General features: G+C 40.7%; 2 protein-coding genes and 1 non-coding gene across 3 annotated transcripts; 1 reads left to right on the forward strand and 2 right to left on the reverse strand.

Moving 5' to 3' along the window:
• The first annotated feature begins 28559 nt into the window (after positions 1–28559).
• Positions 28560–71387, forward strand: GRPR (gastrin releasing peptide receptor). Its single transcript, XM_004021935.6, has 3 exons — positions 28560–29377; positions 62937–63288; positions 64863–71387. Exons 1-3 carry the CDS (start codon positions 28965–28967, stop codon positions 65250–65252), a joined length of 1155 nt encoding a protein of 384 aa, XP_004021984.1. The 5' UTR covers positions 28560–28964; the 3' UTR covers positions 65253–71387.
• Positions 36842–36945, reverse strand: LOC114111791 (U6 spliceosomal RNA). The gene has a single exon (XR_003587540.1). It is a non-coding gene; the product is annotated as a U6 spliceosomal RNA (small nuclear RNA).
• A 14043-nt stretch (positions 71388–85430) lies between the features above and the next one.
• LOC105605373 (TAF5-like RNA polymerase II p300/CBP-associated factor-associated factor 65 kDa subunit 5L) lies at positions 85431–87450 on the reverse strand. Its single transcript, XM_027962808.3, has 2 exons — positions 86810–87450; positions 85431–86731 (listed from the first exon to the last, which is right to left on the reverse strand). Exons 1-2 carry the CDS (start codon positions 87444–87446, stop codon positions 85602–85604), a joined length of 1767 nt encoding a protein of 588 aa, XP_027818609.2. The 5' UTR covers positions 87447–87450; the 3' UTR covers positions 85431–85601.
• Between the last annotated feature and the right edge of the window lie 56729 nt (positions 87451–144179).

The raw sequence follows: 144179 nt of genomic DNA on the forward strand, positions 1-144179 counted from the left end.
AAGATAGTCTTTTTCCCCCCAGTAAGCACAGAGTAGTTAACTAACTTGCCCAAGGACACCACCTTAAAATAATAACTTTGCCTGGTACTGTTCAAAACATCAAAAGTTATAACATTGCTTAAGAATACAAAACTTCTAAATCAATGCAGAAAATTCAGGACTAATTTCTATGTGGCCTAAAGAAAAGCTCAGACAGGCAAGTTCCTAAGTGGAACAGAGGCTCAGGGTCAAGGTTATTGTTTAGTTAGGAGTACCCAGGGGATGGGTATTTTGTACTTATTACAAATAGATTCCTGAAGGTAAGGATTACTTAGAGATAGGGATGGTTGGGTATAGGGATCACCTGTGTCCCTCTGTGGTATATAACATAGATTGTCTCAACACCCCTTTCCAGTAGCTTTCACCCTTGCCTTCTTTTGTTATCAAGGCTATAGAGCTTGAAACCATCTTTTCTAATGAGATATAAGTGGACATCTACTTAGGGTGGTTCTGGGAAAGTTTTGCTTTCTGAACATCAGCTGCCATGGTCCTCTATCCTTTTTTCCTGTCAGGGATGTAGACTTGACATATGAAGCTGCACCAGCCATCTTACAACCATGAAGAGACTAACAACCATGGAGTGGAGAAAGATAAGAGCGGGACTTTGATGATACCATCTGCGTCACATTGCCTGCCTTTGAACTGCTTGTCACGTGAGAAAGATGAACTCCTATTTGTTTCAGCAACTGTAAGTTGAGTTTCTTGTTATTTACTATTGAATGCATTCCAAGTCGACATCCCATCCATGGGAGAAACCTCACCTTCCCCCATGATGTTTTAATATAATAGCCTGATGAACCAAAGGAAAAAATATTGTACCTGTCAGAAAAACAATAGAGAGTGAAGCTTTGTAATGTATAATCAGCTTTGTAAATTGTGAAGCACAAGTCATGCTCGCAAATTGTGAAACATAAATTTCTATGTATCCACAACAGTATAAGGATGATAAACGCACAGAAACAGACAAAAAGAAGAGAGCAGCCTGTAGATTAGACTGTTATTCACGATATATTCATTCTTTCCCACTCCATGTCCCCAAATTCCATGGAAAAAGTGTATTTCTCTTCCACATTGATGTTAAACTTGGCCATGTGATTTGCTTCGGTCAGTGGGTTGTGGGCAGAAGTGACAGCCATAGTGTACGCTTTAAAAGATATCAGGTATTTCTGCTCTACACTCTTGCACTTCTGTCTTCACCATGAGAAGAACATACCTTGAGTAAGCTGCTGATCTAATGAGGATGAGAGATATGTGGAGCTGAAATGAACTGAACCGAGAGCTAGAGTCAAGCCCAGCCAAACTCTTACTGACTTCAGGACACATGAGTAAGAAGTAAAATTTGTTACTATACATCACTGGGTTTTTGAGGGAGGTTGCTATGCAGCATTATTGTAGTAGCTAACTGATACACAACCCTGAGAGCATAATCTCACAAAATAAACTATAGTTATTTTAATTTTTTAAACAAATATTAGTATTGTAATGACCTATAACAACATTCTGCTGCTGCTAAGTCACTTCAGTCGTGTCCAACTCTGTGCGACCCCATAGATGGCAGCCCACCATCCCTGGGATTCTCCAGGCAAGAACACTGGAGTGGGTTGCCATTTCCTTCTCCAATGCATGAAAGTGAAAAGTGAAAGTGAAGTCGCTTAGTTGTGTCTGACTCTTAGTGACCCCATGGACTGCAGCTTATCAGCCTCCTCTGCCCATGGGATTTTCCAGGCAAGAGTAGTGGAGTGGGGTGCCATCACCTTCTCCAATAACAACATTCTATGTGCATGCTAAGTTGCCTCACTCATGTCTAACTCTTTGCAAGCCTATGGACTGTAGCCCAACAGCCTCCTCTGTCTATGGGATTTCCTAGGCAAGAATACTGGAGTGGGTTGCCATGTCCTCCTCCAGGGGATCTTCCCCACCCAGGGATCAAACTCACATCTTCTGCAGCTCCTGCTTTGCAGGAGGATTCTTTACTGCTAAGCCACCAGGGAAGCCCAACAGCATTGTAAGTGGAACCCTATTTATTGATAAATTAAAAGCCAGTGTTTACAAAGACATATTTTTACTCATTAAATTATTTATTTGCTTAGTCCCATTACTTCAAGAACTAGGTATCTCCCTGAATTTAGCCAGGTAAAGTGTATGTTCTGTTTCTTCCTCACCAAAACTTTAGCTTTATTCTTTTGATCTGCTTTTGTCCTTATTCTGTTAGCTATGCTGTGATTAATAGTATCTATTCTTTAAATCTTTGTTTAACTAGATGAAAGAAAGCCTCTCTTATAAAACAAACAAAAGCAAACTATTGGACAGAGAAATGTTTTCTTTGCTTGAAAGTAATATTTGTTCTAAATTCTATTAATTTTTATTCAGTTCAGTTCAGTTCAGTTGCTCAGTCATGTCCGACTCTTTGTGACCCCATGAACCGCAGCATGCCAGGCCTCCCTGTCCATCACCAACTCCTAGAGTCCACCCAAACCCATGTCCATTGAGTCTGTGTAACAAATTATCCTAAAACTTAGAGGATTAAAATAACAATAAACAATAAGCTGTTTCAGTACATTAGGGATTCAGGAGTGGTTTGCAGGATGATTCTGGCTCAGGGTCTCTCATGAGGTTGCAGTCAAGATGTCATCCAGGAATGAACTTCCAGGAATGGCTTCACAGGGGCTGGAGGATCCACTTCCACTTCCACCTTACTCATAATGCTCTTGCCATGTGGACCTCATCATAGGGCTACTGAGTGTCCTCATGTCATGGCAACTAGTTTCCCCCAAACAAGAAATCTCAAAGAGCAATGTGTCTTATGACCTAATTTAAAAAATCATTTTGTCTCAGTTCCACAGTATCCTATTGGTTACCCAGTCAGACCTGTTAAGTATGGGAGAGGACTCTGTAAGGGTAGGAATACCAGAAAGCAGGATCATGGGGAGCCATGTTAGAGGCTGGCTACCACACTTTCTAATACATGTTTTTCAACACAGTCTCTCTCAGACTGCTCCAAACATCTTCTCAAACTGCTCCAATCATCTTCTCAAAATAGATTTACAGTTTAAAGTAGAGGTTATCAGTCCCCCTTCTTGGAGACATTTGGCAATGTCTGGGCACATTTTTTTTGTCTCCTGGCATCTAGTGAGTAGAAGCCAGGGGTGCAGCTAAACATCCTGTAAACGCAAAGGACTTTTCCCCATAACAAAGAATTATTCAACACAAAATATCAGTGGAGGTAAGGCAAAGAAACCCTGCATTTAAGCTATTACAGTCTGTTAAAATTTTAAACACTTTCCCCTTACAAATCCTCCAATATATCATATAAACACTGCTTTTCATTCCAGTCAAGTATAATTAGATTAAGCAAAATTGAGTTATTATAGTGTGTGATCAAATTGCAGGTGCACAACCAGACGGGAATGAACAGGAGAAATGAACTTGGCCAAAACACACACACACACACACACACACCCCTCCCCAGAAAAGCTGGGGTCGAGGGAGGGCTTTCCCTTTTGTGTGATATACTTGTTAAATTTGCCATAAAGAATAAAAACCCACCAAACAATTGCTATTTCATTGAGAACTCCCTGCCAACAGCTGAGTGACACTGAATTCTGAGAGTCAGTAGAGGATTTTAAAGACAAGCAGAAAAAGAATAAGCAAATGAATTTAATAGTCTTATTGACAACTTATGCCTTATAGAACTTTTTCTATAACTCTTGACAAGTCTTCTTTGTATCCAAGGTTTGATTGAGTGCTTAAAAGGGGCTGAGATAATGAGTTCACAACACAGTAACTGGTAATGTCTGAGACTTAGAAGCCAGGGAGGAGTGATTATTAAGCAAACTGTTAGATTTGGAGACAGCCTGAGGACTCTTTGTGCTCACCAACAATTAGGGAGATAAGATCAGCCTGAACTCTATAATCTTCCTTAAACAAACCACGAAGAACTGAACTGGGTTCTGGGCAATGTTCAGAGCCACTGGGACAATGGGAAAAAGGGTCAGATTACACCAGATCCCCTGAGGGTCCCTAGGCTAGGACATGGGTAATGGTTCTTCAGGAAAGGAAAAATATTCATGTATCTTTGCATTGGAAGTTCCACTGCTTGATGAATATATATGTCTATATTCTTATACTCGTTTTTAAAAATATGACTTCATAAATAACTATAATATATATAATATGTATACTCTCTCATATATATATATATATATTTTTTTTCTTTTCCACATTAGAAGCCATGTGAAGCATTGGGAAAAATAATTCTTAGAGATTCCCTTACAATGAGAGGAAGCCATTATTTCATTCCCCAGTTTGGCATCTGCTTCAGCAGCAGGGGTAGGGGTGGAGAAGAAGAGAGCAGTGTTAACTTGTATGGAGACAGATTGCAGATGTGATTGAGCTAAGGATCTTGATAATATCACTAGGCTGAAATCAAGGTGTCAGCATAACAAGACTCTAGGGATGGTCCATTGCTCACCTCTTAGAGCTTCTGGAGACTGCTGGCTTCCTTGGTTTGTGGCTGTATCATTCCTGTCACCACTTTTGTGGTCACATTATTTCCTCTTCTTTCATCTATCAAATCTCCCTCTACCTCCCTCTATATATGATTGCATTTAGTGCCCACCCTGATAATCCTGAATATTCTATTCAGCTCAAGATTCTTAATTTAATCACATCTGCAAAGATCTTAAGGTAATATTTACAAGGATCCAGAGATTAGAACCTGACATAATTTGGGGTGGTGGTATTTTTCAGCCTACCACACCCAATATCTTGTCCCATCCCTGTTCCTTCCAGGGTTCAGCCCTCCACCTATTTATCTACACACACACACACACACACACACACACACACACACACACACACACAAACACCCCCTCCCTCTTTCTCCATCTCTTGCACTTTTCTTTCTTGATAGAGCTGATGACCCAAATCTTTAGCCTTCATTAGCCTGGCAAGCTCAGATCTGTGTATGCATTCTACCTGTAGTGGCAGTGCTGGTGGTGCAGTAGGTTTTTGTATATACTTCTAATGCAGCAAAGAAAAGGAAGAAACCAAAGGATAAAGTTAACTTCCTGTATTGAAAGAAGTTAAATAGTGTTGTTTTGCTATGTGAAGAAATTGCATGGTATAGAAGTTGTTATAAAAAAAAATGAGTACAGAGACATCTTGCCAGGGAAGAAGCTAATAATAATCACTTGTCTCCAAAGGTAAGCCTTGATTCATCCTTTTTGGATGGAATTCCATAAGCCAAAATATAAATGCTTCCCAGGAGTCTAGAAGATGCTATCCCTTCTTACCCTCACACCTGTCTGTCCAGGAGACATATTTATTTTCAGTCAATAAGGAAACAAGGAGCACATTCTGAAACTTTGAAAATCAGAAATTAAGTGTATACTATTTATCTGAGGCTCAATTCTGAACTTTTCATGTGGCTCTTTGGCGACAGTTGAAAGACTTTCTGTTGCTCAGTGAGTGTTATTAAATGTAGAACTGACATATCCAGCCATAGGAGCAGCACTTCTGAAATCTGTATGCTTTAGAAGTATAAAAAAAATAAAGAAAAATATTCAGTTACATAGAAATGAAGGAGGAGTTTATTTTAGGGGAAAAAAAGGTTAAAACCAGAAAAGATCTGAGGTTGTTTAGTAAACCTATTCCATTTAATGACAAGGAAACTGAACTGAGGCCCAGAAAGATAGCAAGATGTATCAGTCAGCGACTGCTGCATAACAAACAACTTCAGACTCTTAGCAGATTAGAACAAGCATATATTTAGGTAATGCTCCTGTGGGCATTTGCTGATTTGGGGTTTCCCTGATCTAGGTTTTTGTGCTTACGGTAGTTCTGTATCACATTTTAGGTCCTTGGGTTTACTCCAAATGACTTTGTCCCAGTGGGCAAACTGGAGTAGGTTTTTCTTGTGGTAATGGTGAACTCAACATTCAGAAAACTAATATCATGGCATCTGGTCCCATCACTTCATGGCAAATAGATGGGAAAACAATCGAAACAGTGACAGACTTTATTTTGGGGGCTCCAAAATCACTGCAGATGGTGACTATAGCCATGAAATTAAAAGATGCTTGCTCCTTGGAAGAAAAGTTATGACCAGCCTAGACAGCATATTAAAATGCAGAGACATTACTTTGCCAACAAAGGTCCATCTAGTCAAAGGTATGATTTTCCACTAGTCATATATGGATGTGCAAGTTGGACCATAAAGAAAGCTGAGCACTGAAGAGTTGATGCTTTTGAACTGTGGTGTTGGAGAAGACTCTTGAGAGTCCCTTGGACTGCAAGGAGATCCAACCAGTCCATCCTAAAGAAAATCAGTCCTGAATATTCATTGGAAGGACTGATGTTGATGCTGAAACTCCAATACTTTGGCCACCTAATGCGAAGAACTGACTCATTGGAAAAGACTCTGACGCTGGGAAAGATTGAAGGCAGGAGGAGAAGGGGATGACAGTGGGTGAGGTGGTTGGATGACATCACTGACACAATGGACATGAGCTTGAGGAAGCTCTAGGAGTTGGTGATGGACAGGGAAGCCGGGTGTGCTGCAGTCTGTGGGGTCCCAAAGAGTGGGACAAGACTGAGCGACTGAACTGAACTGAGGCATTTGAATATCTGGATTTGGAAATGAAACACTTCTTTCTACCCAGTGTCATTGCATAAAGTAAGTTGCATGGCCAAGCTCAAACTCAAGGGGCAGGGAAATACTCTCTGTCCACAATGAGACCCTGCCAAGGGTATGGATTTAGTGTGGGATGAAGAATTAGGGCCAATCATTTAATCACCCATGCAAAATTTGCCTAAAGTCAAAGAACTACATAATGTCTCAGTTAGGAGACTATAATTCTACTACACTGCATAACTAGTTATTTATTTGACCTGGATTTTTCTCTTTTCCAGCCACAGAATTAAAAGCCGTTCATAGATTTCTATACTTATTATCCGCAAAGGCATATGACACATTGATGCATGTTAAACATGGCCCTGTCTTCATTCAATGTCAACCCAAGTTTCTCCAGCCTGTGAGTGCTAAACTGGTCACATTAAAAAGAAAAGTCCAAATGTCACTGGTTTTCCAAAATCTCTTTCTGATGGCTCATGAGAGGCCATCTCATCTTCTTCCCCTTTACACCTCAAGAATATCTGTTTTTGGTACTGCTCACTGCTACACCAGCCCCTCTAGGAGAGTGCTGATGTCCCAGGTGCCCCAGAACTAGGAACCCTCAAGTCGCCCAAGTGACACTGTGTTCCCTGTAGCCTTTATTCACAGTCCTCAGTAGGGCTGTAATACAATGTGGCTTGGATCTGCACGTTCAGAATTTCTCATAAAAATGAGTTCCTAAGTTTCCTTGTTATCCCATCTCTTCAGATTGTTCAGACATGAGTACAAAGGGCCAGGCTAGGGACCTATATTCAAAAGATCATTTCTGACTCTAACTTCCTTTTCCTTCAACTAAGGATGTAATCTGTTTATAAATATAAATTCACCAGACATATCTGAACCACAGTTAAAGCCTAAACTAAAAGATGAACTCTCAGATTAGCATTAAAAATATTGTAGCCCAAAATGGAATTCAGCAAAGGTGTAAGTCAGTCATTTCCATTAGAAAAGGGAAATTAATGATGAACAGCTGATTTTAGTAGCTTGCTTTGTAGCTATTTTATTTTCCCCCCTTAGAAATTACTATTTGACATTTTTAAAATGGTTCCTAAAATGCAGTGTGTAAGGAACTTCTCAGTTTCATGGGGCATAGCTAAATTGAATTGGAACATGGCAAACCCATTTAATTTTACTGAGAATGCATTTAGAAACTGAGTCTTTCTTGTACATATTCCCAAAGGTCACTTTTTTCCTGCTAAGATAAAATCTCAACTTGGCCCTAAAGATGTAGATGAAATGGGAATTTAAACTTCAGCTTTCCTTTTCAGCTGAGAAATCTGCATGTTGCTTCCTTTGTTTAGAAAAACAAAATGGAAAGCCTATGGTAGCAAACGCCTTCCTCCTTAGGTACTACTTTGCCTAAGATGCTTCTGAGGCTCATCTGTCCCAGTGCTGTACTTTTATGCTGAACTGTCTTGAAAAATACTGTCTTCTCTAATATATTCACCAAAGAGATAAAAACAAAAAATATTTTTATTTTCTAAATGTAAAATTATATTAAGTATGGTTTTACAGACTATACATTTCTACCAGATATTCTGATTCACCCTCATAGAAAAGCATGGCCCTCCCACAAATCACTTTATAAATGCTTCCTAGAAGATTCTACTGGCGAAGCAGATATGCCTCACCCATATCTAGCTGGGCCTTACCATTTTAGTGGGCAGATCTGATTTCTAGCTGCAAAAATCTTGTCTCTTTTTCTGAGGATTCTCTCTGGCCACTGAAGCCCTCTCTGTCTATGTACATTGCAGCCCAAAAATGCCAGGAAATCAATGCCCCCTCTCCCAAGAGCTGTCCTTAACCAGTGTCAGATGGGAACAGGTGTGTGAATACCCCAGCTCCCTTGCCCCTGTAGTAGGATAGTTCTGAGCCATGTGTTATACATGGTTCCTGGACTCCTTAGTGTGATTGAGTTCCAGTTGCCCACTGTGGAAAGTTGGCTGGTAGCATACTTTTTATTCATTCCTTCCTTCCCTGACACATTTCCCTACTCACGTGCCAGAATTTTCTGAATTATCTCACAAATGAATTATTTGCATTAAAATTCATGTCTTAGGGTCTGCTTTTGGGAAATTAAATAGGTCACATAAGATCAACAAAGGCATTACATCCTGAGAATAGCTTTGAGTAGGATACTCTGGTCACTAGGAATATACAGATATGTAGGATATGGTTCTTCCTCTTACATTGTTAGTCAAGTAGGGAAACATGGACCAAAGCATGTAAGTACAGTCTTCTGATATGTATTAACAGAGGTGCTGCATAGGATTTAAGGTCAGTTTCATCACTTTCCAGACCTGTGACCTCAGTTTCATCATCTGAAAAATGGGGGTAATAATAGTAATTACCCCATTGTGAGTATTAAATAAAACAATATGTATAAGTTGCCTAGGGCAGTACCACCTGGCAAATGGTAATGGCTGAACACTAAATTCTCAAGTCTTACACTGACGTACCCCCCTTGGGCACTCTAGTAAATTCTCAAGGGTGAGGCAGAATATTTTAATGAGGGATAATTGACAAATAAAATTGTATATGATTAAAGTATACAATGTGATGATTTGATACATATATTCATTGTGGAATGATTGCCAAGATCATGATAACTGACACATCTATCCTCTCCCATAATTAACTTTTTAATGTGTGTTTGTGTTTGTGTGTGTGTGTGGTGAGAATGTTTAATATCTACTCTCCATAACTTTTAAATACACAGTACCATCTTATTAACTCTAGTCACCACAGTGTACATTAGATCCTTAGAATGTATTCATCTCAGAACTGGAAGTTTGTACCGTTTGACCTGTATCTCTCTATTTCCCCCTCTGCTCAGCCCCTCATGACCACCGTTCTGTTCTCTGTACTCTCTGTTTCTATGAAATCAGTTTTTTGGTTTTTATTTTTTTTCTCCAGATTCCACATGTAAGTGATTCTATACAGTATTTATCTTTCTCTGTCTGGCTAATTTCACTTACCATAGAGCCACCCAGGCTCATTCATGTTGTCACAAATAGTAGGATTTCCATGTTTTATGGCTAAATAATATTTCATTATATTTCAATATTTCATTTGTGTTGTGTATATATGCAACATTTTCTTTATCTATTCATCCATCAGAGGACATGAAGATTGTTTCCATGGCTTGACTATTGCGAATAATGCTGCAGTGACCATGGGGGCACATCTGTCTCTTCAAGATACTGATTTCCTTTCCTTTGGATATACCCAGGAGTGGAATCTGCAGGATATTTTAATTTTTTTAGAGAAACATAGGGCAATGTCTTTTGGACACTATGCAAACTAATTTCTTGATGTAGTTCACAGTTTCAACATTAGATCTAGTGACAGTACTTTTGATAGCATGATGTCTTTGTGAAACTGGCTGTTCAGCAGCTGCTGTGGTAGAAAACAAATACTAAGTGAAAATCAGTGTAGAGCAGAGCATGAGGGTAGTGGTGGCCAATCTGACTCCAAGGTTTGAGAAACTATACAGTGCCCAGCAGGCACACCCATCCCATTGGGAAGTAATTGTGATTATTTAAGAATGAAAGTCTATGACATATATATATATATATATATATATATATATATATATATATACACACACACACACACACACACACATATATATTATTTCCATGCATTGTTTTTTTTTCATATGACTACTAAGTTGTTAAGATACAAATATTCAGGAAGTCACTTGAACTTAACTACTTAATGAATGGAGTTGTTAGGTGTTTCTTATGGGCCAGGGAGCACATGAAAAAATTGTATAGACACAGATTGCTGTAAACTGAGAAAGTTTTGAAACCTTGGGTTTAGATATTTTGTCTATTAGATAGCTAATTGAAAGTTGAACTTGATTAAAAATATTTGGCACATGCAACTTTGTATCAGCCTACTACTTAAAAGTCTCAGTGTCTTCTCATGCCTACCAAGAAAACACCAAATTTCTGAGACCATTATTGCAGACCTTTCATGTATTCTTTCATGATTCTTTTCCCCTCCACCACCAACATACTTTTTAGTGTTTAGTATAAAAATCACTGCAGATGGTGATTGCAGCCATGAAATTAAAAGACACTTATTCCTTGGAAGAAAAGTTATGACCAACTTAGATAGCATATTGAAAAGCAGAGACATTACTTTGTCAACAAAGGTCCATCTAGTCAAGGCTATGGTTTTCCCAGTGGTCATGTATGGATGTGAGAGTGGGACTGTGAAGAAAGCTGAGTGCCGAAGAACTGATGCTTTTGAACTGTGGTGTTGGAGAAGACTCTTGAGAGTCCCTTGGACTGCAAGGAGATCCAACCAGTCCATTCTGAAGGAGATCATCCCTGGGATTTCTTTGGAGGGAATGATGCTGAAGCTGAAACTCCAGTACTTTGGCCACCTCATGAGAAGAGTTGACTCATTGGAAAAGGCTCTGATGCTGGGAGGAATTGGGGGCAGGAGGAGAAGGGGATGACAGAGGATGAGATGGCTGGATGGCATCAATGACTTGATGGACGTGAGTCTGAGTGAACTCCGGGAGATGGTGATGGACAGGGAGGCCTGGTGTTCTGTGATTCATGGGGTCTCAAAGAGTCGGACATGACTGAGCGACTGAACTGAACTGAACTGATACTATATTTAGTATACTTTTATCACTATCATCTGACTAAAACAGAATATTCATCATTCCCAGAGTTTTGATTTGCCCTCTCTAGCAACCTCTTTCCCGAAAATGCACTCTCTTCTGTTTATGGTATCCTGCCAATTCTTTAAGAATCTACAAAATCCAAAATATTAATAAATTCTGTCTCTTTCATTGAAGAGGTTTGTCCTTCTCTTCTGTCAGATATGAGTTCTCATGCTTCACAAATCTGTAGACATACAACTCTCAGGAGCCTTTCTCACATATTTTCTCTTTTCTTTTTTCCCCTTTAAATGGAAATTTCTTATATGGCAAGGACCATTTCTTATATGTGTTTATATGTACTGCAGTGTTACTCCCTTGAGTTCAAGGATTAGTGGAATCGATGGGTGAATAGAAGGATGGATGCATGGGTGAATGAATGGCTGGATAATAAATTAATAGATGGATAGAAAGATGGATGCATGGATGGAGGATAGATGAAAAATAAATGGATGAGTAGATGAATTAGTACATGGATGAGTGAATATATGTGTGAATAAATGTTATAGCAGTTAAAAAACCCATTTTTTCCTAATATTTTAGTCCTTCATAGTCATAGATTACCCAGGAGTTACATTCAATCAATAATTCTTTTGCCATTCTATGCCTTATGAGTACTCTATCACCCCTTCTCATCATATCAAAAATTTGAAAAAAATTCTCATACTCACCAATAAGCTTTACTTCTCACAGTCAAATTACACATAATCTTCCTTATCAAATCATTTGATTTGTGTGTTCAAAAGTAACAATAGTGATTATGATATATTTTATCATATATGTAATTTATGTTTCCTGGAGAAGGGAATGGCAACCCACTCCAGTATTCTTGCCTGGAGAATTCCTTGGACAGATGACTCTAGCAGGCTACAGTCCATGGAGTCACAAAGAGTCGGACATGACTGAGCAATTAACATACAACACATACTTTATATTATATAATGACATAAAGGCAGTGTGTTTATAGATAAAAAATCAAGTCTTCCCATAAAATATAGGAATTAGTTAATTGTATACAATATGATTCAAGAGACTATAGTGGAGCTGACTGAATTTCAAGCACAAAATTTGTCAGTAATCTTGAGAAAGGGAACTAGTGTTTATTGAGCATTGCTGTGTGTCATTTAATTCTCACAACTACCTTGTGGGTTAGAAATTATTATTCCTGTTCATAAATGGTAAAATAGAACTACGTGGAGGTTTTCAATCTTGCCCAAGTTCACATATCTCATACATAGCAGTAATTCACTGTAGCTCAGACTCATGCTCTTTCCCCCTCATGACAGTGAAATGCAAACATGGGCACCCAGCAATAAGAACTAAGAAGAAATCACATTGTTCCTATACCAAAGCTTTAAACAGAGAAAAAGTGGCATAGGTTTGTCCTTCACTCTCCCATCTGCAGACCCTTATAACAGTAATTTCTGTTTTCCACTTTACATTTCAAAGAATCAAGGAGTAGAAAGGGGAAGACTGAGGAGAGAGAAAAATAAAGGTAGTAAAAATTAAGAGGGCCCTGGGAAATTTGCAGAATTAACTTTATCAGCAGCAGAAGCAGAGAGTCTTTCCTTCTCACTCTTTCTCCTGCCAGGCCTCTAAAGTATTGCTCAGACTTAATTTCAAGTCATTTACTTCTTAAGAGGAGATGCCTAGGAAAAAACAAGAATAGGACCTGCTATTTCATGGAATAGTCCTCTAAAATCTGGAGCTTCAGTCCTAGCCCCATTCCTTCCCAGATATGTGACTTTAACCTCTCTGTGCCTCTGACTCCTCATCTGTAAAATGGGTACAAAAATATTATCTACCTCATTGTGTAGTTGTAACAATCACTGACTCAATGGACGTGAGTCTGAGTGAACTCCGGGAGTTGGTGATGGACAGGGAGACGTGGCGTGCTGCGATTCATGGGGTCGCAAAGAGTCGGACATGACTGAGCGACTGAACTGAACTGAAGGATCAAATAGAATATTCAGATGTAGTTCTGGCAATGAGTAGTATTCAATAGATGTCAATAGTGATGATGCATGAGAGTGGTGATGATGCTCTGGGACAGTTCTGCCTGGGGGACTCCAGGAAGGTTTTATAGGACTGATATTCTGGAGGAGAGAATGAAGGGGATTCAGGGCATTTTCAAGCAGCATGTTTGAAAAATTATAGGGCAGCAAAAGAGCCTACCTAGAGAAGAACAAGAACTTCTCTGTGGTTAAATTCATTACATTCTTAATTGTTTTAAGAATTTCTTAAGAGGAGAATGTTACGTTAAGAATCACCATGGAAGATACTGTTGAAAGCACAGTGTTGTAACTTAGTATTGAGAGATCTTACATGTAAGCAAGACGAGAGAGAGGAGCAAAGGCAGTATTCAGAACATTGACTCCTAATTTTGATTGTTTTCTTCCACTTACAATGTTGGAAGTATCAAAGAAGTTGACTTGGTTCCTGTTCCTTGTTGGTCCTCCCCAGAAGGTGACAATTAAACAGCATTAGGTGAGGAAAAGATGTGCTGTGGAGGTAATACCTGTGAAAAATACAAGTGGAAGGAAGAGGGAATGACCTGTGAGAGCCTCAGACCATGATGCAGCTCCCACAAAGTCTCCACCAACCCAGTGGGGAGTTCTGGGGCAAAGATTGCCCATTAGAAGAGTCCTTCATTGGGCAGAAATGACAGGTTTTAGTGTCCCCACCATGCTGGGTGTTTGGCTGAGGGCTGCTGAGAAGAGCATGCCCTCAGATCAAAAGTTAAGTTGGATCTTGAAGATACTTATCAACTGGAATTTCTCACTAACTATATTCCTGGTAGTTGAACAGGGAAGATCAGAGAAATGCATCTCTGTGGATGGATGCCATGGTTCCTTTCGTGAAGTATCTCCTAAGAGAGCACCATGAATGGGAGGTAGAAGAAGAGAAGTTAGTAAGCTCCCAGAAGACCTAGTTTCTGACCCCAACTCAACATTAGTTTACTGTCACAGCCTCTTAACTATTGCTGGTTTTAATTTTCTCAGCTAGGAAGGTGAGGAGATTATGGTTGAAATCTAGAATGTATTTGATTCCAGATAGCAAGAATTCTTAATAAGAAATCCTATGGAAGGAGAAATCCCATGGTATTAAGAGCATGGGTTGCCTGAATTTGAAATCCGGCTTTAGTTGTGTTATTGTTGTTGTTCAGTTGCTAAGTTGTGTCCAACTTTTTGCAACCCCACGAACTGTAGCATAACGCCAAGCTTCTCTGTCCCCCACTGTCTCCCAGAGTTTGCTTAAATTCATGTCCATTCAGTCGGTGACACTCTCTAACTAACTCATCCTCTGCCTCCCCTTCTCCTTTTGCCATCAATCTTTACCTGCACCAGGGTCTTTTCCAGTAAGTCAGCTCTTCGCATCAGATGCGTCAGTCCTTCCAATGAATATTCATGGTTGATTTCTTTTGGGATTGGCTGGTGTGATCTCCTTGCAGTCCAAGGGACTCTCAAGAGTCTTCTCCAGCACCATAATTCAGAAGCATCAATTCTTTGGCACTCAGCCTTCTTTATGGTCCCACTCTCACATCCATACATGATTACTGGAAAAACCATAGCTTTGACTCTACACACCTTTGTCAGCAAAGTGATGTCTCTGCTTTTTAACACTCTGTCTAGCTTTGTCATAGCTTTCCTTCCAAGGAGCAAGCATCTTTTAATTTCAAGACTGAAGTCACTGTCTGCAGTGATTTTAGAGCCCAAGAAAATAAAATCTGTCACTGTCTTCACTTTTTCCCCTTCTATTTGCCATGAAGGGATGGGACCAGATGCCACTATCTTAGATTTTTTAATGTTGAGTTTTAAGCCAACTTTTTTCACTCTCCTCTTTTAGTTGTGTAATCTTGGGTGAATTATAAAATCTCTCTGAACCTTGCTTTCCTCATCTTTAAAATGGTAATAATACTAGTAACTACCTAATAGGGTTGAAAATCCAAAAAGAAGAGAGCATTTAGAATAGTGCCTGGCACATTGGTGAATGAATGCTCAGCAAATGCTAGTTGGAACTCCCATTTCATTTATACATGTTCCCACATACAGATACTCTTGAAAGGACCCAGACATTAGTGTGAGAATTTAAGGAGTGAATGGGTCCAAGTTAGGCCCAGCAGCAGCTAAGTCTAAGGGAAACTTTAGCTCTGCTTTTTTTTTTTTTTAAATCTCCTTTCTGAGAAAGTGTAGAAAGTAGTTTTCTTCCAGAGTGCAGTTTGTGATGCTTCTGGATTGCGTAGTAACAAAAGCTTTTCCTCACTCTTTTTCTGATCTGATTGTTTACAACTCAACAATTTTTTTTAATGGAAGGTCTCAAAAAAAATTGTTGAGTTCTGCTCCCTTGACCATTTGAAGTCACTGTATCTCAAACAAAATGCTTCAGAAGCCCATAAACACCATTGTTTGTTCTAAACTGCTCAGAGCTATTAACTGTCTATTCTTTTATTGTTTTGGATGTTTGGCAACCAGACTGTCCTTACTGTAGGCATTATGAGATGTTCCCCTTAAGTCAGCCTTGCAACTAGGGGATTGGTAGTGGTGGGGGAGGTCTGCTCAATCTCTTCTCAAAGGCGGTCTCCCGTACTTTCAGACCTTTGATTGAAGAAAGAGAATGTGCTTGGAGAGTTGATTCCAATAGTAGAAAACCCAAAGAGCAAGACTGTTGTCGGTCATAATCATCAAAAAAAGAATTTACACATGAAGGAAGAGAAGTGGATGTTTTTTAATGAGTCGAGTGAGGTCTTTCTCATCCCAGCAGTACAATTGAAACTGTTCATTTTCAAAGTTGGTGTCCTCACTGTTGGCAAAGGAATTCAGAAGTGGAATTGGTACTATTAGGAGAGTCGGGTATGTGAGAGGGGAATACAAAATGATGTTTCAAGCCTTGCTCTGAGCGCACAAGTAGCCTCTTTGCCAGGAGATCAGAAATGGGGGCATGTTCACTGTTAAGAGTCACCCCAAAGCCTAGCATTGTTTTCAGCAAAATGGTGCATAATTTGCTTCATGAGGACGTTTCATCTTGTTTATTAAGAGAGGAAGCACAGTTGAGGTACTGTCACCGTTGGGAATCAGTGAGTTTCTTTTCTCTATTCTGCATCTTAAATTACTTTGATATTAAAGAAATGTGACTGTAGACATGAGACAGGAACTGAGCATCCTGTTTGTTTCCCTAGAGGTAAAAACCTAGAAAACACGAAAACAAAAACACAAGACACTATTGCCGAGGAAGAAGTAGAAAGCACAGCTGCTGGCCTCTCTGTGGTTTTTTTCCACTAGTTGTTCAGCTCCCTAATTATCCCTAGTTTTTACTTCCTTGCGTTTCAGCACACGTTTCCCCTCTTCCCTATTTGTCTCTTTTACCTCCCATGAGAACTCCAAGGTATGACTGTCTCTCTGCTGCTACCCTTTGTCACCCGAGAGGCGTGTAGTCTAGTGGTTAAGCACCCAGTTACTGGAACACATTTATTAACTGTGTAAATTTAGGCCAGTTGCTTCCCCTCCCTACACCTCATTTCCTCATCTATAAAAGGGATATTAACAGTGCTATATTGTAGGGTGGGTGTAAGAACTCCATGAGGGAACATGTATAAAACATCCAGAGTCAGTGTTGGTTCTTTCTAATATTGTATCCTCTGTCCTTGCCCCTTCGTATAGATCCTGTACTATTCATTATCTGGCAATTTAAAAGAAAAGGATGAGAAAACTCGCTAACAGAAGTAGAAAGGTGAATGCTGATAGTAGCTTTCAAGCAGGGGGAAAGTGTTTAGTTGTCATTAAAGTATAGGAAGGTCCTTTGGAGAATTGTAGCATAAGCATCGAAAACAATCATTTGAGCTGATATAACTCATACAGTAAGATAGGGATATAGTCTTGATAAAAAGAAAAAAAAAACCACCTAGGTTAGGACACCTTGTCTTAAAAAGAAATTTGGACTAAAAATTGATCTCGCATTTTTTACTTCTGTAGGACACAAGCAGAATTTAAAATACACTAATGTGGCCATGGAGTGGACTAAGAAAGGATGTGTGAGAGAGAGAGAGGGAGAGGGTAGTTAAAAAAAAAAGGAAATCGGTCCATTTCCCCACTGTATCTAAGAGCCATTTTCCTAGACTGACAGTCCAAGAGCCACTCTGAAATCATTCCCATCCCAAATCATGTGTACTCCATGCTGCTTCAATTTGGGTCTCCAGATTAAGGTGGAAAGAGACGAAATGCATGAATGGCCAGAATGATGCTGCCATCCTCTGGGAAGCTCCCCTCTATGCCATCCAGCCAAGGTCTCAGAGATACATGTATAGTTAATTGTTTGGCATTATTTATCATGTCAATGCTGCTGCTGCTAAGTCGCTTCAGTCGTGTCTGACTCCGTGCGACCCCATAGACGGCAGCCCACCAGGCTCCCCTGTCCCTGGGATTCTCCAGGCAAGAACACTGGAGTGGGTTGCCATTTCCTTCTCCACTGCATGAAAGTGAAAAGCGAAAGTGAAGTCGCTCAGTCGTGTCCGACTCTTTGCGACCCCATGGACTGCAGCCTACCAGGCTCCTCTGTCCATGGGATTTTCCAGGCAAGAGTACTGGAGTAGGGTGCCATCGCCTTCTCCGTATCATGTCAATAATAAATTACATTTTTTATACTATTTGAAATAGTGGAGAATTTAAAACATATACAAAACAGACTCACAACATGAATCCCCACCTACCCTCACCTTTCTTCAACAATCATCTACTTGGCCAATCTTGTTTCATTTTTGCCCCTACTCACTTCTCCACTTGCCAATGATTTAGAAATCCTGGCTGTCATATCCTTTCACCCATAACAATTTCAAAAGTTTCTCAGAAACAAAGATTGGCAAACTCTGGCCCGTAGATCAACTTCCTGTTTTACAAATACATTTTGTTGTGACATAGCCTCCCCCATTCCTTTACCTGTTTTCTATTGACTGCTTTCCCAGAGACCTGATGGTCCACAAAGCCTAAAATATTTATTGTTTGGCCTTTTTGGAGAAAACTGGCTGCCCCTGCTCTAAAAGATAAGGCTTTTAAAATGTATTTATAATACCATTATCATACCTCAGGAATGAACAATATACACAGTAACTTAAAATTGTTTAGGAATCTATACCTTTTAAATGTCTTCATATTTGTTATCTCATTTGAATCTGACAACAGCTCTCAGAGATAAAGATGGAAAGCCTTAATGCCATGTAAATCCTTTTTATATATGAAAAAAATTGTAAGCACAGAGAATTTAAAAGTGACTTTATCTAAGGTAGGCAGCTAATAAACAATTTGAGTGAGATATTGCCTCTGATATATTGTGGTAAGGCCAAGGGAAGCTTGAATTCTGTGGTATGTGAATGATAAATGCCCTATGTATTTCTCAGTTGTTCCATTTTGAGAGTATTTGACTTGAAGAACCTAGTATGGGATATATATTTCAGACATGACTTGGGGTTAATTTGAGGTGAGTCCATTTCAAACAGTAAAAATAACAGAGTTTTTATGTTGAGTGAAAGTTCCCATGGAACCAGTCTGAGTCTGAAGTGCTATAGTGGCATCTAGAGAAAAATCTATGGGTAATCCTATTTCTTAGCATCTTCCTTAGAGAAGAACATGCTGTATTATTTCACAGCCCAAAGAAAAAGGGTGAAATGTGAGGTGTAGAGATTCACTTTAGTTACATGAGTGCTTAGAGTCTAGGGGTGCATTTCAGCTTTGTTTGTCCCATAAAGCTGTCTGGATACAAAATAAAAGCCAGACTTTCTGATGAGAAGCTTGATGGCATTCTTACTGGTTTTGCCCATGATATTATACTTCATCTTTGAGAAAATTCAAGAGAGAATATCAAAGTGGAAAATGGTCACAGAATGTCCAAGTGAACTTCAGAAGCTATAAGAAAATTAGTTTCCATTTCACATCACCCAAAATTCTCTATACAGTTAAAGGTCATCACCAAAATGGTGTCCAGACTGTTTAAACGAAAAGCTTGTTTATGTTTATAGACTTGCTTTCTTTAAAGAAATTGGAAATGTTGTCCTAATTAGGCAATTATCTCCTTGAGGGTAGGGATCATTGTTAATTTTTGTATTTCCAAGGTCTAGAACTGGGTCTGGTAGTGAATGGCACTTAATGTAAGTAGTTTTGCATGGTTACATAATGTCAACATCTTTACTTTGGGTATGAATACAATTATATTTCTGGTAATTAGGTGGCTCAGAGGTTAAAGTGTCTGCCTGGAATGCAGGAGACCCGGGTTCGATCCCTGGGTTGGGAAGATCCCCTGGAGAAGGAAATGGCACCCCACTCCAGTACTCTTGCCTGGAGAATCCCATGGAGGGAGGAGCCTGGTAGGCTACAGTCCATGGGGTCGCAAAGAGTCGGACACGACTGAGCGACTTTACTTACTATCCCACCTAAAGAATCACTTTACAGAGGAGAATCTTGGCCAACACAGCCTTAACCAAGGGATCAAGATTAACAGGGCCAACTGATAAATCACATGAATATCAGCATTGGCTGAGTTATGGCCCTCAGTGATATCCAGGTCCTGATCCCTGGAACCTGTGACTATGTTATTTGGCAAAAAGGACTTTGCAGATTCAGTTGAGATGGGGAGATTATTCTGGATTATCTAAGTGGGCTCAGTGTAATCACAAGAGTCTGTAAGAGTGAGGCAAAAAAGATTTGCCTATGGAAGAAGGTAAGGTAACGTGATGACGTAAACGTAGATTGGAGTGGTACGGCCACCAGCCAAGGAATGGTGGGAGTCTTTAGAACCTTCAGAAGGAACCAGGCCTGTAAAACTTATTTCAGACTTTCACCCTTCAGAATTATGAAAGAATACATTTCTATTGTTTTAAGCAAATAAATTCACAGTAATTTGTTATAGGAGCAACTAATACATACTTCCTGATATGATGTGATGAGAAGAGCACCTCACTTCTATGCTTTTTCTCCCCCAAATTCATATCCTTAGTCTCAAAATAAAAAGATACCACTCAAACTCAAATGGAGGAATATTCTACAAAATTCCTGACCAGTACTCTTCAAAAGTGTCAAGGTCAGGAAAAACAGGACTGTCTGAGAAACTGTCACAGAAGAGAGGAAATTAAGGAATCGTGGTGTCTAAATACAGTGTGGTGTCTTGGATTGGGTCATGGAACAGAAAATGACTGGCAGGAAAACTGGTGAAATCTGAATAAAGTCTGTAGTTTAGATAATAGTCTTGTGCCCATGCCAATTTCTTAGTTTTATAGATGTTAACAATAGAGGAAGCTTGAAGAAGGGCATCCCAGCAACATGTTGGTTTGTGAGACATCTATTCATAGATATAGGCATAATACAGTGATGTGTTTCAGGGGGCCTGCAGTCTCACTGATTGGATCCTCCCACAAGAGAGAAAGAGCTAGAAAGAGAGATGGCTGAAGGCAGAGGGGAAGGTGCCACTTTATATCGCCTTAGGTGCCACTGGGTAATACTGATGCCTCAAGTTGTTCTGAAGCATAGGCCAGGGTAAAATGCCCTGTATTTTATGGAGGAGGAATCTATGGCACAGAACAGTTCAGTGGCAGATAATGTTCACTGAATTGATTTGGCTTGCCCAAGCTCACTTAGCAGATGGGAAAATGGGATACAAATAATCTAATTTCCAGGTACATGGTGGCTAGTCAAGAAAGTTCAGCTTATTTATAATTTTTTAAAAATACATTTGTTTTATCCAGATAAGAAAATTTGGTGGTACTGAATAACATATAGATTTGTCTCCTTAACTTTTCTAGATTTGACCGTTCTTTGCTTTACACTCTATTCAAGATTCAACCAGTTTATAGTACTTGCCTTTTCTGATATTTTCGTTCTATTTTCTTTTGTCATTTTGGTGGTCCCCACCCCCGCCCTGGCCCCTTCATCCATTCTGTTTGCCAGGTGTTATGTACTACTGTGTAACAAGCTGCTATAACTTACAGTCTCTGTGGATCAAGAATTCAAGAGTGTTGTGACTGGATGGTTCTGGCTTGGAATATCTCTTGAGCTCATAGTCAAGAAGTTGGCTGGGCCTGCAGTCATCTGAAGGCTGGACTGGGGCTGGAGGAACCATTTCCAAAATGACTCACAGAGCTGTGGATGGGAGTCCTCCGTTTTTCAGCCTGTGGTCCATTGAGTCTCCTCACAACATGGTGGCTGACTTCCTTCAGAGGCAGTGCACAGAGGGAGCTGCAGTGTCCTTTGTCTTCTAATCTTGGAAGTTACACACTATCACTGCTGCCTCACTCTGTTTGTTAGAAGCCAGTCACTGAGTTCAGCTCACATTCAAAGGGAGGGAAACTTATCTCCACCTTTTGAAGGAAACAGTACCAGGAAATGGTGGAATATGTTAAAAACACCATATGAGGTGTTCTCTCAGCCTTGGGTCTGCCCGAGAGGCTGGTCTTCCACTTCCAGGCCTTCTCTGGGCATCAGCCTGCAGCTTCATGTGGCTCAAAATGAAACTTGACTCTTTCTTTCAAAAGACTCCCCCCATCTTTCCTAAGTTTCCAAGCACCATGAAAAGTCACAGACTGTTAAGAAAAGAGAAGGGAACTTGAAGTGATCCCAGCATTACAGGATCTGGATATAGTCATCTGTCTCTTTTGTTCCTGCTGCAACACTAAAATTTGACATCTCTCATTCTTCTCAAGCAAGGGTTGCTACAGTCTTTTCAGCAGCTTCTCCATGGTGCTGCCACAAACATTTATTGCAGTCATGTTCAGTACCCACTAACTTTCAGCACATGACTTTTTCCTCAAAGTGTAACTTCACTTGATTCTTGGCGATTTCTCTATGCATTTAAACTGTTGTCATCCGACATCCTGGTTCTCAGACAACCCTCTTAATTATTTACCTCTTTGCTTCCAGACTTCAGCAATTGTTTCCGTTGGCTTTCTTCCTTCCCCTTGTTCGTATAGTGAACTCCGTATGCCTGAAACCAGATTCAGCATTTCCCTCCACAGTGGCTTCCCCCTTGTTCTTGCTGGACTGAGTCACAAGCCTAAAAAACTCATCATCCTGGGCTTCTCCATTGCCTGTATTCCCTATATTTGTAATGGGATTCTGGCCCCCTGTCTTGTGACAAAAACAACTTGCCTGCCCTGCAGTCTGGGACAGTTCCCAGCCTTATCAGAGATATCAACAACCCCAAATCAGGGATTCTTCATTCAGCTTCCAGTTGGTCCACTTGCTGGTTTCATTCTGAACTTGAAATACCAGTTTCCTATCCGTTCCTTTTTCCTGCCCTGGTTTCTTAACCTTTTCTGCCAGAGCTCCCTAACCACTAGACCAACACTTTTCAGACTTTAGCATGCATATGAGTCCTTGGGGAACTTCTTAAAATGCAAAATATGGGGACTTTCCTGGTGGTCCAGTGGCTAAGACTCTGAGCTCCCAATGCAGGAGGCCTAGATTTGATCCTTGCTCAGAGAACTAGATCCCACATGCTATAACTAAGAAGTTTGCATGCTGCAACTAAAGATACCATGTGCCAACTAAGACCAGTGCAGCAAAATATATAAATACATTTTAAAAATGCAGATTATGATTAAGGAAATCTGGGATACTGCCTGAATTTCTGCATTTCTCATAAGCTCTATGGTGATACCCAGGCTGCTGACTCAAGGCCCATACTTTGGGTATCAAGGGCCTGTAATAACAATCTCCTAAATCTGCTTCCTTGCTCAGCCTCTCCCTCCACAGAAGGAAGGCACAAGGACTGTCATGTTGCCACGATTTCTGGGATAGCAGAGAGCTGCAGTCCCTTTGGGACCTCATGAAAAATAGTGATTCTTGGGTTCCATCCCTGGATCTCTGATTCAATAGGTCTGGGGTATGGCCTCAGAATCTACATTTTTAAGAATCACTCCAGGTAATCTTGATGACATTTTTTTTTGAAAATTTTTTATATATATATAAGAGCCAGTGTTTTATAGCCTAAAGTCCAACCTGAAACCTAAAATGTCAAGTCTTCCCCAGCAGATCCAATCTCCTTTATCTCATGTATTACTTCCCTGTACAGCTTTGTTCCAGACAGACTCTCTCTCAAACCCAAAGCATCCCTTTCTCTTTACTTGGGTTCCGCCTACAAGTTCTACCCACTCTATAAACCTTTTCTGTGTACATTCATTGTCAGTCTACCAAGAATACCAGCTATTGGAAGACACAGTGGTGTGCACTTAGCTGGTGGAAAGAGACTTTGTCTCTACTCTCTTTGGTCCCATTGAACCCACCCATCCTACCAAATTCTACCAAGGGACTGTGCCTCTCCCCCATATTTAAAAAAAAAAAAATCTAGTTTTCTGGAAGAATGGAAAATGTGACTCTTTAGCCTGAAATAGAAGTGATACTCCTGCTCCAACACATCAGAAAGGATGCTGAGTCACACTCCTATTCAGAAAGTGGAGTCCCTGAGGATGGGGACTTTGTATTATGTTTATTCTGTCTCATTTTCATAAGTCATAGGCATCTCATGCTCACCATTAAATAAAAAACGAAGCAAATTTTTAAGTATGTTTGGTGATCTGCCAGAAGGTGACACGTAATGATCGGGATGGAGAGTCATTATAGCTAATTAGTTGAAATGACATCAAAATTTTCTAATGAGCTTTTTAAAACAACCTTGCTCCCAGAAAATATTAGGTGTTGAACTTTACTATATCTTCACTTCTAAAATACTACCGGAACAGTCTATTGTGTTGTGAAACACTCAACACCACCAGCAGCCATGAGAAATCACGGCTAACTATAAGCTTTATATAGGGAGAAACACTAAGGGCCCAGTTGGATTTAAAAGGTGAGGTTGGCCCAGCATATGGGATGTCTAAAGAAATAAAAGGAGACAACAACATCCAGGAGTCTTCTTTGTGAACCAAAATTATGCCTTTCAGACCAAGCTTCTTAAAAAGAATCCAAGATCCATCACAATGTCACTCAAACCTGCCTCAGGGTGCTTTTCACACTGCTCTTTCCCCATCTGCTCTTCCAATCTGGATGGCCTTTTTGGACTTGAAGTTGTCCCCTGCTCAGTGCCATGTTCTTTCCTTTACACCTCCATCCTAGGTGCATACTGTTTTCTCTGTTCAAAGGATTCTGCCAGACGCTTAACCTTTAAGATCAAATGTCACTTTCTCTGGAGAAAAGGTAGTTGCTTTATTCTAGGGAGGGGGTGGGGTCTAAATGTTGTGATTATTTTTTTAAGAAGCTGGAGTTTATTTCTATTTAAACAATACTCAGCTTTTAACTTTCAGAAGGTTAAAAGGCCCAAAGATGCCCAAGTTTAATATAAGAATATAGCCAGGTTCTGGCTATTGGTACCTTTGTTTCAAAATCCTCAGGATGAACCCAGGCAGTTCATTGCCTCACCAATTCTTCTAGTCCAAGAGTGGTGAATTTCTCTGAGTTTTGCCATAGTTCCTACAAGGCTGTTCCTACAAGGCTGTCCCTCTAGTAATGAACAAAAACAACGCCAAAAGCAATCATTGTCATTGAGAGGAAGAAAGGTAAAGATCAGAGAAGAAAGCCACCACAGGAAGTTCAAGAAGCAGAATTGTTAATATAGTATAGAATGAACAGAAGCATTTGCAGTATCTACGTGAAAACCCTTCTTGAGTTATTCATTGAAACCAGGTCCTCTAAGTCTAAGTTTGAATAATTGGGGTCATGACGGATCTTATAATAACATGTGCATATGTGCTCAGTCGCTTAGTCATGTCTGACTGTGCAATCCCATGGACCACAGCCTGCCAGGCTCCTCCGTCCATGGGATTCTCCAGGCAAGAATACTGGAGTGAGTAGCCATTCCCTTCTCCAGGGGATCTTCCTGACTCAGGGATCGAACCCGAGTCTACCCATGTCTCCTGCATTGCAGGTGGATTCTTTACCACTGAGCCATCTGGGAAACCCATAATAACATGTATCTTCATCTTTTTTTTCTCAATCCCTTAGCTCTTACACAGTGCCTGGAAACTGACAAATGTTTGATGTCTTTCAAGTAAATGGAGGACTAGCTGATTCATGTATATGATAGGACATTTTGCCTATTGATCTTGATGTTAGTTGCTATTCTGACTTTATTGGGCTTTTCCAAAGTAAAAGAAAGCATCACTACGAACAAAGCTAGTGGAGGTGATGGAGTTCCAGTTGAGCTGTTTCAAATCCTGAAAGATGATGCTGTGAAAGTGCTGCACTCAATATGCCAGCAAGTTTGGAAAACTCAGCAGTGGCCACAGGACTGGAAAAGGTCAGTTTTCATTCCAATTCCAAAGAAAGACAATGCAAAAGAATGCTCAAACTACCGCACAATTGCACTCATCTCACATGCTAGTAAAGTAATGCTCAAAAATCTCCAAGCCGGACTTCAGCAATACGTGAACTGTGAACTCCCTGATGTTCACGCTGGTTTCAGAAAAGGCAGAGGAACCAGAGATCAAATTGCCAACATCCACTGGATCATGGAAAAAGCAAGAGAGTTCCAGAAAACATCTATTTCTGCTTTATTGCCTATGCCAAAGCCTTTGACTATGTGGATCACAAGAAACTGTGGAAAATTCTTCAAGAGATGGGAATACCAGACCACCTAACCTGCCTCTTGAGAAATCTGTATGCAGGTCAGGAAGCAACAGTTAGAACTGGACATGGAACAACAGACTGGTTCCAAATAGGAAAAGGAGTATGTCAAGGCTGTATATTGTCACCCTGCTTATTTAACTTACATGCATAGTGCATCATGAGAAATGCTGGACTGGAAGAAATGCAAGCTAGAATCAAGATTGCCGGGAGAAATATCAATAACCTCAGATATGCAGATGACACCACCCTTATGGCAGAAAGTGAAGAGGAACGAAAAGCCTCTTGATGAAAGTGCAAGAGGAGAGTGAAAAAGTTGGCTTAAAGCTCAACATTCATAAAACTAAGATCATGGCATCTGGTCCCATCACTTCTTGGGAAACAGTGGAAACAGTGTCAGACTTTATTTTGGGGGGCTCCAAAATCACTGCAGATGGTGATTGCAGCCATGACATTAAAAGACACTTACTCCTTGGAAGAAAAGTTATGACCAACCTAGATAGTATATTCAAAAGCAGAGACATTACTTTGCCGACTAAGGTCCAATTAGTCAAGGCTATGGTTTTTCCTGTGGTCACGTATGGATGTGACAGTTGGACTGTGAAGAAAGCTGAGCGCCGAAGAATTGATGCGTTTGAACTGTGGTGTTGGAGAAGACTCTTGAGGGTCCCTTGGACTGCAAGGAGATCCAACCAGTCCATTCTGAAGGAGATCAACCCTGGGATTTCTTTGGAAGGAATGATGCTAAAGCTGAAACTCCAGTACTTTGGCCACCTCATGAGAAGAGTTGACTCATTGGAAAAGACTCTGATGCTGGGAGAGATTGGGGGCAGGAGGAAAAGGGGATGACCGAGGATGAGATGGCTGGATGGCATCACGGACTTGATGGACGTGAGTCTGAGTGAACTCCGGGAGTTGGTGATGGACAGGGAGGCCTGGCATGCTGCGATTCATGGGGTCACAGAGTCGGACACGACTGAGCGACTGAACTGAACTGAACTGAAAGTAAAATCACAAAAATGGTCTCTTTCAATCACAGTGATAATAATAGTTATAGTAATAGCAGCTGATATTACTTGAGCACTTACTATGTGCCAAATTCTATGAAGTCCTAACATGGATAATTTCATTTAACTTCACAAATTATCCCCACTTTACAGATGAGGAACTTAATCTCATGAGGAGATGCTTAAGACACCGAGTGACTAGTCTAACTTGCCAAGGTAATGAGTGAAGGAGCCAGGACTTAAGCACAGAGTCCATGTACAGCATTATTAACCTCTGTTGCCAGCAGCTCAATTGATCTCCACTGAGAAGCTCTCCGCACTCTGGGCACGTAGCATCAGATTCTACTACTGGTTGAGAGGAGCAAAAGCCCTTGGGTTTACAGAAGGAACATGGTAGCCACCTCGGTTTTGTAACCTGCCTGTGGAAATTTCCATGACAACACACTTGGAGGCTTTCTTATGAATCCTAAAAAAAACCTAACTTTTGGTAACGGTGCCCACTAGTAACTGGCTTCCTGCGATGTATCTGGAAGAGTTGGCTGCACATAAGTCTTAAAGAGTCACCCTTGTAATGTATTTATACATTGTTGCTAAAGATCAAAGTTGACATCTAATAGTACTTCCTCAGTAAAGCCTTTCCTGGCACATGTTAACTCTAAGTTATTCTTTTCACTCCCCAAATCCTCAGTATGTTATCTGTAACTCCTTCATAGTTCATTTCCCACTCAGAGCTTATGAGGAATTTGCTAGAAAGTACAGCAAGCATTAATTAAAAATTGCAAAGAACTGCATCAGAATGCCAATTCATGTATTTTTTAGATCCAATGAGAAAATACCCATTCTTCTGGAAAAGACTGCTTATCTGTGACAGTTAAAAAACAGCTGGCTTTTGATTTTTTTTTCTCTCTGGTAAAGGGAACAGGGATGGCCTGGCCGATCTACAGGACAGAGCGTGTGTGTGTCCTGCTTTCTACTTTTCCCAGATGTCAGGTGCTGAAGGTTTAAGGCAGGAGTCCTAAGCGTTTGCTCTCAGAAACGATCCCCGTTCAAATAGGCAGCGGGAAGGCTGTGTGGGACCACTCACATGTGGACGCCCTGCACATCTGTATGCAGTTTGATTCAGGGACAGACCTCATTTTATAGCAACCTTAACATGTTATATTCTAATGTATTGGAAAAGATGAGAGAATGAGCTGTGAATCTGGATATGGAAAATCTTTCTAGTATCAGAAGGATTTCCAGTGCTTTGCAGAGTGCCGGCGACACTTAGGAAATACCTGCCAGAGGTGCTGCGTCTGAAAAGTGAAGCCCAAATTTACCTGCTAAAGTTGTCGACTAGGACCCACAGACTGCTGTGCGAGTCTCATCTGGGCAGAGCAGGCATCCGGGCAGTGATTGAAGTGTCCAGCAGGGGGCTGGCATTGTCTGTCTGTAAGTAGCCCTGGTTCCTCTTCAGAGCCTCTGCTCAGCAGAGCTGCCGTTTGCTGGTGAAGTTGGTGACGTATAAAGCATTCCCGCCTATAGTATTTGAGGCTTTCTCAGTGCAGTTTTTTTCTACCCACTTTAAACCTTCAGGTTCTAAATATCAGGAAAGACAGCAAATGCCGTGTGAAAATAGCAGGCCCAAAGTTCTTAGTAAACTACAGCCAGGGGGACTCGGACTAGACCGGAGGTAAAGGTGTTGGTACAGAGTGGGTCTGATTCTAAGCCTTTTGGGGGCTGAGTTTTTGTGTTTGTTTTGTTGTTAACTTACTCAATTTAGAGGTGTATTATACTGGTCAAGTAAAGAGCAGAGCAGCACCAGCATCAAAATAGTGCCAGACAGTTTTGAATGCCACAGTATCTATATTTTTATTCAAGAAGATAAAGAGCCCAGCATAGATTCCGTTCTCATCTTTACCCAATTGCAAAGTCAAAAGTTAAGAAACAGCAATTCAGGGCACTTTTTTAGGTGGGAAGGAATCCAGAGGATGGCTCTGAATGACTGTTTGCTTCTGAACTTGGAAGTGGACCATTTCGTGCACTGCAACATTTCTAATCATAGTGTGGAGCTCCCCATGAATGACGACTGGTTCCACCCCGGGATCCTCTATGTCATCCCTGCAATTTATGGAGTCATCATTCTGATAGGCCTCGTTGGCAACATCACCCTGATCAAGATCTTCTGTACTGTGAAGTCCATGCGAAACGTGCCGAACCTGTTCATCTCCAGCCTGGCTTTGGGAGACCTGCTCCTCCTGGTAACCTGTGCGCCCGTGGATGCTAGCAGGTACCTGGCTGACAAATGGCTGTTTGGCAGGATTGGCTGCAAACTGATCCCCTTTATCCAGCTTACCTCGGTAGGGGTGTCTGTCTTCACACTCACGGCTCTCTCGGCAGACAGGTAAGTCCTGGAGGACAGTGACATTCTCTCCGAGGGTGGTAGATGCCTCAGTAGGTGACCTACCACATTGGGAGAGATGGGGCTGTTTGTGCACAGGGAGTTCTTCTCAAACTCCAGTTCCCTTCTGGGCATGTTTCTATGCTAGGGATTACTTCTTGAGTTTGATATATTGGTTTAAGAAAGAAAAGTCAGTGCATGGCGGGGGGGAAAGGGGAAAATAATCTCTGAGAATAAGATTGAGGTGCATTTTCTGAAGACAATTGATTTAGCCTTGGCTCTTCCTGACTTCTTGTTCCCTGCAAAATTAATTGACTGGTGAGAAAAAAAAAAATCACACCTAATAGAATTTAAACCCCAGGCAAATGTTTCTTGGAAGCAAAGTCTTCAAAGAACAGAAAAGTCCCACTGCATTTCTTCATTAAATATTCTTTCAGAAATAACCAAGAGGAGAAAATAAGCAGCATTTCCTTGAAATCCATTCTCTTCAGACAGTTTAATGTTTCTCACAGCTGATGTTGTATTTGGTTCTCTGGAACTGAACAATTTGTGTGCTGGTTTTTCTAAATATCTCTTAAGTGAAATCAACCATTATTAGGATTTTTTTTTTATGAGAAAACTCCATTCAAGGTTGATTTCAGATTTTAGTATGTTTATTGATGTACTTTCATATGTAATCCCTTTAGGGCTTTTTTGGGGGGGAGTGGGTAGGGAAGCCAGTACAATGTTTTACTCTTGGAAATATACATACTTGTGAACTGCATTTCTTGTGTGAACATAGTGCTTAAAAATTCACATTTATCCATTCTTAAACATTCATATTTATTCTTTAAGCATTTATCAGATGTCTGTCACATAAAAAACCCTTGCTTGAAATAACCAGTCAGGAAATATCTGCAGGTTCACATAAATTGCTGAACATAACTTATATACTTCTGGGCTCTAGAACTTGGACACAGTAGTGGATAGGCTCCAGACACATAGTTGACCATATGGTCAAATTAAGAAAAACTAGTGCAAGGAACCAGAAATAATCAACTTTTATTTTAAAGTCTACTGTATGTTGTGGTGTTAAAGATACATGGGGATGTAAGAGTGTACCGAGAAAGGCATAGAAGCAGCTCTTGAAAATGTATACCCTGAAGAATGTCCCACATTTTAATACATATGGTGCTGGATTCTCACTTTGTAGAGGAACAAACAGTCCCCAGGTGATGTGGCTTTGGGAAGTAATGGACAAATAAAGATAGTGTTATCAGTATTTGTAGACATGTGTTTATACTTAGCTGCCTGAAGTACACTGCTCAGTACACACAACTTTTTCACAGACTGAAAAATAATAGCCCAGGAATGAGGTTTACACATGGCACCCACTGCACAGGGTTTTTCACTTCCCACCACTCGTCCTCAGCTTGCTGTAACCCTGAACATGTACCCACCAGGGCCTCATGACCACAGGCAGTCTCACTGTTGGGCCAGGGCAGGCAAGCTGTGGAGTGGCAGCAGGTAGGTGGCTTGTTACCAGTGGCCAAGGGTACCTCAGGATGACGATCATTTTCACAATGGGAAGTGAGATGAGATTTTGGTTTCTGGGTTGGTGAATGCAGTGCTACAGATAGTGTTTCCTGTCTTCCTAGGGTGGAATCGGGAATGGGGGGAAAGGAAAGTGAGGGCGTGCAACAAAAGATACAGCTGCAGGGAACTCTTCTCAGGGTTTCAAAGCAGACCACATTCACCATCAGCAGGAAGGCTCTCTCCAAAGCTGGGCTGCACCATTAAGTTTACAGTTACTGCATGTCTTTTCCAAATTCAGAAATTACTTGTAAGCTTACATATAACTAACTTTTTGTGTTTTGCTAAGGCTTAAAAAAACTGACAGATTACCTATATCACAAGTAGTGCTTGTAACCAACTTCAATAAGAATCAGTATTGAGCTAGTTAAAATGTATGACTGTACTTATCTATATATCTCATCTTTAACACATATATATGGAATCTAGAAAAATGGTACAGATGAACCTATCTCCAGGGCAGGAATAGACACAGAGACATAGAGAACAGACATGTAGACACAGGGTGGGAAAGGGGATGGTGGGGTGAGTTGGGAGATTAGGAGTGACATGTATGCACTACCATGTGTATAACAGATAGGTAGTGGGAACCTGCTATAAAGCAGAGGAAGCTCAGCTCAGTACTCAGTGATAACCTGGAAGGGTGGGGAAGGAGGGAGGTCCAAGAAGGAGGGAATATATGTATACATATAGCTGATTCACTTCATTGTACAGCAGAAACTAATACAGCATTGTAAAGCAATTATACTCCAATAAAAAAATAAAAAAGAAAGGCTATTGGAGTTTTATAACAACCTCATAAGGTTGGTAAGGAAATATACATACACACACAATACCTGTATTTTTTCTTGTCAACAAGGTTAATCTATACCGTAAACTGAACAAGTATAGAGCTCAGTATTTTTCACATATTCTATATAACAATATAACCACCACCCAAATAGAGATATAGAACAATTCCAGCACCCTAGGAGTTTGTTTTATGTCCCTTTACAGTTAATCCTCACCCTTGAAGAGAGGCAATCATTATTCTGAGTTCAATTACCATGTACTATTTTTGCCAGTTCTTCAATCTTATGTAAATAGAGTCATACTTCTTAATGCTTATCATTATGTTAGAAATAGTCATCCATGTTGGTGCAGATAGCAATGGTTTATTCTTTTCAATTGTTGTGTAGTGTTCCATTGTATGAATATGAAAGTGAAAGAAAGTGAAAGTGAAGTTGCTCAGTCGTGTCCGACTCTTTGCAAACCCGTGGACTGTAGCCTACCAGGCTCCTCTGTCCATGGGATTATCCAGGCAAGAATACTGGAGTGGGTTGCCATTTCCTTCTCCAGGAGATCTTCCTGATGCAGAGATCGAACCCAGGTCTCCCACATTGCAGGCAGACACTTTAACCTCTGAGCCAGCAGGGAAGACTTGTATGAATATACCTCAGTTAATTTATTCATTTTAATACTGATAGATATTGAATTGTTTCCAGTTCGGGGTTGATAATAACCTGCTCTGGGTATTATTCATGCCTGTTGGGCAACATAAGTGAGTATATGCCTGAGAGAGGAATTGCTGGATCATAGGGGCCAGGTATTTCATAAGTATTATCAAAGAGTTTTCCAAAGTGGTAGTCTGTATCTGATGGATTGGTAAAAGGGTGAACCAGAAGACCCTCCAAACTTGGTAATCATTGCAGTCACTGGGGAGCTTAAAAATATGCAGATTCTTAGTTCCCATCGTAAATCTCCTGACTCAGGATGGATGTTTATCAGCCCACTGTGGGTTGACCAGATATGCAAGTACTCATCCCAGCCACCTCTCTTCAGCTTTCCCTCCCCAGGTGAATTTGTCTTTGTTTATATGAAAAGCAAAGCATTTTTTCTGGAAATGTTTATACTGGGGCACGAAAGGGAGACTTCAAGGCAGTCCCAGGATTCTACGTTTCACACCACTGACCAACTGCAGATTTATATTCAAGCCCCTTCCCTATTGGTCCTGCTCCCCAACCATGCTGTCTTCCCCTCCTCACATATATTGACATCCTCATACACAGTCGTTACACCGACAAGTTCCTGGCTCTGCTTCCTTGCTCATGCTCTGTCACTCCCATTCTCCAGAATGCTTTCTCCTTTCCTAATTAGAAGACCCTTCTCCCCATCTCATGTGATGCATGAAAGTTGAATGAGCATCAAGAGCCCTACATTTTTGTTTCCTGCCATTGCTACCCATATAAAGGAATTGGACCAAGTCCCTTAACTCTCTGACCTTAGTTGAATCATCTCTAGTATAATATGCTTGAGCTAGATTATTTCTAAGGTCCCTCCAAATTTTAACCATGATTTTCATCTGTCATCTTGCCCATCACTTGGATTCTGGTTCAAGCTTCCATCTTAAAGCCCTAAGTTGGACCATTCTAGCCCAGATTTTTGACCCTCTTCTAAACATGAGGCTTATTATCTGAGACATGAATTATCTCGTGATGCCTTTCATCTTACTGTTTTGAAGCATTAGTCATTTGTCATTTTTTAGTCTCTCATATATTCATTACTTTGACTTTGTAAACAACATACTATTAAGAGTGTTAAGTATGATTAATCATCTGAAAGCATACTCTTAAAAACCTGTCACTCCATCATCTATTTCTTCTCTATTCCTCTCCATTAAGCTCTCATTATTTGGGCAAATGAGAGAAAATCTATTCTTTGTGCGTCAGGAAATCACAAAGGGATACAGTGGGTAGATGGGTAGTTGGATGGATGGATGGAAAGACAGGTGGATGGATGGATGAGTGGATAGGCAGATGGACAGATGATTGGAGAGATAGGTGAATTGTTGGGATGGATGGATATATTTTTTACATACTGCTCTTTCCTACAAGATGTCCATCTGTACTAGGTGCCTCAGTATTATGTAAATGGATTTTTAAACCTAACAGGAAATGGGTAAGGAGAGTTTATGTTTTCTTTTCTAGCTAAGTGCAAAGAATAAAGCTGAATTTAAGGTTAATAGCATTTATATTACATGCCCAAGTTATATTGTTTCTGCTTCAGTATTGTTACTCAGTTTTATTTCCACTAGAATGGGGCTGACAGATTAAATCCCAAGGACTGATGTGCAGCACCGTAATGTGATTCTTCTTTGATTCCATGGAAAAGACCTTTCCTAAGTTTTTCCCACCCTTGTGATTTGGAATGTGTAAGTGCAAGCTTTTTGAAGTGCAGATTCGTTTAAATCATTACAAGGAATTTATGAGATAATGTAGATAATGTAGTTTTCCTTACATCTAGAGCTGTATAGCCAACATGGGAGCCACTAACCACATGTGGTTATTTAAATTTAGATTTAATTTTTTATTATTATTACTTTAGCTGTGCCACATGGCTTGTGGGATCTCAGTTCCCCAACCAGGGATTGAACCTGGGCCACAGCAGTGAAAGCCCTGAATCCTAACCACTAGGCCATCAGGGAACTCTCAAGATTTGATTTAAATAAAACTAAAAATTAAGTCCCTGGTCAAACCAGCCACATGTCAAGTGCTCAGTGCCACGTGTGATTCTACTGGACAGCACAGATACAAAACATTTTAATCATTGGAGAAAGTTTTGTTGGACAAAAATACAGAAGAGCATTAGCTGTGTGCATTGGAGTCCAAATCTCTTTCCAGGATTCATGTTAGCTGCTCTCGTTCGTTGAGGGTATCAGGAATTCTTCAGGCAAATATCAAATGCTCCAAGCTGCATGGGCTCTTCCTGTCTATAAAGTATCTTCTGTTGGAAGATACTCAAAGATGAAGAGGAAAGAATACAGGCAACCCAATACAATCACTAGTCACAGGCTTGGGGAATTCAGGCATCCCACTTATGAGGTTTTGAGACTTTCTGAAGAATACCTATGGGATTCACTTCCCGGGTATGTGCTGTGAACTTCTGTCTGATCCTTCCATTCTGTTTTTCCAGGCCCTCTTCCATCTACCAGCCTATCTTTTTACCTTATCTCAAAACTCACCAGAGCAAACACTGCTCTATTTACACTCTTATCGCCTCCTGCACCTGCCACCTGACTTCTCTGCTCTTGACTTCACTCCCCCCTCCCTGATGACTAGGCTCTTCCCTCCATCTAGCCAAATGCTACCAATCTTTCAAGGCACAATTAAAGCCCTTCTCTTTTATGAAGCATTCCCCTTTTGCTTTCATTGATTTTTTCTTCCTCCTTCCTAAGAGGCTTTCGCCTGTACTGTTAATTAAATATCGAATTTATCCTACCTTGTATTACTGGGTCCTTTAAAAAAAAATTTTTTTTTATTTTTTATTGAAGGATACTTGCTTTACAGAATTTTGCTGTTTTCTGTCAAACCTCAACATGAACCAGCCATAGGTATACATATATCCCCTCCGTTTTGAAACTCCCTCCCATCTCCCTCCCCATCCCACCCCTCTAGGTGGATACAGAGCCCCTGTTTGAGTTTCTTGAGCCATACAGCAAATTCCTGTAGTCCATCTATTTTACATATGGTAATGTAAGTTTCCATGTTACTCTTGATGTGTTTTTTACTTCCTTCATCCTATGGGAAGTTCCATGGGGTCTATAGCTGCTACAACACCAAGGCCCACCTTCCATCTAATGAGGACAGTACCTACAGCTCGGTTGATGTTTGAGCAGTGACACGACAATAAAGTGCAGCAGCTACAAGTTCATACCCCTATATGGTGTTCTGAGGCTCAATTTCCAACACTGGGGGAATTTCCACACATCAAACAAGCAATTCTCAGAACACCAGCTAGGTGCCTGAGAATTCAACTCAATTCTGACACTATCAAACCAGAGACAGCATTGGATTCCACACATTGATGGTTCAGTCCTATAAGACTGTACCACCCACTACTCCCATTTTAGATGCCAGTCACAAACCTGTACTTCTGACCAACTGGCTAAAAATCAGAGGTCCCCATGACCCCCTGTCCTCAGGTTCCATTAATTGGCTAGAATGACTCACAAAACTCAGAAAAACACGTTATTTATTAAATCACCAGTTTATTGTAAGAGGATATAATGCTTTTATCCTCAGGAACAGCCAGGTGGAAGAGATACAGAAGGCAAGGTATGAAGAAAGGGACCTTCCATGCCCTCTCCAGGCACCACAAACCCTGCATCTTCACGTGTTCTCTAACCCAAGAACTCTCTGAATCCTGTCCTTTTTAAAAAAGGTATTTATTTTTAATTGGAGGATAATTGCTTTACAACATTGTGTTGGTTACAACACCGTGAATCAGCCATAAGTATACATATGTCCTCTCCCTCTTGAACCTCCCCTCATGCCCCACCTCTAGGTTGTCAGAGTATCAGATTGAGCTCCCTGCATCATACAGCAAATTCCCATTAGCTGTCTGTTTTGCATATGGTAATGTATATATTTCAGTGCTACTCTCTCAATTTGTCCCACCCTCTCCTTCTCTTGCTCTGTCCACAAATGTGTTCTCTATGTCTGCATCTCTATTCCTGCCTTGCAAACAGGTTCATCAGTACCATCTTTCTAGGTTTCATATATATGCGTTAATACACAATATTTGTTTTTCTGACTTACTTCACACTGTATATCAGGCTTTTTAGTTTCATACACCTCACTAGAACTGACTCAAATTCCTTTTTATGACTGAATAATATTCTGTTGTATATATAAACCAAACTTATTTATCCATTCATCTATCGACAGACATCTAGGTTGCTTCCATGTCCTAGCTATTGTAAATAGTGCTGCAATGAACATGGGGATACATGTATCATTTTGAATTCTGGTTTTCTTAGGCTATATGCACAGTAGTGGGATCGTTAGGTCAAATGGTATTTTTATTTCTAGTTTTTTTTAAGGAATCTCCATACTGTTCTCCATAGTGGTTACATCAAAAAACATGGAACACTTCATGAATTCACATATCATCCTTGGGCAGGAGCCAAGCTAATCTCTGTATTGTTCCAGTTTTAGTATATATGCTGCTGAAGCAAGCACTGTCCTTTTGGATTTTTATGCAGGCTTCATTACACAGGCATGATTGATTAAACCATTGACCATTGACAGCTGATTGAACTTACAGCTTCTCCCCAGAGGTCTGGAGCTAGGACTGAAAGTTCCAGCCTTCTAATCAGGCCTAGAATCACTTGGAAACCAGCCCCCATCCTTAGCTGCTTTCCAAAAGTCACCTTATTAACATAACAAAAGATGCCTTTATCACTCTCAACACACTTAGGAAATTCCAAGGATTTTAGGAGTGTGAGCCAGGGACTAGAGGAAAACCGAATGCATATGAGAAATATATTTCTGAATGACCAAATATGTATTTCTTATAAATCACAATATCTTACCTTGTTTGACACAGAGACCAAAAGAGGTGCTGGAATTTGGCCTTGTCACAACAAATTCAAAATAGAAGCACACTAGAACCCTGCTTTCCATATTCAGGTCCCAATGCCTTCAGGGAAACTGGAAAAACCATCCAAAGTCTGATTCCATTTCCCTTCTCTGGACAGTGGGAGTTAAAACCCTACTGTTCTGAGGGAAGATGTCCTGAGTGATTCCAAGTTGGTCCCCTTCTGAGGGGATCACCCCAGTGATTACAGAGCTCCTCTACTGTTCTAGAGGCTCAGCTTCACTGGTTCCCAGGGGATTGGCCTTTTCTCAAAAGGGAGGACAATTTAATCTCTTGTAAGCATCTTTCCTAGAAAGTCCCTGTTGGAGGAGTTTACATGAGTCACCAGTCCAAAACTTCTATAGAGTATGATTTTTCTGAAGCATATGCTGCCTCTCCTGAAGGAAACTCAGCTCATGTCTCCCCACAGTGAGGGATCTGTCATAGCTGCTGGCTGTGGGAGTGCTCAGAGGGCAGCTGCAAGGGAAAGGGTTGGGGGTGGGGGAGGGGGGGTGGTTCCCAGCAAGACTCTTTGAGTTGGAGTGCTGTGGAGATAAGGGCAGCAAAGAACTCTGACCTTGTCTCTCACACACTATCTTTTAAAGTCGTAGACCTTTATATGATTAATTATCATTTCTGGCAACTTAAAATGCATGGAGGCAAAAAAAAAAAAAAAAAAGACGCATACTTAATCATGAAACATAGAGTATAGACTGAAAGGGCTCCCTGGTGAGGTTTTTTGAACTGTGCTTGTCAATACCGCCTTTTGAAAGTAGACTGAATTTGCATTTTTGCACTTGTAAATCCTCCTAGTGTGTGGGGTTTGCATAAATTCTCTCTTAATTAAACACATGGTTTGCAGAATAAAAGAAAAATTTTTTCTCCATTCCTTTTTCTACTTCCCTGTAGATCAAGATCAAGAGATCTTGTTTGTTACAGTCATCTTTGAAATTCTGATTATTGAGTATTGGACTAATACCTGGTATTTGCTGCTACATGAAGTGATTTGCCTAGGAACGAGTAGAAATTGCAGATTCATTTTACGTATTAAATGTCACCTTCTGTAGGAGGTCTTCATTGATCACTCAATCTAAAGGAATGACTAACACTTTATTCCATCATCCAGTTTTTTCTTTCAGGTTGACTGAGGTGTAACTCATATACAGTAAATTTTTAAGTGTGCATTCTATGAATTTTGACAAACTTACACAGTCATATAACCATCACCAGCACAATCACCTGCTTCCCAGGTGGCGCTAGTGGTAAAGAACTTGCCTGCTAATGCAGAAGATGTAAGAGATGCAAGTTTGATCCCTGGATTGGGAAGATCCCCTGGAGGAGGGCATGGCAACTGACTCCGGTATTCTTGCCTGGAGAATCCCGTGGACAGAGGAGCCTGGTGGGCTACAGTCCATAGGGTCGCAGAGTCAAACATGACTGAAGCAACTTAGCACGCACGCAGAGCACAGCATAGCACAATCAAGATATAGAACATTTCCATCAGCCCCCAATTCTTTTATGTCCCTTTGTAGTCTATTCTCTTCCTCCACCCAGGAGGGGATTTTTTTCCAGATCCAAACTTTCTTTAGTTTATAACCTCCCTTACACACTAAGTTGTTCTTACAGAAAATAAAGCTCCTAGAAAAAGGAAAGAAAGAAAACAAAGCTCCTGGCAGCCACTGATCTTTTCCAAAATATCATATGAATGACATCATACAGTGTGTAAGCTATTTGAGTCTGGCTTCTTTCAATTCATGTTGTTGCATATATCAGTAATCTCTTCCTTTCTATTGCTGAGTAGTAGTCCAGTGTGTGGCTAGACTGCAGTTTGTTTATTCATTCTTCAGTTAATGGGTATTAGATTTGTTTTCAGTTTTGGTGATTATAAATCAAGCTGTCTCATACAGTTTTTGTATGGATGTATATCTTCATTTTTCTTGGGTAAATATCATCCACTATTTTTTTTTTGAGAATTATTTTGTTCATTTCTTGGTTTACTTGCTTACTCTTTGTCTCCTATCATTAGAATATAAGCTCAAAATAAAACAAAAGGGGGGGCGGGGGAGGCTATGGCATTCATTAGTATATTATCTGACACTAGGACAGTCTCTAGCCTGTAGTAGATGCTTGATAAGTGTTTGCTGACTACATGAATAAATGGATCCATGAAGCAAGGAATGAATGAATTCCAGTAGGTTCTACTATCCATGCAAATGGCAAATTTTCACTTTTTTATAGCTGAGTAATATTCCATTATATATACATATACCATATCTTATTTTTTAAAAAAACTTAAACTTCTTATTTTGTATTGGAATATAACTGATTAACAGTGTGGTGGTAGTTTCAGGTGAACAGCGAAAGGACTCTGCCATATATCTGCATGTATCTATTCTCCCTCAAGCACTCTCCCAACCAGCCTGGTACATAACATTGAGCAGAGTTCCCTGTGCTGTACCATAGGTCTTTGTTGGTTATCCATTTTAAATATAGCAGTGGTATGTGACCTTCCCAAAGTCCCTAACTGTCCCTTCCTCCTGGCATCTGTAAGTTCATTTTCTAAGTCTGTCAGTCTCTTTCTGTTTTGTAACTAACTTCATTTATATCATTTCTTTTTAGATTCCACATATAAAGGATGTCATACGATATTTCTCCTTCTCTGTCTGACTTACTTCATTCAGTGTGACACTCTCTAGGTCCATCCATGTTGCTGCAGATGGCATTATTTCATTCCTTTTAATGGCTGAGTAATATTCTATTGTGTATATATACCACATCTTCTTTATCCATTCCTCTATCAATGGACATTTAGGTTGCTTCTGTGTCTTGGCTGTTGTAAACACTGCTGCTGTAAACACTGGCATACATGTATTCTTTCAGATCATGTTTTTCTCTGAATCATGTTTAGATCATTCCTTAACTCCATACACAAAAGTAAGCTCAAAACTGATTAAAGACCTAAATGTGAGACCAGACACTATAAAACTGCTAGAGGAAAACATAGGCAGAACGCTCTATGACATAAATCACAGCAACATATTTTTCGATCCATCTCCCAGAATAATGGAAATAAAAACAAACATAAACAAACGAGACCTACTTAATCTCAAAAGCTTTTGCACAGCAAAGGAAATAATAAAATGAAAAGACAACCCACAGATTGGGACAAAATATTTGCAAATATGTGACAGATAAGGGATTAGTCTTCAAAATTTCAGTTCACTTCAGTCACTCAGTCATGTCTGACTCTCTGCAACCCCATGGACTGCAGCACGCCAGGCTTCCTGTCCATTGCCAACTCCTGGACTTTACTCAAACTCATGTCCTAAGAGTCAGTGATGCCATCCAGTCATCTCATCCTCTGTTGTCCCCTTCTTCTCCTGCCCTCAACCTTTCCCAGCATCATGGTCTTTCCAATGAATCAGTTCCTCCCATTCAGTTCAGTTCAGTCTTTCAGTTGTGTCCGACTCTTTGTGACCCTATGAACCACAACACGCCAGGCTTCCCTGTCCATCACCAACTCCCAGAGCCTACCCAAACTCATGTCCATTGAGTTGGTGATGCCATCCAACCATCTCATCCTCTGTTGTCCCTTTCTCCTCCTGCCCTCAATCTTTCCCAGCATCAGGGTATTTTCTAATGAGTCAGCTCTTTGCATCAGGTGGCCAAAGTATGAGAGTTTCAGCTTCAGCATCAGTCCTTCCAATGAACACTCAGGACTGATCTCCTCTAGGATGGACTGGTTGGATCTCCATGCAGTCCAAGGGACTCTCAAGAGTCTTCTCCAACACCACAGTTCAAAAGCATCAGTTCTTTGGCACTCAGCTTTCTTTATAGTCCAACTCTCACATCCATACATGACTACTAGAAAAACCACAGCTTTGAGTAGACGGACTTTTGTTGGCAAAGAAATGTCTCTGCTTTTTCATATGCTATCTAGGTTGGTCATAACTTTCCTTCCAAGGAGTAAGTGTCTTTTAATTTCATGGCTGCAGTCACCATCTGCAGTGATTTTGGAGCCCAGAAAAATAGTCAGCCACTGTTTCCACTGTTTCCCCATCTATTTCCCATGAAGTGATGGGACCGGATGCCATGATCTTAATTTTCTGGATGTTGAGCTTTAAGCAAACTTTTTCATTCTCCTCTTTCCCTTTCATCAAGAGGCTCTTTAGTTCTTCTTCACTTTCTGCCATAAGGGTGGTGTCATCTGCATATCTGAGGTTATTGATATTTCTCCCAGCAATCTTGATTCCAGCTTGTGCTTCCTCCAGCCCAGTGTTTCTCATGATGTGCTCTGCATATAAGTTAAATAAGCAGGGTGACAATATACAGCCTTGACATATTCCTTTTCCTATTTGGAACCAGTCTGTTTTTCCATGTCCAGTTCTAACTATTGCTTCCTGACTTCCATACAGATTTCTCAAGAGGCAGGTCAGTTGGTCTGGTATTCCCATCTCTTGAAGAATTTTCCACAGTTTGTTTGGTCCACATAGTCAAAGTCTTTGGCATAGTCAATAAAGCAGAAATGGATGTTTTTCTGGAACTCTCATGCTTTTTTGATGATCCAACCGGTGTTTGCAATTTGATCTCTGGTTCCTCTGCCTTTTCTAAATCCAGGTTGAACATCTGGAAGTTCATGGTTCACATACTGCTGAAGCTTGGCTTGGAGAATTTTGAGCATTCCTTTACTAGCATGTGAGATGAGTGCAATTGTGAGGTAGTTTGTGTATTCTTTGACACTGCCTTTCTTTGGGATTGGAATGAAAACTGACCATTTCCAGTCCTGTGGCCACTGCCGAGTTTTCCAAATTTGCTGGCAAATTGAGTGCAGCACTTTCACAGCATCATCTTTTAGGATTTGAAATAGCTCAACTGGAATTCCATCACCTCCACTAGCTTGGTTCGTAGTGATACTTCCTAAGGTCCACCTGACTTCAGATTCTAGGATGTCTGGCTCTAGGTGAGTGATCACACCATTGTGATTATCTGGGTCATGAAGATCTTTTTTGTATAGCTCTTCTGTGTACTGTTGCCACCTCTTCTTAATATCTTCTGCTTCTGTTAGGTTCTTACCATTTCTGTCCTTTATTGTGCCCATCTTTGCATGAAATTTTCCCTTGGTATCTCTAATTTTCTTGAAGAGATCTCTAGTCTTTCCCATTCTATTGTTTTTCTCAATTTCTTTGCACTGATCACTGAGGAAGGCTCTCTTATCTATCCTTGCAGGACTTCCCTGGCAGTCCAGTGGTTAAGAATATGCACTTCCATTGCTGGGAGCACAGGGTCAATCCCTGGTCAGGGAACTAAGATCCCACATGCCTTGTGGAGCAGCCAAAATATAAATAAAAATTAAAATAAAATTATCTCTCCTTGCTATTCTTTGGACCTCTGCATTCAAATGGGTATATCTTTCCTTTTCTCCTTTGTCTTTCATGTCTCTTCTATTCACAGCTATTTGTAAGGCCTCCTGAGACAACCATTTTGCCTTTTTGCGTTTCTTTTCCTTGGGGATGGTCTTGATCCCTGCCTCCTGTACAGTGTCCCAAACCTCATTCCATAGTTCTTCAGTCACTCTGTCTATCAGATCTAATCCCTTGAATCTATTTGTCACTTCCACTGTATAATCGTAAGGGATTTGATTAGGTCATACCTGAATGGTCTAGTGGTTTTCCCTACTTTCTTCAATTTAAGTCTGAGTTTGGCAATAAGGAGTTCATGATCTGTGCCACAGTAAGTTCCAGGTCTTGTTTTTGCTGACTGTATAGAGCTTCTCCATCTTTGGCTGCAAAGAATATAATCAATCTGATTTCAGTATTGACCTACTGGTGATGTCCATGTGTAGAGTCTTCTCTTGTGTTGTTGGAAGAGGGTGTTTGCTATGACCACTGCGTTCTCTTGGCAAAACTCTGTTAGCCTTTGCCCTGCTTTATTCCGTACTCCAAGGCCAAATTTGCCTGTTATTCCAGGTATTTCTTGACATCCTATTTTTGCATTCCAGTCCCCTGTAATGAAAAGGACATCTTTTGGGGTGTTAGTTTTAGAAGGTCTTGTAGGTCTTCATAGAACCATCAACTTCAGCTTCTTCAGCATTAATGGTTGGAGCATAAACTTGGATTACTGTGATATTGAATGGTTTACCTTGGAAACAAACAGCTTATTACACTTAAAAACATCAACACAAACAACTCACTCAAAAAATGGGCAGAAGACCTCTTCTTCAAAGAGGACTACAGATGACCAATAGGCACATGAAAAGTTGTTCAACATCGCTAGTTATTAGAGAAATGCAAGTCAAAACTACAATGCAGTATCACCTCACACCAGTCAGAATGGCTGTGATCCAAAAATCCACAAACAACAAGTTCTGGAGAGTTGTGGAGAGAAGGGAACCCTGTTGGTGGGAATGTAAATTGGTTTAGCCACTATGGAGAACAGTATGAAGATTCTTTAAAAAACTAAAAATAAAGCTACCATATGACCCTGCAATCCCACTCCTGGGCATATATTCAGAGAAAAACATATCTTCTTTATTCATCCATCTGGTGATGGATACTTGGGATACTACCATATCTTGGCAATTTTAAATAAAGCTACTATGAACATTGGGATGCGTGTGTCTTTTAAAATTAGGTTTTTTGTTTGTTTGTATATATACCCAGGAGTTTGTTTGTATATATACCCAGGAGTGCTGGGTCCTATGATAGTTCTGTTTTTAGCTTTTCGAGAAACCTTCATACTGTTCTCACAGTGGCTGCATCAATTTACATTCCCACCAACAGTGTACAAGGGTTCCCTTTCCTCTACATCCTCACCAACATTTGTTATTTGTGTTCTTTTTGATGATAGTCACTCTGACAGGCATTGCAGTTTTGATTTGCATTTACCTGATGCTTAGCAATGTTGAGTGTCTTTTCAGGTACCTGTTGGGTGATATGTTTTTCTATAGAGAAATTAGAAAGATACTTCAGTCTTCTAGCATGGTTGATTCAAATTGACTTATTAATGAGAGGCTAGAAAAGTTTCAGCTCCATAACTCATTACTGGTAATGTCATATAAGTGTTTAGGATTATTACCAAATGTTTAAGATTATCAGAGAAAGCCACTGTCAAGTTTCTTTCCTATAAGGGCTGTAAAATTTCAAAGCTTTTCAAGTTTTTTTGTGCATTGTGTAATCTTAAATACTCTTTATTTTATGATGCCCATTAACCTATTTGCCATGGATGTCTTTGCATTATGGATGTTAAGTTACTTTCATCAATGTTGGTATTTGTGGGTATGCATAAAATGAGTGACTAAACAGAAATGTCTTTGCTATTTGTAACTTGGCTATAGATTTCTGCCCTATAAAGTCAGACGCTCTGATAACATTGATTTGCTGATATGTTTGGGTTTAGATTTACCATTTTATTATTTGGTTTTTGTTGGTTTCACCTGTTTCATAATCCTTTTCCCTCCCTTCTTTCCTTCTTTTAAATTAATTAAACATATAAATTATTCTATCCTTCCCCCCACCCCTGGCATGAATTTGTAAAGTATACAAACTCAGTGTTCTTTTAAGGGTTACCCTTGTGTTTACAACAGGTATCCTTGAATTATTTAAATTTACTATAAATTAGACCTTTCCTGCTTCCCAGACAAGGGTAATAGGAACTTTAACTTCACTCTAATTCACTCCTGTCTTTTTCTTTGGAGGGGGGGAGTCTTGTTATTCTATATTTCAATTCTCTCCATACTTTAAAACCCACAAGACATTATGCTAATTATTTTTATATTTGCTCACATGTTTACCTTTAGACTTATTCCTGTATTCACCATTCCTTACTGCATCTCTGTGACATCATCTTAGATTATTTTACTTCTGCCCAAAGAATATCCGTCAGTATTTCATTTCAGTTCAGTTCAGTAGCTTGATAGTGTCTGACTCTTTGTGACCCGTGAACCTCAGTACACCAGGCCTCCCTGTCCAAAACCAACTCCCGGAGTCCACCCAAACCCATGTCCATTGTGTTGGTGATGCCATCCAACTATCTTATCCTCTGTTGTCCCCTTCTCCTCCTGCCCTCAATCTTTCCCAGCATCAGAGTCTTTTCTAATGAGTCACCTCTTCGCATCAGGTGGCCAAAATGTTAGAGTTTCAGCTTCAGCATCAGTCCTTCCAATGAACACCCAGGACTGATCTCCTTTAGGATGGACTGGTTGGATCTCCTTGCAATCCAAGGGACTCTCAAGAGTCTTCTCCAACACCACAGTTCAAAAGCATCAATTCTTTGGCACTCAGCTTTCTTTATAGTCCAACTCTCACATCCCTACATGACTACTGGAAAAACCATAGCCTTGACTAGATGGACCTTTGTTGGCAAAGTAATGTCTCTGCTTTTCAATATGCTATCTAGGTTGGTCATAACCTTCCTTCCAAGGAGTAAGCATCTTTTAATTTCATGGCTGCAATCACCATCTGCAGTGATTTTGGAGCCCAAAAAAATAAAGTCTGTCACTGTTTCCACTGTTTGCCCATCTATTTGCCGAGAAGTGATGGGACCGGATGCCATGATCTTAGTTTTCTGAATGTTGAGCTTTAAGCCAACTTTTTCACGCTCCTCTTTCACTTTCACCAAGAGGCTTTTTAGTTTCTCTTCACCCTCACTTTCTGCCACAAGGGTGGTGTCATCTGCATATCTGAGGTTATTGATATTTCTCCCGGCAAACTTGATTCCAGCTTATGCATCTTCCAGCCCAGTGTTTCTCATGATGTACTCTGCATATAAGTTAAATAAGCAGGGTGACAATATACAGCCTTGATGTACTCCTTTCCCGATTTGGAACCAGGCTGTTGTTCCATGTCCAGTTCTAACTGTTGCTTCCTGACCTGCATATAGATTTCTCAGGAGGCAGGTCAGGTGGTCTGGTATTCCCATCTCTTTCAGAATTTTCCACAGTTTATTGTGATCCACACAGTCAAAGGCTTTGGCATAGTCAATAAAGCAGAAATGGATGTTTTTCTGGAACTCTCTTGCTGGTTTCATTTGTCCAAAAAATGTCTTTATTTAATGTAATTGGAAGAGGATATTGTCACTGGGCATAAAATTCTAGGCTGGCCATTCTTATCTTTCCCACTTAGAAGTTGCCATTCACTGTCCTGACTTCCACTGTGAATTCAGATGTCAGTTTCATTCATTTTAGAAATAATTTAAAATTATTGATTTTTTTCTCTCTGACTCATTTTAAGATGTTTCTCTTTATCTCTGGTTTTCAACAGCATTACTATGATGCACTTAGGTATGGTTTTCTTTGTATTCTTCCTTCTTGAGATTCATAGCTTTTTTCTTAAATCTGTGACTTAGTGATTTCAGTAACATTTGGAAAGTTCTCAGCATGACAACTTCAAAGATTGTTTCTGCCATGTTCTCTCTTTTCTCTCCTTCTGTGTGCTATCTACATATAAATAGAATAACTGCAGGTTTACTTAAAGCTTCTTCATGATTTTTTTCTCCTTTTGGTTGTTTTGGTTTTACTGAAGCAAACAGTTTCATACTTGGCTCAGGCCTCTGTGATTGGGAACTATTTTAAACACAATTTCATTTCACCTATATATTTCTATTACCTTTTCTGTATTTTCCATCCTTTTTTCTCACTGTACTTCAGTCTGGCCATTTTTAGTTCACAAACTCTCTCTTCAACTGTGTCTAATCTGCTTCTGAAGCTTTCATTTAATTCTTAATTTCAGTTACTGTTTATTACAGTTGTGGAATTTCCATTTTGTTCCATATCATCACATAATTTTTTGAATTCATCCCAATATATTATAAGATCCCTCTTTGGTAACTCTAACTTGTGGAACTCTATAAGTCTGTCTCTATTATATATCCTCTTGTTTTTTGACCATTTTGTTTTCTCTTCTGGTATACAAGGCAATTTTTGTTTCACCACCTGATTTTGTATATGAAGAAGTGTAGATAATTTGGGGCTCTGGATGGTATTATCTTCCAGAAAAGATGAGCTTTTGCTTCTTGTGGGCAGGTAGAGGTGGCGGTGTGTCTGACCCAATCAAAGATTGAACAGATTGAAGGCTGGGCTTCGATCTTTGTGAGAACTGGTCCATTTTTGATTCACCCCTACTCCTAGGATGTACCTCTTTGGACATCTCAACTATAAACCTGGGGTATTTACCTCAGCTTCTCTTCCTTAGTGGGCCCTGAACTCCATTTATTACTCCCCTTCATCCTGAAACTGCTAGAAGCTCTTCTTAGCTTTCAGTTTCTCTGCTGCTGTTTGAAATTTGGTCAATTGAAAAATGATGCTGAATAACAGCTTCATCTCTTTACACTTCCCTTCTCTCCAGGACTCTGGTCCCTCAGATCCTTACTGTCTTGGTATTTCTCAGATGTTTTCAAAGGGATTTTCTAGTTTTTCATTTCTGGAGAGTTGGTCAGCAACAAGCTAGGTTGCTAATATCAGAAACAGAAAATCCTATACTCCCTCTCTTAAAGACCTGATGTGCTCCCCACCAAGCTGTCCACATTCCAGCTTCTCTAAAGAGGAGTCCAGAACTACCAAGTCAGACCTATGGGATCAACCTTCAGAGCCTCATATTAAATCAGCAACTTAGATTCAGAGAAATGAGCTCTGGCTAACCTCAAAGTGAGTAAGTCAGGAATCTCAACTGAGGCCCTCAGCAGTGGACACTGCCAAGTATTATAGGAACATCAAAGCCTCTGGGATCTTTCAACTAGGCCAGGTCTCTTAGCCCCAATAAGCAGGAGCTAGAGCTGACATGTAGTTATGCAGTGGTTAATAACAGCTGAAATTTCATGGGAAAGACAGCACCAAAGTGTTGCTAAGATACACTTCTTTAAAGTTCTCTTCTTTATTACTTTTTTTTGTATTGTACTCAGACCGATTGGCCAGTGGTGATAGCTAAAGGTTATATAGTAAAGAAATAGGGGCGAAATGTATAATCACTATAATCAAGCATGTTCTCTTATGTCTGTACCATGGTGACAACACTTTGTATACTGACCTAACATCATCTGTTCTGAGTGTTCCATGAAGGGGAGTATACCTGTGAGTACCATTCTCTTGTTCTACAAGAGCCTCCCCTGGATATATCTCACTCCCTCAAGCAAATTTTAAATCCTTAGTGGCCAGGGACTTTTATATCCATAGTGCCAAGGAGAGCCTGAGATACTAAATTAGTATTTAAATGTGCTGATAAATTGACTAAGCATCTTGAGCCTCTGCCACTGGACCAGTGGCAGAGGTTAGTGGTCTGTCATTTTAATTATCACAAATTAATAAAGCCTAACAGGCAGTGCTGCATGTAATGGAAGATGGGCTTTCCTCCATCTAAAGAAGGAACCAACAGCTCTGATGTGGACAGGCAGAGAGCAACAGAAACGTGAGCCTGGATCACACATGCAACGCACACAGGCCAGGGACCAGGAAACTTTCTGTAAAGGGCTGTGTAGTAGATATTTTCGGCTTTGTGGACCATGAGGTCCAGGGCCCTGTTGCAACCACTCACCTCTGCTTTTATGATGTAGCAGCCATCGACATGATGTCAGCGAATGGTCATGGTTGAATTTCAGTACAACCTTATTTATGGACACTGAAATGGGAATTTCATGTAATTTTCACATCATGGAGTATTCTTTTTCTTTTGATTTTTTTTTTCTCTAACCATTTAAAATGTCAAAATCACTCTTAGCTCGTCAGCCATATGAAATAGGCAGAAAGCCAGGTTTGGCCAGCTGACTTTAGTTTTCTGTTCCTGATACAGAGACATATACATGCTTGCCAAAGTGGTCATTTAATAGAGAGTTTTCAATTTAAATGGAATAGGACCTTGGGGAATCCATGACCCTTGTCCAGTTAGCCAGGATAGATTTCCTAGGGGATATCATACAGACAGATCATACAGCTGTGTGATGCATTACTTTATGAGGTACCATCATGTCAGACACAGTAGCTTTTGGATCATCAAAAACTTGAGCATCAAGCCAACATCTTTAAGCCATGTGTCTTTTCCAGCAAGTCCTGAGTCCTCTGTGATGCTAAAAGTTATTTAAATGGCGAAAATGAGAGTTTTAAATCCAGGCTTAGTCAGTTCCAGCTCACATGGGAGGTGGGCATGGGGGCAGAGCCTTCCTTTGGGGAAAGTAAAGATAGAAACATACACTGTGCCTCTCACTACTTCCTCCTAATATTCTACCATCATGCTTGGCACTGCCTCTTCCAAGATCTTCTCATGACAGCCTCATGTAAGCAAGTCACCTTAAAATTGTTACAAAGGGAAATTGTACTCAGGGAGAATCATTGCCTCAGTACCCCCAGGGATTCTTCTGGGCTTGAAATGGTTAGAGAAATAGGAAGTGTTTGGGTCATAAGAGATATCTTGGCAAAAGCCTAATAAGATGGCTTCCAGAGTGGTTTGGGGATAAGTGAACTTTAGAGGAAGATTTGGCTGGGAGCATGGCAGTGGAGGAGTGGGTTATTTTGAGCATCGTGAACCCATTTCCTTATCTGAAAGTAAGACAGTACAGGCCAGACAAATTGGGTGCACAGTTCAAGATTTTAAGTTTTAATTATATATTTGCTCGATAAATAAAATAGGCATAAAATGGAGCCTATTATACAGAGTGAAGTAAGCCAGAAAGAAAAACACCAGTACAGTATACTAACACATATATATGGAATTTAGAAAGATGGTAATGATAACCCTGTATGCGAGACAGCAAAAGAGACACAGATGTTTGGAATGGACTTTTGGGTTCTGTGGGAGAGGGAGAGTGTGGGATGATTTGGGAGAATGGTATTGAAACATGTATACTATCATGTAAGGAATGAATCGCCAGTCTATGTTCAATACAGGATACAGGATGCTTGGGGCTGGTGCACGGGGATGATCCAGAGAGATGATATGGGGTGGGAGGTGGGAGGTGGGAGGGGGGTTCAGGATTGGAGATTCATGTACACCCGTGGCTGATTTGTGTCAATGTATGGCAAAACCAATACAGTATTGTAAAGCAAAATAAAGTAAAAATAACATTTTAAAAAATAAATAAATAAAATAGGCATAAAATGAACAAGATAGACCCAACCCTTAGAAAGCTCATAGTCCTGTGATCCAGGGTGTATGAGCCTTTTTAATTTCCAAGATGGAGTGAGAGAAAATGTCACTGAGTGTCCAGGGCTTGTGCTTCTCTTCACCTCATCTATACCTAGTACAGGACCGTGCAAAAGTAGATGCTTAAGATACGCTTTTGACTATTAAAAGTGCTGGTGCTTGAGGAGTCAGGATGCTTTGCTTCATTTAGATGGGATGTGTTCCACTTCAGCTAGCCCTAGGAGGGATCTGTGAAGACTGGAGCACTGTCCTCTAGTGACCCCCAGGGCTCCTCAGAGCTGAACAGACATGGTGCCCAGAGAGGCCAGCTGGCATCTGCAAAGTGCTGCCTGCTGGCTAGAGGGGTCATGGGCATCTCAAGGCTATTAGACCCTAGTGAAAGATACAAAAGTGTATGCTCTGTACAAAAGACAAAGGAAAATTGGAAAGAAATATACCAAAACATCACATGTAAGATTTATGGATGATTTTCTTCCTTTTTTTTAAAGAATTCTCTGACTAAATGTCTACAATGAGCTGTTAATGCTTTTGTATTAAATTTTTATTTTATTTTAATTTTTTTAATTTTTATTTTTACTTTATTTTACTTTACAATACTGTATTGGTTTTGCCATACATTGGCATGAATCCACCACGGGTGTACATGTGCTTTGATTCAACAAAGATAATGTCAAGGAAGGTGGTCAAGAGGCAGTTAGCTCATTTGAACAACATTTTTCATGCATGTTACAAACATGTATTAAATGAAAAATGTTGTTCAAATGAGCTAACTGCCTCTTGACCACCTTCCTTGACATTTTCTTTGTTGAATCAAAGCAAATTTCCAATCGGTTTTTATGATACCCCCCAAATTTCATGGTGACAAACTTACAAACTCTTTTGTCCTCCCTCTCTCCTTTTCATTTATTATGTTTTGAAGGTTCACGTTTAATAGAGCACTATTTAGTAAAGTGAAAGTGAAAATTGCTCAATCATGTCCAACTCTTTGTGACCCCATGACTATACAGTCCATGGAATTATCTAGGCCAGAATACTGGAGTGGGTAGCCTTTCCCTTCTCCAGGGGATCATCCCAACCCAAGGATCAAACCCAGGTCTCCCGCATTGCAGGCGGATTCTTTACCAGCTGAGCCACAAGGGAAGCCCAAGAATGCTGGAGTGGGTAGCCTATCCCTTCTCCAGCAGATCTTCCCAACCCAGGAATTGAACTGGGGTCTCCTGCATTGCAGGCAGATTCTTTACCAACTTAGCTCTCAGGGAAGCCCAATTTATAGTAAGGATAAATTCAAAAGCACTGAATTTGGTTGAAGACATGTCTGAATTTGAGCCCTGATTTTTCTAACGATCAGCTGTGTGACTTTGGGCAAATTACAGGCCTCAGTTTTCTGATCTGTTAAAAGGAGATAGGGTATTTACTTTTCATATTTCATAAGACTTCTAATTTTTGTAAGAGTGAAATGAAATAATGTGTTGACTTCTTTATGAAATGTTAGAATTCCCAGTCAAAAAAGTGAGTGTACCATTAGCATGATTGTCATTCATGTTCATAAGGGAGCTGAGAGGATGTGGTTGAAATTGCAACTGATTGACGTTCTAGTGGACAGTCGCTTGAAAAGTGTTGGGATCTGTACCAGGCACACAGGGCTAATAAGTTTGGGTTGAATAAAAATTAAAAGATTAATCTACAAAGTTGGCCCACCATTTCCCCCTGTATAAAACCTCTCACAAAAGGTTATTTAAATATAGTACTCATATTTTTGTAATTATACACAATGACTCATATGCCACGATGGTATTTTTGAGCTTTAAGGATTCTTATTTGAAGAAGAAAAAAAATGATAATGTGTTTATTGAGATAATTTAGAAACGTAGAAATTCTATTTTTATTCTCAATAATTTGAAATATACTTAAAAACTGAAACTGTTTCATTTTTTGTATATATATTTGATTTGACTGGATCAGGGGAAGAATTAACATAGTAAATGCTGTTAGTGGTCCCTGGAGGTCACTTACAGATCTGGGCTTCCTGTGTTTCTCTGGCAGAGGGTGATCCTGTCCAAGGTAAGATTTAGGGCAAGCCAGAGTGTCCCCAAATTAATATTGCAGGACAGTTCTCTACCAAAGATGGATAGGAGTCGAGGGGTAAACACCCCAACCTCCTCACACCTTGGTGGCAAGTTCTGGAATGTGCTCACCATAGTCTCTCAGGGGGTCCCCAGCTGGCCTGTGATTCAGTTGCCTTCAGTGCCTTCATTGGCTTTCATCCCCTCCCTGTGCCACTTCCCCACCCCGTCCCCATGCTACCAGGGACCCCCTCCCAAATAAACTACATGAACCCAAATCCTTGTCCCAGGGTCTGTTTGGGGATGAATGACAATTTATACAGATAATTTATGACCCAGAGCCTATTATACCCTCTACCATAGAGCATGGGTGATTTTTTTTTTCTGAATTCTCTGTGTATCTTCTATGCCACACAGTAGAGTAAATGCAGGCCATGTCTAAGAATAATTTACAGATGGGACTTATAAACGTTCTTCAAACTTTTTGGCTCATAAATTGCTGAAAAAAGTCTTACAAGTTATAAATATATGTTCCTCTCTCCATAACATTTTTGAGGAATGGCCTTCGAACAACTTGTGCCAGGATGTTTGCAAACTTACTGAAATTTAACTGGGTTACTGCTTTCCTTTGTCATTTTAAACATACCCACTGGCAACTGTAATGTTTCATCCTGTTTATACCCCTTCCGATGGGCTCCCTTACAGGATTAGCACCTAGCTTTGGAATTAGATCATCCCGCTGAAACTTGTTTTTGGGCCCAGAGGTCTATAGTTGCTCAACTCTTTCTGCCAAAACACCATCAGATATCCAACAGTCACTTGCGTCTCTCTTCCAATTTTATACCTCAGCTTCTACATCCCTCAGAACCCTGCACTTCTGAAACCTTCCCCATGTCCGTGGCTCTTTCTGTAGCCTCCTTCCAGCCTTTGGTTTTTAGTCTTTCCCTGATGCCTTTTCACCTCTGCTCCAGTATCTCACTAGGATGGCCTCTTTAGGCCCTGAGGACTCTCAATATATGAAGAGTCCAGGCCTCACTCTGGCCTCAGGCCGTGGAGAACGTCAGGGTATACATATAAGGGTGAAAATGCAGGCAATTAGGTATAGCCAACTTGAAGAGGAAGAATAAGAAATTTGTGTCTGTCTAGAAAGACACTATTTTCCCCATGGCTACAGCAGGCAGGGAACAGACACCCTGATCCTTTCTTCCTTATTTCCAGTACCAGTGAAGGGGAGCAAAATTTGCCCCCAAATGTGCCTCATTGGCATAAAAATAATTTTAGACTTTTTTTTTTTTTTTTTTTTTTTTTAGAAATAGCACATATAGGAGAAGCTCTAAAAAACTGAGTAGAAGTTACCCTGTTATAGAAGATATTTACATTTATGAGGGAAATCTCCATTCTAAGGGGATCTTTCTCTTGGTACCAGGAAAAAGGGGATGACTCTGAATCTGTAGAAACTTATCAATGTAGAAGGTATGGATTTAAATCTGTATAATGAGCTTATTTTTATTTACTGTGCTCTGCCTGATAACCTCCTATAACTGGCTCCCCTATCCACATCTTTTTGTCTTTAGGTGGAGATGGTATTTAAGGCGATTGCTTGGGCCTTTTCAGGGACTTACTCAGTTTTCTTGGGTCTCTGCCATGTTGTCAAGGAGATATGCATGCTTAGTTGCTCAGTCATGCCCGAATCTTTGCAACCTCATAGACAGTAGCCCACCAGGCTCCTTTGTCCATGGCATTTCCTAGGCAAGAATACTGGAGTGGGTTGCCATTTCCTCCTCCAGGGGATCTTCCCGACCCAGGGATCGAACCCGTGTCTCTTGCATCTGCTACACTGGCAGTCAGATTCTTTACCACTGCGGCACCTGGGAAGCCCCCAAAGAGGTATACATGTTGTTAAACTTGTTTGTTTTTGTCTTGTTAAGCTGTCTTTTATTACGAGGTTCTTAGTCAAAAACCTAGAAGGGTAGAGGGAAGATGATTTTTCCTTCCCCACACTTGAAAGCCCACGTTGTGTGGTTAATCACAGGACCATCATTATAGGAAGCAGTAGGGCCTGGTGGTAGAGGCTTAGGGGACAGGCATGGGCTCCAATCTTGTATCCAATGCTTAGCACTGGTAGCCTTGGAAAACTTACTTCATGTCAGTTCTCTCATCTGTAAGAGCAATAATGTTAGTACCTGCCGCATAGAACTGCTGTGAAGATAAAAAGCAACATTTTAAACAAAACTCGTAGCATAGTTACCTGATCCATAGGAAATCTCTAATAAATTTTAGCTATTATTATTGTTTTTAACATAATTGATCTAACTGAAAACCAGGTACAAAATGGTCTTGTTCCTCTGCAGTCTGCTACTAGAAAGAAATCCCCACGTGGTAGTTGCAGAGTAAGCCTTTGAAGGAAGTGAATATGTAGAAGTCTAACTACCTGCAGCCCTTGCACCCCAGATATCTCTTCCATCTGCTGGAGGAATAAACAAAAATACCTTTATTGGGAAACAGAGCTTTCCTTCCATAATCAGAGGTAGAACTCTACATGCAGGGAGGTGATCTCACTGACTTCAGCCCATACTAAAGAGCAAATGACTGATGTACACTCCCTTCCTCAAAGCAGGGCTTAATGTCAGGCAGACAGTGGCCTTCTACAGTGGGTGAACACAGTAGAGGGGAAATTTTGATTAACAGAGAAGTAACTTTAGGATTTTACTCAGAGGTGGTCCTGCGTGGATCCTCGATCTGTGTCTTGGTCTCTGGGATGAAAATGAGAAAAAGAAAAATTGTGATTACACTTTGTTGCATAGATCTTGATCCTCTGTCTTGGTCTGAGTTTAAAGCTCACTTCCTCCAGAGACAAGATAGTCTTCACTGCAGACTTAGAAAATCTTAGCTTATTAAGACCTTAGAAAATCTCCTGAAACCTTAGCTAAAGCTTCTGGAAAGTGTGTTTGGGGACATTGGACCCCACAGTGGAGTTCACTTCTACTCTTATTTTTATTTAAAAATAAGGATGAATTAAAAGTTAATAGCTCACGCTGTCACTGAATTCACATCAGAGGATCCCTTGTCATGTGCAGCTGAGGCAGCAGGAATGGGTGCCACTGTGTACAAGTCTCTACAGCAACTTGACTCTTCCCGGCACTTTGCAGATAATGGTGAGGAACTGCAGACTGACATCTGCTTGTGCATGACCTAGTTTTAATTAACCTCCCTAAATGATCATGTAGCTTAAAAATAATACTGCCAAAACAAAGCAGAGCAAAATAAAATCCAATAGATTGTAGATGATACTAAAACCGCAAGTCCAAGAGAACAATATGAACATAACAGAGTAGATGCTTCCTTCATTCCTGGTGGAGACTCTAATTAGACATGACACATCAATTACATTAAAATTATAATAAAGTCTTTCCAATGACAAAAGGACTATTAATAAAATATATAACACATTATTTTAAGATTGCTACTTTACTCTTAGCTCATCTTTTAAAAACTCTACATTTTAATGTAAGTTTTCTCCCCAAGCTGTTTATGAATTCCTGTATAATACCCACCCACATTCCACAATGAACATTTCCTAGATTTCATTCTTGCTCTTTGTAGCATATATATATATATATATGTAAAGTATATAATAATAATATATATCTACTATATATATATTTTTTTGTTTGTTTGTTTTGTTTTACTTTGCTGAACTCTAGAAAGTAAGGTACAAACATTCTGACCTTTCACTGCTAAGTATGTTTGTATATTTCCTAAGAACAAGGACACTCTTCTATATAACCTCAGTGCTGTTATCATACCCAGTGAAATTAACAATAATTCCTTCAGTTCAGTTCAGTCGCTCAGTCATGTCCAACTCTTTGCAACCTCATGGACAGCAGCACACCAAGCTTCCCTGTCCATCACCAACTCCTGAAGAAGTTTATACATATGTATTCTATATGTTGTGGAAAAACATTACTTGTTATATCTCTTTCACCTCCTTTTAAGGTAGAATAGTAGCTCCCCTACATTCTTCTAAAACAATAACGTTGACTGTTTTGGTGAATCCAAGCTAGTTATCTAGTAGAATGTGCCAGAATTGGATTTGTCTGATTGTTTCTTCATGGTAGATTCAGGTTAAAAATTGGAGGCAAGAACAAGTGTAGGCAATGCCATGTCCTTCCCGTTGCATTGTATCAGGAGGCACAGGATCGCAGATTGACCCACTGTTGGTGACAGTAAGTTTGATCAGGGCCACATTATGAATTTCCTGGGCCCTTTGCATTTTTACCTTCATGGGATCCTTTCTCCATAAAAAGTATAAAAATTTTTATTTTATAGTTGTATTGGCACAAAGATAACCATAATCCAAGGTAGATTATATTAAATTTTTTCTTCTGATTTTAAAAGAAATTAAGATATTCTCTTGAGCCTCTAAAAATATCATGGGCCCCAGACTTATGCCTGTTCCACCTAATGGAGAAGTTCACCCTATAATGACTATAATCCAGAGCAACAGAGTCTTACCTTATCTAGTCTTATCAAGTGGAGTCTAGTCTTATCAAGTGGTCAAGTGGTTTGACCACTTGATTAGAGGAGTAACCCCCAGACCTCCCCTACATAAAGGTACATTTTCCCTTTGTAATTAAGTAGTAATGTGTGGGGAGCTCTTTGAGACTATGTGAGTATCTTGTCCTCCTAAAACCTCTCCCTCAGTGGTTTTATCATTTTTGCCTGAATCAGTTATTACATTGAAGGTTGTAGGAGTTACATCCTATTCAGGGATGAGAATAGTGAAAGTGGAAGTATATTCGCTCAGTCATGTCCACCTCTTTGTGACCCCATGGACTATAGCCCCCCAGGCTCCTCTGTCCATGGAATTGGCTAGGTAAGAATACTGGAATGGATTGCCGTTTCCTTCTCCAAGGGATCTTCCCGACCCAGGGATGAGAATACTGAGGTTCCAAGAGTCTGTGATTTGTCTGAGATCATAAAACTAGTGGCTAGAATCACCATTAGGAACTAGGTCTCTGCTCCCCAATTCACAGTAGAGCCCTGAGGAAACTGAAATATATTAAGAACGAGTGAAAAGAAGCACTGGAGTTTTTTGGTCCAGAGAGAAGAGAAAAGGATCACTGTAATCTGTTACATACTTAAAGATAACGGTTGGATGGGCACCAAGGAGCAGCAAGCTCTGCATTTGCAGAGTAATAGCTCAACGGAGGTACAACTCTGTTGCTCTGGATTATAGTCATTTTACCAACCAGCTAATAATTGCCTCACATTAAGAAAATAAAGCCAAGGTTTAATAGTCTTGTCAAATCTTATTAGGTATTAGGATTCTAATTTAAATGCCGACACTATGTCAGTTACCCTAGAGACCTTTTAGTTCATTTTGTTTTCTCTTCACCTCTGCCCTCTCCAGATAGCGTGCATTAGGATTGTAATGGAGGTTTTAAAATATTGTCATTCAACAATTCCTACAGACCTTGGTAGGTAATTATGAATACGTAAGGGCTGAATAGCTGGATCCTTAAACATAAACAAACTGCCCGTGTTTGAATAAAAGACATACATTTCTGTGGGCAAAAGTTTCCAACCATGGGTGTGGGAGCCCGCTACTTCCACTTGCCAAGAACCCCTTTGACACAATAATCTGGCACAGAGGACATTTTTTACCTTCCCAGTGTTTGCATAAGAAAAACAAAGTGCAGATATTTTCAGAAGTGGGAAGCACTTTCAGCCCCCTCTTATCAGAGGAGTGAATCGGTCAGTCTGTGGAAGAATGATTCTTACTAGGTGTGCGAAAATGAATCTGTTGTCACTTATGTGAAGTTGAAAATAAAAGACATATCTGCGAGTCACCTGTCATTAATCTTAATTGATTAGCAAGTCTTTGCTGAGCCTCTACTTTGAAATAAGTGGTATGCAGAGGAGGGGACCTGGGGCATTTTCAATGATACAGAAGACAAGAAGAGGAGAAGATATAAACTTTTGACCTCAGGAACTTATGAGAAAATCATGTAGAAAGACATGCCATTAGAAAGCCAGAAGCAACTGAAGGTAATGCAGAGGAAGCATAAAATGAAAAGAGTAAAATCAGACAGGTTAGGAGAAGGAAAGGGAATCATCGATGTCTCGATTGGTCAGCAAAAGCTGTAAGATGGTACTTATAAGCTGAAATTTGAAAAGATCGCCTTAAGATGAATGGAGCCTCTGGGATGGAGCATGAAGAAAGGAGGAGGCAAGAAAGTAATGGTGGATTTAGGAACTGGTCTGTGTCTTGAGAACAATCGAAAGTTGACAGCTCATTCTTTCAGAGGACAGCAAGCAGGAGATAATTTATGCAAAATGATCCTGGAAATAAAATCTGATGATAGCTTTAAATGACCAGCATGTCTAATTGTTCTAGATAAGGCTCTTTTGTTGATAGTGAATGGTGGCCACTTCAACCAACTCAAGTGAAAAGGGAACAGGAGAATTGTAAGATTATAACAGGATATCTCTTGCACATTCAAAAGTAGTTCATGGGCCAGAAACCAAGGACCCTCTGTAGGACTCAGGGCCACATCATCTCAGCTTCTTTTATGTTTCCTTCATTCTCTTTCTCTCATTCTACCTACTTTAGTTATTCATCTTGCCCTGATTGCTTCTTTGACATCATAACCTTTTCTGTGTAGCATCAATGACTGATTACATCCTCTCATTTTTTCAGTTTAAATGCTTAAGACAAAGAGAGACTCTCTGGTGGCTGGCCAGGCAGTTTATTTTCTGGTTTACAATATTGAGTATCCACCCTAGTCCAACCGACCATCACTCTTAAACAAGAACCACCCCTTGGGGATCTCTCTTCACTGGGAGCTCCAGCCAGAGCAGTCTAAACCAGAAGATATAGACTGATATGTTCCATGCTCTACAGAACCATTAGACTTCCAGGGAATATTTGGTATGTTCCATACACATTTGTGAAATGGCTGATCTGTTTATCTCTAGGAAGAATTTACCCAGAGCATTCTTCTGAAAAAGCTGTAGTATCCTGAACAGACTTGGTTTAAATTGAATATTGACCTCACCACTTCTGAAACCATCTGCATTTCATTCAGTTTGTCACTGTAGAGTGGAGATAATAGCACCTACCTGTTAAAACGTAAGTGAGATCATGTAGATGCTATTCTCTGCCTGGCATAAGGCAAGAGCTTAGTGAATGGGATTTCCTCAATTTCTCTGAAATTTTATTAATATTCCATGACAAAATTTTTTGCAATGCATTTTTACTTATTTTTAAATTATACAAATGATATATGAATATATCTGAATATTTTAAAGCAAGCCCTAGATAGATATACTATTTCATTGGTAAATATTTTAGGGTGTGTTTTTAATAAAGTATTTTTTAAAACACAGAATCACAATACCACTATTAAACCCATTACATTAAAAATAATTCCTTGGTATCACCAGTACTAAATCTGTATTTGATTTTCTTCAGTAGTCTCAAAAATATCTTTTTATGGTTGTTTGATTTGGATCAGAATTCAAAAGAAGGGATTTCCCTGGTTGTCCAGTAGTTAGGACTTCTCGTTCTCACTGCCAGGGGCCTGGGTTTGATGCCTGGTCAGGGAACTAAGATCCTGCATGCTGCACAGCATGGCCGAAAAATAAACTAAATTTTAAATAATGCAAAAGGGTCTACACATTGCACTACTGATATCAGTCAGTCTGTAACCATTCTCTCTGCTTTGTTATGCCATATATTTGTTGAAAAAAAAATGGGGTCATTATTCCTGTAGAATTTTCTGTTTTAGGATTTGACTGACTGCATTATCTAGCTGGTTCTTCTATCTCCACATTTCTTGAAAACTGGTACATAGATCCAGAGGCTAATTTAGATTTAGATTCAAATTATTTTCCCAACAAAGTAATCAAAGAAGTGTTTTATACTATCTTATATGTTTTAAAAGTTGTGAATTTGAAATAGTGGCTCAATGTCTCATGGCATTTTGCACTTAGGAATACAAGATTCCCAAGAGGGAAGGAGGGAAGCCATTCCCTTTGGCTTCTGCTTCATGCACGAGGGGATTACCTTCCCTTGGAGAGTTAATGGTACTTGTGACTGCCCATTTATCCCTAACTGATTTATCTAAGATATCTTTAATTATATACATCTTTGGCTGAGGATGTTCACATATCTGTCGTTAAAAATATCAATTCCTTTCCTTCATTCTAAACTAGAAATTAAAATGTTTGAAATTATTAGTGACTAGAGAAAGCACCACAGGACAGTAGAACCTCCTTTTGAAATGTTTATTTTTTTTAATTGTTTTAAGTGCAGTAATGCAAGTTATGGATGGAAAATCACTCACAGGTATACTGAAGCAGGACAATAGTGTTGTTCTGGAGTGTTGGGGATATCTGATAAATAGTCTCCTCTGCTTCCCTACCTGAAGTGGGAACAGAGAACTAGATATAAAAATGAGACAGATGATGATAAAAAATAATAGCTTCTCCATCTGATACAGCTGTTTGGAGACTGTGACCTAGGTCCACAGCAATAATGGACTTGCAGACACTGACTGCCTGTATTAGAGGTGCCATTCACCTAGTCAAGGACACAAATAAGCACAGGCCTCTCTGAGCCCAGTGGCAGGTTCCTTTTCTCAAACTTACACCCCCTTCCCTGGAGGGAGGCAGAAAGTGAGTGAGCGGTCAGGATGCAGCCAAGAATGGCAACTCAGTGGAGGTTTAGTCAACTTGGAAACAAGTGGAGATAACTGTACCTCTCTCACTGAAGGCCATGATACAAAAGAATATCAGAGGCAGAACCTGGTGTTAACACAGCATTTTTAGCGTTGAACACTCACATTTAGATGGTTCCAACTCATGTCATTGGAGAAGGCAATGGCACCCTACTCCAGTACTCTTGCCTGGAAAATCCCATGGATGGAGGAGCCTGGTGGGCTGCAGTCCATGGGGTCGCTAACAGTCGGACATGACTGAGCGACTTCACTTTCACTTTTCACTTTCATGCATTGGAGAAGGAAATGGCAACCCACTCCAGTGTTCTTGCCTGGAGAATCCCAGGGACGGGGGAGCCTGGTGGGCTGCTGTCTATGGGGTCGCACAGAGTCAGACACGACTGAAGCGACTTAACAGTAGCAGCAGCAGCTCATGTCAATGTCTACACTATAGCAGCTTATGTGCAGTAGAACAAATGTTTGTACAGTGTGTGCAGATCTTGATGGATACCAAGATAGATAAAGACCCAGTCTTTGCCCACCAGAGGCTCATCTTTTAGTGGGTTCTCAAACAAGTGGACCCAAAATAGGTGTGGGGCTCACTGTGGTAGGTGTTGTATGGGTAGCTGGCAACCTCCAGATGTCAGCTCCTTCTGGGTCCACTTCAGCTTTCAAACTATGGTCATGCTCCTCTTGGGCAGTTCCTGCCCAGTGATAGAACCAGGTAGCAATTGAGATTACCCTCTTTTTGGGTGGTCCCAGCCAGTAGCCAATCAAGGTAGTGCTACAAGGGCTTGGCCATTTCCACTGAGATAGGACTCCCCCACTGGGCAATCCTTGCTCCTGAGCTTCCCATTGGGCTGGTGCAGGGTGACCAGCTGTCACAGTTACTGGGACTGAGAAATTTCCCAGGATGTAGGACTTCCAGTGCTAAAACTGGGAAATGTCCAGGGAAACTTGGATGGTTGGTCACTTTGGCTGGTGTACACATTGTCAGGTCTGCCTCAGGGTCTGACAGCTCCCTTTGCCCAGTCCTGCCTCCTCCCCTTTCCCCACACGTGTTCATCAACAATAAACTCCTTGTCCTCCTGACTTCATCTCAGTGTCTGCTTCCCAGAGCTCAACCTGAATACTGCAAGAGAAGATGAGGCTGAAAGAGAGTAGGAGGGCAGGGGAAAGATTAGTTTGATAATTACAGTGATGCGTCTGTGTATAACTTTTTCAGCGAACTATTTGTTCTTCAACCTTTGAGAAAGAAAAGAGGTGTCTGTAAATACTCAGTGACTAAAGTTTCCTAAACTGCATTTAAATACTCAAAATGAAGGCTTTGCCAAAAAAAAAGAACAACCAACCTTCTTGTTCCAGTGTCCTTTGTTAAACATGCTTTGTTATTCATTTCTGTGATTTAAGAAAATAAAAGAAGCCTCAGCTTTTCTGAGAAGTATTCTTAATATCAAGAGAGAATGGGGAGAGGGGGACATCCTTCAGAGCCAGGCTAGGATGAGGTGAGCAACGAGCTTGGGGGGCAGCATTTAAGGAGGCACTCACTATGAGTTCAAAGTCAGCCTTTGGATGACCTTTCTTAAAGTATTGCACCTTAGGGGCCTCCCTGGCCTTGCCCTAGTCCAGACCCTGGCTTCCGGTTGGTAATAATATTAAGCAACGTCCCTCTTCCCTGCCCCAGGTACAAAGCCATCGTGCGGCCAATGGATATCCAGGCCTCCCATGCCCTGCTGAAAATCTGCCTCAAAGCTGCACTGATCTGGATTGTCTCCATGCTGCTGGCCATCCCAGAGGCTGTGTTTTCTGACCTACATCCCTTCCATGAGGAAAGCACCAACCAGACCTTCATTAGCTGTGCCCCATACCCACACTCTAATGAGCTGCACCCCAAAATCCACTCCATGGCTTCCTTCCTGGTCTTCTACATCATCCCACTGTCGATCATCTCTGTTTACTACTATTTCATCGCCAGAAATCTGATCCAGAGTGCCTACAATCTCCCCGTGGAAGGGAATATACATGTCAAGAAGCAGGTGGGTGCTTAGGAGTAATTCATTTCCTCCTTGTGGATTCAATCCCTTGCATATATGTAGGACTCCACTGACAAGTTCCATATTTAGGTGGTCCTGCTGCCTGATTCTGCAGTAGAAGAGGTGAGTGATCTGTGGCCAGATGGTAAACAGAGACTCCTAGCTGCCGAAGACTCAGCATTCAGATGTCCCTTAGAATCTTGTTCTTTTACTTAAGGCTAGGTTTAGTGAGGTGCTGAGAACCTGAAAGCTTTGGAATATGGGTTTGTTTCTGAGAAAAATCTGAAAAACATGTTAGTGTTTTTTAAAAGATAAAATGTAGTGTCTCAGAGGGATGTGCCTGCTTTAAACTCCAGTTGCATTCTTTGGGTAGGAAGAGGGTCACCATATGTGATAAGGCAGAAAGGGCTGGAAAATGAGGCTGGTTGAAGAAAAAGAAGTAGTTTGATTAAGATGGGTTCACATTGATTTGAGTTCAAATCCAGGTTTCCTGACCTACTCATTTACCCTCTCTGAGTTTCTTACCCATGATGAGGGTAATAACCCTTATATTAGAAGGCTGTTGGAGGATGACAAGAGGAGCATATATACCCCCAGGTGGTCCAGAATGCAGGATGCCCTCCATCTGTGTTAGCCTCTCTTCCCCATTCCCCCCATCACCCCCATAATCTCATCCTGAGGTATAAATGGTAGAAACCAGGGACTCTGGCTTTCTCCTCTGTGGCAATTTTGGCCTTCTAGTCCAAATGTAGATCGAGTGGTATTTATGATGAAAAGACAGAAAGACTCTCCCCTCATTTAAAATGTGTAGCTGACTTAGTTGGAGGCTTCACCTCTAAAATTCTCTTTTTTTCCACTCAATTATGGGGGGAAAGCAGCAGTCCTCAGTGAAACTCTCTCCTTGCTTGAAAGAGCTCTCAGTGGAGAACATTCATTGTATCCCAAATTCTTGAAGGAGAATGATGTTTCCTCTTGCCGTAGCAAAGTGAGTTGGGAACAAAAGGAGAAGCTCAGCCCGCTTTTATTTGAGACTCTTCCTATATTATATAGGCTAGAAATAACTTGAGATAAAAAAAAAATAGTAACAGGGAGTTATCTTAGTTTTGCCAATGGGGAAGAACAAAGCTGGGTCCTTTTTTAAGCATCAGAGGGAAGAAGAAATTATTAACTGTGGAGCCAAGGAAGACATGAAGTCATAAGGCTGATAACTGCACCAATGCCCTCCTGAGGAAAAAGAGGGCACTTACTAGAATTTCATTGTGCAGTCCACTCAAGCATGTAATCAGCTTTGTTTAAAGTGCTGCTCTCACTGTACTCTGCTCATCCATTTCTGCTTCCTGGCATTTTCCTTTCTGTTTCTGACTGCTTTCTTTTTCTGTCTGTTTCTATTGCTTTTCTCTCCTCTGTTTCTCTCCTCTTCTCTCTCCTATGGAACTCATTTTCTGGGCCTTGTGAGCTCGTGCATTTCCCTAATGCATTTTCCCCTTCTTTTTCTCTGCCCACGTGGATCTTTGTCTCTGCATCCCCCACCCTGCCCCTCCGTCCCTATGTTTCTCTGCTTGTGACTCTGTCCTCAGATCGAGTCCAGGAAGCGCCTGGCCAAGACAGTGCTGGTGTTCGTGGGGCTCTTCGCCTTCTGCTGGCTCCCCAACCACATCATCTACCTGTACCGCTCCTACCACTACTCCGAGGTGGACACCTCCATGCTCCACTTCATCACCAGCATCTGCGCCCGCCTTCTGGCCTTCACCAACTCCTGCGTGAACCCTTTTGCCCTCTACCTGCTGAGCAAGAGTTTCAGGAAGCAGTTCAACACCCAGCTCCTCTGTTGCCGGCCTGGCCTGATGAGCCGGTCTCACAGTGCCGGCAGAAGTACCAGCTGCATGACCTCCTTCAAGAGCACCAACCCCTCCGCCGCCACCTTCAGCCTCATCAATGGAAACATCTGTCACGAGGGGTACGTCTAGACTCACCCTTGACCCTGCCCCCCTGGTTTTGCTTTATGGCTGGTGAGGAACCCTTGTGTCACTGGTTGTCTCTGTACCCTCCGAAGACGCTTTGGCAGGCTTGTGAGTGATCTGGGTGGGTAGGGGAGAGGCCCAAATAGGTCACTTGGAAGGCCTATCACGGCTTGCATTTTCCATTTCAACTTGTGGACGCTGCTTCGGAGGTAGAACAAACTTTCCCTTTTTAAGAAAAGGGAACAAATAGGAAATCTTTAAGCATTAAACCCTGATATACAGATGTGCTCAACTAAGTCAGAGAAACTGTCTGAACAACCAGATTTATATAGCAGAGAAGTTGCACATTGACTGCTTTCTGAAAAACTGCCCCTTGCCATTTCTTTAAGCAGAAGCTAGTGCTTTATGAATGTGATTTGAGTCATTTTTCAGGAATATTTATAATCACAAACCAAGGAACTTATTTTTACACATGTAATGTGAAAAGCCAACCCTCAGAGAGTCCCATGTATAAAGGACAGTCCCCAAATTGATAACACTGAAAGCCAATTTCAAACAAATCCCTGAGTTTCTATTGTTTTTAAAAGACATAGCTGAGGATATAGGAAAAACACTCACCACATCATTTTAAGGCAAAAACACAACCAAACACGCTGACACATATATCAAGATCCACATGTGCCTGTAGAGTGACAGTTCTAACTCAATTCAGGTCCTTTTTGCTATTACTCAGTTATAATCATCCATGGTGCCATTCTACCATATTAGAGAAATCCTTTGGCTGGAGGGTGGGTGGGATTGATTATGTTATTTATTCATCAAAAATTTATAAAGATGCATAATAAGTATTTATTTTAGGCATATAGGTTTTCAGCCAACTGTATTGACGTCTGTTTGGCTGTCCTTGTCTGCTATGCTGAAGAATGTGAGACGAAAGGGATCATATTGGAGTGGAAATAGAAACATGTTTACATTTAATGTCTGTTTTAGGTAAAGTCTGTGGCAGGAAATGAATTCAATGTCAGTAATATATGTTTTAGTCTCAGTATGTGTGAGAAAGTTGTAGGGGTCTCAGGTTTAAGAACTGACTGAAAGACAGATATATATACATTGTTTCTACTTATGAAGAGTATTTATAAAACAGCCCATGTACAGGAAAATACTGGATTTAAATCTCTTTTGTTTTCCAACTGAGTAAAAGGATTTGACTCTCTTACTTTAGAAACCCTGAATCAAGTTTTTCTTTACTCAAGGATAGGCCAATTCTGCTAGGTTGCAAATGTGTTAACCCACTTTCAGATGAATCCAAATTCTGCAAATGTGACCTCATGTGTAGCCCTCACACACTAAGACAGTTTTAGTTCCGTTTTTCTCTATCAAGGTGAGATAGAAGAGCCAGCTCTCTTTTCCACATGGCATATTTCATAAGATTTTTCTTTCAGCTTTAGGAGTTGGGACCAAGACTGTTGTCAAGATCTGTACCTATAATTGTGTTAGCTGGAATGAACCTCTGCACTTCTGTTTGCCACATGCACTTATATACTGTACACACCTGCTTTCCTAGCACTCCATATTACATGGGGCCGTTTGAAAAGAAGACAGGTAGTGTAGCTGAAAGAACCAAGGTTTTTAGCTTGATGTCCCAGCTGTGTCTCTAGTCATATGTGTGTGTGTATATATATAGATATGAGTATCATTTTTTAAAATCTCTAGAATGAGAAGATAGTTCCACCTATTGCTAAGATCCTCTGCACCCCATCATCTCTAGGTCTGTCTGTAAAGCAGTTATGTAAGCACCTGCCCGCGTTTGTTCCACCTCTGCCACCTCTGCAACAACTCCTCTTGAGAAATCCAACCCTGCGCCATTCTACATGCATGTTCACATTAGTGGAGTGGAAGGAGATAGCCAGTTCCGTCACTTGGAATAATCTGTATGAATGACGTCCCATTAGCTTGTTGTGTTTCGTAATTAGAGCTGAAAGAGACAGTAGAAAACACATTACTCGATTTCCTCATTGTGCAAAGAGTACTCTTCCTGTTCATAGTTCTTCACCCTCCATGCACCTGCTATCTTGAACTGCTGCTCACAGTTTTACCCTTAGCTTTCTTCAAAACTGTTGAGTGTAAGTGACTCAATACTTAGTTAGTTGCTAAAGTGTCTGGCTTCCTAGCATGACTTGTTCAAGCATCTCTGATCTACCTGCTTCCAAAGATAAGTAGGACTTATCTTAATGCCTCCAGTTAACATCATAAGCATAGACTTTGGCCTCCTTTCTAGCTTATGAATAAACAGAAGATTGATATCTAGCTCTAGCTATGTGTTCTTAGGCAAATCTTATCACCTCTTTGAGACTCTCAAATGAAAAGGTTGGAGGAGGTCTTTGCCAGCCAGTGACCTATAGGACTGGTCACATTATTTTGTGAATCAACTGATTGACCTTAACCTTCTCAGTGGAATGAACTTAGCCAAGCCCTTCTCTAGAGAAGTCAAATTTTTATTTTACCTCCAGAACCTAAAATCACAGTGTAAGAAACCCAAGCCCCCATGTGATATCACGTCTGTGTTAGGGTTAAGCATGGCAGGGGCTGGAGCTAAGACATTTCACGCCTGGCTTCCAAAGATAATCACGTTTAGCCCTATGTCTTTGGTGAGGAGGAAAAAAAATCAATTTTGGCTGTGGAAAACCATCTGTGTTTATTCAATTGACAGACACTACCTTTCAATCTATCTTAAATTGAGCCTTCCTGAGGCAGGCAGCTCAACAGTGATAGATTAAGCAATAAACAAAGCAATCTTCCCACCAAAGGTTGCTGCAGGCAGGGATTTTCCAGAGCAAGATGGTCCTCCCTGCCCTGCGCAGACAAGGCCCCGCCTTGTCGTTGATACGATGATTCCCCATAAATGTGGATGGCCAAATCCTCTTCTTCTAGCTGCCCTCACACTCCCCCACTGAACATGATCTTCTGCCTCATTAACAAGCCCTGGATTTCCCTGCTTTGCTCCACAGTTTGGTTTCCTCTAGAAGGATGGAGAAACCTTGGATAAATAAAGTTTAGAGACTCCTTCGCACAAACCAAGTTCAGCTTGTTATGAAAATATACGTTGAATAGAAATAAATGAACTTATCCACAGGGCCCACTTAAATTAAAAGTCTTCATTTGTGCCCAAAGTGGCAGCCAGTTATTGCTTTCGGAGTCTATTCATGTGCCAAGTAGCTTTTGATAATAGTGATTAGCTTTGTTTGGGGACTACAAGGATGACATCCTCAATCTATGGACTGCTAAATCAAGGTAGCTAAATCATTTTTCCCAGGAGCCAGATAGAAACAATGATCCTGGTGACCTAACTGTATAAGAGTGGTATAATTGTACAAACTGTGTTGTGATTAGATGGGGAGGTGCAAACTTTCTTGCCATTTGTGACCTTCACACCCACACCAGGCAGGAGCTGTCATCACAGAGTAGTTTAGAATTAACCCTGGGTTGTTGGGCAGAATGAAACACATTTGGCACATTTGTCTAATATTTGACTGAATTTTCATAAAATGGATTAACAGATGAAAACAAAGGAATTAGTCACTCCAGTGGGACCAAACTTTGTGTGAGCTAGTCAATGAAACCAAGCCCTAACAAACTCTACTTCATTCTGAATCTAGATGGTCATTTCTCTCAGCCCCCACCTCAGCAACCACCCCCTGCCCCACAGGCCCAACACAAACACAGTCGTCATATCAAGCAATCTCTTACCATGATCTTGGCCTTCAAAAACACCCATTTTTAAGTGAAGGCTAAGCATTAACTCCAACAGTCAACAGATTGCACACTGAGAACAAACTTTTCTCATGTGAAAGTTGACATCAGAAATGCATTTGGTGGAATTTATCTAAATTTCTAAAAAGTTTCAGAAATCCTCAATTGAAGTGTTACATATCCACAGTTAATTCAAAAAAGGCTTTGCAGTGACCTAGTGTTCATGGTCTGTAAAGCATTTTTATACTCATTGACTCATCTTATCCAAGCCTTTGCTGCTGGCCAGAGAGCTGCTGTACATCCTTTCCTGTGGGAATTTGTAAAGGACATTGACTAGTGACCGTCCACTATTAGATTAAAAGGCCTAGGGAACTATGAGGCTGAAGCATGAACCTGGCTATTGGACCACACTGATGTTCAAAAAGGTGATTTCGTGTGGTTCGATGTAATGTGATCTCATTCATTCTCACGGCCCTTTCTGAGCCTATTGAAGAACAGAGCTGATCATTGCCACCTAGTTTATAGGACAGTCTCTTGCCCAAGTGAGTCTATTTAAGTTGGCACAAGGGAGTGAGTGGTTTCATCACTGGTTGCCTCAAGAGAGGCATACTATTTGGAACAACATTCTCCATCTGAATGGAGTTCTGCCATTCTAGACATGCTGGAAGGAAGGGGCTCAACTTCCCCGGGCCCCAAGGATCTGTCACATGCAGTGCTGAGCACATTGATGTTCATCCTCACCAGCACCTTGAAGAACATTCAGAAGATGAAGCCAAGGAGTGGGGAGATTGATTCACAGTTCCAGGGCCACATGGCACAACTGAATGACAGAGCATTAACCTGGGCCTGCCTCTCTCTTATGTCCTCATCCATTCAACTGCTCAGTGTTGCTCCCCAAATCCAGCCCACATGAGAAGTTCATTCATGGAACCTCATAGACCTACTCTGCATTTTGTCTAAAGGCCTGAAATAGTGATAATGTCAAGTAATATACAATAAGGGCATCAAAGATGTTTGTAAGCACGTAAGTTAAGGATAGAAGCTGAAGTGGAGCACAAAGTAAGTGGGCAAGGAAGTCCGTTAGCTCAGTTGCCCCCAGAGACACAATTCAGTTGCAGTTGGTGGCCCTGGTTCTGTGACTTACTGAGGAGGAGAAAACCTTGGCAAAGGGCCATGTTCACAGAGAGGACCCCAGTGAGAGTAGTCAGTCCAGGCATCCTTCTTCAAATCAGGGTTAGTTGAGGAAAAGGTGTTAGGAAGAGGAAGAACCACTTACTTCCCCCAAGAAAGAGTAAAACATGACAGTGGATGGTTTCCTGAAGTCTGGAGACACTGGCCACATGAATAGCCTTGAATACAAAACTATCTCCTGGACTAAGAGACCATGTCATGGGCTCAGATGTGGACCTGGGTGTCTGGGTGCCTGACCTTAAGGGCCCTGTTATAATCTCAGATGCCTCTGTGTCTCTGCTCTCTCTCAGCTCATGTTCTAGAAGATAAGATTATTTTCCTTTCCCCCTCAAATTTAAATTTCATTCCCAGAGCCATATAGTGCCATGGAAGGACTCACATAATTTTATGGTCTTTTAAAAGGACCATTTTAATGGACAGTAAAACCTCACACATTCAACACCTGATTAATTCCCAGACAAGCTTGAAAATTTTGGTATAATCCAGGATTTCAGTGTTCAGACTGCATTATATAATTGGGCCTGTAGTGAATCCAAATTTTTCATCACTTTACTTCAATTTTAGCTATTGATATTGACAACATTAAGAAAGTTAAACTGATTTTCTTAAAGAAAAAGTTTTTCCTGTAATTTGGCTTAACTGATTAAAATATGACTTTTTTGCATCTGAGTCAACAGGGTTTTGATAATAAAATTTGTTTAAATGGTCAATTCAGTGAGTTGTAAAACTATCTGGCACAAACTTATTTAATGTCATTTTCTGTTTTGTTTTAAATATTAGATTCATATTTTGTAAATTATAATTGTACTTGTTACTCTTATCTGTAAATATTTATTGCATTAAAAACGTGCACTGTATTAAATAACTTGGAACAAGTATAAATAATGTCATGGATTGGCTTTGCCTAGACTCCTAAGAGTAATGAATTATTTATAAGAAATTCACAATAATAATATAAATGATTCAGATCCTTTTAAATGTGCAAACTTAACTGTGTGACCTTGTAAAATTCTATCTATGAAGCGTGCTCATTAATTGTACTCTTATTTTTCAAGAAATGTTCCCAGTGCTTCTATTATATTGTACCTGGCCTGTATAACATTAAGTCATATCCAATGTAATAAGCTGAATATTCAAGTCACAGAAGATAAGAAATGTGTTTTATTTCTTAATATAATAAAGCATAATTTATGAAATGGACAGATGCATGTATGCAGTGTTCAATAAAAACATAGCTGTTGCATGAGTGTAGTCTGTGGCTATACGCCCCAGAGTTCCTTGGTTCCAGAACTATCTACATCAGAAGCACTGAAATCAACTCATATTGACTTTGGAACATCTGAGGATGTGGCCTAAAAATCAGCATTTTAAAACACCCTAGGGGATTCCTTAGAACCTAAGAGTTTTGTTTCATTAAATGTCTAAAATATATATATTTAACTTTTGAAGAAGTAAGCTGGTCTCATGATTCAAAATTGAAAGCACAGAAAGGTATTCAGTGAGAAGACACTAGGCTACCGCAGTCCGCTGTCCTCATGGTCAGCATCCATCATCACCTTCCTCCAAAGGGTGGCCACTGGTATTAGTTTCTTACATGTGTATACTCCAGGACATTATGTATGCATATGAAAATAAATACAAATGTGTGTTTTCCAGCATCCCACCACTATTTTACATTTTAGAGAAATCTTCCCTGGTGGCTCAGATGGTAAAGCATCTGCCTGCGGTGCGGGAGACCCGGGTTCGATCCCTGGGTTGGGAAGATCTCCTGGAGAAGGAAATGGCAACCCACTCCAGTACTCTTGCCTGGAGAATCCCACGGACAGAGCAGCCTGGTAGTCTACAGTCCATGGGGTCGCAAAGAGTCAGACACGACTGAGCGACTTCACTTTCTTTCTTTCTTTCATAGCATATTATATTTGGGCTTCCCTGGTGGCTCAGCTGGTAAAGAATTGCCTGCAGTGTGGGAGACCTGGGTTTGATCCCAGGGTTGGGAAGATTCCCTGGAGAAGGGAATAGCTACCACTCCAGTATTTTGGCCTGGAGAATTCCATGGACTGTATAGTCCATGGGGTCACAAAGAGTTGGACATGACTGAGCGACTTTCACTTTCACTTTATTTTCATATTATAGGCATTGTTTGGTCCCTTGCTTACTTCACCTCACACCGTATCTTGGCAATCTTTCCATATCGTTATATAAAGTTCTTCCTCCTTCTTTCTTACACCTATAGAGTATCTTCTAATTTATTTGTCCAGTCTATCATTGATGAACATTGAAGTTGTTTCCATTATTTTGCTGTTATCAACATTGCTACAGTGAATAACATATATAATTTCATGTATGGACAACTGTTACTTCAAAAAAAAAAAAATCCTAAATGTAGAATCGTGGAATCAGAGACCAATGTACCTTAATAATTTTGACAGTTATTCCAAATTTTTCTCTTTAGGGCTTGAATACCAAAGTTTGAGAGCCTCTGTTTTCTGGGATAATCCTAACCATCAGAGACCAGGAAAGCAGCAAAGAAACGGCAAAACAGCTGGCAGCAAGTGGGGCCTGTCCATGCTCCCTGCACCCTAGGTGAGAAGGGGTAACCAGGCATGCCCACCAGGTATAGTCAGCCAGTTCCTGGAGGGGTGCATTGACACCCAGGTCCAGGGGGCTGTGGACTGCAGGGGATGTGTAACCATGGGACCATCCTGGAGGAAGGCACACCATTTCCCCTGCCATGCACCCGACCACCACGAAGTATAGCACTTGCAACTCCCTGTAAAATTGTAAGTGCTCTCTGAAAGAGTCAGTGCTTTAAATTGCTAAAAGTCATGATTCGCTTTTGTGCCTGAAGTAGACTCTGTGTCTCTAGTTTCCTTGGATTACATGGCACATTTCAGATCTGTCCATGTTAATTGCTCAGGGCTCCACCCAAAGCCCAGGTGATTCTTCCTATTAGAAACTCTGAAATGTGTCTTTGTAAGCATGCTGCCTACCATGTTAGAAAAGAAAGCTCTGTTGCATGCACAGATTGTAGTATGAAGAATTTAATATTCTCTTAGAGTCGTGGATTATTGGAGTTGGAAGATACCCCAGAGAATGCCCAGACACAACCCCACATCCCACGAATGAGGAAGTTAAAGCAAAGTGTCATGACTTGTGTTCCCACACAGTCATCAGGCTTTGAGAAAATGAAAACTAATTATCTCAGAGATGACGTGAATGAGGAGAGGTTCATCATGCCCTTCTACTGGAGGGCAGGTGACTCACACAGGCATATCCTGTAACACATGATGCAGAGAAGCTTACTGTTCACTGGGTTCAATATTGAGAAACAATGCTTTCTAATACAAGAGAAATGGGATTATGTGTTGTCAAGAAGACTCACAAAAGCAGGAGTCATGTCTCTTGAATATGGACTGAACTCTGTTCAGTATTATAGAGATGAATTTATAAAAGCACAGCCCCCTTCCTAGAGCTGAGGTCACTTGTCAACCTTGACACCTACCCACTGTGTCTCTCAGGGTGTCCTTCCCACCTCAGAGCCTGTCAGAGGGATTAGACTAGCTCTGACTCACCAGTGTGCTGTTTGCTAGAACAGTCTGTTGCTGTGTCCACTCTTGGGGGGTGGTTTCCAGGATATTGCTACTTAAAGTATGCTCAGTGGGCCAGCCCTGTCACCCTCAACTGGTAGCTAGTTGAAAATGCAGACTCTTATGCTGGGCCTCACATCTGCTGTGCCAGAATTTTACCAGATACCCCTAGTGAATCCTATGCATATTCAACTTGTGGTCATTGGTGTGCACTCATGGCTAAGTTGCTCCAGTTGTATCTCACTCTTTGTGCCCCCAATGGACTGTAGCCCACCCATCCTCTGTCAGTGGGATTCTCCAGGCAAGAATACTGGAATGGGTTGCCATGCCCTCCTCCAGGGGATCTTCCCCACCCAGGGATCGAACCTGCATCTCTTATGTCCCCTACATTGGCAGGCAGGTTCTTTACCACTAATGCCACCTGGGAAGCCCATGGTGACTGGCAGAGGATATTGTTTACTGTGAAGAAACCCATATTGGGCTTTATATTTTTTCTGTGCCATCTGATGATGTCTACACATTTCTCCAAAGCATCTGGGTTGAGAGCCTTGGAATCCCTTTCCTTCTGTGGCCTGTGTTCACCACCTCAGTCATTTGGACCTAAACTCTGTTCGTACAGACTGGCACGGTCCCCCAGTGAACCACCCCTGCTCTCTAACAGCTGGAAGTATGAGTTGAGGATATCACCCTTGCAGGACTGCTCACCCTTATTGAGAACCCAGATCAGTAGAGACAGAATACATATCTGCGGGGTCCTAACCAGACCTGGCCCTGCTGTCAGCCCTCTTAGTATCTTTTGGCCTTTAGGTTCTCCGAGGATTGAGAACTCTTAATCATAACACTAGCAGGGGAAAACGAGAGCTTGAGAAAATCAGGAGTGCCTTTCTTTTCTCGGTTAATATTATTAAACAGAGTCATAAATTTCAAGACATCAATGCATTGATTGAGATTAGCCACAGGGACTTTGATATCACTCCTTTTTAAACTCTGAAATCTATATTTCATATAGAAAAGCATATAAAATATGTATGTAGAATTTAAAGAATAATTACATGAACACCAGTGTGCCCACTTGTAGCTTAAGAAATAAAACATTGCCAATATTTCGGCAACCCCCAGTGGTCCTTTCCTGATGGCATAGCCCTTCCTACCTGCTATGGACTGAATAACTGTGCCCTCAAAATTCATATGTTGAAGACCGAAAGTCATGGTATTTGGAGGTGAGGCCTTAGGGAAAGTAATTAGGTCTTGAGGGTAGAGCCCTCATGATGGTTATTATGTGATGTGTGCTAAGTTGCTTCAGTTGTGTCCAACTCTCTGCGACCCCATGGACTGAAGCTCACCAGGCTCCTCTGTCCATGGAATTCTCCAGGCAAGAATACTGAAGTGGGTTGCTAGTTCCTTCTCCAGGGAATCTTCCCAACCCAGGGATCGAACCTGAGTCTCTTGCATTGGCAGGCAGGTTCTTTACCACTGTGCCACCTGGGAAGTCTCTTAATGGGATTGGTAGCCTTAAAAGAAGAGGAGGAGAACTGGCCCTCTCTCCACTTTGTGATGAGAAAACAGCCCTCACCAAGAACCACCTCTTCTTGCACCTTGATCTCAGACCTCGCAGCCTCCAGAACAGTGAGTGATAGAGGTTTTGTTTTTTAAGCTAAGACACCACCCCAGAGGTAACTGCTATTTTGAATCTTGTGTTACTTGTTTTCTTTTTCCCAACTTTGAATGTGTTCCTGAAGAATTTAATCCTTTGCCCACTTTTGCCTGCTTTTGAAGTCCGAGTGGAACTATTGGGTTGGCCAGAAAGTTTGCTTGGGTTTTTCCATGTTACAGAAAAAGTCAAACGAACTTCCTGACTAAAGCTGGCCAAATATTGTAGGTAATCATCTGTGACTCTCTTTCTTTGCTCTCTACTATGTGTGTGATATTCACCTGTGTTGAAGCATGCAGTTCGAGTTTGTTCATCTTCATTGCTGTAGAGCATTTTGTTTTGTGCCAGTCTCAGCCTATCAATAACCAGTGCTGTGGGTGGACTGGCCCTTGGGGGTTTTATGATGCCATCAAGAGGCCCTTCAGCAATAACCATCAGAAAACGCTGAAAAAATTAAGTTTTATTACTTACAGGACCTGGAAATTACACAGAATACCTGCTTTTATTGGGGTCGAGGTTGGGGGCCTGGGGTTTTGAGGGCTCACTCGTTAGTGGTGAATTTAAAACATAAAAGGGGGAATTTAAAGCACAGGAAGACAAGAGTACAAATGGTCAGTTATTGAAATCAACCAAGATCTCTAAAACAAAGGAACCCGGAGGGGGTGGAAACAGGGTTTGGCTGGTGATGTATTTATTCAAGATAGTCCTCTTTGGGGTTCAGTTCAGTTCAGTCCCTCAGTCGTGTCCAGCTCTTTGAGACCCCATGGACTGCAGCACGCCAGGCCTCCCTGTCCATCATCAACTCATGGAGTTTACTCAAGCTCACATCCATTGAATCAGTGATGCCATCGAACCATCTCATCCTTTGTCATCCCCTTCTCTTCCCACCTTCAATCTTTCCCAGCACCAGGGTCTTTTCCAGTGAGTCAGTTCTTTGCATCAGGTGGCCAAATTCAGACTTAAATTGAAGAAAGTAGGGAAAACCACTAGACTATTCAGGTATGGCATAAATCAAATCCCTTACGATTATACAGTGGAAGTGACAAAGAGATCCAGAGGATTAGATCTGATAGAGTGCCTGAAGAACTATGGACGGAGGTTTGTAACATTGTTCAGGAGGCCGTGGTCAAGACCATCCCCAAGAAAAAGAAATGCAAAAGGCAAAATGGTTGTCTCAGGAGGCCTTACAAATAGCTGTGAATAGAAGAGAAGCAAAAGGCAAAGGGGAAAAGGAAAGATATGCCCATTTGAATGCAGAGTTCCAAAGAATAGCAAGGAGAGATAAGAAAGACTTCCTCAGTGATCAGTGCGAAGAAATTGAGGAAAATAATAGAATGGGAAAGACTAGAGATCTCTTCAAAAAAAATTAGAGATACCAAGGGAACATTTCATGCAAAGATGGGCTCGATAAAGGACAGAAATGGTATGGACCTAACAGAAGGAGAAGCTATTAAGAAGAGGTGGCAAGAATACACAGAAGAACTATACAAAAAAGATCTTCAAGACCCAGATAATCACAACGGTGTGATCACTCACCTAGAGCCAGACATCCTAGAATATGAAGTCAAGTGGGCCTTAGGAAGCATCACTATGAACAAAGCTAGTGGAGGTGATGGAATTCCAGTTGAGCTGTTTCAAATTCTGAAAGATGATGCTGTGAAAGTGCTGCACTCAATATGCCAGCAAATTTGGAAAACTCAGCAGTGGCCACAGGACTGGAAAAGGTCAGTTTTCCTTCCAATCCCAAAGAAAGGCAATGCCAAAGAATGCTCAAACTACCACACAATTGCACTCATCTCACACGCTAGTAAAGGAATGCTCAAAATTCTCCAAGCCAGGCTTCAGCAATACGTGAACCGTGAACTTCCAGATGTTCAAGCTGGTTTTAGAAAAGGCAGAGGTACCAGAGATCAAATTGCCAACATCCGCTGGATCATGGAAAAAGCAAGAGAGTTCCAGAAAAACATCTATTTCTGCTTTATTGACTATGCCAAAGCCTTTGTGTGGATCACAATCAACTGTGGAAAATTCTTCAAGAGATGGGAATACAGACCACCTGACCTGCCTCTTGAGAAATCTGTATGCAGGTCAGGAAGCAACAGTTAGAACTGGACATGGAACAACAGACTGGTTCCAAATAGGAAAAGGAGTACGTCAAGGCTGTATATTGTCTCCCTGCTTATTTGACTTATATGCAGAGCACATCATGAGAATCCCCATGGACAGGGGAGCCTGGAGGGCTACAGTCCATGGGGTTGCAAAGAGTTGAACACAACTGAACGATTAAGCACATACATGAGACTCTCATGCCCTTCAAATTTTTTAAAAAGATTTTTTGAAATGAATCATTTTTAAAGTCTTTATTGAATTTGTTACAGTATTGCTTCTGTTTTATGTTTTTTGTTTTTTGGCCGTGAGGCATGAGGGATTGTAGCTTCCTGACCAGGGATTGAACCTGCACCCTCTGCTTTGGAAGGGGAAGTTATAACCACTGGACCACCAGGGAAGTTCCCCATTCCAATCTATTTTTTAATTGATAAAAAAATATGTGAGATATATGTGTATGTACATATAGTCTAGTAATCCTATTAATGGACTTCCCAGGTGCCACTAGTGGTAAAGAACCTGCATGCCAATGCAGGAGATTTAAGAGACGCGGGTTTGATCCCTGGGTCAGAAGATTCCCTGGAAGAGGGCATGGCAGCCCACTCCAGTATTCTTACCTGGAGAATCCCATGGACAAAGGAGCCAGGCAGGATCACAGAGAGTCGGACACAACTGAAGTAACTTAGCATGCAGTGTTATTAAACTCTTTTATTGGTTTTGGTTTATACGTGCATAGTTTAGGCTTTTTTTAGAAACGTAAATCACATCCCCTGTAAATAATGATACTTGATCTCTTTTTTTCTAATTTGCCTTATGTTTCTCTTTCATGCCCTATTGCCTTGACCAAGACATCAGCACAGTATTAAATGAAAGTGATGAGTGAGCCCCTCACCTTGTATCTGAACATCAGAGACAGGGCTTTTAGGATGTCCTCATTGACTATGATGTTTGTTATAACATTTCATATTAGATTGAAAAATATAAAAATTGGTGGCATTTGACCATTTCTGACTTACAAAAACAGCAGTTTCATATATTTTAACATAATAGTTGCTCTTATCAGGTTAAGGTAGTTTCCTCCTATTCTGATGTTTCTTAAAGATTTGGAATACTTTTTTTTATATTATGAATGGTGTGGGGTTTTTTTCAAATGCTTTTTTGCAATTATTGAGTTGACATATTTCCATGTTTCTTGTTATTGTTTGATTTCTAAATAATAGAGCAGTCTTATGTTTCTGGATTAAACTCAATGTTTCTTATTTGATATTTTGTATTTATAGTCTGTAATGAACATGTCCTGTGAATTCATGTTGACTGAATTATGTCCTGTGACTTTATTTTATTGTACTGTGTGTTCAGATATTACCTGTGCCTGTTTGCTTTCTCTTTGCTATCTATAATTCTGATTAGTTTCTCATACTATTCTATGTATCTTATAACCTCTCTTTCACATTTTCCTTACTTTTGTCTCTCTCATGCATTCTGATTAATTTCTTCTGATAAATATTCCAAAGTCCCCTTTTGAGTTATTTATTTTTAACTCCTAAAAGTTCCGTTTCAAATTTGTATGGCTATTTTTCAAAATTTCTTGTTCTCTGCATGCATGTTTAAAGTTATTCATTATTTATTTTACTTTTATAAGCTGTTTTTAGTCTATAACTAATATGTGAAATCTTTATAGGTCTGTTTCTCCTTGCTCTTATTTTTTTCTACAAATTCTCACTCATGGTACTATACTTTCCTACCTTCTTTTTCATGATTTCTTTTGCCTCTTGCTTGTATTCCTTAAAAAATTTTATGTGCTGGAATTCTTGGAGATTTGGAGTAGAGTTCCTAGTGTAGAGAACTGACTTTTGCTCTCATCTGTCAGCTGTGGATACTTATCCAGCCTGTCTAAAACTACTAGATTATTGGTTTCAGGTTTTGTTGAACACCCATATGTGTTATAAGAAATGTGAATTGGGGCTGTCTAGGCTCCAAAGCAGCGGGGAAGGCAATGGCAACCCACTCCAGTACTCTTGCCTGGAAAATCCCATGGACGGAGGAGCCTGGTAGGCTACAGTCAGACCCGACTGAGCGACTTCACTTTCACTTTTCACTTTCATGCATTGGAGAAGGAAATGGCAACCCACTCCAGTGTTCTTGCCTGGAGAATCCCAGGGACAGGGGAGCCTGGTGGGCTGCTGTCTATGGGGTCACACGGGGTCAGACACGACTGAAGCGACTTAGCAGCAGCAGCAGCAGGCTCCAAAAGGGCAGCTTATTATTACATCTTCCTGAGGGAATCTCCTCTCTCTCTTCTCAGTACAAAGATTTAGAGAGTAATTTTCATTGCAGTTCCTTGAGACTATAACCCTTTGGGTTCCCAGTGTTATGATGAGGACTTTTGTGTAGACTCTGCCTTTTAGGCAGGCCCTTGGTTTCTTCTCCTGTATTCATGCCCCAGAGAAGTGTGACACTGAAGTTCAAGTTCACATCAGTTTGGCCACTACTCTCAATGTCAAAGACTGCTTTGGTGCACTACTTACCTCTCTGGGTTTCTATCTTATTGCCTATGTTTTCCTGTCTTTCTTGCCTGCTATCAGCTCTTTTAATAACTTTTTTAATCCAGTATTTAAAATTTTTCTCAGCAGGAGGGTCAATCTGAAATATTTTGTCTACCGTATTACTGGAAACTAAAGTCCAGAGGTAATATTTTTTGCTTTCTTACTGTATAACTGGTTTAATTTTTTAAATTAATTGGAGGATAATTACTTTACAATATTGTGATGGTTTCTGCCGTACATCAACATGAATGGGCCATAGGTATACATGTGTCCCCTGCATCCTGAACCCCCTTCCCACCTCCCTCCTCACCCTATCCCTCTAAGTTGTCCCAGAGCACCAGCTTTGGGTGTTCTGCTTCATGCATCGATCTCGCACTGGTCATGTTTTACATATGGTAATGTATATGTTCCAATGCTATTCTCTCAAATCATCCCACCCTCTCCTTTTCCAGAGTCCAAAAGTCTGTTCTTTACCTCTGTGTCTCCTTTGCTGCCCTGCATGTAGAATCGTCAGTACCGTCATTGTTAATATACAGTATTTGTCTTTCTCTTTCTGATTTACTTCACTCTGTTCATACACCTCATTAGAACTGACTCAAATGTGTTCCTTTTTATAGCTGAGATATTCCATTGTGTATATGTCCCACAACTTCCTTATCCATTCATCTGCCGATGGACATCTAGGTTGCTTCCATGTCCTGGCTATTGTAAACAGTGCTGCAGTGAACACTGGGGTACATGTGTCTCTTTCAGTTCTGGTTTCCTCAGGGTGTATGTCCAGCAGTGGGATTGCTGGGTTGTACGGCAATTCTATTCCCAGCTTTTAAAGGAGTCTCCACATTGTTCTCCATAGTGGCTGTACCAGTTTGCATCCCCACCAACAACATAAGAGAGGGTTCCCCTTTCTCTACACCCTCTCCAGCATTTATTGTTTATAGACTTTTTGATGATGGCCATTCTGACTGGTGTGAGGTGATACCTCGTCATTTTGATTTGCATTTCTCTAATAATGAGTGATGTTGAGCATCTTTCAATGTGTTTATTAGCCATCTATATGTCTTCTTTGGAGAAATGTCTGTTTAGGTCTTTTGCCCACTTTTTGATTGGACTGTTCATTTTTCTGGTATTGATAGCTGCATGAGCTGCTTGTATATTTTGGAGATTAATTATTTGTCAGTTGTTTCATTTGCTATTATTTTCTCTCATTCTGAGGGCTCTCTTTTCACTTTGCTTATAGTTTCCTTCATTGTGCAAAAGGTTTTAAGTTTAATTAGGTCTGATTTGTTTATTTTTGTTTATATTTCCATTATTCTGGGAGGTGAGTCATAGAGGATCTTGCTGTGATTTATGTCAGAGAGTGTTCTGCCTATATTTTCCTCTAAGAGTCTTATAGTTTCTGGTCTTACATTTAGGTCTTTAATCCATTTCAAGTTTATTTTTGTGTATGGTGTTAGAAAGTGTCCTAGTTTCATTCAGTTGACCAACTGACTACTTTTCTATTGTGATACCTATCATTAAGTCAGTGAATATAATTAGCAACCCTTAGACTCAAACTTGGGGTTTCCCTGGTGGCTCAGATGGTAAAGAATCCTCCTGCAATGCAGGTAGACCTGGGTACCATCCATGGGTTGGGAATATCCCCTGGAGGAGGGCATGGCAACCCACTCCAGGATTCTTGCCTGGAGAATCTCATGGACAGAGGAGCCTGGCAGGCTACAGTCCATGGGGTCATAAAGAGTCGGACACAACTGAACGACTAAGCACAGCACAGCACAGGCTCAAATTTACTTATTTCCCCAGGGAAGCTGAGACAGAGCCACAGAGGGAATCATATATTAATATATTCTGCTACTTAAGCAAGATGGTATCCTACTCCATTCTGGCCCATCATTTGGCAGTGATGAAGATCATACCCTTGACTTTGCAGAGGGGTCCCTAGAGAATCTCTTATTCTCTTCCCCAAACAGTGTTAAGCATTATACTCAGCCCTCTGGATCCCTGGGTCCTGCATTTGCAGAATCAACTAACTGCAGATCAAAAATACTCAGAAAAAAAAAAAAAAAGTAGAACCAATTCCAGAAAAGTAAAACTGGAATTTGCCACACACCAGCAACTATTTACATGGTATTTACATAGTATTAGGTATTATGAGTAATCTAGACATGATTTAAAGTATATGGCTGGCCAATTCATGTTGATGTATGGCAGAAACCATCACAGTGTTGTAAAGTAATTATCCTCTAATTAAAAATTAAAATTAAAAATAGTATACGAGAGGATTGTGTAAGTGAAATGAAGTCGCTCAGTTGTGTCCGACTCTGCGACCCCATGTACTGTAGCCTGCCAGGCTCCTCCGTCCATGGGATTTTCTAAGCACGAGTACTGGAATGGGCTGCCATTTCCTTCTCCAGGGGATCTTCCCAACCCAGGTATCAAACCCAGGTCTCCTGCATTGCAGACAGGCGCTTTACCATCTGAGCCACCAGGGAAGCCCAAATTCTACAAATACTACACTGTTCATGTAAGGGATTGAGCATCCATGGATTTTGGTATCGTCAAGGGTCCTAGAACCCATCCCCCTTGAATACAGAGGGATAAATGTATTCATATGGTGCCTGCCATGACTTATAGCTTCCACTTGTAAGATTTCTTCTCTCCCTAACCCATGTCCAGGTGTGTCTGAATCAAAATGCTCAGTGGTAATCAGACAGGGTGATTCTCCTCCTCCCCGCTCCCTGCTAGGGCACATGGAACAAAGTATGAAGATAGTTTTGGTTGTCAGAACTTAGGGTGACTCAAGGTGGAGCTGCTACTGGGATCTAGTGGGCAGATGCCTGGGATATTACTAAACAGTCCACCCAACAAAGAATTATCTGGCTCCAAATCTGTATCGTGCTGAGCTTGAGACATGCTGGGAATTGATGAACCCAGGTTTTTCCCATAAGAGGATGAATTCCTCAAATTGTAGGTGACAGAAAATACATCATCAGCCAAAAGCAAAAATATGACATAGCAAGCTAGCATCACCTCTGGGCTGAGAGAAATCGTTCACAGAAATATTTAAGCAGTACATGTTTCAGTCATTGCAGTGCATAAAACTGTCTTTAGGAACATGGACACAGTGTGACTTACTTAAGTAAAAAAGAAAAAAGTCCCAATTTCCAGTCCTGTTTCCCATAAGAGTGGAAAAATCACTAATTGTGTGTTAAATGGTTAAGTCAGGGCATGTGAGCTAAGTCACTTCAGCAGTGTCTTGACTCTTTGTGACACTATGGACCGCAGCCCACCAGGCTCCTCTGTCCAGTCCAGAACAATTAAAACTTCCACATTGACCAAAGGTCTCCCAGGACACCCATGTAGTGATTTGACTGAAATCTGATTATTAGAATTGCTGAGTCAGTATACATCATGAACAATTTCAGTGGCTTCCATTCAGGAGACCATTTTCCCTCAGAAAAATATAATTCACTAGCACTTGAAAAACAAAGAGATATTCTTGAAGTTGATTCAGTCACATTTTAAAATTGATGTGTAACTTAGGACATAAAATATATAAAATTTCAATGATTCTGTACCAAATAAGATTGTACCAGCAGACTTGCTGAAGTCATTAATGAGAACAGATGAAATAATTTCTAGGAGAATAATCAGAGTTCAATAGAGAAATAAAAACACCATGTATAACGTAAAGGGTTTATTATGGGGCTTATTGTGGGGATGGTAGAGCAGGTCACGTAAGGCTATTTTCGCTGCATCTAGTGTTGAGCTGGCAGTTTAGCCAGACCAGCAGTTGGAGGTGAGCTGGGCATAGATGATACCAAAGACAAATGAGAAGCTGGATCTGTCTCTTTCAACCTCCAGCCTCAGTGCTGTGGGTAGCCTTCAGGAGAAGCTGGCTTTGCCATGGCACTGCATGTGTGCTTATCCCAGAGAAGCTAAGGAGGGAAGCTGTGAGGAGATGCAGTGCCATGGCAAAAGCAGCTTCTGAAGGCTACCCAAAGCACTGAGTACTGCCCCTGGCCAACAAGGTGAACCAGCAGATCAGTGGCAGCTCTCCTGGTACTCTACAGCGGGATTGTAAATATAGCAGCTAAAATAGCTGCTGCTTATCTTCTTTTTTAAAAAGATTAGTTTATTTAAATTGGAGGATAATTGCTTTATAATATTGTGATGGTTTTTGCCATACATCGACATGAATGGGCCACAGGTATATATGTGTCCCCCCATCCTGAACCCCCCTCCCACTTCCCTCCCTACCCCATCCCTCTGGGTTGTCCCAGAGCACTGGCTTTGAGTGCCCTGCTTCATGCATTGAACTTGCACTGGTCATTTATTTTACATATGGTACTATACATGTTTCAATGCTATTCTCTCAAATCATCCCATCCTTGCCTTCTCCCAGAGTCCAAGTCTGTTCTTTTTTAGAAACTAAATATATTTTAATAAAAAACAAAATACAAAATATTTTCAGAAAACAGAAATATTTAATCCTTTTCCCACAAATTAGAAGTCACTTCAGCCCCAGAACGTAGTTTTCGATGCATGTATTTGTATGCATGTGTTTCACAGACTGTTCATTAAACTGCTATTGCAAAGCAGAAGGTGGGCGGGACCATCTCAGGAGAAAAGATGTTGGAAAAGCCACACCTCGGAATCATTTGGAAATTTGACATTTTCTAAGTTTATCTTTTGACTTCTCATTTCTAAGTATTTTCATTTCTTTACTACAATCTGTCCTTTCAAGAGAGAGAATTGTTAATAGAAGTGCAGACACGAAAAGAATCTTTCCCACCCCTGCTGCAAGAGCCCGACTTTCTCAATCAAACCCACCCACCCCCTTCCTGAAACATGTCATCCGGAGTAATCTGTCACCCAGAAATTTTCCCTTTCTCCCAATACACTATGCGACCAAGTTCTGTGACTTCCCTGCACCTCTAAATTCCAAGTATCACAGCCAGTGCCAGGAGTAAAAACGGAAAGATGAGAGCAGCAAAGGCCCCCTCTGCCAGTGCTAGCTTTCTTCTCAAGAATAATTATAACGGTAATCATAAAAAAAAAAAAAGCCCTGGTTCTCTGTAATTAGGGAAAAGGAAAGGGAAAAGGAAAGGCATTTGCCAGGATAATGCTGCCCCACTACATCCCACCCCTGCATGCCTATCAGGATGGAGTCCCTTCACCCAGTAATCCTGCAGCACTGCTCCTGGCCAGGGCATCTGGCAAACATCCTCCAGCCAAGTGCAGCCCTGGCAAGGCGAGGACACCTTGGCACCAAAGACAGGAAGGGGCCGCTGGAGGACACAGCAGCATCTCTGGGATTTCTGATCTCCTGTTTGTTCCCCGTTACCACCCTGCCTCCCCATGTCCTTCCACACCTGGGGGCTGAATGGAGGGTGGTGGCCTCGGGACATCTTCGGGGCAAGAGGGGACAAGGGGAGTCTTACAGTCAGTGATTCCATCTGTTTGTCCCAAGACTTGCTGTCTGGAACCCTTCGCACTGCCCAGTCCGTTACCTCAAAAGTATAAATCAGTGTTCCTGATTTTCTTCTCCGATTCCGGTCACCAGCAGGCGGTTGCCGGCCATGAACTGCACATTCAGCACATTGCTCATCTGGCTGGTGTAGACGCCCAAGAGCTCACTGGATGAGCCATTGGCGGGCGTGCTGTTGTGCTTGCTCTTGATGTCCCAGATACGCACGGAGTTATCCATGGATGCTGATGCAATCAGGCTGCTGTCCAGGCTGAAGGTGACGCTGGTGATGTCATCCGTGTGGCCCTGTAGCTCTTTGTAGAGGGTCCCAGATGCCAAGTCCCACAGCTTCAGCAGCTGGTCCTCGCCCGCCGACACCAGGTACTGACCGTTGGGGGAAAAGGCCAGACAGCGCACGGGGCCACAGTGGCCTGTGAAGAGTCTCAGCGAGTTCCCCTGCTGGGCACTCCACAGCCGCACCGTCTTGTCTGTTGAGCCCGTGGCTAAATAGTTTGAATTGGGGTGGAACTTGACACAGTCCACATCCGCCAGGTGCCCGGCGTAGATTCGCAGTGGGTAAGTCCGATCAAACGACCACAGCCGCGCCGTGCGGTCGTAGGACGCGCTGGCAAAGAACAGGCTGTGCGGGCTGATGTCCAGGTCCCACACGGGGTAGGCATGGCCCTGGTACAGCACAGTGTTAGTGAAGCTCTCCAGGTCCCAGTACCTGATGGACGTGTCTTCAGAGCAGGAGAGCAGCGCCGAGCTGTCCGGGAGGAACCTGGTGCTGTACACCGGCCCGCAGTGTCCCTGCAGAACCTTCATCTCCTTGGCTGTCCTGTCCTCCTCGTCGACCTCGAGTGTATCATAAGTCAAGTGGATGCGGGACACGTCTACTTGATGGGGCTTGGATTTAAACTTGGAAGTCAGACTCCACAGTTTTATACGGGAGTTGTTAAAGCCCGCAGCGAGCAGGTTGTTGTCGGGGGAGGCCTCCGCCGTGTTCAGCAGCTGCTCAGTGTTGTAGAAGGTGTAGGTGTAGATGGTGGTGAGGGAGGGGGGGCCATCCTGGATGCGCTTGATGGTCTCCTGAAGGATGTCCAGATCCTCCTCTTTCTGCAGGATGTACATGGGCAGGTCGGTGGGCTCCAGGCCACTGCCCTGGCCTCTGGAGGAGCTGCCCTGGCCTCTGGAGGAGCTGCCCTTGCCACTGGAGGAGCCGCCCTCGCCACTGGAGCAGCCGCCCTCGCCGGTGGAGGAGCCACCGCTGGCATAGAGCTGGTAGTCCATCCTCTCGGCGGGCTGCACGTCCAGGTGGATGTGCCAGGTGAGGACTCTGCACAGCGCGGTGTTGTTGTCACTCTGGAGGTAGCAGAGAAGGTAGTTGTAGCTGTCTTCCGGCAGACGAACCACGTACTTGTTGTCCAGGAAGGCCCGCAGCCGGAAGTTAGACAGGATGTCTTGGATGGTCTGGGTGGTCTGGAGCTGCTCAATGACGTCCTTCTGGCTGGCATTCTGGAGAAACATTCCATGGAAGCGGCTGTAAAAGCTTTCCACTGTGCTCTTTGAACTGTTCTGGACCAGGTCGAGATGGAGGTAGACAAAGAGAGGGTAGAGGAGAGGCATCAGTTCGTCGCTATGCTGGGAGGCAGAGTCCATGAGAAAATCCCGCAGCCGTCCGAACTGTACTTCATATTGCTGGGGGTCTGCCTGGCAAGGGGCTGCAGACACTGTGTTGGCACAACCCGATTCTGACTGGACTGCGAGGCTGGTAGCCATATCCTGGACGCTCTGTGACAGTCGCAGGCCTTGCTTCGATGGGCCGTCCCCACCCCGGTACTGCCGGCGTTTGAGGTAGCAGGACACGGCCGTCTGCATCTCCTCGGTGCGAAACTGCTCCATGACTGAAGATCCCAGGCGGCTTCCGCTTCCTGTGCCGGCTGCTGCCGCCGGGGTTACCCCACAACCACTTCCGTCTTTCCCGGCAGGCTCAGCCACCCCCTCCCCGCCACCATCCCATGCCGCCCCTCCCTCTCCCCCACCCCCGGCCGTCCCTCCGTACCCATCCCTCTCCTCCCCCACCGCCTTTCCCCACACCCCCATCCCCAGGTTGTGGCTCTGGGCAGCCACCTCCTGACTGACTAATGTGCAGAGCCATCTCTGGCTGGGCCAGGCCATTGGGGCCCAAAAGTCTGTTGTTGTTTTTATATATAATTGATGTATTTATTTCAATTGGAGGATAATTACTTTACAATATTGTGATTTTTTTTTTTTTTTTGCCATACATCGACATGACTCAGTGACAGGTACACATGTGTCCCAAAATCCTGAACCACGCCCCCCCCTTCCCACCCTATTCCTCCTGGTTGTCCCAGAGCATCAGTTTTGAGTGCCCCGCTTCATGCAAGGAACTTGCACTGGTCATCTGTTTCACATATGGTGATATAGATGTTTCAGTGCTATTCTCTCAAATCATCCCACCCTCACCTTCTCCAACAGAGTCCAAAAGTTTGTTCTTTAAGTCTCTCTTTTGCTGCCCTGCATATAGGCTCATCATTACCATCTTTCTAAATTCCATATATATACGTTAATATGCAGTATTTGTGTTTCTCCTTCTGACTTACTTAACTCTGTACAATAAGCTCCAGTTTGACCCACCTCATTAGAATTGATTCAAATGTGTTCATTTTTTAAAATATGTGTTCATTTTTATAGCTGAGTAATATTCCACTGTGTACATGTACCATGGCTTCTTTATCCATTCCTCTGCTGAAGGATATCTAGGGTGCTTCCTAGCTATTATAAATGTTCACTGCAAAAGCCGGTTCTTTATGTCTGTGTCTCCTTTGCTGCCCTGTGCTGCTTAACTTCTTAACTTCTAAATCTCATGGGGCTTTCTCTTGTGGCCAACCCCAGTCTACTAAGATCACGGCGTCTGGACCCATCACTTCATGGGAAATAGATGGGGAAACAGTGGAAACAATGTCAGGCTTTATTTTGGGGGGCTCTAAAATCACTGCAGATGGTGATTGCAGCCATGAAATTAAAAGACGCTTGCTCCTTGGAAGGAAAGTTATGACCAACCTAGACAGCATATTCAAAAGCAGAGACGTTACTTTGCCAACAAAGGTCCATCTAGTCAAGGTTATGGTTTTTCCAATAGTCATGTATGGATGTGAGAGTTGGACTGTGAAGAAAGCTGAGCGCTGAAGAATTGATGCTTTTGAACTGTGGTATTGGAGAAGATTCTTGAGAGTGCCTTGGACTGCAAGGAGATCCAACTAGTCCATTCTGAAGGAGATCAGTCCTGGGTGTTCTTTGGAAGGAATGGTGCTAAAGCTGAAACTCCAGTACTTTGGCCAGCTCATGTGAAGAGCTGACTCATTGGAAAAGACTTTGATGCTGGGAGGGATTGGGAGCAGGAGGAGAAGGGGGCGATAGAGGATGAGATGGCTGGATGACATCACCGACTCGATGGACGTGAGTCTGAGTGAACTCCGGGAGTTGGTGATGGACAGGGAGGCCTGGCGTGCTGCAATTCATGGGGTCGCAAAGAGTTGGACATGACTGAGTGACTGAACTGAACTGAACTGAACTGAAAAATCTGTTTGAAAGACTAAATAAACTGGACACTGGCAGGTTAACAAATCAAAAGAAAATGACATATTTTTTTAATAGAGAAGGCATTTGATAAATGAAACATATATTCACAATTTTAAATGAACTATTAATAAAATAGGAATTGATTAATTTACTTTCTTACCATGATGGAATTTAATGAAAAAGTCACTATTACGATTTATGGGAAAATGGTAGAAGCTTTTCCCATTAAAATCAGGACAAAGGATAGTTTTTATTACCATTGTTGTTATTATTTTAAAATTTTTAGCCAAAACAATTAGACTAGAGAAATCAAAATGCATAAAAATTGGGAAAGATGAGGTAAAGTTATTATTATGAATAAAATTATATGTATAATTTTATATATTTTTGTATATATAATAATATAAATTATTGCTAGAAAACCTAACAGCATGAACTAAAAAACTGTTACAAATGATCTGGAATTTTAGTACATTTTTGGTGGTAAAATCAAATATAGGCAGCAGTAGTTTTCATATAAATAAACAACAACCAATTAGAAGACCAACTGAAGACCCTACCTGGGCAGTTGTAATGTGAATTATATATTCTGCAAAGGTGAAAATATCTCTTATCTTACCATTTATAGAAAAGGTGCTGACTCCTATTCTAGATCACAAGAAAGAACTAGAAAGCAGAATACCTGATACAATACTAAACAATCTTTGCCCTCATGGAGCATATATACCAATGGATTCTAGAAAATGAGAGTTACCTATTAGACAAAAAAAAAAAAAAAATCTAAAATCCTAGGGGACTTCCCTGGTGGTCCAGTGGTTAAGATTCCAGGCTTTCACTGCAGGAAGTGTGGGTTCAATCCTTGGTGGGGGAACTAAGATACCACATGCTGTACATAGCTACCAGGAAAATACATATATATATATACATATACATATATATATATATATATGTATATGTATATATTTTAAAAATCTAAAATCCTAAACACCTTTACCAAGTCTATGAAACCTAAAACAAAATTACTTTATTAAAGGTATTCTAAGTACTTACCGCTTTGCAGAGAAAGAGTAGCTGATCAATTTTCCAGTTCCTTTCAGTCCTTAAGGAAATGCTACCTCTCCATGATTAATCTCTGTGTGAAATAACTAAATTACTTCCTATCAAATGGTGATTTCCATTAATGCTATTTATCTTATGCTAATCTCTTATGTTGATTTCAGTAATACACCCTGAATTTCAAGTTTGTCACCTATTAACTTTAAAAAATGTAATTCTAGCTTATATCTCTGGTGTCCTTTCCTCCATGAAACAAAATCAAGGCACTTAAAATGTGCATGATGAAAAAAAGTATGATTTTCATAGTAATATAATTTAAATAATTCCTCCATTTTGATCTCAACAAATTGGATTTAATCTGTGGGCAAGGTTTCTCAGTCTTAGTACCATTGGCATGCCAGACCAAATCTTTTTCTCTTGTGGGGCCTGTCCTGTGCATTATAGGATATTTAGCAGCATCCCTAGCCTCGACCCACTAGATACTGGTAGTGCTATCCAGTGAAGACATACAGAAATCTCTGCAGAAATTGCCAGACATCCTCTGGACAACAAAATCCCAATAAAATTCAGCCTCTCATGTTTTCTTATTACTTTGTTCTCTTCATGGTTTTTTCAAAGACTCAATCATAGCCTTTGGTAGTAAGTACTACCAGGAAAATAATTTGACTTCTTAAGTATAGTTTGAAAGATTGCCCAGAAAAAAACCTTTTTCACTAGTATTTTCAAACTACATCATTTTGTAGAAGTAACCAAAGACAAGATTATAGCTTCGACTGACAAATACAAACTAAGTAAGTTGTTTTATTAATACTGATGTTGTCAACCTAAAGAAAATTCTTTGTTTGAGAGCATCATCCTAAAGCTATTTTCTCTTAAAGTAACTGTAGTGGAAAATTATTTCCAGAGTTGGTAGCATAAGGACCTCTGAAAAATCACTCTTGCATAAAAGACTTGAACAACACTGTAAACCAACTAGATCTATCATACATCTATAGAACACTCTACCCAACGAGAGCAAAATACACATTCATGTCAAGTGCACATGGAACATTTAAGATAGGCCATACACTGGACTGCAAAAACACATTTCCACACATGTAAAAGAATTGGAAGTCATACAAACTGTATTAATCAACCACAATGAAAAAAAAATTAGAAATCAATAACAGAAGAAGATTTAGGAGATTCCCAAATATGTGGAAATTAAACAGTGTACTCCTAAATAACCAATAGTCAAAGAAAAAAATCATAATGGAAATTAGAAAATAAGTGAAAATACAACATAGCAAAATTATGAGATGTAGCTAAAGTAGTACTCAAGAGGAAAGGAAAGAAGATCTCAATGACCTAATATTCAATCTTAGGAAATTAGCAAAAGAATAGCAAACTAAAGCAAGCAGAAGGAAGGAAATAATGAAGATTAGAGCAGGAATAAATGAAACAAAATAGAAAAACAGTAAAGAAAATTGAAACCACATGTAGATTATTGGCAAAGATCAATAAAATTGACAAACTTTTAGCTATACTGACTGAGAAAAGAACACTCAACTAAAATCAGGAATGAAAGAGAAGACTTTATTACCAACTTTGCAGGAGTAAAAAGGATCATAAGGGAATTCTATGAGATATTATAGGGCTTCCTGGTGACTCAGATAGTAATGAATCTGCCTGCTGGTTCAATCCCTGGGTGGGGAAGATACCCTGGAGAAGAGAATGGCTATCCACTCCAGTATTCTTGAGGATTCCCTGGTGGCTCAGATGGTAAAGAATCTGCCTGCAATACAGGGAGACCCAGCTTTGGTCCCCTGGAGAAGGAAATGGCTACCCACTCCAGTATTCCTGCCTGGAGGGCTACAGTTCATGGGGTCGCAAAGAGTTAGACACAACTAAGTGACTAACACTTTCACATGAGATATTATATGCCAACATATTAGATGGTCTAGATAAAATAGGCAAATTCTAGAAAGATAGAAATTACCAAAACTGACTCCAGAAGCAAGGGAAAATTTTAGTAGACTTCTAACAACTGAAGAGATTGAAGTAGTCATAAACTTTTTAGAAAGAAAATCTCAAGCTCAAATGTTTTCACTGGTGAATACTACCAAGCATTTAAAGGAAAATTCAAGCCAATCCTTCACCAATTTTTTAACAAAATAAAAGAGGGAATACTTCACAACTCATTCTATGAGGCTTTGATACCATTATTGGACAAATAGAGTAAAAGAAAACTACAGGCCAATATCCCAAATGTAATAGATGTAAAAATCTCCACAAAATAGTAGTAAACTAAATCCAGCAACATATTAAAAGGATTATATACCATGACCAAGTGTAATCGATAGCAGGGGTAAAAGCTTGGTTTAACATGTGAAAATCAGTTTAAATAGATTATATCGATAGAATGAAGGACAGTAACTACATGATCATCTCAATAGATGCTGATGAAGCGTTTGAGAAAATCCAACACTTTCATAATAGACATGCTCAGAAAACAAGCAGAAGATAGTTTCCTCAAGCTATTGAAGGGCATTTACAAAAACATGAAAGTTATATCATAGTTAATAGTGAAAGACTGAACAATTTCTCCTTAAGATCAAGAACAATGCAAGGATTTGCTGTCCCCACTTCCAGTCAACCTTGTGCTGGAGGTCTCAGCCAGGGCAGTTAGGCAAGGAAAATGAATAAAAGGCATCAAGATTAGAAAGAAGTAAAACTATCTCTATTAGTAGATGACATGATTTTGTATATTGAAAATCCTAAGGAATCCACAAAAAACTTAGAACTAAAAAATAAGTTCAGCATGGTTGCTGAATAGAAGATCAATATACAAATATCAGTTGTATTTTTATATAACTAGCAATGAACAATCCAAAAATGAAATTAAAAAAGCAATTTCATTTCCAATACTGTCAAAAAAAATACTTAAGAATAAATTTGACAAAAGAAATACAAGACCTGCTGCACACTAAAAACTACAAAGCATCATTGAATAATTTAAAGAAGACCTAAGTAAAAGGAAATAATCATGTTCATGAATTAGGAGATTTAATATTGTTAAGATGACAACACTCCCCAAATTGATCTACAGATTCACCACATTCCCTATCAAAATTCTGACTGCCTCTTTTGAAGAAATTAATCAGGTGATTCTAAAATTCATATGGAAGTAGAAGGGACCCAGATCACAAGAACCCTGTGATCACCTCTACCTAGAGATTCCAAGGTGAAGATATAGATAGCATTATTTTCAAAATTCCTGCAAGGGGACCCCTTCTTTATCCCTTGTTTTGTTGCTGAAATCATTTAGGTGGATTAAAGAGATGCTAGACATCTTAAAGCTATGATTTTTTTGCATCTAAAATATCAAGGTTGCTATGGTTGTTTTTTCCTCTCCAAAAATCAGTGCCCGGGGACTTCCCTGGCAGTCTAGTGGTTAAGACTTCACCTGCAACGCAGGGAGTGCGGGTTCTATCCCTGGTCTGGGAGCTAAGATCCTATGTGCCTCACAGCCAAAAAACCAAAACATAAAACAGATAGAATATTGTAGCAAATTCAATAAAGACTTTTAAAATGGTCCACATCCAAATAAAAAAAAATCAGTGCCCAGGTAAGCATTTGTAAGTATGTGTTTGTTCTACTCCTGTCCCTGAGGCAAGGACATAGATAAGAATTGGCTGTCCCATGACAGCTCCCTTTCAGGGTGTCTCATAGAGGGCCAGGAGTTGGGCTCATTGGCAGCAGCCCTGGAATTAAACACTTGGAGCCAACACCACCCTCCTCGGTCAGATCACTCCTTGGCCTATGTGAGGTAACTGGAGCTCAGGGGAGAAGAGGTCCTGATTAAAACAACAACAACAACAACAACAAAACTGTAGTAGGTTAATTGCATATTCCGGACATCTTTGTAATTGGCAACTCTATAAAATACAATATCCCCTCTTTCCTGCCAGAGTAATAGTTTACATGGCAAAAATTAAAAGCCAACTTTTTCTCAGCTCTGTTTCCTGGTTCCTAACCCTCACTCTGTATTTATGGAATGATTTAAGTATTATTCTAAAAGTTCATCACCAAGCAAACAGAATAATATATCTGCCTCAGAAACCCAAAGGGCTAGATAGAATAGGTCATTTCATGCCTGCAAAGACTTGTTCTGAGAAATGCTAATACCGAAAGGGCACAGACATTAGCTTTGGTGGGTCAACAGCTACTAATTCAGACTTTGAGAAAGAAAGCCTTTTCAGTGATTGGGTACTCAGTTTTACGAGACCTAGAACAGCAACTTCTCCAAGATTCTTACAACCTGTAGGAAAGAAATGGGGTGGTTAATACAATAGGATTGATAAGCACGAGGGTTTTGATTAGGCAGACCTGGGTTTGAATCCTTGAACCACCACTTAGTAGCTGGGTGACCTCGGATGGGTATAAGGTTAAGATAGGTTAAGTATAACCTCTCTGTGTCAGGTTTTCTCTATGATGTCATGATGATAATCCCTACCTTACAAGGCTGTAAGATATGAAAGTGACATGAAGAGATGCACAACTTCACTAGTAATCAAGAAATGGGACAGACTTTATTTTCTTGGGCTCCAAAATCACTGCAGATGGTGACCACAGCCATGAAATTAAAAGACCCTTTCTCCTTGGAAGAAAAGCTATGACCAACCTAGATAGCATGTTAAAAAGAAGAGATGTTACTTTGCCAGCAAAGGTCCGTCTAGTCAAAGCTATGGCTTTTATAGTAGTCATGTATGGATGTGAGAGTGGGACTATAAAGAAAGCTGGGTGCTGAAGAATTGATGCTTTTGAACTTTGATGTTGGAGAAGACTCTTGAGAGTCCCTTTGACTACAAGGAGATCCAACCAGTCAATCCTAGGAGATCACTCCTGGGTGTTCATTGGAAGGACTGATACTGAGGCTGACGCTCCAATACTTTGGACATCTGATGCAAAGAGCCGACTCATTAGAAAAAGACCCTGATGCTGGGAAAGATTGAAGGCAGGAGGAGAAGGGGATGACAGAGGATGAGATGGTTGGATGGCATCACCAACTCGATGGACATGAGTTTGAGCAAGCTCCAGGAGTTGGTGATGGACAAGGAAGCCTGGTGTGCTGCAGTCCATGGATCACAAAGAGTCGGACACAACTGAGCGACTGAACTGAACTGAAGAAATGGGAAGACGGCAAGGAGATTCCATTTTATACCCATAAGACTGTGAAAAGTAGGAAGCCTGACAATACCAAGTGTTGAGAAGAAGGTGAAACAATGAATCTCTTGTATAACACATCTCTCATACATTATATCTTGGCCAAATACTTTGGAGAATGGTAAAACATTATACCATAAACTTAAACATTCTTAAATTCTATGAACTAGACTTTCTATTCCTAGATGTATACCCCAGGGAAATTCTTGCATGTGGTTTTCCACAAATATGTACAAAAATGTTTATAGCAGCACTGTTCAAAACAGCAAAAATGTGAAACAACCAAAATGCCATTGACAAAAGAATGAGTAAACTAATTTTTATACAACAGAGCATTAAACAGAAGTGAAAATAATTGAACCACAGCTGCTTGCAACAATATGCTGGGTGAAGACTAAAGTACAAGATCCTGTCACAACGTTCATTGCAAATAAAAATAATTGTATATTGTAAAGCATATAAAGTACCTGAAACAAAACAAAAGAAAAAGACAAGGGAACAATAAACACAAAATTAATACAGTGACTCCATCAGAGAGAGGCAGGATGGGAGAGGAGCAGAACACAGGGTAGAATTAAGTTGTTGGTGATGTCCAAATCCCTGGATTGGGTAGGATGTTCATGGACGGTCACAAACAATAACAGGTATTAATGGTATTAGAAATGAAGGTTGGGTGGATCCAGGTATTGTGAGGGCACTCTTAAGAAAAATAATATGAACTTACAAATATACAATGTTCTTGGCCACTCTAGTGTTCCCTAACATAAGGGGGAGGTGTGATGGAGAAGTCAGAATGGAAAGAGACAGTGGTCTTAGATAACTACATTTCAGACTTCTTGCTTTTGCAAAGTTTACCTGTGACCCTGTTAAAGCATTTCCCCAGCACTGCTAGTCATGTGGAAACAGGTTCTGCAAGTTAGGGGCCCTGAAGCTTAAGCTTCACTGGCTTCATGATATATGCACTTCTGCCGGATCAAGGAGGATAAATACAAAGAGCATTGCATGGGTCTAGTCTTAGCTCTACAACTCCAGCTGTGTATTGTCAGGCAGGTTACTTACCCTCTCTGGACCTCAGCTTCCTTCTCTGTGAAATGAATGAATAAACTAGATCAAACAATATCTTCAGACTCAAATATCCTGCAATTCTATTAGTGAGGATCCAGAGACTCATTTAATAGACAAGCAATATGAACTGTGTGTTGTCATTATAATGTGCTTATAATAGGTTATAAGTTAAAACTCTGTCATCCCCTATGTAGCCTGTAATCATAGACTACGTTGAGCACAAAAGACAGTTCTTTGGCACAGAATTTTTATTCTCTCAGGATGTAAATATTTTAAAATATAACATTATAAAAGTGCAAGACACTTTAATAAGACAGGAAAAGTAAGTTATACATGAAAAGAGTGGGCAAAATTAAAGTTAACCTCAATTAACATGAATGTTTGCTTAAAAAGTCAAGACAAAACAATGTATAATTAAAAGTACTAACAAAAGAATTCAATAATAATGAAGGGTGATAACTAAACCAGACAAAACACAATCCCTTTTCTTTTCATTCCAGACACAGAAATCTAAGTTCTTTCGTTCTCCAAACCAGAGAATGCTATCACCTTGGGATGGTACATGGTCACTTTCTTGTTTTATTTTATTTTATTTTTATTTTCTTCATTACCAGTCACTAATCCCATGGGCTCCATCTCCACTCAGTCTTGTGACAGATGATATCGGGGACATCCCAAATCCAGTCAGAATTAGCCTGTGGACTTCTTGGCTCCATTCTGGTGTGAAGCCTGGCTGCACCCTCTCACCCCTCACAGACCCACTTGAATATGTTTGTTATCTCTCTTGTGACGTATTTGCATCTTTGCAAACTAAAAACCATGTATCTTTAAATTTATACAATGATATTGTCTTATAAGGGCTTCCCTGGTGGCTCAGACGGTAAAGAATATGCCTGCAATGCGGGAGACCTGGGTTTAATCCCTGGATTGGGAAGATCCCCTGGAGGAGGGCATGGCTACCCACACCAGTATTCTTGCCTGGAGAATCCCCATGGACAGAGGAGCCTGGCAGGCTACAGTCCATGGGGTCGCAAAGAGTCAGACACGACTGAATGATTAAGCACAGCACAGCATTGTCTTACAGATCTCATCTATTTCTTTTTCTCACTTGAGAATGTGTTTTTAAAATCTTTCCACAATGCAATTGCTTTTAATTCCAGACTAGCATGCATTTTGTTTATCCATTTCACCACTGATGAACAGCTAGGTTGCTTCCAACTTCTTGTTTTCCCAAATGAAGCTCCAGTGAGCAAGCCTATTCAGTTACCATCATGAATTCATGTGAGAGTTATATCTACATTATATACAAAGGAGTGGGAATTCCATTTCTTTGGGAATATGTGTAATTTCACTTAAAACACCACTATTTTTGTCCACAATAGCTGCTCCAGTCTTAACTCTTGCTGGAAGTCCATGACTTTTTCTGTTTCTTCACCTCTTCACAAACACTTCATATTTTATGATAATAAAATGATTTACTTTGCATTTTTCTGATTACCAGAGAGGTTGTACATCTCTTCTTGTTCTTGTTTACTCAGTAACAATTCTGTTTCTGTGACTTGTCTTTTCTTATAATTCATCCATTTTCTTATCTTTCCTGACTTTTTTTTGTTAATTACATTATTTCCCTGTATGTTATAGATACTAATCTTTTGACTCTAGTTTTTGATGTTGCAAAAATCTCCCAACTAAGCCACTTGTATTAATTTTACATGTAATGTCTTTCATTCCAGAAAAATCTTGATTTAAACAAATAATAAAGTCTTTCAACTAGGTGATAATTAGTTTTTTAAATAATTGGAAAAATCCATTTGCCAGGAGAAAACCATATGGAAAGTGTATGATGTTGAGATTGCAAAGTAAAAAATGTTTCCTTGAACTAGTTTTGAACTACCTGGTTTTTGTGAAAATCAAACACCTTGTCTGCATGCAAACACTGTTCTAAAGCTCTATGAATAAAATACCCATATTTCCAGGTCATATTGACTTTGACAAAGAGCAGAAGTCTATTTAACAATCATGTTAAGCTCTAAGAATTTATTCTTTGATTTGTACATATATTTTGTATATGAATTTTATATACAATGTTTATGAGTTGTATTATACAATAATAAAAATTAATAGATATGATTTTTGTAGGTTTTTAATAGATATTTATCAAATTTGTTGTTGTTGTTCAGTTGCTAAGTCATATCCAACTCTTTGCGACCCCATGGACTGCAGCACGTCAAGTCTGTCTGTCCTTCAGTATCTCCCAGAGTTTGCCCAAGTTCATGTCCATTGAATCGATGATGCAGTCCCACCATCTCATCCTCTGTCACCCTCTTCTCCTGCCCTCAATCTTTCCCAGCATCAGGGTCTTCTCCGATAAGTCAACCATTCGCAACAGGTGGCCAAAGTATTGGTGTGTGAGCTTCAGCATCAGTCGTTCCAATGAATATTAAGGGTTGATCTCCTCTAGGATTGACTGGTTTGATCTCTCAAGAATCTTCTCCAACACCACAATTCAAAAGCATCAATTCTTTGGCTCTCTGCCTTCTTTATGGTCAAACTCTCACATCTGTGCAGGACTACTGGAAAGATCATAGTTTTGACTATATGGACCTCTGTCAGCAAAGTGATATCTTTGCTTTTCAACACACTGTCCAGGTTTGTCATAGCTTTCCTTCCAAGGAGCAGGCGTCTTCTAATTTCATGGCTGCAGTCACCATCTGCAGTCATTTTAGAGCCCAAGAAGAGGAAATCTGTCACTGCTTCCACTTCTTCCCCCTCTATTTGCCATGAAGTGATGAGACCAGATGCCATGATCTTAGTTTAATATTGAGTTTTAAGCCAGCTTTTTCATGCTCCTCTTTCACCTTCATCAAGAGGCCCTTTAGTTTCTCTTAGGTTTCTGCCATTAGAGTGGTATTATCTGTATCTGAGGTTATTAATATTTCTGCCAGCAATCTTGATTCCAGCTTGTAACTCATCCAGCCCAGCATTTTGCATGGTGTACTCTGCATAGAAGTTAAATAAGCAGGGTGACAATATACAGCCTTATTGTACTCCTTTATTATAATAATAGTAGAAATCCAACACAGAAAATAAAAGAGGAAGAAAAGAGAACCCCAGTGACTGCAGCCATGAAATTAGAAGATGCTTGCTTCTTGGAAGAAAAGCTATGACAAGCCTAGACAGCATATTGAAAAGCAAAGACATCACTTTGCTGACAAAGGTCCATATAGCCTAAGATATGATATTTCCAGTGGTTATGTACAGGTGTGAGACTTCGACTATAAAGAAAGCAGAGCGCCAAAGAATTGATGCTTTTGAACTGTGGTGTTGGAGAAGACTCTTGAGAGTTCCTTGGACAGCAAGACAACCTAACCAGTCCATCCTAAAGGAAATCAACCCTGAATACTCGTTGGAAAGACTCAGGCTGAAGCTGAAGCCCCAATGTTTTGGCCACCTGATGCGAACAACTGACTCATTGGAGAAGACCCTGATGCTGGGAAAGATTGAGCACAGGAGGAGAAGAGGGTGTCAGAGGATGAGGTGTTGGGTGGCATCACTGATTCAGTGGACACGAACTTGGGCAAACTCCAGGAGATATTGAGGGACAGAGAGGCCTAGCATTCTGCAGTCCATGGGGTCGCAAAGAGTCAGACACGACTTAGCAGCTGAACAGCAACAACGTATTTCTCTTTATTTCTAAAAACACTCTTAAATTCTGCTTCATAAATTGCTACCACTATCCAAATTTTAATTTGATTACTATTAATCTGATGAATTTCTCTTAGATCTTTATTTTAAACCTTATGTGTAGTTTGACTTTAAGGGTTTCTTTTATAAATTAAGGATAGCAGATTTGGTTTTTTTTTTTTAATCCAATGTGATAGTCTATATCTTTTATTGGGCGGGTTTAACTCATTGAAATTTATTTTTATTATTTTATATTTGGACATATCTTTCTTTTATTTTTTGGAGGTCACTGATCAACTTTTAAAAACATATTTAAGTATAAATTTTTCTAAGCAAAAATTCTCAATTTTGCTTATTCTCCTTCCTAAGGTGAAGATAACATTCTGTAACTAAGTCTTGAACAGCCCCCACCATTTTATTGTTATTTTGAGATTTAGTTTCACTCATGTTTATAAAAAATGATTATTTTTTAAGTCATTAATTAAATTTCCTGACATGTTTTATCAACTTACTTGTTCACTGTCATTTCACACATCTTAAGCATTCCCTCTGTGATTACTTTTCTTCTTTCAAAGTATATACTTTAATATTTCTTTCAGAAAGGGTCTGTGAATCATAAATTCAGCCTTTGTAAATCTGAAAATATTTTTATTTTTCCCTCACTCTTGAATATGAACTTACATGCACATAAATTTCTAGCTTGACTTGCAAGTATTGTTGTTAATGAGAAGCCTACTCTCTAATTGTTCTATTATACCTGTCATTTCTATTTGGTAGCTATCATGATTGGAGAAGGAAATGGCAATCCACTCCAGCACTCTTGCCTGGAAAATCCCATGGATGGAGGAGCCTGATAGGCTATAGTCCATGGGGTCACAGAGAGTCAGACACGACTGAGCGACTTCACTTTCACTTTCTTTCTATGTAACTTCGGAGAAGGCGATGGCACCCCACTCCAGTACTCTTGCCTGGAAAATCCCATGGATGGAGAAGCCTGGTAGGCTGCAGTCCATAGGGTCGCGAAGAGTCAGACACAACTGAACGACTTCACTTTTACTTTTCACTTTCCTGCATTGGAGAAGGAAATGGCAACCCACTCCAGTGTTCTTGCCTGGAGAATCCCAGGGACAGGGGAGCCTGGTGGGCTGCCGTCTAGGGGGTCGCACAGAGTCGGCCACGACTCAAGCGACTTAGCAGCAGCTTTTATGATATTTTCTCTTTATCCTTGCTGTTCATTTCCACTACAATGTGCCTAAAGATAGGTATAATTTTATTTGTCCTGCTCAATTTCAAAGTGAACTTTGTTTTAAAGGTTCAAGTCTTTCTTCAGTTATGGGAAGTTTTTATCAGTATTTCCTTAAATATTCTTCAATTTCTACCTCTTTTTTTTCTCAATCTTTCTACATTATAATTGATCTTTTATATTTGGTATCAGAATCTATGTGCTAGATTCTGGATGAATTATTTAAGACTGACTGTTTTCTAGTTACAAAGTTTCTATTCAAATGTGTCTAGCTTTCAGTTTATCTTATCTTTTGAGGAACTATCCTATCCTATTTTTAATCCCAGTAACCATATTTTTCATTCCAAGTTTTCCCTTTGGTTTCTTTTGTATGTCCTGACTCTTACTCTTTTCTTTTTTAAATAAATTTATTTATTTAATCTGCTTTGTTTTATAGTTTCCTATTTAATTTATGAAAATTTATTTTTTAACCTGTCTCAGGAATGTGCTGTACTTTGCTGTGCTGTGCTCAGTTGCTCAGTTGCTCAGTCATGTCTGACTCTTTGCAACCCCATGGACCATAGCCCGCCAGGCTCCTCTGTCCATGGGGATTCTCCAGGCAAGAATACTGGAGTGGGTTGCCATGCCCTCCTCCAGGGGATCTTCCCAACTCAGGGATCAAACCCAGGTCTCCCACATTGCAGGCAGATTCTTTACGGTCTGAGCCACCAGGGAAGCCCATGAATACTGAAGTGGGTAGCCTATCCCTTCTCCAAGGGAACTTCCCAACCCAGGAATCAAACTGGGGTCTCCTGCATTGCAGGCTAATTCTTTACCAGCTGAGCTACCCTGGAAGCCCCATCTTAGGCATACTTATGTGCAAATCTTTTTAAGCTATTTTCTTATTTCAGCTTTTTGTTCTGAGTGCATTTGTGTTTTGATCAATGGTTTTTTCAGCTGTCTGTCTTAGCATATGATTTATTCACTTTCTTTGGAATTTTAGTTTCCAAGATAGTTTTGAGACTTAGAGAGGAAATTCTCTCCTCACGCTGCTTTCCAGCAAGATTTTAGTACTTCTGCCTTTGAATCGATGGATGATACTGAACCAGGAGTTATTTGGAGGTTCCAGGGGGCTCTCAGTCTTGTGACAGACAATATCAGGGACATCTCAGAATCCAGCCAGAATTAGCCTGTGGACATCTTGGCTCCATTCTGGTGTAAAGGCTGCCTCCACCCTCGCTCCCCTCGCAGGCGCACCTATGAACTGCAGGCAGTAAACCATAGCCCTAGGTGGTGGTGACCAGCATGTCTTTATGGCTTCCTTCGCCCTTTTACTACCTTTCCCCTCTGCCTCTCTAGGCAAACAGGAGGAGATGACACTTGGCACCTGTTTTGAAAATGTGGCTGAACTTTGTGCTGCCCCACTGCCTGAGTAATGTTTAGCATGTACAGCAGGGCTTCAATAAAGGCAAAGAAGCAGACAGCTAGTCTATCCAGATGGGGAACTGTAGGAGTCATATTTTTAAAGCCCAAGAGGGAAGTTTACTTAAAAATGAATCTAACTGGTTTTATGTTGGGTTATTTGACTACTCATGACATAGAAAGATTTTAGGCATAACTGCTTTTCCTTGGCGGATATATCAAGGACTCAGTAAATTAATCTACTTTAAAGAATGTCAGAACATGAAAATATATTCCAAGAACCAAATGAAGGACCAGAGCAGAGGAAGGGGTCATAGAGAGGGAAAGAATATAGGAGATGGAAAGAAGAAAGCGGAAAGAAAAGCAGAGTAGACAGACAGGGGCAGGAGGAGAGGAAGGAAAGAGACAGAGAGAGAGAGATGGTCGGGTTGCAGGGAGAAAGAGCCAGAAGAAAGAGGATGAGAGGAATACAGAGAATGTGAGAGAGCCGAAGCCAGACAGAAAAGGAAAAAGCTTGCAAAAAATATCCTGAGTACGTTGAAGGAATTCCATTTTCTTGCTTTTAGGAAAGAAAACATGGCCACAACCATAGAAGTAGATATGCCCTATTTACTGAGCCTGTTAAAGGGATAATCCAGAAGAGTGGAAGTAGTGAAAATGACTAATCTTCCTATCAGTGAGTGGTATGACCCCGTCCAAGCTGGAGACAGAAGGCTGCTCTCCACTAGCTGTTGCCTGGCACACGCAAGGAACACTCCCACTGCCTCTGATCACTTCTTACAGCCAGGCTGATCTGATAGTCTCTCCAATAACACATTCAGCCACAGCCTTATATTAGTTTTTGTCCTGAGTAACACTAATTGCACTTCGGCTGAGAGCATGTGCGAGGCGTTGATTGATGACATTGCACTATTTTCTGCTTTAGCAGCAGCTGCATAGGTCTTGGCTAACACAAACACCCCTCCTCCCCACATGGCAGGTGGGCTGATTCCAGGACCAGTGACTGCAGGGAAAGTGAGCCCTCATCAGCAAACTAGTAGTTGGGTTAATAGAATGAACCACAAGTGCTTAACCCCATCCGAATGACTGATCCTCTTCCTTCGAAACCGCACGTTCAGTTATCAGCGTGAAGCCAAATATTTGCCTTTCTCCAAGAGTGCTTCCATTTATCCAAGCCTGTTTTTGCTTGGGCTTCCCCAAAAGCAGAATCTGAGCAACGCATAGAGAGCAAATAGTTTATTTGGAAGGTGCAGATAGCACTGGTAGGAGAGTGGGGAAATGTGAAAAGAGAGAGAAGGCAGCTGACAAAGCATGAAGCCATTATCAAGCTAGCTTCCATTGTGAACAATGAGAGCTTAATCCTACAGGAAAGCTTGGAGAAATGGTGTAAAACCCATACCCCAGGTTATTTAACTGAAGGGCCCTGGGAGCTGGGGCATTTATACACTAAGAGTTGTCAGTGGTTAGCTGTTCCTGGATGGCATTCTTTCCTGGAAATTCCAGCCTGTCCTGTGTATAAGCCAAGTGGCCTTCCACCTAAGGCAGTGTTGACACTGGCAGCTGGAAGTTAGCTGGAGTGGACTAAGTGGTAAGGCAAGGCCCGAGGGATGCGCGAGTTTCCTTCAGCACTTGCCTGGAGCCTTAGCAGAGGCTTAGACTTAGACTTAGACTCAGACTCCTCAGCTCCTGGGAGAAAACTGCCCCTGTCTCAAGTTTCATAACATGAGCTTATTTACAAGTAGTATAGATTTACAAGTAGTAAAAGCATCACTACGAACAAAGCTAGTGGAGGTGATGGAATTCCAATTGAATTGTTTCAAATCCTGAAAGATGATGCTATGAAAGTGCTGCACTCAATATGCCAGCAAATTTGGAAAACTCAGCAGTGGCCACAGGACTGGAAAAGGTCAGTTTTCATTCCAGTCCCAAAGAAAGGCAATGCCAAAGAATGTTCAAACTACCGCACAATTGCACTCATCTCACGTGCTAGTAAAGTAATGCTCAAAACTCTCCAAGCCAGGCTTCAGCAATACGTGAACCGTGAACTCCCTGACGTTCAAGCTGGTTTTAGAAAAGGCAGAGGAACCAGAGATCAAATTGCCAACATCCGCTGGATCATGGAAAACGCAAGAGAGTTCCAGAAAAACATCTATTTTTGCTTTATTGACTATGCCAAAGCCTTTGACTGTGTGGATCACAATAAACTGTGGAAAATTCTTCAAGAGATGGGAATACAGACCACCTGACCTGCCTCTTGAGAACTCTGTATGCAGGTCAGGAAGCAACAGTTAGAACTGGACATGGAACAACAGCCTGGTTCCAAATAGGAAAAGGAGTACATCAAGGCTGTATATTGTCACCCTCTTTATTTAACTTCTGTGCAGAGTACATGCTGAGAAACGCTGGGCTGGAAGAAGCACAAGCTGGAATCAAGATTGCCGGGAGAAAAATCAATAACCTCAGATATGCAGATGACACCACCCTTATGGCAGAAAGTGAAGAGGAACTAAAAGCCTCTTGATGAAAGTGAAAGAGGAGAGCGAAAAAGTTGGCCTGAAGCTCAACATTCAGAAAACAAGGATCATGGCATCCGGTCCCATCACTTCATGGGAAATAGATGGGAAACAGTGGAAACAGTGTCAGACTTTATTTTTCTGGGCTCCAGAATCACTGCAGATGGTGATTGCAGCCATGAAATTTAAAGACGCTTACTCCTTGGAAGAAAAGTTATGACCAACCTAGATAGCATATTCAAAAGCAGAGACTACTTTGCCGACTAAGATCCGTCTAGTCAAGGCTATGGTTTTTCCTGCGGTCATGTATGGATATGAGAGTTGGACTGTGAAGAAGGCTGAGTGCCGAAGAATTGATGCTTCTGAACTGTGGTGTTAGAGAAGACTCTTGAGAGTCCCTTGGACTGCAAGGAGATCCAACCAGTCCATTCTGAAGGAGATCAACCCTGGGATTTCTTTGGAAGGAATGATGCTAAAGCTGAAACTCCAGGACTTTGGCCAGCTCATGAGAAGAGTTGACTCACTGGAAAAAACTCTGATGCTGGGAGGGATTGGGGGCAGGAGGAGAAGGGGACGACAGAGGATGAGATGGCTGGATGGCATCACGGACTCGATGGACGTGAGTCTGAGTGAACTCCGGGAGATGGTGATGGAAAGGGAGGCCTGGCGTGCTGCGATTCATGGGGTCACAAAGAGTCGGACATGACTGAGTGACTGAACTGAACTGAATATGATTCTCATGATTATATGTTTTTGTCAAATTCACACATGCAAGCTATTTCAACCACAGCTTGTCGACATCACTATCTTTTTCCACTCTGGAATCTTCCCTCACACTTCCCTTGCATTAAGTGACTTCTCTGATCCTCCCCTTTAAGAAAGCACAGTAAACTGACGAATAGTCATTCTAAACTATTTTTAATGAAAAACATTATCACCATTTGGACTTTGGAGTTATGGTCTACTGGGACTGCTTTAAAACAGGTCCTCGTTGGAGAGGTGGTAATTAGCAATAGTTGAATAATTTTTCACTGCGGCTCTTTTCTGTCCCTGTGGACCAGAGTACTTTTGGGGAGAGCTGGTATTGATGGTCATGATAACTCTGGTTCAGAAACTAGTGGAAAGTATAAAATGACAAGAGGGGGGTGTCAAATTCTTTAAGGAAGAAAACTTCCTAAGCTCAGGGAAACAATTTGGGAAAATTCCAATACAATTTATCATCACTAAGATTTGGAAATTTACGAAGCCGCTTTTAGCATTTGACCGGTTTATATTCATCCCTGAGCTAACATGGCCCCTGTATTTGATAGTATTTGCCCATTCCAGTACAAATATCCATGAAAAACCCCATGTATGGTACAGATACATATGTATTTGAGTGTACACATACACATGTAACTATGTGAGTATGTGTGACATCTCTGTAAAACCCTCCAAAAATAAAAATTCAAGTATTAGTGATAGTCAACATCATTGTGTTTCCGAATACGGACTAATAGCATAAACAATGACTACCATTCATCGGAAGCTTACCATGTGGCAGGCACTGTGCAAGCCCCTTAAATCCACAAAACCCCACAAACTAGCTTCAGTTATTATTGTGTCTGTTATTCAGACACAATTTTGTGTGTCTGAATAACAAAAATGTTAAGGACAAAATGTTAAGGAACTTTCCCAGGATCAATTTGTAAGTGATTTAAAATCGAGTATTTCTGACTCCAGAACCTGATTTTTAACTACCACATAGTAGCTTTAAATATAAATATCCTGTCAAAAGGACAAGGTCTTAGTAAAACTGCCTTGGGCGTGTAGCTGTTCACCAAGAGTGAGCAGGAAATTGACAATTGTATGACAATTTGCTGGGGCAACTGTTCTGTCACAGATAACAGTTCTTTGGAGTAAACACCAGGGGGCATTCCAGGATTCAGTGTCACTCTGCCTTTCTCCTACGCTTTTTCTGCTAAGGCGATCACCCCAGGCTTGGGCTTCCTGTACTTTTCCAGCTTCTGTGAGCCTCAGCTTCTGGCAAGAATTTCTGTGCACTCAGATCCATTAAAGATTGGTAGGTACCTCATACTTCTCCCCTGGACATCTTTATCAAGAACAGTCACAAATCTATGCAAGGTTTCTATATGAAGTGCGTGCTGCATGCTAAGTCGCTTCAGTCCCATCTGACTCTTTGCAACACTATGGGCTGTAGCCTGCCAGGCTCCTCTGTCCACGGGGATTCTCCAGACAAGAATACTGGAGTGGGTTGCCAGGCCCGCCTCCAGGGGATCTTCCTGACCCAGGGATCGAACTCGCATCTTGTTATGTATCCTGCATTGCAGGCGGGTTCTTTATCACTAGCACCACCTGAGAAGCCATATATGAGGTAAAGAGGTTTTATTCTGCTTCTAGTAGCAAAGAGCTCAGGTTAAAAATGATTGAGGTGCAAGACGTCTCATTAAGGGGTACATAATTGACTTTTGATACTGACCTATATGAGGGTTATACACAAGGTGCAGTTTTTCTTGGTCATGTTGTCTTAGCAAGTCCACTCGATTTCTTTATAGTTCTCTTAATGTCCTCTAGCTAAAGACCATGAGAAACACACCTAGAGTCAAAGTTGATTTATTGATTTATTATAATGAGGATGAAGGTACATGTTGGGGAATCATAGAGCATCTCAGTGAGGGGGTTAAAAAGGATTTATTATAGTATTTGGACTTGTAATAGTGACTTGAGACAGTTCAGTTCCATTCAGTCGCTCAGTCATGTCCGACTCTTTGCAACCCCATGAACCGCAGCACACCAGGCCTCCCTGTCCACCACCAACTCCTGGAGTTCACCCAAACCCATGTCCATTGAGTCGGTGATGCCATCCAACCATCTCATCCTCTGTCATCCCCTTTTCCTCCTGCCCTCAATCTTTCCCAGCATCAGGGTCTTTTCAAATGAGTCAGCTCTTCACATCAGGTGGCCAAAGTATCGGAGTTTCAGCTTCAACATCAGTCCCTCCAATGAACACCCAGGACCGATCTCCCTTAGGATGGACTGACTGGATCTCCTTGCAGTCCAAGGGACTCTCAAGAGTCTTCTCCAACACCACAGCTCAAAAACATCAATTCTTTGGCACTCACCTTTCTTCATAGTCCAACTCTCACATCCATACATGACCACTGGAAAAACCATAGCCTTGACTAGACGGACCTTTGTTGGCAAAGTAATATCTCTGCTTTTTAATATGCTGTCTAGGTTGGTCATAGCTTTCCTTCCAAGGAGTAAGCGTCTTTTAATTTCATGGCTGCAGTCACCATCTGCAGTGATTTTGGAGCCCAGAAAAATAAAGTCTGACACTGTTTCCACTGTTTCCACTGGGGATCTATTTGCCATGAAGTGATGGGACCAGATGCCATGATCTTCGTTTTCTGAATGTTGAGCTTTAAGCCAACTTTTTCACTCTCCTCTTTCACTTTCATCAAGAGGCTTTTTAGTTCTTCTTCACTTTCTGGCATAAGGCTGGTGTCATCTGCATATCTGAGGTTATTGACAAACATCAGGAAATAGGGCTTTATTCTAGTTTAGGTGCTGTCAGAAAATGGGAGTAATTCTATGATTGGGTACTTTAATTTTGTTATTGTTTAGTCATTTAGTTATTGTTTAGTTATTTAGTTTAACAATTTAGTTATTGTTGCGACCCCATGGACTGTAGCCCTCCAGGTTCCTCTGTCCATGGGGTTTTTCAGGCAAGAATACTGGCGTGCGTAGCCATCGCCTCCTCCAGGGGATCGTCACAACCCAAGGATCAAACCCCTGTCTCCTGCAATAGCATACGGGTTCTTTACTGCTGAGCCACCAGGGAACCCCTGGGGTACTTTAATAAATCTTATCTAAAAGAGGGGAAGGGGCTTCCAGGGTGGCACAGTGGTAAAGAATCCATCTGCCAATGCAAGAGACACAGGAGACACAGGTTGATCCCTGGGTCTTTGCCAACAAAGGTCCATCTAGTCAAAGCTATGGTTTTTCCAGTAATTATGTGTGGATGTAAGAGTTGGGCCATAAAGAAGGCTGAGTCCCAAATAACTGATGCTTTCAAACTGTGGTGCTGGAGAAGACTCTTGAGGGTCCCTTGGACTGCAAGGAGATCAAAGCAGTCAATACTAAAGGAAATCAACCCTGAATATTCATTGGAAGGACTGATGCTGAAACTCCAATACTTTGCCCACCTGATGTGAAGAACTGACTCATTGGAAAACACCCTGATGCTGGGAAAGGTTGAGGGCAGGAGAAGAGGGTGACAGAGGATAAGATGGTGGGATGGCATCACCAACTCAATGGATATAAATTTGAGCAAACTCTGGGAGATGGTGAAGAACAGGGGAGGCTGGCGTGCTGCAGTCCATGAGGTCACAAAGAGTTGGGATACGTCTTAGTGACTGAACAACAACAAAGGCGGGGAGACCAGGGTGAAGTCATTTTTGTCATTTGAACACTATTCATGCTTTTGTCTCTGTTCAGACATGATTATAAGGTGGTCTTGTTTTTACCTTGATCTGTTGTAGTTTCAGAATGGGCTTATGTGATGTTGGTGTTTCTGAGATGGCTTATGTTCACCAGGAGAGCACTGTGGCCCAGCTCCGAGCAACACTCAGGCTTAGCTGACAGTTCTAGGTCAACTTCTGCCATTAGGGGTACTTTACTCTTTCTCCATTTTCTTATCCTTAAGCTGGTATTTCTGAGTCTCATATTTTGGATGCATCTCCATGCATACCTCTCCTGCACATAGACCTCTCAGGGAAAGACAAAGTATTTCAAAGATGTTAATAATGGGCCTTGCTGCTGCTGCTGCTGCTAAGTCACTTCAGTCGTGGCTGACTCTGAGCGGCCCCATAGACGGCAGCCCACCAGGCTCCTCCTTCCATGGGATTTTCCAGGCAAGAGTACTGGAGTGGGGTGCCATTGCCTTCTCTGAATAATGGGGCTTAGGTCTTCCAAAAGAGATCTTTCCACATTGCAACAGAAAACACTGGTACTTTGTTTTCCTTTCCTTAGTTTTTCATTTCCTCATAACATGGAAATAATTCCAAGGCCTGGGGTCTAAGTAAAATAGATTAAGGAATTAGAAGTAATGATCAACGTAAGGTAAAAGCTGAAATGCAACAGTTTAAAGGTCACATGATGGCACACACTTACAATAATCAGTAAGTAAAAAAATAAATTAATTAAAAATTAAAAAAAAACAATAATCAGTAAGTGTCATAGCACTGATTGTAGCTAAGTGGTCAGGGAGAACACAGAAGCCTGCTTAGGACAGTTCTCAGAGTTTGCATTCTGGCTTTAGAAGCCCTTTATAACTTGCCTCTTCTTTGACTAGTAGAGGGGACCCTCCTCCTTCTCTTAACTTGAGCTTTGTCTCCTCTTCAGCCTTTTTATCCTCTTGACTGTCACCTCTTGCCCATAGCTTTATCCCCACTGTAGCCACACAGACAGGTTTCCTTCAAGCCATAAGCTTCCAGATGCCCTCTGTGCTGGGGAATAAAGTGTCTGACCTGGACACTTGATTTATGTTCCCTAGTACTCCTGCCTGGAAAATACAATGGACGGAGGAGCCTGGTGGGCTGCAGTCCATGGGGTCGCTGAGAGTCGGACATGACTGGGCGACTTCACTTTCACTTTCATGCATTGGAGAAGGAAATGGCAACCCACTCCAGTGTTCTTGCCTGAAGAATCCCAGGGACGGGGGAACCTGGTGGGTTGCCGTCCTTGGGGTAGCACAGAGTCGGACACGACTGAAGTGACTTAGCATCAGCAGGAGCAGCAGGGCTGCTGATAATAATAATCACCGTCCTGATACTCTGAAATAGACACTGAAGTTGTTTGCCAGTAGAATTTGGGTTTGTGTTTCCGACAATACAGTGTTTCTCCTGGCACTGTTCATATCCTCTGTAGAGTTTTCCCTACAAGAAAAATATTTGCTAGAACTTAAACTTGTCAGCTTGTTCTGAGTTGTTACCCCCATATTAATCTGCAAGTTCTGCAACTTTATAAAAGTAAAATGATGCAATACAATATGCGTTCTTTGTGTCTTCTTTCACTTATAATGTTTGCAAGACTCATCCAGGTTATTGCTTGTAGTAATTTTTTTCTCAGTAGTATTCTCTTGTATGAATATGCCACAATTTGCTTATCTTGTTTGTTGATGAGTATTTGAGTTATTTCTAATTGAAGTCTATTACAGATAAGGTTATTATAAACATTTTGTACAACACTTTTTTATGAACATGTTTTCATTTCTCTTAAGTATTCCATTTCTTTCTTCCTAGAAGCAGAAATTTTGGGTCATAGGTTGGGTGAATGTTTATTTAACTTCATAAGAAATTGACAAATAAGATTTCCAAAATTACTGTACTACTTTACACTCCAACCAACAGTGAGACTTCTAGTTGCTTCACATCCACCAACATTGTATGTTGTTAGTCATTGAACTTTTCGCTGTTCTAGTGGGTTTTATAACACTTTAAAGTTTTCTGATTGTCCACATCAATAAAAATGTTGGATTCAATTCTTATCTTTATTTGCTTCTATTTTTATAGTTTTCAATCCTTATGTTTTATGACTGAAACTGGAGAAGGTACAACTTTTTTCTTTAAAATAGTACAGAAAATGCCAACCATAAAAGAAAAGATTGATAAACTGAACTTCAATAAAATTAAGAACAATTTATCAAAAGACACCTTTAAGATAATAAAAAGGTAAGTTAGGAAGAAAGTTTATGTATACAAAAGATGACTCATATCCAGAATATATAAAGAACTCCTGCAAATCAATACAAAAAAGATAAGTGACTAAATTTATAACTGGGCAAAAGATTTACAGAGGCATTTTACAAAGAAAATATTCAAATGGTCCGTTAGCACATGGAAACATGCACAGTTTTTTTCAGGCAAACTTAAGTCACAGTGAGATATTGCTAAACACAAAGTAGAATGCCTCAAATTAGTAAGATTGATAATATCAAGTGGTGGCAAGGATGTGGAGCAACTGAACTTTCATATACATTATCAATGGGAGTGTAAGTTGGCAAAGTCCTTTTGAAGCACTGACAGTATTTACTTAAGCTAAACATGCATATATTGTATGAGCCAGCAATTCAACTCCTAGATATAGAACCAAGAGAAATAAATGCATGTGTCTTCCAAAGACATGTGCACATTCATTCATAATATCCTTATTCATAAAAGTCCAAACAAGTTGAATGACTATCAGTAGGAGAAAGATATGTAAATTGTGTTATATTCATACAGTGGAATACTATACAACAGTCAAAAGAGAATGAACTACAATAGCACACAATGATATGGATGGCTCTCACAGACTTGATGAGTGAAAGGAAGCCAGACCCCAAATTGTACATACTGTTTAGCATTCTTTCATATGAATATCATGCATAGGCAAAGATCATTAAAACTGATAGCTGTCAGAATACTGGTTAGCTCTGGGGAGGGGTGTTGACTGAGAACATGTGTAAGACAACCTTCCAGGGTTTCTGGAAACGTTCTATGTCTTGACTGGTGTCATAAAAATTAATTCAGCTGTACACTTATGATTAATGCACTTTATTGAATGTATGTTATACTTTAATATATTTTAAAAACAGCCAAGATTACAGTAGACATATTTGAAAACTAAAAAACAAGTAGTGAGTAGTTAGTCCCTTAAAAAAAATAACCCTCAGAATGCTTGTGTTATCATTGCCCCTCAAAATAATTATTTATTTGTTCCCTAAATTGAGGGGGGAATTATCCTGAGTGAACGCTTTCTAGTTTGAAAACCATTGCTTAGAGATCCAGTTCGTAGGATCTTTTCAAGATGGTCTGTTAGTTCTGTTATATCATGACCTCATTTGGAAGGATAAGAAGCTCTTACATGCCATTAATATTCCAATATTGGATTATAGCCCTTCAATTGCAGAGGACGTGAGTTCAATCCCTGTTTGGGGAACTAAGGTCTCACATACCACAACATGCAGCCAAAAATTTTAAAAAGTATATTTTACTTGTTTCTTCAATATCATTGGATACACTTTCCCTTACGTTACATTAATAATAAATGCAAAAGAAACATATTGCCTTGGGGGGTGGGGCAGTCAGAGGAAGAGTCTGGAACAAAATCTTATTGGAGTAGCAAGAAGCCCTTTAGAGGGACTAAACTGCCGACAAGGGATTAAGACTTATAAATTGCAATAATACTCATATGTAGACACTCAACTGTAGTATCAACATGAGCCTTTGAATAAGTTTCAGTTTTCCATAGAGGAAAGGTTAAAGGCAAGATAAATTCTTCATGCATAATGAAATTTCAAAATAGCTTTTTTTAAATGTAAATTTTCTTGTCACTAAGGCAGCTAATTCTGCTCTTATTAGAGTGTTTGCTCAAGTTTACCATGTAAATCCTTCTTTTGGAGTAAATGTGATACTAAGCAAAGCAGTTTCAATACATAATCAATAAGCTCAGGTATTTGTACAAATAATAAAAGGTCTAATGATGAAATATTCATTAGCTAGGGACAAATTTGAGAAATACATTCTGCTTTGACTTCTGACAGCTGACTTGTGGCACTTTTTTCCTTAAGATGTCTGACTGGAGAACACATGATTGGCTGGAGGGCAGAAATTCAAGAGTGAGTTGTCTTCTATGGGAATCACATCTACATCCTAGGCTTTACGTTGTAAGCAAGAACTTATATTTTTAGAAAAAGTAGGGAAATGTAGAAACATTGCTTCCTAATTGGAGAGGAGATTTGTATGTGTGTGAGGCACTCTCCATTCTCATTCCAGAGTAAACATATTATCCTTAAGCTGAATTGTCTGCTGTGACTTCCACTCCAAACTAGGAAGTCGACAGGGAGTTAGCAAAAGTTTCAATTTCGCTAAAGTCAATTGGAAAGTTTGAAGTCAAACGTAAGTCTTCATTACTGAAATAAATTAAAACCTTCTTATGGAGTGTAATTTAGATAATTCTCTCCTCAGTATACGTTTCAGGGGAGTGAGGGCAGGTCAGAATGCCATAGTTCAGATCCTTACCTCCTGGTATTCATGCCCTTGTGTGATTGCCTTCTTGAGTGTCAGCTAGATTTACTGACTTGCTCCTAATGAGTAGAATATGGTAAAAGAGATGCACTGTCACCCTCAGTGATTAGGTTGTAAGGGATTATGGCTTCCGTCTTGCTTTTACTCTCTGCCTGGCTCTTCTTGCTCCCTGACTTTGATGAAGCCAGTGGCCATGTTGTGAACTGCCCTGTGGAGAGGCCTCCATGACAAGGAAATGAGGGCTGCCTCTGATCAACAGCCATGCAGGAACTGAGGCCCTTAGTCCAACAGTCCACCGAGAACTGAATTTTACCCACAACTGTGAGTGAATTTAGAAGCCATCAATAGCATTGAAACATGTATATTATCATATGTGAAACAGATCGCCAGTCCAGGTTCGATGCATGAGACAGGGTGCTCAGAGCTGGTGCACTGGGATGACCCTGAGGGGTGGGATGGGGAAGGAGGTGGGAGGGGGTTCAGGATGGGGAACACGTGTACACCCATGGCTGATTCATGTGAATGTGTGGCAAAAACCGCCACAATATTGTAAAGTAATTAGCTTCCAAGTAAAATAAATAAATTTTAAAAATAAAAATAAAAAAAAATAGAAACCATCAAAGCTTTAGAGGACGTCAGTCTCAGCCAGACTTTGTTTTTGACCCTGTGAGAACCTCTGAGACAGAAGACCCAGCTAAGCCATGCCCATAAGCCATGACTCACAGAGATTATGGGGTAGCAAATATTTGTTTTATGAAGCTGCTTGGTTTCGGGGTATCTTGTTAGGCAGCACTAGATAGTTAATACACTCCCAGTGCCCAGATCAGTGCATTTTGCTGATGCCTGCAGAGTCAACAGTAACCATACGTGCCTCTATCCCAATGAAAGCTGTGCCTATGATTAATCTTTGATCCAAGCACCAAGTGATTTAACTGCTGACCTTGGCAAGAAAACAATTTTAAAATGATAGTGCAGCAGGTGTGAAATTAAAGCAAATAGAAACAAAATAGAGTTGCTGTTTCTAAAGTGACTGCCGATTTCTGTGATCTGAAGGCACAGACTCAGATGATCTATAGCTGTTCCTTAAACATTTCATCAGTAAACGCACAACAACAATCATGTTCCTGGTGATATTCACAGTGAAAACAAACACTCTTGATTGATTTTTCCCTCCAATAGAATGAATTATCCATGTGATTTGTCATTGTGGGGACACGTGCGTGTGTGTGTGCATGGGGAATATTCACATCTTTCTATTGCAGTAGAGAGAATTATGGAAAACTAAGATTCGAATTCCACTTGCAGAAACTTTGATGGCTAATAACACCACAGTATAAACTAAGTGAATGAAAATTGCTCAGAGAGAATAACTGTATCATTCTTTATTCATCCACTTATTCATTCAGTTACTTCCGTGATTATTCAACAAAAGCTTATTATGCATCTACTGTGTATCAAGCAAGGCTTCCCTGGTGGTAAAGGATGCAAGATATGCAAATTTGGTCTCTGGGTCGAGAAGATCCCCTGGAGAAGGAAATGACAACCCACTCCAGTATCCTTGCTTGGAGAATCCCATGGGCAGAGCAGCCTAGCAGGCTACAGTCCACGGGGTCACAAAAGACTCTGTCAAGGCTTAGCCAACTAAACAACAATTTATCAGGCAATGTTCAAAGGTCCAAGAGATCAAACAATGAATAAAATAAATTCCCTGGTCTCTTTTCAATGGATGGTAGTAGCAACCCTCTCCTCACTCTCACAATTGAGGTAACCAAAAACGTCTTCACACATTTTTCACACCTTGCCAAGTGTCCCTGAAGGTCAACGCCCCCCCCCCAATTAAGAATCACTGAACTAGAAATCTGGGGGCCAACGAAAAAGCAACTTATATCCAAAGTATTTAAACATTTCACGTAATAAAACTTACCAAGAAAAAAGTAGCTCTTTTATACATCAGAAACACTTGTATACACCAGAAAAACACACACTTTTGTACACAACATTGTAAATCACCTATGCTTCGATAAAATAGATTTTATTAAAAATGAAAAAAATAAAGTAACTCAGCTCTTGAGAGCACTTGTTTCAAATATCAATATTACTCTTTTGTGGTATTGTTACTATAGGAAGGTCCAGATTTTATAGAATAAATACATCTTTAAACAGTTTTAGAGTTGACTGTGACCTTAGGTATGTAAAAATTCTAAAATGTTATCCCAAACCTGAGCGCCTTTCAGTCTACTCAAAATGTCTCATGTCATCCTCAGCTTGCTCAGTTTACTGCCCTAGAAACTCTTAGTAATGGTAAATGCATGTGCTTTGTAAATGCTCATGTGTTACCTGTCTCCTTTTGCTTTATGAAAAATTATCTTTTTTTGGTAGCAAACTTTCAAATATTCTGATGAGTTAATGTGCTATTTACTGATCTAATATGGAGATTTGTCTTCAGAGATATGCTCATGAGTCTTTATACTAATTTTCTTTCTGTTTTGGTTTAACCTGTGTCACTGATAACTTTTCTTTTCCTTGAATACTTCTATTCTGAAGGTTCTCAGTCTTGACTTTGTACAAGCTCAGTTACATCCAGCTAGAAGGGTGTATGTGACCAGAGGAAGGCAAAAATTACCAAATAAAGATAATTAAATTCCCCTTTGTTTATATTACAAGGAGGAAAAATAATTTTGCCTCTCCTCTTCTAGCTTCTTGGCTAAGACCTCCTTTAATAAAAGACATATTAACAGGAAAAAAAAAAAACTGAAGTTTTATAACATGTAGACCTCCTGTATACATGGGAGAGACCCAGGAAAACTGAGTAACTCCTGAAATGGCTCAAACCACCACCACCACCTTCAAAACCTTTCTTTTGTTAGCTAAAGGCAGAAGAAAGATGGAGGGGTGTGGGGGAGGAAGTGGGGGTGTGGAGTGGGGAGGTGCAGCATGTTTATGGGAGATTACCAGGAAAAGCATAGTAAACAAGGTTATGGTTGTTATGCAGATTTAAGTCAGTGGCTTATCCGTTGGTAAGGGTTTCTAGCGATTTCCTTATCTTCCTCTTCCTGGGGGAATGTAAATGTCTCTTACAAAAGAGTAACTTTTGCTGGGTTTTCAGAGCCTCTGTTAGAACTGGACATGGAACAACAGACTGGTTCCAAATAGGAAAAGGAGTACATCAAGGCTGTATATTGTCACCCTGCATATTTAACTTCTATGCAGAGTACATCATGAGAAATGCTGGACTGGAAGAAACACAAGCTGGAATCAAGATTGCCGGGAGAAATATCAAGAACCTCAGATATGCAGATGACACCACCCTTATGGCAGAAAGTGAAGAGGAGCTAAAAAGCCTCTTGATGAAAGTGAAAGAGGAGAGCGAAAAGTTGGCCTAAAGCTCAACATTCAGAAAACGAGGATCATGGCATCCGGTCCCATCACTTCATGGGAAATAGATGGGGAAACAGTGGAAACAGTGTCAGACTTTATATTTTGGGGCTCCAGAATCACTGCAGATGGTGATTGCAGCCATGAAATTAAAAGACGATTACTCCTTGGAAGAAAAGTTATGACCAACCTAGATAGCATATTCAAAAGCAGAGACTACTTTGCCGACTAAGATCCGTCTAGTCAAGGCTATGGTTTTTCCTGTGGTCATGTATGAATGTGAGAGTTGGACTGTGAAGAAGGCTGAGCACCGAAGAATTGATACTTTTGAACTGTGGTGTTAGAGAAGACTCTTGAGAGTCCCTTGGACTGCAAGGAGATCCAACCAGTCCATTCTGAAGGAGATCAACCCTGGGATTTCTTTGGAAGGAATGATGCTAAACTCCAGTACTTTGGCCAGCTCATGAGAAGAGTTGACTCATTGGAAAAAACTCTGATGCTGGGAGGGATTGGGGGCAGGAGGAGAAGGGGACGACAGAGGATGAGATGGCTGGATGGCATCACGGACTCGATGGACGTGAGTCTGAGTGAACTCCGGGAGATGGTGATGAACAGGGAGGCCTGGCGTGCTGTGATTCATGGGGTCGCAAAGAGTCGGACACGACTGAGTGACTGAACTGAACTGAACTGAACTCCTGTGTCCGCAGTTTCTTAAAAACAACTGGCTCAAGATAATCCTTAAACAAAAGTGGCATATTTAGCGGTGTTATTCTGCTCCCCTTCAGTATGAACATAATTTGTTTAAAGCTGAAGATCTAAAATTCTCATGTCAAATGCTGGCAGTGTTTTCTTCTGCAGAAAATTTGGGAGTTACTAATTACACATAAAAAGTATAATTTAAAAACTTAAGGAAAATTTGGCCTTAAAAAAAAATCTGTGAACACTTATTTAGTGTGGACTCCGTGGAAGACCCTAAAATAGGTAGTGGGGATACAAAGATGAGAAGACAAACCACTGAGTTAGGTTTAAATCATGGCAAAAGAGAAAACAAATGGTCTAGAAGAGCATCCCAGTGAACCTGGCACACCTTTCCTTTCACACTTGAGCCTTTTGGTATTAAGCCTGTGGGCTTCAAGCCAAGACCAAGCCTGGGGCTAGTCTTTCATGATTGTCTTGAGGAATCTCCAGAAACTTCAAAGCTGGAAATATCTTTGTATCATATACTCAATAGCAAAGTTCTTTTTTCTTTTTTTTTTTTTTTTGAGCTTTTAAAAAAATAATTTTTTAAATGTATTTTTGGCTGTACTGGGTCTTCACTGCTGCACAAGCTTTTCTCTAGCTGTAGTGAGCAGGGCCTACTTTCTAGTTGCGGTGCACAGGCTTCTCATTGCAGTGGCTTCTCCTGCAGGCTTCTCATTGCATGGGCTCTAGGGTGCACAGGTTTCAGTAATTGTGGTACATGGGCTCAGTAGTTATAGCGCATGGGCTTAGTTTCTCTATAGCATATGGGATCTTCCCAGATCAGGGATCAAACCCTTGTCTTCTGCATGGGGCAGGCAAATTCTTTACCACCGTGCCACTAGGGAAGTCCAGTTATTTCTTCTTTAAACCCAGGACTCTTAAGTATCAACATATCTATTCCTTCATTAGTTCCCTGAAAAGACCTGCTGCCAAATGAAAAGCTATTAAAATTAAAAATCTGTAATTATTTTCATTTTATTGAGAATTATAAAGCCTTCCATCCCAATCAAGATACTCAAACACAATTTCACAGGTGAAAATATATATCAATTCCATAATGGAAACAACTTTATAAAGCTAACAAAAACAATTTGAAAATTAAACTATGCAATTTGTATGTTATCAAATGAAAGTATATTCATACCTGTTCTTACTATAAGCACTATAATGCCAAATAAGATTAGTGGGCACATTTTTGTCTGAAATTGTAATGCTGAAAATTTACTTCTAATGGACTTTTTGGGGCCTACCTGGTAGCTCAGCTGGTAAAGAATCCATCTGCAATGCAGGAGACCCCAGTTTAATGCCTGGGTCAGGAAGATCCCCTGGAGAAGGAATAGGCTAACCACTGCAGTATTCTTGGGCTTCCCTAGTGGCTCAGATGGTAAAGAATCAGCCCGCAATGCGGGAGACCTGGGTACTATCCCTAAGTTGGGAAGATCCCCTGGAGGAGGGCATGACGACCCATTCCAGTATTCTTGCCTGGAGAATCCCCATGGACAGTGGAGCTTGGGGGCTACAGTCCATGGGGTTGAAAAGAATTGGACACAACTGAAGCAACTAGATCTGATAGAGTGCCTGATGAATTATGGACGGAGGTTTGTGACAATGTACAGGAGACAGGGATCAAGACCATCCCCATGGAAAAGAAATGCAAAGAAGCAAAATGGCTGTCTGAGGAGGCCTTAAAAATAGCTGTGAAAAGAAGAGAAGCAAAAGCAAAGGAGAAAAGGAAAGAAATAAGCATCTGAATCCAGAGTTTCAAAGAACAGCAAGAAGAGATAAGAAAGCCTTCCTCAGGGATCAATGCAAAGAAATAGAGGCAAACAACAGAATGGGAAAGACTAGAGATCTCTTCAAGAAAAGTAGAGATACCAAGGGAACATTTCATGCAAAGATGGGCTCGATAAAGGACAGAAATGGTATGGACCTAACAGAAGCAGAAGATATTAAGAAGAGGTGGCAAGAATACACAGAAGAACTGTACAAAAAAGATCTTCACGACCCAGATAATCACGATGGTGTGATCACTCACCTAGAGCCAGACATCCTGGAATGTGAAGTCAAGTGGGCCTTAGAAAGCATCACTACAAACAAAGCTAGTGGAGGTGATGGCATTCCAGTTGAGCTATTTCAAATCCTGAAAGATGATGCTATGAAAGTGCTGCACTCAATATGCCAGCAAATTTGGAAAACTCAGCAGTGGCCACAGGACTGGAAAAGATCAGTTTTCCTTCCAATCCCAAAGAAAGGCAATGCCAAAGAATGCTCAAACTACCACACAATTGCACTCATCTCACATGCTAGTAAAGGAATGCTCAAAATTCTCCAAGCCAGGCTTCAGCAATACATGAACCGTGAACTTCCTGATGTTCAAGCTGGTTTTAGAAAAGGCAGAAGAACCAGAGATCAAATTGCCAACATCCGCTGGATCATGGAAAAAGCAAGAGAGTTCCAGAAAAACATCTACTTCTGCTTTATTGACTATGCCAAAGCCTTTGACTGTGTGGATCACAATCAACTGTGGAAAATTCTGAAAGAGATGGGAATACAGACCACCTGACCTGCCTCTTGAGAAATCTATATGCAGGTCAGGAAGCAACAGTTAGAACTGGACATGGAACAACAGCCTGGTTCCAAATAGGAAAAGGAGTACATCAAGGCTGTATATTGTCACCCTCTTTATTTAACTTTTATGCAGAGTACATGATGAGAAACGCTGGGCTGGAGGAAGCACAAGCTGGAATCAAGATTGCCAGCAGAAATATCAATAACCTCAGATATGCAGATGACACCACCCTTATGGCAGAAAGTGAAGAGGAGCTAAAAAGCCTCTTGATGAAAGTGAAAGAGGAGAGTGAAAAAGTTGGCCTAAAGCTCAACATTCAGAAAACGAAGATCATGGCATCTGGTCACATCACTCCATGGGAAATAGATGGGGAAACAGTGGAAACAGTGTCAGACTTTATTTTTTTGGGCTCCAAACTCACTGCAGATGGTGATTGCAGCCATGAAATTTAAAGACGCTTACTCCTTGGAAGAAAAGTTATGACCAACCTAGATAGCATGTTGAAAAGCAGAGACATTACTTTGCCGACTAAGGTCCGTCTAGTCAAGGCTATGGTTTTTCCAGTGGTCATGTATGAATGTGAGAGTTGGACTGTGAAGAAGGCTGAGCACTGAAGTCTTGATGCTTTTGAACTGTGGTGTTGGAGAAGACTCTTGAGAGTCCCTTGGACTGCAAGGAGATCCAACCTGTCCATTCTGAAGGAGATCAGCCCTGGGATTTCTTTTGGAAGGAATGATGCTGAAGCTGAAGCTCCAGCACTTTGGCCACCTCATGTGAAGAGTTGACTCATTGGAAAAGACTCTGATGCTGGGAGGGATTGGGGGCAGGAGGAGAAGGGGACGACCAAGGATAGGATGGCTGGATGGCATCACTGACTCAATGGGCGTGACTCTGAGTGAATTCCGGGAGTTGGTGATGGAAAGGGAGGCCTGGAGTGCTGCGATTCATTGGGTCACAAAGAGTTGGACACGACTGAGCGACTGAACTGAACTGAACTGAACTGAAGCAACTAAACAGCAGCAGCAGCACTGGACTTGCACGTATTGTTGTTTTGCTTTTTTAAAAGTCATAATTCTGAAAAAGAAAAGAAAGAAATTGTCTTAATGGTGGTGTAACTGAATAAGGCCATTATGGTGAAAAGTCTTAACTGACCAGTCATTTACACGCTAGAAGCCTGCACATTATCTTCCCCATTTATGATCACATAGGTGCTACAATCAGTACCTGTAGGATGTAGTGTTCAGTTCAGTTCAGTCTGAGTGAACTCTGGGAGTTGGTGATGGACAGGGAGGCCTGGCATGTATCAGTACCTGTAGGATGTAGTGTAAGAGGACCCAAATCTTCAGCGCTTGGCAGCCATCTGTTGGGCCGGAAGGCACATGTGGATCGCAGTGCCTGAGAAGGGCAAATTTGACTTTGCCCTCCACACTTTATCTGATTACCTGCTGCTTAACAACCAAAGCAATTGGAAGGTTAACCTCATAACTGTATTTGGCCTCCTGTAGAGTCTTCACAGGTATGATTAAAAAATCATCATAGGTAATTATCCCATCCAGCAAATCAAGATAATTCAGGTTCATACCTCTGATAATTTTTCAGCGGAAGTTCAGACACCGGGTAAAAAGTGATTAGTTTTAAGTTGCAAATGTCAAAGTAACTTGAAAATAGACTCAAGGGACAGCTTCCTTCCCTGATAGATAGCGCTATTACCTAAAAATCATGCCAGACACATTTTGTAACTGTTATTGTTCCTCCTCTTCTTTGTTCATCAACGCTCTTCTATTCACTGGGTGCATTCTATAAATGGACAAAATGCACAGTATTTGACAGTTGGAGGACCTGGAGTTTTCCAGGCTTTGCCACTGAATCCAAGATGTAATCAATTGTAAGTTATTTATTTAACACTAAGAAAGAAAAAAATGGCTCAAATTAAATTATGACATAAAACTTCGTAATTACTTTGAAACTTTTAGACTTAGATTTTAAACATAGATTTTAAGAATGCTTTGCTCTTATGCATACATCAAAAGGGACATACAAACAAAATACACTTTTAATTCATAGAGATTTTTCAAATTGTCAAACTTTTTAAAAATTGTGTATAGATTTACAATGTTGTATTAGTTTCAGGTGTACAACAAAGTGATTTAGTTATATTTATGTGTGTGTAAATGTATCAATGTATGTATATACTGTTTCATAGTTTTTCTATTATTTATAAGATATTGAATATAGTTCCCTGTGCTACACAGTAGGTCCTTGTTGTCTATCTGTTTTATATGTAGTAGTGTCTATCTGTTAATCCCAGCCTCCTGAATTATTCCTCCTTCCCCCATCTTCCTCTTTGGTAACCATATGTTTGTTTTTAGTGTCTTTGAGTCTATTTCTGTTTTGTAAATAAATTCATTTGTATCATTTTTTTTAGACTCCACATACATATAAGTGATATCATATGATATTTTCCTTTCTCTGTCTGACTTACTTCCCTTAATATGATAATCTCTAGATCCATCCATGTTGCTGCAAGTGGCATTACTTCATTCCTTTTTATGACTGAGGAATATTCTACAGTATATACATACCACCTCTTTTTTATCCATTTATCTGTCTATGGACATTCAGGTTGCTTCCATGTCTTGGCTGTTGTAAATAGTGCTGCTGTGAACATTGGGGTGCATGTATCTTTTGTTGAACTCTTAAGTTAATTTTCAACACCGAATTTCTGTGTCCATGTTTTGCTTTTGTATCTACATTATACCATAGAAAATGTATGATCTTGTCTTAGTTCTGTTGAGAGCTTTAGTAATACAGCATTTCTTAAAATGACACCTCACTATTATTCTCAAGATTTTCTTTCAAGCTGCCACTTTGGAAAATAAATTCTCCAAATGCTGATGCTGGTAAAGTCTTTCTTGAGATATGTAGGTAAAGTTTTCTGCAAATATGTGAATAACAAAATGTAACAGTGTTTCATCTACCTATGATTATCTTTCTTTCCTAGATCCCATAAAGCACTTGGTCATCGCATTGAAAGAAAAAAAAAAAAGGAATTGTCATTACTCTTTTGATGACAGCTATTTTTTTCTAATATCAGACTTACACCCTAATGCTGTTTTTCTGCCAAACTGTATTTGCAATGTCTTCATTTCTCAGTACCAAATCATAGAATAATCTGTGGAAGATATTTTAAATGCCAGCTAAGTTTAACATGTGTGGTAATAACAGAGCATAAATCAGTTGAAATGACAACAGTGTAAACACAATGATGAAGCTGGTGTGCCATAAATAACTACATGATAATGACCACCTATCTGGCTGCCAATATTTGTAAGATACAACCAACCACTCATCTCACATGTTGGTAAAGGAATGCTCAAAATTCTCCAAGCCACGCTTCAGCAATAAGTGAATTGTGAACTTCCAGATGTTCAAGCTGGTTTTAGAAAAGGCAGAGGAGCCAGAGATCAAATTGCCAACATCCACTGGATCATGGAAAAAGCAAGAGAGTTCCAGAAAAATATCTATTTCTGCTTTATTGACTATGCCAAAGCCTCAACTTTGGAAATATTAAAATGGGGTGATGGGGTGCATCAGTATTGATAAAACACGTAGATTGTAACTAAAATCAAGAATGTGTTTAGATTATTTCACATAAGCCTCAGCTCCAGTGTGTCCACTTCCCCCTATGTGGGATCTTTCAGTTCAGTTGCTCAGTCGTGTCCGACTCTTGGCAACCCCATGAATCGCAGCACGCCAGGCCTCCCTGTTCATCGTCAACTCCCGGGGTTTACTTAAACTCATGTCCATCAAGTCAGCGATGCCATCCAGCCATCTCATCCTCTGTCATCCCCTTCTCCTCCTGCCCCCAATCCCTCCCAGCATCAGGGTCTTTTCCAAAAAGTTAACTCTTCGCATGAAGTGGCCAAAGTATTGGAGTTTTAGCTTTAGCATCAGTCTTTCCAAAGAACACCAGGACTCATCTCCTTTAGGATGGACTGATTGGATCTTGCAGTCCAAGGGACTCTCAAGAGTCTCCTTCAACACCACAGTTCAAAAGCATCAATTCTTCAGTGCTCAGCTTTCTTCACAGTCCAACTCTTACATCCATACGTGACCACTGGAAAAACCATAGCCTTGACTAGACGGACCTTAGTCGGCAAAGTAATGTCTCTGCTTTTGAATACGCTATCTAGTTTGGTCATAACTTTCCTTCCAAGGAGTAAGCGTCTTTAAATTTCATGGCTGCAATCACCATCTGCAGTGATTTTGGAGCCTCTAAAAATAAAGTCTGACACTGTTTCCACTGTTTCCCTATCTATTTCCCATGAAGTGATAGGACCAGATGCCATGATCTTAGTTTTCTGAATGTTCAGCTTTAAGCCAACTTTTTCACTCTCCTCTTTCACTTTCTTCAAGAGGCTCTTTAGTTCCTCTTCACTTTCTGCCATAAGAGTGGTGTCATCTGCATATCTGAGGTTATTGATTTTTCTCCCGGCAATCTCAGTTCCAGCTTGTGCTTCCTCCAGCCCAGTGTTTCTCATCATGTACTCTGCATAGAAGTTATATAAGGAGGGTGACAATATACAGCCTTGACGTACTCCTTTTCCTATTTGGAACCAGGCTGTTGTTCCATGTCCAGTTCTAACTGTTGCTTCCTGACCTGCATATAGATATCTCAAGAGGCAGGTCAGGTGGTCTGGTATTCCCATCTCTTGAAGAATTTTCCACAGTTGATTGTGATCCACACAGTCAAAGGCTTTGGCATAGTCAATAAAGCAGAAGTAGATGTTTTTCTGGAACTCTCTTGCTTTTTCCATGATCCAGCAGATGTTGGCAATTTGATCTCTGGTTCTTCTGCCTTTTCTAAAACCAGCTTGAACATCAGGAAGTTCACGGTTCATGTATTGCTGAAGCCTGGCTTGGAGAATTTTGAGCATTCCTTTACTAGCATGTGAGATGAGTGCAATTGTGTGGTAGTTTGAGCATTCTTTGGCATTGCCTTTCTTTGGGATTGGAAGGAAAACTGACCTTTTCCAGTCCTGTGGCCACTGCTGAGTTTTCCAAATTTGCTGGCATATTGAGTGCAGCACTTTCATAGCATCATCTTTCAGGATTTGAAATAGCTCAACTGGAATGCCATCACCTCCACTAGCTTTGTTTGTAGTGATGCTTCCTTCCTAAGGCCCACTTGACTTCACATTCCAGGATTTCTGGCTTTAGGTGAGTGATCACACTATCATGATCATCTTGGTCATGAAGATCTTTTTGTACAGTTCTTCTGTGTATTTTTGCCACCTCTTCTTAATGTCTTCTGCTTCTGTTAGGTCCATACCGTTTCTGTCCTTTATCGAGCCCATCTTTGCATGAAATGTTCCCTTGGTATCTCCAATTTTCTTGAAGAGATCTCTAGTCTTTCCCATTCTGTTGTTTGCCTCTATTTCTTTGCATTGATCGCTGAGGAAGGCTTTCTTATCTCTTCTTGCTATTCTTTGGAACTCTGGATTCAGATGCTTATTTCTTTCCTTTTCTCCTTTGCTTTTCACCTCTGTTCTTTTCTCAGCTATTAGTAAGGCCTCCCCAGACAGCCATTTTGCTTCTTTGCATTTCTTTTCCAAGGGGATGGTCTTGATCCTTGTCTCCTGTACAATGTCCTGAACCTCCGTCCATAGTTCATCAGGCCCTCTGTCTATCAGATCTAGTCCCTTAAATCTGTTTCTCACTTCCACGGTATAATCATAAGGGATTTGATTTAGGTCATACCTGAATGATCTAATGGTTTTCCCTACTTTCTTCAATTTAGTCTGAGTTTGGCAATAAGGAGTTCATAATCTGAGCAACAGTCAGCTCCTGTTTTTTTTTTTTTTTTTCCTGACTGTATAGAGCTTCTCCATCTTTGGCTGCAAAGGATATAATCAATCTGATTTCAGTGTTGACCATCTGGTGATGTCCATGTGTAGAATCTTCTCTTGTGTTATTGGAAGAGGGTGTTTGCTATGACCAGTGCATTCTCTTGGCAAAACTCTATTAGCCTTTGCCCTGCTTCATTCTGTACTCCAAGGCCAAATTTGCCTCTTACTCCAAGTGTTTCTTGACTTCCTACTTTTGCATTCCAGTCCCCTATAATGAAAAGGACATGTTTTTTGGGGTGTTAGTTCTAAAAGGTCTTGTAGATCTTATAGAACCATTCAACTTCAGCTTCTTCAGCGTTACTGGTTGGGGCATAGGTGGGATCATTAATGATTGCAAAATGAGATTGAAGAGAGAAATCTAGGGTTCTGCCTACTTTTTGCATAATTTTGACGAAACTGTTCAGTGTGCTTGTGTTTGCTAAGAATTGCTGCCTCTGTAAGGCAGCAAGGATTTAAATCCAACTCAGGCCTAAGTGTTGTTTATGGAACTTGATTTGAGGAGAAACATCTTATTTCAGAAATCTTTTCTCCTGGTTTCCTTCCTTTATTTCAAAAGAACATCAAGGGAGCCTTTCTTGCAGAGAAAACTCTTGAAATATTACTTAATAACATCTGAAATGACTCAAGATGATTCTTTAGGATTATGTTCATTTTAATAGGGAATTCCAAAAGTGAGAATGAAGGCTTCAGTACCCAGAAGAATTTCTCACAAAGGATATTATGGGGTGATATTCTTGTTGGGAGAGATTTTCTAGCACATTCATCCTTCTGCCTGCTCATGAGGATGGCCCAGCTGCCTAACAAGCATGAGGGTATGAGCTACAGATGCCCTCAATGAGTAGTCTCACAGGGTGATCCTTGGTCTAGAGACTTACTGAAGTACTTCTTACTTTGAGATTGCAAGGAGGAATTAGGCCCTTCTGGGATGTCTCTCGGAAGCCAAGAATATCACTGTCAGATCAGATGTCCAGATCTCCCTGGCACTGGTTCCTTGTCTTTCAAACAGTATGGTTGGATAGAGTGATCCCTCACATGCCTTCCTGCTCTTCCATTTTCTGGTTCTGTGTCATGGTACAGTGGAAAGAGAGCTGGGAAAGAAGAAAGGTTTTTGAGTCTTGGTCCCAAACTGGCCATCACTTAGTAACCTAGTGTAGGTCACTTCACTTTCTCTAAACCTCAGCTTCAAAAGGAGAAAGCTGGAGAGAATTTGTCCAAAATTCTCTCTAGATGTACATCTTGTTTGTAGGCTTCATTTGTAAGTGATTATATCATTTCTATTCTTTGAAAAACTTTGTTCAGAGCTACATCTCAAAAAAGTTATTCCAGCTCAGAAAAAAGATGCTAGGAAAAGAGTAAACAAATATAAATGAAAACCAATTTTAGATTCTGTAGATGAGTGTTAAGAGTAGATAAAGGGGAAGCTAAAAGTCTAAAAGATAGAGTGGTTATGGACCTAAAATAATACAAAGAGAATGTATGACTTTATTGTGAAAGCATTTTAGTGAACATCTTTGAAAGGAAAGTAGACGACTATACATACCATTAGTCGAAGGAAGGGTTAACATTGTTTTTAAAAAATGGGTGAAACCCACTATGAAAAACCAGCTCAAAACCCAGAGTAGTGATGACTTGGAAGAAGAAATAGCAGCAGCAGTACAAAGTCCACAGTGAGATCAGATACAGAACAGGTGACTTTGAGGCTGAGATTTCAAGACAGAGAAATGATAATAAACTCTTCTATCACAGCTCCAGTCACAAGTTAGGGGGCAACTCTACTACTAAGGGCATCATGAGAAGCCCAGCTAAACTCTTCAGTCCTCTGATAGTGATGGCCAGCAACTGGTGAAACCAATGATCATGTTTAAAATACCATGCCCACATTTCTACCACGTATCCTTGAAAAGGATTCATATCTTTAAATAATTTCAGTTGACCAAAGAATGTCTTAATGCCAATGGTTCTTAGTGGTGTAATGAAAGTGATATCAACATAATAATGCAATAAAGGACAGAATCCTTCACTGTTAGTTATATATGAGGATGTGACGTGTGCTCTGACCCCAAATAGGAGAAAAAGATTGGAACATAAAATTAACTTATGACAGTTACAGCCCTACAAGCAGAGGCTATGTTTTGATTATCTGTTTTCTCTCTTCACTCATAAATTCACTCTTTGAGCTATAGCCAGTTCACATACAAGGTAGTCTTTTTCTGATTAGTTTTTACCTTGTTCCCCCAAAGCCACATCAAAAAGGTACCGATTTAGATGATGAAGCTAGGCCACTGAAGGAACTTCATGGATTCCAAAAGCTAAGAAAAGCAGTCCTGGGTTTAAGGGTTTTTTTCTTAATAAAGATTAGATTCAAAATCCAGTAAGATTTTTCATGGTGTGGTTCCTCTTCTGCTATGTACCTAAAATGATGACTCTGTCTGTAGCCCATTAGATAGCACCTGGGCTAAACCTTCAGAGCAATCAGAAAATGGCTCCAAAGTTTGAATAACAGTCCATTTAAAAATACATATTGAGTTTTTCTTATAATTTAGGCACAGACACAAGGGACATGAGGAAAACAGGATGTGTTAATTTTTTTTAATATAACAAATAGCTTCAAAAGACTCAACAGTTTACCACGATGAACATTTATTTTATTCTCATGGATTTCGAAGTTGGCTGTCATTTCAACAATCACAGCTCAGGTAAGCCAAATTCCACATTGTGGACTCAGTCTGAGGAAACAGTGACTCTCTGGGCCGTGCTCTTCTCATGGAGGGTAGCAGCTCAAAAGAGCCAGTTACCAATTTATTGCTCTCAACTCTTTAACTTCACCCTTCAGTATTTCCTTTACAATAGTAGACCAGACTCTTTTATCATTTGTCCTTCACAATAAGCTTTGTCAGTGGAGGGAAATTTTCAGGAGGAAAGGGCTTCTTTTCCTGGATCCAGTGTGCTGTTACTGTTTTTTGCAGAGTGCTTGTATGTAGAAACATCTAGTCAGGCTCTGTCCCAGTCATATGCTCAGAGTGTGCCATCACCACTGATTGCACAGCCTGGCACAGGGACATACAAGGCATGACTCTCCTAATGTGGACACTGGTATACTCTAGGCCTCGGGCTGCAGTGGTTCCCCAGCTCTCTCCGCATACCCACCTGTGAGCCTTGACTCACTTGTACCCCTAAAGGTGTTTCCTACAGCCTTCTCAGCATGGACACCACATATCGCAGCCCGCGTACCACCTTGCCAGTGTATGGGCTTCAAATACCCTGACTCACTCTGTGCTCCTGCCCATCAGCGTCAGGTCACTTGTACCCCAAAAAGTTGTTTCCTCATACCTGATGATTGTGGACCAGCTCTGACCAGGGCTACCCAGCACACATCTTCACTATCCAAAGGGCTGCAGCCATTCCCCTCTCCAATGAGATCTAAGCCTATCCTGGGGAAGCAGCCTTCTTCCAAGTTTGTCCTTCTTGGAGTACTCTCTCTTATACCTGGGGCATTATTTAGAGTTCCCTTTATGTTTGTGTTTATCGTGGTTTAATTATTCTACTAAACTTTCCCTGGTAGCTCAGATCGTAAGGAGTCCGCCTGCAATACAGGAGACCCTGGGTTGACTCCTGGGTCAGGAAGATCCCCTGGAGAAGGGATAGGCTACCCACTCCAGTACTGATGGGTGTCCCTGGTGGCTCAGACAGTAAAGAATCCACCTGCAATGCAGGAGACCTGGGTTCAATCCATGGGTTGGAAGATGCCCTGAAGGAGGGCATGGCAACCCACTCCAGTATTCTTGCCTGGAGAATCCCATGGACAGAGGAGCCTGGCTACAATCCATGGGGTCACAAAGAGTCGGACATGACTGAGTGGCTAAGAACAGCACAAACTTTCCCTATTCAAATCATTATGTTTCCTGATTGGATCCAGATTGGCATGCTGTGCTTTTTAATGCTTTAGTTCAGAACTGGTGTGTCTGTGTGTGATAGTCGCTCAGTCATGCCTGACTCTGCGATCCCATAGACTGTGGCAGGCCAGGCTCCTCTGTCCATGGGATTTCCCAGCAAGAATACTAGAGTGGGTTGTCATTTCCTTCTCCATGGGATCTTCCCGACCCAGGGATCAAACCTGGGTCTCCTGCATTAATTAGCAGGCAGATTCTTTACTGTCTGAGCCACCAAGGAAGCCCAAACTGGTACATTTGTCATCTTTGTCTGTATTTCACTGGTCAAATCAAATCATATGACGAAACACAAGTCAATGAGGCAGGGATATGGTCTCCACTTAGTCCAGTGGGAGCTACTGCAAGGTTGCGTGGCCACAGGCAAGGTGTGTAATTCTATTACAGGGAGTTACCAAGGGGTTGGAAACAATAATCCAACCTGCCATTTGGAACCTGCTTCACGGAGCATATTGCAGAAGAAAGATATTAAGAAATTCCTAGGAAAATGAGAGCTATGAAAGGAGAATACAGAACATTGGGGGAGAATATAACCTGTAGCATCATAGCAGCTCAAATATCAGTTCAGTTTCTTCAGCCTTAGCTGCAAGCTTGGGTTTTCACCATTCATGTGATGCAGAGTCAGATTGTGAGTGGGGTTCAAATGTAGAATTTGAAGTTTACCTGCTCTGGATCTCTTTTTTTCTGGGCCTCCTTAGACTTTCCAGCGCCAGAGCCTCCTTGAATTCTGTCCTTTGGTTGCCCAAGTCAGAAAGAAAGCAAGTAAAGATAGCACCTTGCTATGATCACAGCCTGCCATTGTGCCAACTGCAAAACCTGGAAACTTGTAATGTGTCACTTCTTCCAAATTTGAATGTCCTTGCAAAAATCTGCCTATTTTGATTTATTTCACAAAGCTTTCATGTAGTTGTTTTCTGTAATTTGTCCAGAATTTATGGCTGCTATCCACGGGAGATGAGGTCTGTTAGAAGTTTATGCCAACATATGAGAAATGAAACTTCAGTCCTAGATATTCAAATATGAATTTTAAAAAATCACTTGTTTCAAAGAGCTTAGGTCTAATAGAGTAAGTCTACAGATAAATAAATAACTTGTAACACAAGATTATGAAGTGCAACATTGGATATATAGCCAAGGTATAAGGTTGACCAAAAAAAAAAAAAAAAAGAAATCAAGAAAGCTCTGGAGGGTGGACATCTGATCTGCTTGGGGGTCAAGAAGAGACAGAGTAATAGCAAGGTTGTGCAAAGTTCGAGTATAGGAGGAAGGGCTGGGAGAGGCAGAAAGGATCTAAACCATGACCTGGCATTTATATAGCATGTCTCACATATCAAATTATAATAATATCCACTAACTCATTTGATTTTTAATGAACCCAGTGAAGTCAGACTGTGGTGCCAGTAGAAATAGTTTCCATTTTCATGAAATGAATCTAAGCTTAGACTATTTCTACTCAATGTAGAACAAGACTTTAAAACTGTCTTTTATGTAAGAAAAAGAATGTATGTGTTAGTCCCAAGTGGGAATTGAGAAGAATAATATTCTCTCCATTCAAATTGCTTCTAAACGTTAATCAAATGTGACAATGGCTCCCACGGTATTATGTGCAGCATCATGTCACCCTTGTTTCTAACAGAGAAATGTTATTGTTTTAAAGTCCTGCTAAAACTCCTCAGAGAACAATATTTCCTTCACTTTGTGTTTTCCATTTTCTCTCTAGAAAAAAGTTACTGTAACATTGTCTTTTAGTCTTTTACACACACACACACACACACACACACACACACACACAAGCACGCACACATGCTTCTGCTCCCCATTCTGCAAAAGTTGAATGCATATTTTAAGGGTCAGTTCAAGACCTACTCTTCTGCTCCTTTCCATCCTTTTCTTGAACTCCCATTTCTTATACTCTGTAGTAGCTCCCCCGCCTGGCTGTGAAGCATAATTACTGGGGAAGGGTCTCTGAAATAAAATTTTTTTCTGAGCTCCACATGAAATTCACAGTCTCTGGAGTTGGTCTGCATTTTGAAGTTCTCCAGGTAAGTTTAATGTGTCCTAGCACCCATCAACTGGGAACCATTAATTAATAAGCATCACGTGAATTATAATTGTTGCTCAGCTGATTTATGTTGGACTGTGTTCTATATCAGTTGTTTATAGTTCTTTAAGTTGTGTGTGCAGGACTTTCCTGGTCATCCAGTGGCTAAGCCTCCGGGCTCCGCAGCCTGGGTTCGATCCCTGGTCCAGGAAGTAGATCCTACATGCTAAAACTAAGAGTTTGCATGCTGCAACTGAGAGCCAGCACAGCCAACTAAATATATATTTTAAAAAATTAAGTGTACGTGCATCACCTATCTTGTTAAAATGCCAATTCTGATTCACAGGTCTGGGTGGCCTCAGAGTCTGAGTCACTAACAAGCTCCCAGATGTGCTGCTGCTGCTATAGGTTCAGGAACCACACTTTATGTAGTCAGCTTGTAGGTGTTGAATACTTTGGGATCAGGGTCTCTGCTTCCAGATATTTTTTCCTATTTCTAATGATACTGTCAATAAATAGTTGATTCAGGGCCTTTGTTTAAAATTACATGCATTTTATCCAATGCCATGTACAATTATACAGCTTTAAAAAGAGATCCACCCATTTTCTTTTCCTAAGATTTTTCTACCCTTTCTCTCAGGATCTCAGTAATGAAGATTATATTACCACTTGGCAAAGTATTTTATCTGATATTCCTTATAAAAGGATTTAAACTGGAAAGAAAACAGAGATGCTCATACTTGAGGACACATTTCAAATCCTCTAGTGGAGTTCTCCTCAATGCATAATCCTCAATTTCATTTGCATCAGAATCAACCTGGGTGCCTGTTACAAAGGCTTTCTATACTCCTCTTCAAGGAGAGTACTTGGAGGAGGGGTCTAAGAATGCCTTTTAAGCAAGCTTCCCAAGCACAAGCACATTGAAGTTTGATTAACTCTGATCTAAGCCAGGCTTCTTCTGACAGGTGATAAAACTGAGGTCTAGAGAACAATAATGATATAATAATAATGAAAACCAGTACATGTTTAGTACATACTCCATATAGGCCACTGTGCTAATCACCTTATATGACAGTTTCATTTAATTTTAATCCCCATGACAACTGTAAGAGATAGTATTATTATTTGTGGGAACTAGAGAGGTTAAGAAAATTATCCTAGGTCACACAGCTAATGGGTGGCAGAGTTGAGTCTTGAACCCAGGTCTTCTGGTATTCTTTCTGCTGTATTTACTTTCTTTTATTAAAATTTACTTTCTAGTCCCTTTCTCCTACCATAAACTATTTCACTAAAGAGTTGTTTCATCCCTTTCATGTACTCCCTCCCTCTGTCTCATTCTTAGAAATAATCAAAAGAGAACCCAGCATTGAGGAGGGTCTCTCCAGCTCATCCCTTGTTTCCTAGCTATTCTTCACCCTTTAGCACAGCCAGCCCCACCTTGTAGTTCAGGCTGCTCACTTACAGAGCTAGGACAGGGATCCTTTTGATTTATGATGCATGTTAAAGGATATGTTCAAAAATAGCAAAATCATGACTGTCATACAAATGTAAAATGAACAAGTGGCACTTTTTTTTTATTAAACTCATTAATTAACAGAGAACTTGGAAAAATGTTATGAAGAAGGCAAACCACCACAAATTTCTATTATAGTAAAGGAATGTTGAAATGAATTTGCAAAACTGATCTACTCATCGGACAACAATGAACTGTATTCCACTGGACACAGCTCGTTTGTATTTGTATGGACAAGAATTATTTAGACTGTCATCAGTTTTCTACTAGTTAACTTCTGTATCTTCAGAGTTGTAGCCTTGGCAAAGGCAAAGGTTTACACGCTGCCACGATGAGAGCATCCCTCTTGTCCAGCATTCCATTGAAAGGATATTCAGTTTCTTTTGTCCATTCGCAAGTCTTTACACTCGTCCTTATAATTTCTCTCTTCCTGTCTCCTAGCTAAGAATGGTTGTCCACAGTCACAAAATAAGGCCAGTTTCACAAGGTTTGGCCTGACTATTTATGCAGATAACACAGATGTTAATTTACTGTCTGTGTTTAGTTGCTCAGTCATGTGTGACTCTCTGCAACTCCATGGACTGTAGCCCACCAGGCTCCTCTGTCCACGGGGATTCCCCAGGCAAGAATACTCGAGTGGGTTCCCATGCCCTCTCCAGGGGATCTTCCCAACCCAGGGATCAAACGCAGGTCTCCCACATTGCAGGCGGATTCTTTACTGTCTGAGCCACCAGGGAAGCCCATGAATACTGAAGTGGGTAGCCTATCCCTTCTCCAGGGGATCTTCCCAACCCAGAGATCAAACCCAGGTTTTCCCCACTGCAGGTGGGTTCTTTACCATCTGAGCCAGCAGAGAATCCTTTCCTAAGTTAACTTTGCTGGAAGTTTTATAAGGAACTCAGATTGGACTTTTAAAAGCCTCTATTATCTGCTACCTTGAAGTTAGGAAACAAGCCAAAGAAACACTGTATGTCAGATTTCAATTGCACTATCTGTCAATTCTTTTCAAGCTCCCCCAAACCCACCAAGGTTCCTGGCCTGCCAGGAAGTAATATTCTTGATTTCATGTAAGGCTGGACCCTCTAAGTACCACGTGCATTTTCCTGGGAGAGTTTTTGTAGTTATTAGTTCCAGAAATAAAATCGGTTTGAGTTCCATAAAAGGGTCTGGCCATACCTGATTTTGGGCTTCCTTGGTGGCTAAGATGGTAAAGCGTCTTTCTGCAATGCAGGAGACCCAGGTTTGATCCCTGGGTTGGGAAGATCCCTTGGAGAAGGAAATGGCAGCCCACTCCAGTATTCTTGCCTGGAAAATCCCATGGACAGTGGAGCCTGGTAGGCTACTATCCATGGGGTCGCAAAGAGTTGGACACAACTGAGCGACTTCACTTTCACTTTCTTTCTTTCTGGTGGCTCAGGGGTAAAGAATCCGCCTGCAGTGCAGGAGCCGCAAGAGAAGTGGGTTCAATCCCTGGGTTGTGAAGATCCCCTGGAGGAGGGCATGGCAACCCACTCCAATATTCTTGTCTGGGAAATCCCATGCTCAGAGGGGTCTGGTAGGCTACAATCCATGGGGTCACAAAGTCGGACATTTCTGAAGCAACTGAGCACACACACATGCATACCTGATTCAGTGAGCATAATTCTCAAGTATGATGATCCAGACAACATATTGGTCATCTAATTGTATGACTGTGCCATAAGAAATAAGGAAAAAAAGTTTTTGATTTTGGGATTCGCGGCAGCAGTAGAGAAAGGAAAGGTAAAATAAAAATATCATTTTAAATGTTATGGGTTATAAAAATGTCCATCAAATGGTGAAAGAATAAAATGTGATAAGCCTATACAATGAAATGTTTTTTAGCAATCAAAAGAATGAAGTGCTGATAAATGCTACCACATGCATGAACCTTGAAAGCACTGTGCTAAGTGAAAGGAGCCAGACATGACAGGCCACGTGCATGATTCCATTTGTATGAAATATGTAGAATAGGCTGATCCATAGGGACAGGCATCACAGACTCGATGGACATGAGTTTGACCAAGCTGCAGGAGTTGGTGATGGACAGGGAATCCTAGCGTGCTGCAGTCCATGGGGTCGCAAAGCGTTGGACACAACTGAGCTACTGAACTGAACTGAACTGATAGGGACAGAAAGGAGATGAGTGATTTCCACAGGCTGAAGTGATAGGGAGAATGGGCAGTGAGTGACTGTTAGTGGGTGCAGGATTTAATTTTAGGATGATACGTATTCTAAAATTGACAGTGGTGATGGCAGTGTTGACTGTGTGAATATACTAAAAACCACTGAATTGTGCACTTTAAATGAATGAATTGTATGATATGCAAATTACATCCCAATAAAGCTGTCAAGAATATTATAGGTTATAGATAGCTTAAGTGGAAAGATAAAAGTCTTTCTTACATAATCTAAAGGGAAAATATTTACAAATATCAACTTTATTTCAAACAAGTCACCACAATAAAAATTTTCTCATCAGTTCATTCAGTTCTATGTAATTAGCTCTTCTGATGGCTCTTGGGTCAAGAGTGTCACGAAACCATCTGCTTCTTGACTAAAAAGAGTTCTGGTAGTCTCGACCTAGTGCACTGGTATGATCATAAAGTTGTCTAAGTGATGCCATCAGAAGCCTTTACCCCAGAATCTTTCTTTTCAAAGTGTCAGTAACTTGAATTACCTGTCAGTAACTTGAATTACCTTTTTCACAAGTCTCTGAGATGGTCCTTTTTTGGTTATAGACTCAAACATGACCTGTAGCTAGCTAGCTTACAGCAGAGTATTTAAGCAAGAAATTAGAGTAAAATAAAACTATCTGCAGAACAAAGAGATTTTCACTGAAGACCAATGTTTACTGAAAATTCTTGTATGTGAAAGGTCTGATGAGAATTCATAATAAGCATAATGCAACTGACAAACAGATTATTTCTGGGCCATGAAAAGCAAAGACAATAATGTCACTCTAAAAATGTATACAGATGTCTTTAAGCATAATGACTATGCCTATTTTCAACATAGGTAGTGAATGTTACATTTGATGTATACAAATTGATTAACACCAAAAAAAGGATGGAAATAATTATTCAAAAGGAAACAATCTTGAGATATATAATAATCCTGAAACATAATATATATAATATACCAAGATTATTCTAAGCATATACTAAGAATATACCAAGAATATCAAGTTAAAGAGATTCAGTGAGTCAGAGCAGTTTTTTCATACCTGTATTTTTATAGAACCCAATGGATAAATCTTATATGTATCCCCAGTTGAAATCCACTGCCCTAGAAGATGCTAGATTCAAACTAAAGAAGTAAGGCTGTGGCCTACATTTCTTTGGTTTGGCTGTGCTGCGAGGAATGTGGGGTCTTAGTTCCGCAACCACTGATCAAACTCCTGCTCCCTGCAATAGAAGTACAGAGTCTTAACCACTGAACTGCCAGGGAAGTACTAGCTAACATTTTTAATAGCTGAAATGATGACTGGAGATGGGCTCAATAAAGGACAGAAATGGTATGGACGTTACAGAAGCAGAAGATATTTAAAAAAAAGTGGCAAGAATACACAGAAGAACTGTACAGAAAAGATCTTCATGACCCAGATAATCACAATGGTGTGATCACTCCTAGAGCCAGACATCCTGGAATGTGAAGTCAAGTGGGCCTTAGGAAGCATCACTATGAACAAAGCTAGTGGAGGTGATGGAATTCCAGTTGAGCTAATTCAAATCCTGAAAGATGATGCTATGAAAGTGCTGCACTCAATATGCCAGCAAATTTGGAAAACTCAGCAGTGGCCACAGGACTGGAAAAGGTCAATTTTCATTCCCATCCCAAAGAAAGGCAATGCCAAAGAATGCTCAAACTACCACACAATTGCACTCATCTCACATGCTAGTAAAGGAATGCTCAAAATTCTCCAAGCCAGGCTTCAACAGTACGTGAACTGTGAACTTCCAGATGTCCAAGCTGGTTTTAGAAAAGGCAGAGGAACCAGAGATCAAATTGCCAACATCCACTGGATCATGGAGAAAGCAAGAGAGTTCCAGAAAAACATCTATTTCTGCTTTATTGATTATGCCAAAGCCTTTGACTGTGTGGATCACAAGAAACTGTGGAAAATTCTGAAAGAGATGGGAATACAGACCACCTGACCTGCCTCTTGAGAAATCTATATGCAGGTCAGGAAGCAACAGTTAGAACTGGACATGGAACAACAGCCTGGTTCCAAATAGGAAAAGGAGTACATCAAGGCTGTATATTGTCACCCTGCCTATTTAACTTATATGCAGAGTACATCCTAAGAAATGCTGGGCTGGAAGAAATGCAAGCTAGAATCAAGATTGCTGGGAGAAATATCAATAACCTCAGATATGCAGATAACACCACCCTTATGGCAGAAAGTGAAGAGGAACTAAAAGCCTCTTGAAGAAAGTGAAAGAGGAGAGTGAAAAAGTTGGCTTAAAGCTCAACATTCAGAAAACGAAGATCATGGCATCTGGTCCCATCACTTCATGGGAAATAGATGGGGAAACAGTGGAAACAGTGTCAGACTTTATTTTTTTGGGCTCCCAAATCACTGCGGATGGTGATTGCAGCCATGATATTAAAAGATGTTTACTCCTTGGAAGGAAAGTTATGACCAACCTAGATAGCATATTCAAAAGCAGAGACATTACTCTGTCAACAAAGGTCCGTCTAGTCAAGGCTATGGTTTTACCAGTGGTCATATATGGATGTGAGAATTGGACTATAAAGAAAGCTGAGCGCCTAAGAACTGATGCTTTTGAACTGTGGTGTTGGAGAAGACTCTTGAGAGTCCCTTGGACTGCAAGGAGATCCAACCAGTCCATCCTAAAGGAGATCAGTCCTGGGTGTTCATTGGAAGGACTCACATTGAAGCTGAAATTCCAATACTTTGGCCACCTCATGCGAAGAGTTAACTCATTGGAAAAGACCCTGATGCTGGGGAAGATTGAGGGCAGGAGGAGAAGGGGACAACAGAGGATGAGATGGTTGGATGGCATCACCGACTCAATGAACATGGGTTTGGGTGCACTCTGGGAGTTGGTGATGGACAGGGAGGCCTGGCATGCTGTGGTTCATGGGCTCACCGAAGTGTTGGACACGACTGAGCGACTGAACTGAACTGAACTGAACACTCTACTAGTAGCTGAAATGATGACCAACAACACTCTACTGTTGTTGCCTAATATCAGACAAAGCACCATTAGGACTCTGAGAAATAGGAATGAACAGTGAGGATGTTCATGAACCTCTAGAAACTTCCCATAAAGCCTACAGTTTTATTTATTTATTATTTTTGGCTGTGCTTCACAGCATGCAGGATCTCAGTTTCCCTACCAAGGATCAGGCCTGGGCTCCCTGCAGTGGAAGCAGAGTCTTAACCACTAGACCACCGGAGCAATCCCCCAAAGCATACAGTTTCTAAAATACTTACATTCATGACATTTACTTAAGCACATTTAACCTAGGAAAGGCTGAGTATTTCTTATTTGACTGCTCTTCCCATGTAACTCACCAATGGTAACTAATAAAGAGACCTAATATTTCCAGCATCTCTCTTTTTGCAAGATAAAAGAACACACCTTTGTGATTTTCCAGAAGCCTTCCAAGAAATCACAAAGATAGTTTTAGGTGTAAAATATATTCTGAAATGTTTGTTTATCTTTTTCTGTATTAAGGATCGGATTTCGGGAAAGCAAAAATCAAAGAAGTTGCCACAGGAGACTGGGACACTTAATCAAGGTAGGATTATGGGTGCCTGGGAAACAACATCTGGTTCTGTATTTAGTAAGAGTGGCAGTAAACATTTTAAAATAAAAAAATAAGGTAACATGATTGTAAAGAATCTTAGTTCTTTCATAAGTAAGGAGCAAGAAACCTTTGTTCTCTTTTTTCCTTAAATAGCCAAGCATACAGTAAAGTCAACATTAAGTGCGAGAAATTATTCTGGTTACACATAAAATCTCTGCTACCTAGAAAGTAAAAAACAACCCAAGAAACCAAACAAACAAAAACAAACCTTCATGTTGTAGGTAAAGGCAGTAAGCAATAAGCCAAGGAAATAAGGCCATCAAAATTGAGTACACTTTGTCAAGATTTTATAACTTTTTTTTCAGACTTGGATATTATAAACCAGGCAAATAAAATTTACTTTCTAGATTTTGGTCTCCATTAGCTCCTTCATAGTGTAGAATAAACTGACACTTCAAAACAGATCTTAGGGGCTCTGCAAGGTTAACAATGATTTTATTATAATTTTAAGATGTCATTAGGTTAGGTTACAAGGAGCCTGGACTCTCATCTTAGGTACCTTCTCTTGCTCTTTCACTTGCATGCTCTTCACTTCTCCCTTAAAGGATAAATAAACCTTTCAGAGGCTAGTTGCTATGTTTTGATCTGCTCTATGGAGGGGCCTCCATGGCAAGGAAGAGATGCCTCTGTCTTAAGAGTCAGCAGTGGTCTGAATCCTGCCAATAGTCATATGAGTGAGCTTGAAAGCAGATTTTCCCCCAGTTGAGCCTGAGATGTCTGTGTCCTTCACTGTCTTCTTGTCTGCAGCCTGTGCCAGCACCACCCAGCTGGTTCAGTTGCTCAGTCATGTCCAACTCTTTGCGACCCCATGAATCGCAGCACGCCAGGCCTCCCTGTCCATCACCAACTCCCTGAGTTCACTCAGACTCACGCCCATCGAGTCAGTGATGCCATCCAGCCATCCTATCCTCGGTCGTCCCCTTCTCCTCCTGCCCTCAATCCCTCCCAGCATCAGAGTCTTTTCCAATGAGTCAACTCTTCGCATGAGGTGGCCAAAGTATTGGAGTTTCAGCTTTAGCATCATTCCTTCCAAAGAAATCCTAGGGCTGATCTCCTTCAGAATGGACTGATTGGATCTCCTTGCAGTCCAAGGGACTCTCAAGAGTCTTCTCTAACACCACAGTTCAAACGCATCAGTTCTTTGGTGCTCAGCCTTCTTCACAGTCCAACTCTCACATCCATACATGACCACTGGGGAAAAACCATAGCCTTGACTAGACGGACCTTAGTCGGCAAAGTAATGTCTCTGCTTTTGAATATGCTATCTAGTTTGGTCATAACTTTCCTTCCAAGGAGTAAGCGTCTTTTAATTTCATGGCTGCAATCACCATCTGCAGTGATTTGGGAGCCCAAAAAAATAAAGTCTGACACTGTTTCCACTGTTTCCCCATCTATTTCCCATGAAGTGATGGGACCAGATGCCATGATCTTCGTTTTCTGAATGTTGAGCTTTAAGCCAACTTTTTCACTCTCCTCTTGCACTTTCATCAAGAGGCTTTTTCGTTCCTCTTCACTTTCTGCCATAAGGGTGGTGTTATCTGCATATCTGAGGTTATTGATATTTCTCCCAGCAATCTTGATTCTAGCTTGCGTTTCTTCCAGCCCAGCATTTCTTATGATGTACTCTGCATATAAGTTAAATAGGCAGGGTGACAATATACAGCCTTGATGTACTCCTTTTCCTATTTGGAACCAATCTGTTGTTCCATGTCCAGTTCTAACTGTTGCTTCCTGACCTGCATATAGATTTCTCAAGAGGCAGGTCAGGTGGTCTGTATTCCCATCTCTTGAAGAATTTTCCACAGTTTGTTGTGATCCACACAGTCAAAGGCTTTGGCATAATCAATAAAGCAGAAGTAGATGTTTTTCTGGAACTCTCTTGCTTTTCCATGATCCAGTGGATGTTGGTAATTTGATCTCTGGTTCCTCTGCCTTTTCTAAAACCAGCTTGAACATCAGGAAGTTCACGGTTCAAATATTGCTGAAGCGTGGCTTGGAGAATTTTGAGCATTCCTTTACTAGCATGTGAGATGAGTGCAATTGTGTGGTAGTTTGAGCATTCTTTGGCATTGCCTTTCTTTGGGATGGGAATGAAAATTGACCTTTTCCAGTCCTGTGGCCACTGCTGAGTTTTCCAAATTTGCTGGCATATTTGGAAATATACCCAGCTAAGCTGCTCTCAAGTTCCTGACCCTCAAAAACAGTGAGATAAATATTTGTTGTTTGAAGCTGCTGTGTTTTGAGGAGGGAGAGTATAGCTTGTTATACAGCATCAGTAACTAATATGGCCCTTATCCCATCTCATGTGTAAGGTTTTTCAGGCTACAAAGACTTCCACATTCTGATTTCATTCAGTCTTCACAGTGGTCCTTGGAATATTGTCCCTGTTTTATAGATGCAGAGGAGTAGTCACCCAAGATTACATTTAGTAAATTCTAGATTAAGGACTGGGAAGATCTTGGGCATTTTAACTCCCAGCCTGGGGCTATTTAGTTCTACTACAAGCTACCAATGTAAAGATTATCATTCCAAACCCATCTGTCAGGGTCGTCACTTCAGTGAATTTCATATCTGTATAACATTCACTGAAATGACTTTCTCTAAAATAAATAGCCATTAAATGTGTTATAAAATACAGCAGAAGGATCTAAAACTTTCCCATTAAAAAAAAAATAACCAATTGCCTTATAGAAGTATTTAAATATCAGCTTTCTTTTCTAGCTAGTTGGCCCAATACAATCCAAAATGGATTGGGCCAGAGAAAAATAAAAATTAATATGCTTTTGTCTCAGATAAATTTCAACAACAGTTCACTGACTATTGTAATAGTGCTATCTTATGAAAATGTCCTGATAGAGTTCCTTATGTCAGGCATTTAACTAACTAGGCAGACTATTTCCTCAGAATGTCTTGAAATCTTCAGGTAAAGATACTAAAATGATAAGAAAGATGCAATTCTTGCTGAGGAATATAATCAATAGATATTTTTATCCAATTCTCAGTTATCCACCTGGTAATCTGCCTCGTGTGTTTCCTGAGGGTGAAGACCTACGCCTGTTCATATATAGATATCGCTAGCAGCACCATCTGCTTGGCACACAAAAGGTGATTGTATATTTTAATCTATTAATTGTTTACTGGTTTTGAATCACATTTTACTCACTTCCCCACACGATACTTTCTTAGAAACCTGCTATATAGAGTGGCAGAGGAAGAATTTTAAAAAATCAATATTGAGAAGAGGGATGTAAGGAGAAAGAAATGCAAAGTGGTTTTATCATTGCTCTTTCTTGAGAGCCATAATAATATATACTTTTAAAATAAATATTATTTAAAGTTATAGTAACAAAACCAATAAAACAAAAATACCAACCTTGGTAAATATCAAAAGAACTATGATAGAAAGCAAAGGAAGTTATGTAAAAGTTATGTCAATCAATATAACACCAAAATAGGAAAACCAAGAACAAATGTATCTGTCATATAAATGCATGTAACTGGGCTAAATTCACATTTTAAGGGGAAAAAAAAAAAAAGATCCTCAAGTTGGGTGACAACCCTATGCTCTATTCAAGATAATCCAAGACAAAGCAACATGACCAAAACCAAAACCAACTGTTTTAGTCAGATCAGGATGCTATAACAAAAATACCATAGACTGGGTGGCTTATAAGCAAAGGAAATTTATTTTTCCCAGTTCTGGAGGCTGGAATTTCAAGATAAGAGTGCCAGCATGGTTAGATTCTGGCGAGAATCCTTTCCAGGTTGCAGACTGCTGGCTTCTTATTTTATCCTCACCTGATTGAGAGCTGAAGGAGCTCACTGGGTTCTCCTTTACAA

This window comes from Ovis aries, chromosome X (genome assembly GCF_016772045.2).
Source record: "Ovis aries strain OAR_USU_Benz2616 breed Rambouillet chromosome X, ARS-UI_Ramb_v3.0, whole genome shotgun sequence".
Taxonomy (NCBI): domain Eukaryota; kingdom Metazoa; phylum Chordata; class Mammalia; order Artiodactyla; family Bovidae; genus Ovis; species Ovis aries.

What these genes read in the sequence shown, in the direction of transcription:
- LOC105605373 (XM_027962808.3), bottom strand. Translation starts at nt 87,446, where the DNA reads ATGGAGCAGTTTCGCACCGAGGAGATGCAGACGGCCGTGTCCTGCTAC. An exon ending in CTACCAGCTCTATGCCAGCG is followed by an intron (nt 86,732 to 86,809) that starts GTGGCTCCTCCA and finishes GCTCCTCCAGAG; the next exon opens with GCCAGGGCAGCTCCTCCAGA.
- GRPR (XM_004021935.6), top strand. Translation starts at nt 28,965, where the DNA reads ATGGCTCTGAATGACTGTTTGCTTCTGAACTTGGAAGTGGACCATTTC. An exon ending in ACGGCTCTCTCGGCAGACAG is followed by an intron (nt 29,378 to 62,936) that starts GTAAGTCCTGGA and finishes TCCCTGCCCCAG; the next exon opens with GTACAAAGCCATCGTGCGGC. An exon ending in ATATACATGTCAAGAAGCAG is followed by an intron (nt 63,289 to 64,862) that starts GTGGGTGCTTAG and finishes CTCTGTCCTCAG; the next exon opens with ATCGAGTCCAGGAAGCGCCT.